This window comes from Danio aesculapii, chromosome 9 (assembly GCF_903798145.1).
Source record: "Danio aesculapii chromosome 9, fDanAes4.1, whole genome shotgun sequence".
NCBI classification, from domain to species: Eukaryota; Metazoa; Chordata; class Actinopteri; order Cypriniformes; family Danionidae; genus Danio; species Danio aesculapii.
The window spans coordinates 30630161-30771643 of record NC_079443.1 but is presented as its reverse complement, the minus strand read 5'-3'; the positions used below and the strand labels follow the sequence as shown (position 1 = coordinate 30771643).

Genomic DNA, 141483 nt, shown 5'->3' with positions numbered 1-141483 from the left:
GAATCTCTGTTTTGAACAGGTTAATTGAAGCAAATGTAGTGGTTTAGCTTTTAGGGTGTACAGGATCTGGAAACAGGTATTCCTATATTAACCTGTCCCATTGATTTCTTTCAGGAGAAACTGAAAAATGCATTGAAACCATTACAACAGAAGTTGAGAATATTTCAAGACATTCAAAGACTTCACTTCAAATTGCAGAATATATTAAGGTAAGTTGTTGCATTAAAGGGATATTTCAACTAAAATTAATTGAAAAGTTACTCCATATTTGCTCTCCCTTAAGTGGTTCTAAACCTGTAAATTTCTTTATTCTGTTGAACACCAAATAATATATTTTAAAGAAAGCTGAAAACCTGTAACCATCAACATCCTAGCTGGAAAAACATATATGCAGGTTTTCAGCTTTCTTTAAAATATATTCTTTAGTGGTCAACAGAAGGCAGGCAGACAGGTTTGAAAGTAAAGGGCAAGTAAATGATGACAGATGTTTCGGTTTTGGTTGAACTATCCCTGTTAAGCACTCTTAGTTTGTAAAATGTGTCTTTGTGTTCATACACTTCTAGAGCATAGACATACACTAGTCTGAAATGACAGTGGTTTCAGTTCCAGACCCATTACACAGAGCAACGGATCAAGGATGAGGTTTTGAAGTTTCGTCAAAGTTTATATAAAGAAGAGACAGCCAGGAAAAAGCACTGCAAGAGGAAGAAGCGCAAAAGAGTAAGATTATGAGGAAGAAGATTGAGAAGATAAACATTGATATTTCCTCTCTTTCTGCCACAATTGCAGCAATAGAGGAGGAGATGAAGGCAGAAGATGCCCTTTTCCTTCAAGTATGAAGCGTTACAGCATTATCATCATTATACTGCAAATACATGTCATTTTTAGTGTGCTACATAACCGACAATTCTTTTCTTTTTGTAGAACTATGACGCTATGATGAATAGGTTAGTATTGTTTATGTTGTTGTTTTCATCTGAATTCAAACCTCTCACAGTAACACAAACTTTTGAATGTTTTTTTTTTAAAGAGTTTCCCAGTGCAGGCCATTGGATCTAGAGGACTTTTCTGAAGTTCTGATCAATGTGCCAAAACACCTGAGCAACCTGAACTTCACAGTGTTACAAAAAACTGCTCAATACAGTGAGTTCAGAAATCCAGCAACACGTTGAGCTCCATCATAAGAGTCATTCAACTTGTTTCATGTTTGTGTCTCTCTCTCTCTCTTAAGCTCCTGTGACCTTTGACCCCAACACTGCTCACTGTAATCTCCTGGTGTCTGATGATCTGACCAGTGTAAGATACTGCGATGAGGAACAGACTCTTCCTGATAATCCAGAGAGATTTGACATGTTTGCGTGTGTTCTGAGTTTAGTAGGTTTCGACTCGGGATCTCACTGCTGGAATGTAGACAGTACCGGCTGGTTACTCGGAGTCATGGCTCAATCTGCTGAAAGGGGAATAAAATATTCTCAAGGACTGGAATCTGGCTGGTGGGCCATTTCTGTGGTGAATATAAAGCACATGAACCTCCACAATCACCAACTCTCCTCCCTGTGAGAAAGAAACTGCAGAGGATCAGAGTTCAGCTGGACTGCAGCAGTGGAGAACTGTTGTTCTCTGACCCGCTTACTGACACACTCATACACTCGTTTACGCACACATTTACTGAGAGATTATTTCCATTTTTTTGGTACAGGTTGTAACATTTCTCCTCTACAGATCAGGTAGTAAATTCTGCAGTAAAAAATCTTTTACTGTAGGACTGTTTTATTCATCTTAAAGGAACACTCCACTTTGTTAGAAAATAGAGACTTATTTTCCAACTCTCCTAGAGTTAAACGGTTAGCAGTTTTATCACTTCTGAATCCATTCAGTCAATCTCCAGGTCTGGTGGAGCACTTTTAGCTTAGCATAGACTATTGAATCGGATTAAACCATTAGCATCTCGCTCAAAAATCAAAACTGTTCTGTAGTGGCAGATATGGTGTTATTTTTAGTCAAAACTGTAGGTTGATGACTGTTCCTGTAGGTGAAAAACTATATTCTCATCATATAGTAATCAAGGATCTTTACTTTTGTATCATGACTGAGGCAGGCGCAATTATATTATGAAGTGCCTGATAGTCCTCAGCTGGGTAACTTCCAACGTGACTACCTGCTTGCACGGGGAACGTGTGCCAGTCGCACTGCACAATATCATTGCACCTGCTGCAGTCATGGAGCAATACTAGTAATACTTGTAATAGTATAGTATAGTACCTAGCCATATCAGCCTAGAAAATAGCTAATTTTCTTTTTCCGTTGGTCGGTCTTAGTACATGATGTAACTGTAAAAGGGTCAAGCTTTAAATAGGAAATTGATCAGAACTTTTTGGTAATTTGTTCTCAGTTTTTTTGACTCCAGTATATGCACTTACTGACTTAGTGAGCAATCACCTTATTTTTCAAAGGGGAAGTAAGCTCTTTTCTGTGACTTCTGATTAATTTGCATATGGCTGAATGATTAGGAATAAATAAATCATTAAGTCAGTCCCTCCAGGATTTTGCAGGGACACCTTTTAAAATATAAATGTGGCCTGAAATGACTGTTTGATTCAATCCTCTATGCTAAGCTAAAAGTGCTCCTACCACACCCGGAGATCAGTTAAATGGATTCTATTAGGATTAAGCATTTTACAACTATTTAAAAAAAAAAAGTGGATTGTTTATAACATCAACATATTAAATGTTTTCATTTAACACTGACTCTTCTAATTGTTAACTGATAGACAGATGTTGTGACCTTAATGCTGAGATTTTTAAAAGTAATACACACATTTAAGTGTAAATGATGTTATGTTTATGTCTCTGATGCAGTCAGGAAATGCAAATAATTAATTTAAAATCACATGTGTGTAGTTCGTGACAATAGAAAGTTTTTCAGTATTATTAACTATTTCAAATCACTTATAAACTTCTAAAATAATGGAAAAATTAAATACACTTCTAAAAGGCATACCAAAAGTGTGTTAAGAGAAACCTCAAAAAGGAAAAAGATGGTTCGTTTTGAAGCAAAGCTTGGGCAAGAACTTCTAGAGTGAGTGTTGTTTCAATGCATCAGCTGGAGTCGAATGCACTATTTTAGAAGAGGCCAAAAGCTTAGCTAAAATTTATAGCACAATCATACAGTCTTGGTGATAAAGAATTATATTTGATGTTCACTAGAAATATTTCCATTCATTTGATTTTATTTCAATAGATTTTATTTCAATAATTTTATGTCTATATGTCTGTACTTGTGCAGTATTCTTAGAAGTTGCACTGGAAATACTTTAGTCTACTTGAAATCCCTATGTGATGCACTTATTTAAAGGAACAAGCAAGTGTAGGATAGGCATGGGACAATAACTGGTTTCAAGGTTTACCGAGGTTTGGAAAAGTCAAGGTTTTAAAATCGCTAAAATTTTCTGTTATATCGTTCCTAAGGTACATTTAAGTTTTTTTAAATGTGTTTTTTAAAATGTGCTGTAAAGAAATCTGTTTTTGAAAGTAATGAAGAGAGCAGAAGTCAATGATTTATTTTAATTATTTAGCCTGACATGTCTAAAATATTATAAATGTTTCCTAAAATGTATTTTGTTTAATGGGGGGAAAGATTTATTTTTATTTTTTTAACCCAGACACTTTACAAAAAATTATTTGAGAGCAGTAATCACAATACCGTGATATTTTTATCCAAGGTTATCATACCGTACATAAATTTATACCAGCCCATGCCTAGTGTAGATTGTTAAACACTATGGACTTCAGTACAATAGAGCTGCACAATATATGATTTCAGCATCATGCATATGCACAATATTCAGACATCAGAACACATTAGCTTTGTGGTCACTGCAGGGTTTAACCATAACGGAATGAATGTTAATCATTTTTATGTGTTTTTAAGGTCCATGACTGAACATTTCAAAAAAGTTTAAAACAATCAGGCGCAATAAATTGTACAATTTGTATTTTTAATAGCGATTCAGTTTATTGAATTATTTATTCTATGCAGTGTTATTTTTTCATTTCATTCAATTTATGTAATGTTAGACTCCCCAGAAAACCATAAAATACACTTTTATTTTTGCTATACTATATATATATCTGTGCTAATTTGTGTATTATATTTGATCCATGATTCACACACCTACAGAATCATCCCAAACAATCGAAGTAAATGAAAACTTTCCAAACAGAGCTTTTCAAGCCATCTGGATCAATCATATCGCAATATATATCTGAGAAAAACTAAACATTGCAATGTCAGATTTTCCAATATGGTGCAGCCCTGCCTAGTGTACAGTTCATCATTTAGGGCACACCTAATGACTGTTGGAACACTGATTAATTAACAGCCCATAAATAAAATAAACATTTCAGTCACAAAGGTTTTCATTTTTAGATTTATTTTTGTATATCATGTTTATAATAATAATAATAATAGCACTTATTTTTAAAATTTGCAGAACACAACGTCTCACAGTCAGTCTTCTTCTTTTATCTGTCCAGCTCATTGAGTCTCAGTGGAGATCTGCAGTAGAGGGGTGCTGATCTCGCTGGACTGGTATGTGCTGGTGACTCTGAGCAGGCAGCTGAGCAGCATGTCTTTGGCCCTTGCTGTCTCCATGTTCTGCTCTCGGCTCAGCTGGAGGGTCATTTGGTCCAGGCTGGTCTGCAGAAGCTCAGAGGCCATGACAGGCTTGCTAACAGCTGGTCCCTCAGTCAGGTACTGTCTGTACAGCTCCAGAAGCTTCTGCTCAAGATAGCCGTTAAGCTGAGAGTTGGAGAGCGGCCGGCTAAACTGCAGGAGAGAGGGACGCTCGCGCCCGCTTTCTTCCTTCCAGCGCCTTGAGCTCCTGTACTCGTGGACCAGAGGAGGTAAGAGGGAGGGTGAGGGAACGTCTTCAGACACAAGGAAGGGTCCAGGCTGAGGTTCCTGGCTGTGGTGGCCGTGTATGTCACCTGCATGGGGGCTGAGTGGCAGCACCTGACCGCCTGCTATGTGTAAATCGCTGTAATGCTGGCAGATGCTGTGGCAGCTCGAAGGCACCAGAAATGCCTCCGTTTCTGGGGTGTCCGCATGCCTGGGGATATCCACACCATGTCCTGCCATAGAGGAAGGGTGAGGGTAGCTCTGGGTTTTCATCTGGGTTATATTAGAATGGGTCTCTGGAGCTGAGTGGACGGGGATTTGTGCTGAGAGGGGATTATTTGGTGAAGTTGAGGAAGGCTCTGTGACTGTGGTGCATGAAGGAGGATTTACACACTCGGCTTCAGCTTCAAAAGCCAGACTCCAGAGCTTTCCTTCACACAGCATCTAGAGTGCACAGACACTGAAGTTATATCAGGTCGCAATAAAATATTGGTTCTCAGTCTTTTTGACTCCACTATATGCACTTACTGACTTAGTGGGCAATCACCTTATTTTTCAAAGGAGAATTAAGCTCTTTTCTGTCAATGTTTCAGGACTTCATGATGCATTTGCATATGGCTGAATGATTAGGAATAAATAAATCAGTAAGTCAGTCCCTCCAGGATTTTGCAGGGGCACTTTTTTAAATATATTTGTGGCCTGAAATTACGTTTTTGTGATGGCCTTTCTCAAAATGGCTTCTTATGGGATTATTTCCTTCAATTCTTTTGTTTTGCTTTGAAAATACACAAAATTCAGAAGGGACTGGTAAATCAAACCACTTCTACAAACCAGTGTGTATGACAATATGTTTTAAATTAAAATAATATAATAAAACACAGCGGTGTGCAACATCATGCAGCATAACGAGCTTATTTTACAGCTTAAAGGAAGCGAATAAGACCAGAAATCTCGACACAATTGGCCATTACATTGGCCATGCCAGTTCTTATGAGGAAAGAAATATCAGTAGTGGAGGAGAATAAGTTAAGAAGCACTTTTTAGTGGATAAGGTGGAGTCAGAAAAGTCAGGAACAATGGTTTTAATGGACATTGGAGTCAGAAATGTTGAGAACCATTGTTTTAGTTTTAGTGGAGTCAAAAAGATCTAGAAGAGGGGTGCCCAAACCCAGTCCTGGGTCCATATTTTAGTTCCAACCCCAATTAAACACTAATTGGGTGACTAAACCAGCTAATAAAGCTCTTTCTAGGTACACTAGAAACTTCCAGGCAGGTGTGTTGAATAAAGTTGTAGCTAAACTATGCAGGACACTGGCCCTCCAGGACAGAGTTTGGGCACCCCTGATCTAGAACCACTGTTTTGATGGATATAGTGCGGTAAAAAAAGATCAAGAACCCTGAATTAATTGACACTGGAGTCAGGAAGGGCAAGAGCCACTGTTTTAGAGCACAGTCTGTGCATGTTAACTAAATCAGTGGTTCTCTGTCTATTTTAATCCACTATACATGATTGATTTTAATCTATTCACTAAAGCAGTAGTTCAGCTTATTTAAGTTCAAAAGTTTTAAATTGATATATAGCATTTATTAACACTCACAAAAATGAGTTTCAGTTAATGAAATATTTTAAACCTTAAATTAATTAAAATAATTATTTAATTGCCGCAATTCAAGTTTGTGTTATTATCTTTTTATTTTTTGGTAATTGTTGCTAAATATTCACTATATATTTTATAGAGTCGCACTTAGTGGACCCGGCCCGACTGGTTGAGATGCAACCATGTTTAGTTTCAAAATGAAGATTAAATAGAAAAGTAATCATAAATTGTGACACTATTCCATAATATTTCTGTAAGAGTAAATTTATTAAACATTCATTTTATTGCTTAGTCCAACTGGCTAACCTACGGTTTTTTGCTCAAAGGTGAAGACCCTACTCAATGTTTGAACTGCACAGTTCACTCTCAACATAAAAAAACACGTTTTACTGGACTCCTGCTTTTAATGATTCCAGAAGACTTTTTTTTTTTTATGAAATTAGCTCTCTTAAGGACATTTATAGCAAAGTGACACCAGGAAAAGTTGTAGGATCATGTATTAGCACTAAAAATCATTCGTTTGTCAAATTTATTTATTTATTAATTTATTCTTGCCATGAAATAGCATTGGTTGCTAACATGGCATTAAATAAAAAATACATTACATTACAATACAATCCACTCCACCTGGCAGAATAAAAAAGTGAGTATATGAGATTTTTGCATCATCATCTTCAACAATTTACTGTGGTTGCTATCAGCCAATACTTCAAACAAATAAGATTTTCACTTTAAATTCCAGGTCTGCCACATTACCAATAATTAAATAGATTAATCTTGACTGACAGACAGACAAATATAAAAGTACACTGAAATTTACCTTTTTCGTACAGAAGTCTCTGGATGTTGATCAGAGGTGGTTCTGGGTCTGGTTTTCTCTCTCTCTCAGTCCCTGCAGTGAATCTTGTGCTATCATTCCTCACTTTTATGCTTTACTGATGGAGGAAGTGAAACCAAGTTAGATTCTGTCTTCCATGTAAATTCACAAACACAATTATATTTAGCTGCATTTATATGTGCCTCATTACTCATTCATTACAATAGGCACGAATGAGCCAATGAGTTCACTTTTTAAATTTTGGTTTGCTATTATAGTCATAGTGTTTGATTAGTGCTGTATTCCCAAGCACAAGCTTATGATACTCTTTACGGTGATTCCCCTGGATTTCCTCACCATGTAATTGGAGAAAATATTAACTTGAAATAGTCTGAAACAGATATGCTAAGTTCTAGATCAGTGGTTCTCAAAGTGGGGGTCACGGGACAATGAGCAGGGGTCGATTGGTGATTTCCAAAAATCAAATTCATTTAATTAAGCTATTAGAATTACCATGTTTTATCCATAACCTACTGAAAAAATAGTAGTTAATAGTAACAATGTTAATAATAAACATAAAAACATAACATGCAAATAAAAAGCCATCAGCCTTTCGATTGTTTTGTGAGCCCTGGGGTGATTACGGTTATATTAAAGACACGGCAATAGCATCAGGTGCTGCACATTAATTTGATGGCACCAACTTTCTGACACCTTTACGGCACTCGCGTACATTAATAATAAATACAGGCCACAACTAAACATGGAGGATGGTCTCCGAGTGGTATTCTCCAAAATTAAATGATGAATCGACTTGGGCCTATTGGTATGTGTGCGTAGTTATGTGCAAGGTTTATATATTAATAACCACCTCACAGGATATTGGAGGTTGTGAGTCATTGGCATTGTTATTTTGGGGGTTGCGGGCTGAAAAGTTTGGGAACCCCTGTTCGAGAGTACTAATGCTATGCTAAAAGGACTGTACAAGGTATTTATTATTGTAATCGATCAATCCTTTTCTCTTGAACTCTCATGCTACATTGTGCAGCTGTTTTATTTTGCAGTTTCATTAGACTGAAAAAAGGTAGCATATTTCCTCAAATATCGACATTTGCAGCTGCAAATGTTCAAATCATTACGTAACAGTGAGTCTTCATTTCCCCTTTGAAACTAAAGCATCAAATTTGAATGTAATCGAGTCCACTGGTAGACGTGTACACTGAAAAAAAAATATTCAAAGATGATTGCTTGGATTTCCGTGGTTGTAAACAATTTATTTGGGCTGAATTTAAACAAATTAAGTTGAACATTGTTACATTTAATTTGTTTGTTTAAATTCAACAAATAAATTGTTTGCAACAGTTTTGCATGCAACACTTTTTTCAGTGTAGATTGAACACACTTCATAGTTGTTAGTGCTGGTTAATCGGCTAATAGGTCGGTGACTAAATGCTGAATCACCAACGTGCATTATTTATGTGATGATCTGACTGACGGGTAAAATAATTATCTGATGAACCACCTAAAAAAGGGGGGAATAAGCAAAAACTGAACACATTTTCTAGTTTTGTTTAGCTTTGTATGCATCAAACATTTTTCACTGTATGCATTTGTCTAGATATGCTGATGAAGAACTATAGTATTATTTATAGACTAATTTCCGTTTATATATATATTTTATTAGGAGTAGCACAGTTCCTTTTATGGTTCTATTTTAAAAAAATAAGGTTTTATTTGTGGTTCATTTATGATGCAATCTGGGGGTTTTTGAGTCCTTTATTTATTTATTTATTTTATTTTTTATTTACCGATATATATATATATATATATATATATATATATATATATATATATATATATATATATATATATATATATATATATATATATATATATATATATATATATATATATATATATATATAGTACAGGGATTTCACATAAGAGTGTGTACATTTCCCATTGCTAAACGTTTTTCGTTTTTACAAACTATAAAGCAACAGAACACAAAATAAAATATATGAAAATAATAGTAACAATAAAATGGTAACATAAATAATATCTATAACTAAATATACATGGGTCAGAGATGGTCAAATCTTGATTTATTCACTCAACTTTAGTTTAGTTATTATCAACTGTAAATTCCTAATCTTAAGAAGGGGAGTGCAATGGTGCAATGAGAAATGTTCTGTGGATGGGAATTAGATAGTAATGTTTTTTATATTTCTCAGAATATTAGATGGAGCAATCTAATGTATTCAGTCCACTTAGATCAGAAATTTCTAAATGCTTTAATTTGGAGTCAAAGGGAAAATGTAATCTTTTCCATCATATAAATATCATGTACTATTTCTAGCCATTCTTGGATTGTTGGGGATTCAGGAAGTAACCAGTGTCTTGTAATTGGTTTTTTGGCTGTGATTATTAAAATATCAATTAAGTATTTTTCAGATTTACTTATTTGGATAGCAGAGCTTCCAAAATAAACAACCATAAATTGAAAGGGTAGTGCAATATTAAGTATGTTTTCTATTACTCCATGTACTTCTACCCAAAATTGTTTTATTACTGGACATTCCCAAAAAGTGTGCCAGTGATTAAGATCCTGAGACCCACATTGTCTCTAGCACTTCGTGTCCTTTCCTGTGCCGTATGCTCTTTGATTTGGTGTGATAAAAGCTTATTAGACATTTCCATCCAAATTCTCTCCACATATGTGAGTTAGCACATTTTGATGTCAATTTACGTCCAACCATTCTTCCGTCGAAATAATGAGATTACTTTCCTTTTCCCATTTTTCTTAACATAATGTTTTTGAGTCTTTTAACATTAAGATCATTACAAATATTGAATAAGGCAGCACTGTGGCACAGTGGGTAGCACAATCGCCTCACAGCAAGAAGGTAGCTGGTTCGAGCCCTGGCTGAGTCAGTTGGCAATTCTGTGTGGAGTTTGCATGTTTTCCCTGTGTTCGCGTGGGTTTCCTCCGGGTGCTCTGGTTTCCCCTACCAGTCCAAAGACATGCGCTATAAGTGAATTGAATAAAACTAAATTGGCCGTAGTGTATGAGTGTGTTTGGATGTTTCCCAGTGTTGGGTTACAGCTGGAAGGGCATCTGCTGCGTAAAACATATGCTGGTTAAGTTGGCGGTTCATTCCGCTCTGCCAACCCCAGATTAATAAAGGGGCTAAGCCGAAAAGAAAATGAATGAATGAAGAAATGTTGAATATTATAATTAGGTCTAAAATAATGTTTAGAAACAATTACTTGGGTGCATTATATTTAAAAGAAATTTACTCCTAATACTGTATTTATTTGCTAAATTTTACTTTTTTTAAAGCTTAGTTTGAAAGTTTTGTCAAATTATGTATGGATATGTTTATTCTGCACAAATACAGGATTATTTAGTGTTTTTTTATTTAGACATATACTTTGCTTTCCGCAGACCCCTTTGTGCTCTGTTATACGGCTCCTTATTCTATTTTAAGTAACTTACTTAAGTTTAACATTTTATTTTCTATTAATTTATCATTTTCTAATTTTAGGTGGTGGGTCTGAAGAATAAACTACTTTCTAAGCAAAAATAAGACACTAACACGTAGCCTATAGACCATTTAAATGTTGTCATGTCATTGGCCCGTGAACATTGCCTGCTTGTTGTCAAACTTTCATAACTATAACAAGAGGCAATCCAATGTTAAAACAGCCATCATAACATTATTTATCATTATGTGGCTCTTTTTGGATTCTGGGAAGCTACAGAAATTAAAAATGTAAAGCAGGAAGTACGTTGGGACTTTTGTTTACATCTCTCAAAATAGTCTATAGGTTTTAAAAACTGTTTAATGTAAAGGATAACATAGTGTTCAAAAACTTGAATCCCTTTTTATGTTCTAGCTCAATAACCCAAGTCTTTCTGTTTTGTTGAAAAAGAAAACAAGTAGGCTACTTTTAGATATACCACAAGTTTAACCGTAATCCACATATCATTCATAAAAGATGCGTATACATAAACATTCTAAAAAAAAACTATTTTCATGCATACAAACCTGTTATGCAACAGCGATGACCAGCACGTGTGTAGCCTAATATGTCTAAGTTTGGTCAATAATTAATTTGTTAGTGTAGAGTTGCAAGCGCCCAGTTGCCATGGCCGCGTTTCAAACCTACAATGACTGCTTTCATACGGATAAGAAACAACCATCCGACTGTGTGAAATGTAAAATAACGAGTACGAGTTCAGCACCATGGACAGGAATCCTCCATCTTGGCTCTCAGTTTCCTAAAGAATATATGAAGTAAGTTTTCACGGGGAGGAGAGTGAAGAGGGACATGGGAAAAAAATACAATTCGATCGTCTTAGGAAAAAGCCAAGGTATTTATAGGATAGATTTATTATAAAACAAGCTGGCAAGGCACGATTTGAAGAGCACAATGCTAGCACCCTCTTGGGCTTTGAACCAAGATCCCTTCGGTTTTCATCCCAGGTATTTAACCACTAAACTGCAGCACCCAGACACCCAGCGTGATGTTTAAGAAAATCAACGCAGTTTTTCGGCCGAACCATCCTGCGCCTCGCTCTCGGGACAGGTTCAGGTCCAATGAGGACTATCACAGCGCGTGCACCGTGAAGCTGGTCCGGAGCACGTCGATGCTTGTGGTCGGCGAGAGCAGTCGCGCGCTGCGGGACTCGACGCTGAAGCGGAGCGTGAGCGCCGTGAGTGTGGAGTCCAGCACCGCCCTCTACTATTACCAGAGCCGAGAGGACCGAGTGTGGCTCTACTCCCAGAACCAGGACTGTCTAGAGTACTTACAGGAGTTGGTGGCGCTCAGGCGTCAGTACACCAAGAGCATCAATGACCTCAAGGACGGGGAGCGTAAAGAAACCGCGTCCCGCAAGAAGAATGCAGCACCGCGACCACCGCAGAGCACCGCACCACAAGTGAGACCACCACACGCATTTTGTGTCTTCATCAAATAAGACTTTTACAGTTGTTTATCGTATTTGTTCAAGTGTTTTAGCTTACATGGAAAATATTTTAGAGTCTCAAAATATTCAAGTCTACTTTGTTTCAAATAACAATTGTGGGGTAAGTCAAAATACGGGTAAAATATTGTGTGGTCATTCAGGGTCGTTTTGTATAAATGGACCGATATTTACTGATTCTTATTTGTCTACTTATAAAATAATACTAAGACGACTTAATTTGTCCAAAATTATAAATGAAAGCTGATAAAGTGTAACTGGTTTGAAGAATAGCCAAGATTAACGTTTAGTTTTTTGGAGCTGCACTGGGTTCCAAAATAAATAAATAAATAAATATATGTCATCAAAACAATATTGTACATATGCATGGCAATATTAGATTTATAAACTTTTTACACTTAATTTCGCTTGCTATAAGACACGTTATGTAGGTATGGATGCATTGTAACAGGCGTATTATAATATAATGTATACATTATTGAATTATTGTAATGTATATATTCATTTTGTTCTTGCATATATTTACAATCCTGTAAAAAAAGTCCTTTTAAGAAAAAGTAGGGTTTTTTTTTTTTTTTTTTTTGAGAAAAAAAAGTGTCTGTGCAAAAGGCTTGAGAAAATATTAATTTTAAATTCCCTGAACTTTGTGCGCTGCTTTCTCCAAAAAGTGGATTGTGTGGACAGACTATTGATTTTAAGGATGTACAATAGTTCTTGGAGCGTCATTAGTTATAGAAATAACAAAAATAAACTAAGTAAACTAGCAATAAGTAGAATGAACTTTTGTATTTCAGCCTTCACGGCCTGAACCTTCTGCTCCACCAATGCCAAACGAAGAAGACACGCTCCAGTTCTTTGATGAAGTGATCGCAAGCTGTGACCCAGAGCCTAGCAGAAAACCACATGTGGACAACGGCCATGCAGATGTCGACTTTATAGGTGATTGTAGAGCTTATTACATCTTCACTATTATTGCATTCAAGTCCTAGTATACTGGTGAGTTCACTAAAGAGAGCATAAGATTGCAGGATGTTTCACCTTAGCAGAGATATGTTGGTCAACTAGAAGTGTAAATTTTTGTTTGTTCCATTCATGATTTGTCTATCGGTCTGATCCTGAATGTTTCTTTAGTGGCAACCAGTACCAGTGAGCATGATCTTCACTCCAACTGGGTGCTTCGGGACCCTCGTCGAATCTCCATGATGGAGTCGCAGCCCAAAAATTCGAATGTCAGTCACGGGAAGGCAGCCCAGCGGAAAGGAGACATGGGAAGTACAGGCAGCAGGAGATGCCTGCAACGAAACCCTATCCACCTGCCCAAAGTGGTAGAAAGTGCCTTTCAGACGCTGCGCTTCAAACCCAAGCTCAAGAAGAAAGACTAGATGCTCAAAGAAACACTGTTTGTGCCTAGAAGACATTAAACAATCACAATGTGATCAAGAAGATGGAGTTGCTAGAAATATTGAGGAATAGCCTGAATGAATCCCTGGTGGATGTGAGCTCTGAGAATACTGTCAGCGCTTACTCACAACCTGAGCTTCATAAATTATCCACAGCAGATCACAATCTCTCTTTCAGTAGCTCTCGATAGCAAATGCTTAAAGCCATTACCAGAGCATAACCACTCTGCTGGATGTGAAGCGATCATCCTGCGCACTGATTCCACACAAACGTTTATATTTTCATCTCGTTTGCAGATAGGACAGATATTTGACAGGAAAGCTGGCGTAGGGAGTGGGGAGGAATCAAACTCGGGTTATCATAAGCACAGACATGATAGCCTATTTAAATAATCAGACAGATGAACAGAGTTCCCACTTTAAGTCAAAAATCTAATTCCCTGATTAGACTGACTAAAAAAAATTAAATTTACATGACATTTATTGAACATAAAAAAGGCTGCTGTTGTGCTTGTATACTAATAATCAGGGCTTGACATTAACACCCACCAAATGCAGGGTAGATTTCCGTTGTGGCAGGTTAGACACCCCCACTAGTCACTTTGGCTGGTTGAAAACATTTTTTAAGTTGCCAGAGCTGCTTCCAGATTTTTTGTAAGCAGCAGGATTTGCCACTTTCGCTTTTACCATTCTTTGAACAGATTATTACTGGGCTTAACGTTAACTGTGTGCATGTGATCATCCTTTCATTATCACACACAGAATGGTTTTCACCTGGTTTCTTTTGCTTAGTTAAATTTTTATTTATGGTTTAATTATCTTCCTTTACAATAACATTGCTTTAATAGAAGATTAACTCTCCATTTATCTAAAGTTACCTGATGATCTGGGACCTTTAACTTGGAAAAACTGCAGTGTATAGTTTTTTATAAATAAGAACCCTTTTTTTTAAATGTCAATTGTTTTTTTTTTAAGAACACTTTTTGTTGGATAAAAAGTGTATGTTTTATTTAAAAGTTGTGGCAAGGAAATAATTAGTTTAGAGCCCTAAAAAGTCATGTGAAAAAGAAAAAAAAATTAAATAACGAGGCATGTGGACAAAATTAGAAATTTTTAGCATGCCAAATGTCAAATTTATGCATCTAAAATATATTTTCCCAACAACAAAATTGTGGGTAGTGAAAATGGCGAGTGGCTAGTAATGTTGGAAATCTACTAGCCACAGTGGCTGGTTTTCAAAAAAGTTAATGTCAAGCCCTGCTAATAATATCATCTAAAATGGTTTTAGCATGAACATAATTTTGCCACTACGAGAGCAATGAATATTTTATCTTTTTTTTACCTAAAACTCTTGAAATTTCTATTATTCTGGCATGTTTGGCTTAATTAATAGGTACAGTCCGGTGGCTGCATTTGGATGTGCTTAAAATGAACCTAAAAAAATGTCCCATTCAAAAATTCCATGATTCATGGGAAACGTGGAGGAATGATGCTGAACACAAGGTAAGATGTGTTTTGATTTATGATGGGTGAGGGAGACTAATTCCTGTTTACACCTGAAGTTTTGATGTCTCTTTGTTCACTTCAACGATTTCTTTTTTTTTTCTGAACATTCAGTGTAATATCTCAAAATAAGCTTGCACAGTTTACATAAAAGTATGAAAGGAGGAAAACAACACCTTTGTTTTTGTGTTGTTAGCTGTAAAACTACATCAAAAGCTTAAGTTTGTTGCAGTCAGAATTGTAAGAGAACATGATGTTCTCGTACATTTCTGACCGAAACAAACTCAATTTAGCTTTTTTTTTTGTTGTTATTTATTTTTTTTGCCTTTTAAGTAAGCATGGGACGATAACCTTTTTTAAAGTATACCGTTATTTGGAAAAGTCATGGTTTTTAAAACCACCAATATTTTTTGCTATACCGTTCATATGGTATATATATATATATATATATATATATATATATATATATATATATATATATATATATAAATTTATTTATTTTAGGACAACAGTATCTCCAGCAGAAAAGATATCCAAAAATGGCATTTTAAATTGTAAAGAAATCTGTTTTAGAAACTGATGAAAACCGCAGAACTCAAAGATTCATTTGAGTTATTTAGCCTGACATGTTTACTGCTCTAAAATACATTGAAGGTTTCTCAAAATAAAATATATTGTGTTCAAAGGGGGAAAAGTTTTGCTTTTTACCCAGTCATTTTAAAAGAATATATTTTAGAGCGGTAATCACAATACCATCAAACTGTGATATTTTTATCCAAGGTTATTATACTGTCAGAATCTAATACCTTATACTACTTTAAGTAAACGATTTCAGACTGTTTAAATCCCACTGGAGTTGTGCACTTCAATATGTCCTGTAATATTTAAGGTCCATAGGTAAAGAGGTGTTTATTGGCTGTTTGAACATTTAACCTCATGAGCGTCTACACTTTGAAAGCAATCCATTCAAATGCATTTCAGCTGCCTCTAGAAGAGTGGACAAGCTCAAAATGATACAGAGCACTTTGCTATTGGATTGACGAAAATGCATCTTAAAGGGATCATTCAACCAAAATGACTAACACCTTACATTACACCTTACACCTACATTGTCTCTAACTCATGTTACTTTTAAACCTTTATGAGTTTCTTTCTTTTGTTGAACACAAATATATTTTGAAGAATGCTAGTTACTGAGACCCATCGACTTCCAAGGTAAGAAAAAATTCTATGTTAGTAAAATGGCGTCAGCTACCTTATTTATTTATTGTAATCAACCGAAGAAAGAAACTCAAATAGATTTAAAAGTCACATGAGGGAGAGTCAATGTAAGGTGATTTTTATTTTTGGGTCTCTTTTTTTTTTTTAATTCCTTTAACACCAGGTGTAAACAAGGTCTAAGAAGTTAGCTATTAACCACCTAGTAGTTATGATTGGTGAGACGATTTAAAATGCAAAGCACTTGATGTAATACAGTAAATTCTGGGGATGAAATAACTGTTTTTTTTCCAAGACAACCCTCAAACTGATACTAGTGCCTTAATTGGTAGGTTTGTACAACCATTTTTATGGCTGTTTATGATGATCGTAATCTTTCTGCAAATTTATCATAATAGTGTAAACTATCGTTCAAGTGATGTATTTCTACTTGTGTTTTTTTGCATTAAATCTATAAAGAGGAACTAGGCGCATGTGTTTCAATGCAGAGCTAAAAAGGGCTGCTTTCTTTTTCTAAAAAAAAAAGGAAGCAGGAATTGGGTATTACCCCTATAGAATATATTTATGAGCACAGTAACAGAAACAGGTGCAATAAGTCTTACCAATAAATAATATTAAATCAGGTTAAGGGAAATTAAATATCACATCCAGGTAAAACTGTCTCACAAAATTTACCAATGAAGAATATATTACACACATTATTGTTTCAAACTATGTAAAAGAAATTATTTAATGAGAAAACGTTCAGTAAATTAATATAAAATTGACAGTATACATTTTTGTTGTTACAGCTAGGCATGGGCCGGTTAAGTTTATGGCGGTATGATGTTTTAAAAACTATAATAAACTAAATCTTTATACAACAATCTGTCCAGGTCGCTGTAACAAATATATATATAATATACTATTTTTTTTCAATTTACAATTCACATTTATAATATTTTGGAGCAGTAAACATGTCAGGATAAATAATTCAAATAAATCAATGACTTTTGCTAGGTTCATTAGTTTACACAACGCAGATTTCTTACAACTCATAAAAACATATACATGTACATATACACCTTAGGAACAGTAAACCAGAATTTGTGCTTTAAAAAATCTTGACCTTTCCAAACAGTTGTTAAACGTTAAAAACCGGTTATTGTCCCATGCCTAGTTACAACATTTTTGCATTTAAAACAAATATTTTAAACTAATAATAGTTTCTAACTCAGCATAGTTGAATTATTTCTGAAAGATCATATGACACTGCAGTCTTCAGTTTTTTTATAACAGTAATACACATTTGAACTATTTAGCTTTGAAACAGAAACCAGTTGATTTAAAATTACAATATTTTACAATCATTAATTTAATTATTAAGAAACTGCAGCATTAGACAGCCTTATTTAAAAACATATGTGGACAGAATTGCACAGCGCAGGATGAGCAGCAAAAAATGGAAAAGAAACAGCAGAAAGCCTTTATTATTTATTAGCAAACATGTTTGACACTCACTCCACAAACACTCACTCAGTTCTTCTCTTGTTTGACTTTGGGACTGAAGAACGATGCCAAACTCTTCATGCCAGTCTTGTCTGCTTTAGCAAGACTCTTCTGAGCCGCAGTCATCTTCTTTTGTGGCTGAGATAACACGCAAACAATATTTCAGATATTAAAATTAACAAAACTCCAGCACAGGAAGGAGTTAAAATTAAGCAAAACATGCATTTACGACAAACAAAATATGAAGCACACATAAATGCTGAATGAGTTGTAGAAATAGACTCAGAAAGGGAAAGAATGGTTATGCAGTAGTTTTGTCAAGCAGTTTCTTTCCAAGCTTGTACCATTAATTCCATTCCCACTGTGTTGATGTTAACTCACTTTTCGTGCAAAATCAGCACTGTTGAACTTGGTGTAGTCTTCTCCAGCCTCTATTGGTTTATCTGACAGTTTCCGTTTCTAACGAATGCAAGACAACAGTCAGAAAAGACCATTTATGATGCTGCTTGAAACAATGACTAAAACTGACTGAGTTTAAAGAGAAATAGAAATCAGAAAGCAAATATGAATAACAAGGCATACAATCAGTGAAGTGAGGCAGAGACATAATGAACAGAACACCACGAAGTGTGGCACTAGCAAGCATACAGTAAAACAAAACTGGTATTTGAAGCAGAAAGATTCACCTTAGAAGGTGGCTCTGCTTCTTTCGGGCTGGAAATCTCTGGCAACCTTGTAACACGATAAACAAACAATTATACCAACATAAATGTAAAAATAAAGTAAACGTGTGAATGTTGCGTATGTGACTGTATTTAGGGTGTGTTCATACTCTGCAGGTTCGGTTTAAATAAAAACGGATGCAATTGCTAGGTTAGTGAAGTTTATTTCAGTCCAAAAAACTGTGAATATTGACTAAATGTAACAGGATGTGAACATAAAAAAGGACAGAAAGCTCAATCATACAGGGGTTTCTTTATCCTCATATTCACAAGTTGCATAGTATACTTACATTAAATGTGGCAATGGAGAAATTCCTGACACAATTTTGACTCCTTTTCACATTGTACATGTTAACAAGTAATAAAAACACCATCATGTGTATCTACACAGCACTGTCTTGAATGTTCTGCAAGTTTAGATGCAAAATACACATCACAAAGGCCTTGTTTAGTTACTCTTTTGGTATTTTGAATGGGTTTACTATTGAGAATGTTGCGTTTGGTAAGGGTTAAATGGGACACAAACCAGAGCTAAATACATCCTTTTGGATCTGGACTAAACTGTAAGTGTGAACACACCCTACAACGTGTATGTGTACATACTCAGAATGCTTGAGGAGATCTTTGCTCAAGTCTTCACTGATGTACTCTGATATGAGACCAGGTCCATAACGCAAGTATTCCTCTAAAAGGGTAATAGAATATGATTACAATAGCAAATATGCATAAAAGCACAATCCACTCCCGTTTATTTATCAATTTTACCTTCAGAAGCATCTTCATGTTTGACTCTGACAAATGTGCTGGACTTCACTCCTCCACCTACAGAGATGTTACTCTTTTGAGTGCATTCACGGTCCGCTGAACCTAAGAAAATAAATAGTCAAAATCCAATTCAAATATTCCCAAATGATCATTATAAAATGGTTTCCAAAATCATGTACTAAAAAAATTTGTACAAACCTTTTCTTAAGCCATTCCAAGGTCTTCTCCTGGTTATATCTGTGATACTTTGACCACCAACCTCTGAAAAAGAGGATTACATTTTTATATATTAAGACGTCACAATGCGTTGTATATTTTTCTGCTTTGTTCACAGTTTAACCATGTGACTGGTGTGGACACCACGGGGGAGCAAATAATCATTGAAAATCTTTCATTATGTTTTGCTTTATAGTTTTTTGGGGGGGGTTGGGAAGTGTGGGTGAGTGTGTAGCAGAGAAGCATGTAATATATCAATCAATGTAATATATCAATCATAACTGTGTCTTCTGTTTTTGCTTAATCTTCTCATCATTGCAAAAACTGCCCTTTCAATCAACATGGCACAGTTTTCATCCTCCACATTTAATTTAATTTCCTACTTAACTGAGGAGAAAAAGCATACTAATCTGCCAGTCGCAAGCCTTTCATGCAGAGAAATCTCATCATGTGATTGGTTAAGTATTGTATGTTCTTAGATAACCTATTAAACAAAAAATTAATGAATTTAAGATATCGATTATTAAATCACTAAACATGTTTTTCTACCATGTTTTAGGTTTGTTTCATCAGGTACCTTACAATATGTATTTCAACGTGGACAATTGGATGGATATTTTGCAAACTGGGGCTAACAACTGTCTTACTAGCTTAGTACAAGTCATGTAAATCTGCCTACAGGTTCAAAAGCACACCTTTCTCATCAGCCACATGAGGAAGGGAGGTCCAGGCCCTGTTTGCATTGCAGAAGTCTTGTGCATCCGGGATAATCCTCATCCATAACCATCTGCTTCACCGGCTGGAACTTTCCTCCTGTGAGAAGAGTGCTGGCATTACTCCCGAAACTCATGTGAATGTGAGGGATTACTTCTTTTTTTTTTTTTAAAATAGGTGTAATTGGAATAACTTATTTTAGGAATTAACTTACCTCTGTGCCAACACTGCTAATATATGGCAACAGCAGAAACAAAGGATCCATGGGAGTCACGTACAGTAGTCTACCATCTGTGAACACAAAGAGCTGTTAGTTCACTTAATTTACCAACACAATGAAACTTTAGAAAAGTTCACCCGGAAATTACATTTATTCAGCATTAGCTCATTGGGTTACAAACATTTACATGATTTGTCTGCTGCTGAACACAAAAGCATATATGAGAAGAATGGTGAAGTAGGGCTGTGCGATTAATCCAAATTGAATCGGAATCGCGATTTGAAACGTTGCAATTAGCTAATAGCAAGAGGCTGTGATATGAAAATATATTTGTATTATTTAATTTTCCCTGCCCAGAGCAAATACGTGACTGCTGTCTGTGAATGATACACTTATGCATACGAAAGTTTTTTGAAGAAAGACGAGGATATAATCTGAGAAGAACAACATTTTAAAAAGGGATGAAAACAAGAGCAACCTTAAAAAATGGTGTATGTCTGTATGTGGTGTGAAATTATGGAACTGTCTAGAACAGATTCTCAAACAATGTCAGGATATATCAATTTAATAATATATTTTTATACAACATTTTAAAGGAATATAATGACGAATAGAGGTGATTGAAAAAGAATAAAAATGAGAAAAGTATGATGAATTTTCAATTAATGACTGTTTGCAATACTATGTATTGTAAATGTACAAATGAAATCAAACATACATGTCAAAGATGCCAAAAGGATAATATGTCTCATTTAAAGATCATATGTCTCATGTAAAAAGGAGAGATAAGTAAAAGAAGAAATACTGTAAGTTAAAGTAATAGATGAATGACTTGTGTGGTAATGGGGTGGGGAAAATAATAAGCTTGCACTTCATCCCGCTCCATTCTGACCATGTTGAAATGTATTTTTGTTTAAATAATTGTTTTCTGCATGATTTTTCTGTTCAAACTAAATAAATCAAGTCAAATCAAAACATTTTACCATTTGTAACTTTGACATTAACAATAATTGTATTGAATTGTTTATAAAACAAAGACTACGCAGTATTATTTTATACATGATTATTCAATTACTTCATACCTGAATACAGTTTGACTCCTCAGAAAAGAATAAAACACCTTTTAGTTAATTTGTTTTCATTTTCTTTATTGAATTTATTTATGCTTGTAGATTGTTTATTATATTTCATGTACTCTCCTACAGAATCATCCCAATCGATCTAAAATTATATATACTTTCTTAACATTTATTACAGTCATCTTATGAAAATGTATTCATATCGCAGAATAAAAAAATTGCAATGTTAAAATTTTCCAATATCGTGCAGCCCAAGCAGAAACTGAAACAGATTTGAAATAGATTGTGAATAAATGATGACAGAATGTTTATATTTGGGTGAACTATCCTATTAATGGACAGTTCACTCTCTGTAGTGGGAGCTTACCTCTTTGCACCGTCTGTCCAATAAACCAAGACCGGAAGGCTTCAGAAAGGCTTTTACTTCATAAACACTCAAATCGCCACAGCCAAACAGGTACAGCGAAGAACTTCCTGAACTCAAACAATGACAGAACTGTCAGTTAGGTGAGGTTTATGTAGCTGATCCACATCACCTCTAAACCATCAGTTGCAGTAAATGAGTATATTGAGTCAAAAGGCCACCTGTAGAAGGATTCTTTAGTTTAATGAAGGAAGGATCACTGTCGATAGACCTGCCAGTGTCTAGTGCTGATCTGAAAAAGAAGGAAGTCACAGAAGAAAAATAAAAGTGGATTATTAAAATTCATAATAAAACTTCATGTAGATGGCGTCACAGTGGCGCAGTGGGTAGTACAATCGCCTCACAGCAAGAAGGCCGCTGGTTCAAGCCCCAGCTGGGTCAGTTGACATTTCTGTGTGAAGTTTGCATGTTCTCCCTGTGTTGGCATGGATTTCCACTGAGTGCTTTGGTTTGCCCCACAGTCCAAAGACATGCGCTAAAGGTGAATTGGGTAAGCTAATTGAATGAACTTCATGTTGATGTGGGTATCCTAAATGGATTGTTCACTCAAAAAAGGACAGTTTTGTTGTCCTTTTTTAATCGCAAAATCTAATTCTGAACACAAAACCTATTTGAAGAATGTGGCCAAAACAAAAGGTTGCAGTTGCATAGTATATTAAAAAATACTATAATGGTCAATGGGGACGCAGAAATTGTTTGAGAAAACACATTTTCAAAATATCTTATGAGATAAATTCCAAAAATGTAAAGGGAGTAAATGGTAGCGTAATAACGTTATACATATTCACTACTAATAATAATTATATTAGAGTGATTTCTGAAGGATCTGAAGACTGAGTAAAGAAGCTGAAAATTCATCTTAAAAAATCACAGGAATAAATTATTAATTTAAATTCTAAACTACTTTTGAGCAGTTATTTTATAGTGCAATAACATTTTACAATTTGTACTGTATTTTTGATTAAATAAATGCAGCTTTGGTGAGCAGGAGAAGCTTATTTTAAAACTTTTAACGTATTTAATGTTATTGAACTAGCAGTTCAATAGCATTAAGGTAAATACATTTTCACAATGAGTCCTCGGTGTAATAAGACATGAGGTGAAGACTGTATAAAGTCAGTATCCTCTTAGGGCTTGAGTGTCCACATACGTGGACAGCACATTTTGGATCTTAAGTGCCTAGTAAAGCATACACTTAGTGCACCACTTAGGGGGCTTCCACACAGGTTATGCATCTTGCTGATATACACTGTGAACATCAGCTACGCTAATTATTTTCTTTATTCTCCATTTCCACCTGGGGATACTCTTCCCGAGGCCCTCAGACTATGCAGAGTCACTGATTCGATCCAAGACCAACGACGAGATGATCCCAAGGTTTCCATATCCTGGACCTGGCCGAATCCTGAACAACTACTGCGATGGTCATGGAAGAGTGGAGAACATGAGACTGTTCCTATGACGCTCCAGAGACAGACGAGTCTTCGCTGAGGCCAGCTTCCAGCCTCCGCCACTGAGACTGCAGCTCTGCACAAGACGTTTGGCCAGCGGAGAAATTAAAATGGTCGTGCCCTACTGAGCCTGGTTTCTCTCAAGGTTTTTTTTTCTTCACTTCCGCCTTTAGTGAAGTTTTTTTTCCCTCTCCGCTGTCGCCACTGGCTTGCATGGTTCAGGATCTGTAGAGCTGCGCATCGTTGGATTTGCTCTTCAATATTTGGACTCTCAGTAGTGATTATTAAACCACACTGAACTGAGCTAAACTGAACTGAACTTAAACACTACAAACTGAACTACACTGTTCCTATTTACTATGACCTTTTATGTGAAGCTGCTTTGACACAATCTACATTGTATAAGCGCTATACAAATAAAGGTGAATTGAATTGAATTGAACTATTAAAATACTTTGAATGTTTAATATTTTGTTACAGACGGTGTTTGCAACTGTTTTGCAGCATCTGAAATGTCCCACCCCTATTTTAACTGTCCAAAATGGGAGAAAAAAAAGTTTTTAAAAAATCAGGAAAAAGTGATTTATGTAATTCGGACCACGAGTCCACATATATAGACATCGTTTTTCTCTAAAAGTAATCATATCAAAAGATGATACTAAGATTTTTATTCTGATTAGTTTCCAATAAGCCCAAATAGCAAAGAGAAATAAAATGCATGTGAAAAAACACCTTGGGCCTTAAGAGGGTATATAAGTTTTGTAAACAATGCATGTAGGGACATGTGTGTACATGCAACAGCAACACAGAGTAAACGTAGCAAATGTAAAATACCTGGAGCAATGACAACCCAGCTGTCGGTGTGCGCAGACCGTTTCTTTTAGAAATCATTTCAAAGAATTAGTTTTAAAAGATAAACTGTAACAACTAGTTGTCTGCTGTGTACAAAAGCGACGAGCGGATGTTGTGCCTTCAGAAAAAATGGCGGCAAATCTTGAGTTACGTTCAAGCAGGGGTATGGACTCGACGTTAAGTTTTATTCTACTATTTGTTTAGGTAGGGCTGTACAATAATATCCATTTCTTAATAGTATAATACGAATAAATCAGACTTTAGGTTTTTAAGAATGGGAATGGAGAAATAGCACTTCAAAAGAAATAACATGTGCACCTTGTTCACCCTTCTCTCCAAATGGTACGGTCTTCCAGAATCCCTTAAAGACATAGCGGGACATTAAACTAGAAGCACATTTAGAATTTTTCAGGCAGCTCCTGTTTCTTCCGTTTAATTCAACCCATTCTTCTTTTTTAAATGTTAAAATATTATTGTTAAATGTGTTGTTATTGTTACAAATAAACCATTAAGATATGAGGTGTTCAGCTTAGAGGACAATATTTCAGTACAGAAAACGAACTACATGATCTAATGTGAAATAACACTGTATAGACTTCAGTGCATAGATGAAATTTCTACATATAGCTATTTATAGCATGATTTATAGATTAGTAAAGTTATAAAAGCTATCCAGACATGACCGGTGAGTACCCTAATTCTATTGCATTGACAGGCCTATTATGATAAAAACAAACAACAGGTTCATTAGGCTGCTGTTATCCATTTGTATAAATAAGTCTGTGGACTTCTCCATGCATTTATTTATATGACGAATAATTGTTCATATTTTCTTTTATAGTGTGGTTTTTAGGCCTTTTTTTGTTGTCTGAGGGAATTGTACCATCATGTAGTTTGTGAAACACCACCAGCTACAAATATTGCTTCATGATAAAACTTCAGCCCACATATAAAAACTGAGATGTAAAGCTGTTTTCTATTGTTGTGATATACTGTAAATATTACATAATGTATTTATTATACAGCTTAAATAACTGTGAAAGGTGTGTATTATTAGTACACACGCAGCCTACATGTGCACTGAGAGGGATACACACAATAATAGAAAGGATGTATCAGAAATCTCAGAGACAAGTCTCAATGTGTCTGCTTTAGTTCCAGCACCTCCTACCTAAGCAGCTCCAGGATCTTGTCAGGTTGTCCCAGTGGTGCATCATTGGATTAATCTAAAATCCAGATTAAATAAAAGTTTATCTAATAATTATTATTACACCACGAGTTTGATCCTGGACTTAATTTCACAATAAACCCAGATTAACTAGGGTATAATCTTGTTGTTCCATCACTTTCAACTCAGGTTTAGATTTCAGTTAAAGATTAACTTTAAACCTGTGATTGATGAGGTTAAAACTGCCAAAATTCCACTTTATTTCTGGTGACAAAATGAAAGAATTACAGATAAACAAGGAACTGTCTCAACATTTTAGTTCCCTTTGACATTTTTAAACATTCAATTCAGTTATGAATTAATACAACATAACGGATATATAGGCCATATAATCTAAAACACAGATGTTATTTATTTAGATCTGAAAATAACACAAATCTGAAAAAACTCGCATCTGAAACTAAATATTACAGGAAATTGATGTTCCGGTTAGTCACCCCAAGATGGCGCCAGTATCTTGGAAATGCACGAAAAGACGCCCTCGGACAGAATAGTTTTGACTTTCACCTTATATAGCCCTGCTTATTAGGCTAATTCTTAGCTCATCACTAAATTAAACTTATAAATATTGTTCAAGTACATAATGATTCTTACCTCGTCTTGGTCACCAAACGCTTTATTTATACGACAGTGTACACGAATGTCAAACAGCCGACAGGAAATATACAAGAGACAAGAAAAAGTAAGATAAAGTAGCCTACATGTAGCCCAAATGCTGATAAAAAAACTGATTCTTTTTACATACGTTCAATAAATTAGTTCGCCTTACAAACTACATGGTTGTGAACTGTTGAGACTCTGATGTAAACAATACACCGATTCAGTTTTCGTTTTGTTTATTTTCAGTATCGTATAATGTTGTCAATCTGTCTGTTCTTGGTCAGAATGTGTCCCATCTTAACATTTAATGATTCCCTCTGTCTTCAACTCTCACTTCATCTCTCATATTGTGGGAAAATGGGTCTTTTAGCACTCTTGTCACTCATTAAAATAACTAAGCAAGACATGCACTGACACAGTCTTTACGTGTGCATTCGAGTGTTGCTGATTCAGAACCAGGGTCCCCTGTTCTGCCATAAGTCTGAGGTATTCAGGTCAACCAAGGTCTGCTGAGCAAGGACATGCTGGAGGTGGAGGAGGGGCTCCAGGACATCCCAGCTGGAGAAATAAACCATCACAAGGAGGGAAAAGGTGGATATGCAACATTTGAACATAATTCACAAACTCTGAATATCAAGTTAATTTGCTTTATGTCATGATGGAATAATGTTTTCAAATATTCTCACAATTCGGATTTTTAATCTACTTTAAAAATCCATGCCTAAATGTGACCATTGGGATTAAACGGGTAGGTTAATAGCTGAATGACAAAAATTTATTGTAATTTATAATTACAAATGGCATCCTTAACAATATCTGAATGTTGAGAGAAAGGCCAGTTGTTTATTGGCTAATTTAACCTATAGTATGTAATATGCCGCGTTAGAATGTCAAGTGACCATGTGATGAAAATATGACAACAAATATTGCTGAATCTCTGTTTTGAACAGGTTAATTGAAGCAAATGTAGTGGTTTAGCTTTTAGGGTGTACAGGATCTGGAAACAGGTATTCCTATATTAACCTGTCCCATTGATTTCTTTCAGGAGAACTGAAAAATGCATTGAAACCATTACAACAGAAGTTGAGAATATTTCAAGACATTCAAAGACTTCACTTCAAATTGCAGAATATATTAAGGTAAGTTGTTGCATTAAAGGGATTTCAACTAAAATTAATTGAAAAGTTACTCCATATTTGCTCTCCCTTAAGTGGTTCTAAACCTGTAAATTTCTTTATTCTGTTGAACACCAAATAATATATTTTAAAGAAAGTGAAAACCTGTAACCATCACATCCTAGCTGGAAAAACATATATGCAGGTTTTCAGCTTTCTTTAAAATATATTCTTTAGTGGTCAACAGAAGGCAGGCAGACAGGTTTGAAAGTAAAGGGCAAGTAAATGATGACAGATGTTTCGGTTTTGTGTTTGGTTGAACTATCCCTGTTAAGCACTCTTAGTTTGTAAAATGTGTCTTTGTGTTCATACACTTCTAGAGCATAGACATACACTAGTCTGAAATGACAGTGGTTTCAGTTCCAGACCCATTACACAGAGCAACGGATCAAGGATGAGGTTTTGAAGTTTCGTCAAAGTTTATATAGAAGAGAGCCAGGACAGCCTGCAAAGGAGAGAAGAAGCGCAAAAGAGTAAGATTATGGAAGAAGATTGAGAAGATAAACATTGATATTTCCTCTCTTTCTGCCACAATTGCAGCAATAGAGGAGGAGATGAAGGCAGAAGATGCCCTTTTCCTTCAAGTATGAAGCGTTACAGCATTATCATCATTATACTGCAAATACATGTCATTTTTAGTGTGCTACATACCGACAATTCTTTTCTTTTTGTAGAACTATGACGCTATGATGAATAGGTTAGTATTGTTTATGTTGTTGTTTTCATCTGAATTCAAACCTCTCACAGTAACACAAACTTTTGAATGTTTTTTTTTTTAAAGAGTTTCCCAGTGCAGGCCATTGGATCTAGAGGACTTTTCTGAAGTTCTGATCAATGTGCCAAAACACCTGAGCAACCTGAACTTCACAGTGTTACAAAAACTGCTCAATACAGTGAGTTCAGAAATCCAGCAACACGTTGAGCTCCATCATAAGAGTCATTCAACTTGTTTCATGTTTGTGTCTCTCTCTCTCTCTTAAGCTCCTGTGACCTTTGACCCCAACACTGCTCACTGTAATCTCCTGGTGTTGATGATCTGACCAGTGTAAGATACTGCGATGAGGAACAGACTCTTCCTGATAATCCAGAGAGATTTGACATGTTTGCGTGTGTTCTGAGTTTAGTAGGTTTCGACTCGGGATCTCACTGCTGGAATGTAGACAGTACCGGCTGGTTACTCGGAGTCATGGCTCAATCTGCTGAAAGGGGAATAAATATTCTCAAGGACTGGAATCTGGCTGGTGGGCCATTTCTGTGGTGAATATAAAGCACATGAACCTCCACAATCACCAACTCTCCTCCCTGTGAGAAAGAAACTGCAGAGGATCAGAGTTCAGCTGGACTGCAGCAGTGGAGAACTGTTGTTCTCTGACCCGCTTACTGACACACTCATACACTCGTTTACGCACACATTTACTGAGAGATTATTTCCATTTTTTTGGTACAGGTTGTAACATTTCTCCTCTACAGATCAGGTAGTAAATTCTGCAGTAAAAAATCTTTTACTGTAGGACTGTTTTATTCATCTTAAAGGAACACTCCACTTTGTTAGAAAATAGAGACTTATTTTCCAACTCTCCTAGAGTTAAACGGTTAGCAGTTTTATCACTTCTGAATCCATTCAGTCAATCTCCAGGTCTGGTGGAGCACTTTTAGCTTAGCATAGACTATTGAATCGGATTAAACCATTAGCATCTCGCTCAAAAATCAAAACTGTTCTGTAGTGGCAGATATGGTGTTATTTTTAGTCAAAACTGTAGGTTGATGACTGTTCCTGTAGGTGAAAAACTATATTCTCATCATATAGTAATCAAGGATCTTTACTTTTGTATCATGACTGAGGCAGGCGCAATTATATTATGAAGTGCCTGATAGTCCTCAGCTGGGTAACTTCCAACGTGACTACCTGCTTGCACGGGGAACGTGTGCCAGTCGCACTGCACAATATCATTGCACCTGCTGCAGTCATGGAGCAATACTAGTAATACTTGTAATAGTATAGTATAGTACCTAGCCATATCAGCCTAGAAAATAGCTAATTTTCTTTTTCCGTTGGTCGGTCTTAGTACATGATGTAACTGTAAAAGGGTCAAGCTTTAAATAGGAAATTGATCAGAACTTTTTGGTAATTTGTTCTCAGTTTTTTTGACTCCAGTATATGCACTTACTGACTTAGTGAGCAATCACCTTATTTTTCAAAGGGGAAGTAAGCTCTTTTCTGTGACTTCTGATTAATTTGCATATGGCTGAATGATTAGGAATAAATAAATCATTAAGTCAGTCCCTCCAGGATTTTGCAGGGACACCTTTTAAAATATAAATGTGGCCTGAAATGACTGTTTGATTCAATCCTCTATGCTAAGCTAAAAGTGCTCCTACCACACCCGGAGATCAGTTAAATGGATTCTATTAGGATTAAGCATTTTACAACTATTTAAAAAAAAAAGTGGATTGTTTATAACATCAACATATTAAATGTTTTCATTTAACACTGACTCTTCTAATTGTTAACTGATAGACAGATGTTGTGACCTTAATGCTGAGATTTTTAAAAGTAATACACACATTTAAGTGTAAATGATGTTATGTTTATGTCTCTGATGCAGTCAGGAAATGCAAATAATTAATTTAAAATCACATGTGTGTAGTTCGTGACAATAGAAAGTTTTTCAGTATTATTAACTATTTCAAATCACTTTAAACTTCTAAAATAATGGAAAAATTAAATACACTTCTAAAAGGCATACCAAAAGTGTGTTAAGAGAAACCTCAAAAAGGAAAAAGATGGTTCGTTTTGAAGCAAAGCTTGGGCAAGAACTTCTAGAGTGAGTGTTGTTTCAATGCATCAGCTGGAGTCGAATGCACTATTTTAGAAGAGGCCAAAGCTTAGCTAAAATTTATAGCACAATCATACAGTCTTGGTGATAAAGAATATTTGATGTTCACTAGAAATATTTCCATTCATTTGATTTTATTTCAATAGATTTTATTTCAATAATTTTATGTCTATATGTCTGTACTTGTGCAGTATTCTTAGAAGTTGCACTGGAAATACTTTAGTCTACTTGAAATCCCTATGTGATGCACTTATTTAAAGGAACAAGCAAGTGTAGGATAGGCATGGGACAATAACTGGTTTCAAGGTTTACCGAGGTTTGGAAAAGTCAAGGTTTTAAAATCGCTAAAATTTTCTGTTATATCGTTCCTAAGGTACATTTAAGTTTTTTTAAATGTGTTTTTTAAAATGTGCTGTAAAGAAATCTGTTTTTGAAAGTAATAGAGAGAGCAGAAGTCAATGATTTATTTTAATTATTTAGCCTGACATGTCTAAAATATTATAAATGTTTCCTAAAATGTATTTTGTTTAATGGGGGAAAGATTTATTTTTATTTTTTTAACCCAGACACTTTACAAAAAATTATTTGAGAGCAGTAATCACAATACCGTGATATTTTTATCCAAGGTTATCATACCGTACATAAATTTATACCAGCCCATGCCTAGTGTAGATTGTTAAACACTATGGACTTCAGTACAATAGAGCTGCACAATATATGATTTCAGCATCATGCATATGCACAATATTCAGACATCAGAACACATTAGCTTGTGGTCACTGCAGGGTTTAACCATAACGGAATGAATGTTAATCATTTTTATGTGTTTTTAAGGTCCATGACTGAACATTTCAAAAAAGTTTAAAACAATCAGCGCAATAAATTGTACAATTTGTTTTAATAGCGATTCAGTTTATTGAATTATATTCTATGCAGTGTTATTTTTTCATTTCATTCAATTTATGTAATGTTAGACCCCCAGAAAACCATAAAATACACTTTTATTTTTGCTATACTATATATATCTGTGCTAATTTGTGTATTATATTTGATCCATGATTCACACACCTACAGAATCATCCCAAACAATCGAAGTAAATGAAAACTTTCCAAACAGAGCTTTTCAAGCCATCTGGATCAATCATATCGCAATATAATCTGAGAAAAACTAAACATTGCAATGTCAGATTTTCCAATATGGTGCAGCCCTGCCTAGTGTACAGTTCATCATTTAGGGCACACCTAATGACTGTTGGAACACTGATTAATTAACAGCCCATAAATAAAATAAACATTTCAGTCACAAAGGTTTTCATTTTTAGATTTATTTTTGTATATCATGTTTATAATAATAATAATAATAGCACTTATTTTTAAAATTTGCAGAACACAACGTCTCACAGTCAGTCTTCTTTATCTGTCCAGCTCATTGAGTCTCAGTGGAGATGCAGTTAGAGGGGTGCTGATCTCGCGGACTGGTATGTGCTGGTGACTCTGAGCAGGCAGCTGAGCAGCATGTCTTTGGCCCTTGCTGTCTCCATGTTCTGCTCTCGGCTCAGCTGGAGGGTCATTTGGTCCAGGCTGGTCTGCAGAAGCTCAGAGGCCATGACAGCTTGCTAACAGCTGGTCCCTCAGTCAGCGGTACTGTCTGACAGCTCCAGAAGCTTCTGCTCAAGATAGCCGTTAAGCTGAGAGTTGGAGAAGCGGCCGGCTAAACTGCAGGAGAGAGGGACGCTCGCGCCCGCTTTCTTCCTTCCAGCGCCTTGAGCTCCTGTACTCGTGGACCAGAGGAGGTAAGAGGGAGGGTGAGGGAACGTCTTCAGACAAGAAGGGTCCAGGCTGAGGTTCCTGGCTGTGGTGGCCGTGTATGTCACCTGCATGGGGGCTGAGTGGCCAGCACCTGACGCCTGCATGTGTAAATCGCTGTAATGCTGGCAGATGCTGTGGCAGCTCGAAGGCACCAGAAATGCCTCCGTTTCTGGGGTGTCCGCATGCCTGGGGATATCCACACCATGTCCTGCATAGAGGAAGGGTGAGGGTAGCTCTGGGTTTTCATCTGGGTTATATTAGAATGGGTCTCTGGAGCTGAGGGACGGGGATTTGTGCTGAGAGGGGATTATTTGGTGAAGTTGAGGAAGGCTCTGTGACTGTGGTGCAAGGAGGATTTACACACTCGGCTTCAGCTTCAAAAGCCAGATCCAGAGCTTTCCTTCACACAGCATCTAGAGTGCACAGACACTGAAGTTATATCAGGTCGCAAAAAATATTGGTTCTCCAGTCTTTTTGACTCCACTATATGCACTTACTGACTTAGTGGGCATCACCTTATTTTTCAAAGGAGAATTAAGCTCTCTTTCTGTCAATGTTTCAGGACTTCATGATGCATTTGCATATGGCTGAATGATTAGGAATAAATAAATCAGTAAGTCAGTCCCTCCAGGATTTTGCAGGGGCACTTTTTTAAATATATTGTGGCCTGAAATTACGTTTTTGTGATGGCCTTTCTCAAAATGGCTTCTTATGGGATTATTTCCTCAATTCTTTTGTTTTGCTTTGAAATACAAAAATTCAGAAGGGACTGGTAAATCAAACCACTTCTACAAACCAGTGTGTATGACATATGTTTTTAAATAAAATAATATATAAAACACAGCGGTGTGCAACATCATGCAGCATAACGAGCTTATTTTACAGCTTAAAGGAAGCGAATAAGACCAGAAATCTCGACACAATTGGCCATTACATTGGCCATGCCAGTTCTTATGAGGAAAAATATCAGTAGTGGAGGGAGAAAGTTAAGAAGCACTTTTTAGTGGATAAGGTGGAGTCAGAAAAGTCAAAGCAGGAACAATGGTTTTAATGGACATTGGAGTCAGAAATGTTGAGAGAACCATTGTTTTAGTGGAGTCAAAAAGATCTAGAAGAGGGGTGCCCAAACCCAGTCCTGGGTCCATATTTTAGTTCCAACCCCAATTAAACACTAATGGGTGACTAAACCAGCTAATAAAGCTCTTCTAGGTACACTAGAAACTTCCAGGCAGGTGTGTTGAATAAAGTTGTAGCTAAACTATGCAGGACACTGGCCCTCCAGGACAGAGTTTGGGCACCCCTGATCTAGAACCACTGTTTGATGGATATAGTGCGGTAAAAAAAGATCAAGAACCCTGAATTAATTGACACTGGAGTCAGGAAGGGCAAGAGCCACTGTTTTAGAGCACAGTCTGTGCATGTTAACTAAATCAGTGGTTCTCTGTCTATTTTAATCCACTATACATGATTGATTTTAATCTATTCACTAAAGCAGTAGTTAGCTTATTTAAGTTCAAAAGTTTTAAATTGATATATAGCATTTATTAACACTCACAAAAATGAGTTTCAGTTAATGAAATATTTAAACCTTAAATTAATTAAAATAATTATTTAATTGCCGCAATTCAAGTTTGTGTATTATCTTTTTATTTTTTGGTAATTGTTGCTAAATATTCACTATATATTTTATAGAGTCGCACTTAGTGGACCCGGCCGACTGGTTGAGATGCAACCATGTTTAGTTTCAAAATGAAGATTAAATAGAAAAGTAATCATAAATTGTGACACTATTCCATAATATTTCTGTAAGAGTAAATTATTAAACATTCATTTTATTGCTTAGTCCAACTGGCTAACCTACGGTTTTTTGCTCAAAGGTGAAGACCTACTCAATGTGTTGAACTGCACAGTTCACTCTCAACATAAAAAAACACGTTTTACTGGACTCCTGCTTTTAATGATTCAGAAGACTTTTTTTTTTTATGAAATTAGCTCTCTTAAGGACATTTATAGCAAAGTGACACCAGGAAAGTTGTAGGATCTGTATTAGCACTAAAAATCATTCGTTTGTCAAATTTATTTATTTATTAATTTATTCTTGCCATGAAATAGCATTGGTTGCAACATGGCATTAAATAAAAAATACATTACATTACAATACAATCCACTCCACCTGGCAGACAGAATAAAAAAGTGAGTATATGAGATTTTTGCATCATCATCTTCAACAATTTACTGTGGTTGCTATCAGCCAATACTTCAAACAAATAAGATTTTCACTTTAAATTCCAGGTCTGCCACATTACCAATAATTAAATAGATTAATCTTGACTGACAGACAGACAAATATAAAAGTACACTGAAATTTACCTTTTTCGTACAGAAGTCTCTGGATGTTGATCAGAGGTGGTTCTGGGTCTGGTTTCTCTCTCTCTCAGTCCCTGCAGTGAATCTTGTGCTATCATTCCTCACTTTTATGCTTTACTGATGGAGGAAGTGAAACCAAGTTAGATTCTGTCTTCCATGTAAATTCACAAACACAATTATATTTAGCTGCATTTATATGTGCCTCATTACTCATTCATTACAATAGGCACGAATGAGCCAATGAGTTCACTTTTTAAATTTTGGTTTGCTATTATAGTCATAGTGTTTGATTAGTGCTGTATTCCCAAGCAAGCTTATGATACTCTTTACGGTGATTCCCCTGGATTTCCTCACCATGTAATTGGAGAAAATATTAACTTGAAATAGTCTGAAACAGATATGCTAAGTTCTAGATCAGTGGTTCTCAAAGTGGGGGTCACGGGACAATGAGCAGGGGTCGATTGGTGATTTCCAAAAATCAAATTCATTTAATAAGCTATTAGAATTACCATGTTTTATCCATAACCTACTGAAAAATAGTAGTTAATAGTAACAATGTTAAATAAAATAAAAACATAACATGCAAATAAAAAAGCCATCAGCCTTTCGATTGTTTTGTGAGCCCTGGGGTGATTACGGTTATATTAAAGACACGGCAATAGCATCAGGTGCTGCACATTAATTTGATGGCACCAACTTTCTGACACCTTTACGGCACTCGCGTACATAATAATAAATACAGGCCACAACTAAACATGGAGGATGGTCTCCGAGTGGTATTCTCCAAAATTAAATGATGAATCGACTTGGGCCTATTGGTATGTGTGCGTAGTTATGTGCAAGGTTTATATATTAATAACCACCTCACAGGATATTGGAGGTTGTGAGTCATTGGCATTGTTATTTTGGGGGTTGCGGGCTGAAAAGTTTGGGAACCCCTGTTCGAGAGTACTAATGCTATGCTAAAAGGACTGTACAAGGTATTTATTATTGTAATCGATCAATCCTTTTCTCTTGAACTCTCATGCTACATTGTGCAGCTGTTTTATTTTGCAGTTTCATTAGACTGAAAAAAGGTAGCATATTTCCTCAAATATCGACATTTGCAGCTGCAAATGTTCAAATCATTACGTAACAGTGAGTCTTCATTTCCCCTTTGAAACTAAAGCATCAAATTTGAATGTAATCGAGTCCACTGGTAGACGTGTACACTGAAAAAAAATATTCAAAGATGATTGCTTGGATTTCCGTGGTTGTAAACAATTTATTTGGGCTGAATTTAAACAAATTAAGTTGAACATTGTTACATTTAATTTGTTTGTTTAAATTCAACAAATACATTGTTTGCAACAGTTTTGCATGCAACACTTTTTTCAGTGTAGATTGAACACACTTCATAGTTTTAGTGCTGGTTAATCGGCTAATAGGTCGGTGACTAAATGCTGAATCACCAACGTGCATTATTTATGTGATGATCTGACTGACGGGTAAAATAATTATCTGATGAACCACCTAAAAAAGGGGGGAATAAGCAAAAACTGAACACATTTTCTAGTTTTGTTTAGCTTTGTATGCATCAAACATTTTTCACTGTATGCATTTGTCTAGATATGCTGATGAAGAACTATAGTATTATTTATAGACTAATTTCCGTTTATATATATATTTATTAGAGTAGCACAGTTCCTTTTATGGTTCTATTTTAAAAAAATAAGGTTTTATTTGTGGTTCATTTATGATGCAATCTGGGGGTTTTTGAGTCCTTTATTTATTTATTTATTTTATTTTTTATTTACCGATATATATATATATATATATATATATATATATATATATATATATATATATATATATATATATATATATATATATATATATATCTATATAATATATATATATATATATATATAGTACAGGGATTTCACATAAGAGTGTGTACATTTCCCATTGCTAAACGTTTTTCGTTTTTACAAACTATAAAGCAACAGAACACAAAATAAAATATATGAAAATAATAGTAACAATAAAATGGTAACATAAATAATATCTATAACTAAATATACATGGGTCAGAGATGGTCAAATCTTGATTTATCACTCAACTTTAGTTTAGTTATTATCAACTGTAAATTCCTAATCTTAAGAAGGGGAGTGCAATGGTGCAATGAGAAATGTTCTGTGGATGGGAATTAGATAGTAATGTTTTTTATATTTCTCAGAATATTAGATGGAGCAATCTAATGTATTCAGTCCACTTAGATCAGAAATTTCTAAATGCTTTAATTTGGAGTCAAAGGGAAATGTAATCTTTTCCATCATATAATATCATGTACTATTTCTAGCCATTCTTGGATTGTTGGGGATTCAGGAAGTAACCAGTGTCTTGTAATTGGTTTTTTGGCTGTGATTATTAAAATATCAATTAAGTATTTTTCAGATTTACTTATTTGGATAGCAGAGCTTCCAAAATAAACAACCATAAATTGAAAGGGTAGTGCAATATTAAGTATGTTTTCTATTACTCCATGTACTTCTACCCCAAAATTGTTTTATTACTGGACATTCCCAAAAAGTGTGCCAGTGATTAAGATCCTGAGACCCACATTGTCTCTAGCACTTCGTGTCCTTTCCTGTGCCGTATGCTCTTTGATTTGGTGTGATAAAAGCTTATTAGACATTTCCATCCAAATTCTCTCCACATATGTGAGTTAGCACATTTTGATGTCAATTTACGTCCAACCATTCTTCCGTCGAAATAATGAGATTACTTTCCTTTTCCCATTTTTCTTTAACATAATGTTTTTGAGTCTTTTAACATTAAGATCATTACAAATATTGAATAAGGCAGCACTGTGGCACAGTGGGTAGCACAATCGCCTCACAGCAAGAAGGTAGCTGGTTCGAGCCCTGGCTGAGTCAGTTGGCAATTCTGTGTGGAGTTTGCATGTTTTCCCTGTGTTCGCGTGGGTTTCCTCCGGGTGCTCTGGTTTCCCCTACCAGTCCAAAGACATGCGCTATAAGTGAATTGAATAAAACTAAATTGGCCGTAGTGTATGAGTGTGTTTGGATGTTTCCCAGTGTTGGGTTACAGCTGGAAGGGCATCTGCTGCGTAAAACATATGCTGGTTAAGTTGGCGGTTCATTCCGCTCTGCCAACCCCAGATTAATAAAGGGGCTAAGCCGAAAAGAAATGAATGAATGAAGAAATGTTGAATATTATAATTAGGTCTAAAATAATGTTTAGAAACAATTACTTGGGTGCATTATATTTAAAAGAAATTTACTCCTAATACTGTATTTATTTGCTAAATTTTACTTTTTTTAAAGCTTAGTTTGAAAGTTTTGTCAAATTATGTATGGATATGTTTATTCTGCACAAATACAGGATTATTTAGTGTTTTTTTATTTAGACAATACTTTGCTTTCCGCAGACCCCTTTGTGCTCTGTTATACGGCTCCTTATTCTATTTTAAGTAACTTACTTAAGTTTAACATTTTATTTTCTATTAATTTATCATTTTCTAATTTTAGGTGGTGGGTCTGAAGAATAACTACTTTCTAAGCAAAAATAAGACACTAACACGTAGCCTATAGACCATTTAAATGTTGTCATGTCATTGGCCCGTGAACATTGCCTGCTTGTTGTCAAACTTTCATAACTATAACAAGAGGCAATCCAATGTTAAAACAGCCATCATAACATTATTTATCATTATGTGGCTCTTTTTGGATTCTGGGAAGCTACAGAAATTAAAAATGTAAAGCAGGAAGTACGTTGGGACTTTTGTTTACATCTCTCAAAATAGTCTATAGGTTTTAAAAACTGTTTAATGTAAAGGATAACATAGTGTTCAAAAACTTGAATCCCTTTTTATGTTCTAGCTCAATAACCCAAGTCTTTCTGTTTTGTTGAAAAAGAAAACAAGTAGGCTACTTTTAGATATACCACAAGTTTAACCGTAATCCACATATCATTCATAAAAGATGCGTATACATAAACATTCTAAAAAAAACTATTTTCATGCATACAAACCTGTTATGCAACAGCGATGACCAGCACGTGTGTAGCCTAATATGTCTAAGTTTGGTCAATAATTAATTTGTTAGTGTAGAGTTGCAAGCGCCCAGTTGCCATGGCCGCGTTTCAAACCTACAATGACTGCTTTCATACGGATAAGAAACAACCATCCGACTGTGTGAAATGTAAAATAACGAGTACGAGTTCAGCACCATGGACAGGAATCCTCCATCTTGGCTCTCAGTTTCCTAAAGAATATATGAAGTAAGTTTTCACGGGGAGGAGAGTGAAGAGGGACATGGGAAAAAAATACAATTCGATCGTCTTAGGAAAAAGCCAAGGTATTTATAGGATAGATTTATTATAAAACAAGCTGGCAAGGCACGATTTGAAGAGCACAATGCTAGCACCCTCTTGGGCTTTGAACCAAGATCCCTTCGGTTTTCATCCCAGGTATTTAACCACTAAACTGCAGCACCCAGACACCCAGCGTGATGTTTAAGAAAATCAACGCAGTTTTTCGGCCGAACCATCCTGCGCCTCGCTCTCGGGACAGGTTCAGGTCCAATGAGGACTATCACAGCGCGTGCACCGTGAAGCTGGTCCGGAGCACGTCGATGCTTGTGGTCGGCGAGAGCAGTCGCGCGCTGCGGGACTCGACGCTGAAGCGGAGCGTGAGCGCCGTGAGTGTGGAGTCCAGCACCGCCCTCTACTATTACCAGAGCCGAGAGGACCGAGTGTGGCTCTACTCCCAGAACCAGGACTGTCTAGAGTACTTACAGGAGTTGGTGGCGCTCAGGCGTCAGTACACCAAGAGCATCAATGACCTCAAGGACGGGGAGCGTAAAGAAACCGCGTCCCGCAAGAAGAATGCAGCACCGCGACCACCGCAGAGCACCGCACCACAAGTGAGACCACCACACGCATTTTGTGTCTTCATCAAATAAGACTTTTACAGTTGTTTATCGTATTTGTTCAAGTGTTTTAGCTTACATGGAAAATATTTTAGAGTCTCAAAATATTCAAGTCTACTTTGTTTCAAATAACAATTGTGGGGTAAGTCAAAATACGGGTAAAATATTGTGTGGTCATTCAGGGTCGTTTTGTATAAATGGACCGATATTTACTGATTCTTATTTGTCTACTTATAAAATAATACTAAGACGACTTAATTTGTCCAAAATTATAAATGAAAGCTGATAAAGTGTAACTGGTTTGAAGAATAGCCAAGATTAACGTTTAGTTTTTTGGAGCTGCACTGGGTTCCAAAATAAATAAATAAATAAATATATGTCATCAAAACAATATTGTACATATGCATGGCAATATTAGATTTATAAACTTTTTACACTTAATTTCGCTTGCTATAAGACACGTTATGTAGGTATGGATGCATTGTAACAGGCGTATTATAATATAATGTATACATTATTGAATTATTGTAATGTATATATTCATTTTGTTCTTGCATATATTTACAATCCTGTAAAAAAAGTCCTTTTAAGAAAAAGTAGGGTTTTTTTTTTTTTTTTTTTTTTGAGAAAAAAAAGTGTCTGTGCAAAAGGCTTGAGAAAATATTAATTTTAAATTCCCTGAACTTTGTGCGCTGCTTTCTCCAAAAGTGGATTGTGTGGACAGACTATTGATTTTAAGGATGTACAATAGTTCTTGGAGCGTCATTAGTTATAGAAATAACAAAATAAACTAAGTAAACTAGCAATAAGTAGAATGAACTTTTGTATTTCAGCCTTCACGGGCCTGAACCTTCTGCTCCACCAATGCCAAACGAGAAGACACGCTCCAGTTCTTGATGAAGTGATCGCAAGCTGTGACCCAGAGCCTAGCAGAAAACCACATGTGGACAACGGCCATGCAGATGTCGACTTTATAGGTGATTGTAGAGCTTATTACATCTTCACTATTATTGCATTCAAGTCCTAGTATACTGGTGAGTTCACTAAAGAGAGCATAAGATTGCAGGATGTTTCACCTAGCAGAGATATGTTGGTCAACTAGAAGTGTAAATTTTTGTTTGTTCCATTCATGATTTGTCTATCGGTCTGATCCTGAATGTTCTTTAGTGGGCAACCAGTACCAGTGAGCATGATCTTCACTCCAACTGGGTGCTTCGGGACCCTCGTCGAATTCTCCATGATGGAGTCGCAGCCCAAAAATTCGAATGTCAGTCACGGGAAGGCAGCCCAGCGGAAAGGAGACATGGGAAGTACAGGCAGCAGGAGATGCCTGCAACGAAACCCTATCCACCTGCCCAAAGTGGTAGAAAGTGCCTTCAGACGCTGCGCTTCAAACCCAAGCTCAAGAAGAAAGACTAGATGCTCAAAGAAACACTGTTTGTGCCTAGAAGACATTAAACAATCACAATGTGATCAAGAAGATGGAGTTGCTAGAAATATTGAGGAATAGCCTGAATGAATCCCTGGTGGATGTGAGCTCTGAGAATACTGTCAGCGCTTACTCACAACCTGAGCTTCATAAATTATCCACAGCAGATCACAATCTCTCTTTCAGTAGCTCTCGATAGCAAATGCTTAAAGCCATTACAGAGCATAACCACTCTGCTGGATGTGAAGCGATCATCCTGCGCACTGATTCCACACAAACGTTTATATTTTCATCTCGTTTGCAGATAGGACAGAATATTTGACAGGAAAGCTGGCGTAGGGAGTGGGGAGGAATCAAACTCGGGTTATCATAAGCACAGACATGATAGCCTATTTAAATAATCAACAGATGAACAGAGTTCCCACTTTAAGTCAAAAATCTAATTCCCTGATTAGACTGACTAAAAAAAATTAAATTTACATGACATTTATTGAACATAAAAAAGGCTGCTGTTGTGCTTGTATACTAATAATCAGGGCTTGACATTAACACCCACCAAATGCAGGGTAGATTTCCGTTGTGGCAGGTTAGACACCCCCACTAGTCACTTTGGCTGGTTGAAAACATTTTTTAAGTTGCCAGAGCTGCTTCCAGATTTTTTGTAAGCAGCAGGATTTGCCACTTTCGCTTTAACCATTCTTTGAACAGATTATTACTGGGCTAACGTTAACTGTGTGCATGTGATCATCCTTTCATTATCACACACAGAATGGTTTTCACCTGGTTTCTTTTGCTTAGTTAAATTTTATTTATGGTTTAATTATCTTCCTTTACAATAACATTGCTTTAATAGAAGATTAACTCTCCATTTATCTAAAGTTACCTGATGATCTGGGACCTTTAACTTGGAAAAACTGCAGTGTATAGTTTTTTATAAATAAGAACCCTTTTTTTTAAATGTCAATTGTTTTTTTTTTAAGAACACTTTTTGTTGGATAAAAAGTGTATGTTTTATTTAAAAAGTTGTGGCAAGGAAATAATTAGTTTAGAGCCCTAAAAAGTCATGTGAAAAAGAAAAAAAAAATTAAATAACGAGGCATGTGGACAAAATTAGAAATTTTTAGCATGCCAAATGTCAAATTTATGCATCTAAAATATATTTTCCCAACAACAAAAATTGTGGGTAGTGAAAATGGCGAGTGGCTAGTAATGTTGGAAATCTACTAGCCACAGTGGCTGGTTTTCAAAAAAGTTAATGTCAAGCCCTGCTAATAATATCATCTAAAATGGTTTTAGCATGAACATAATTTTGCCACTACGAGAGCAATGAATATTTTATCTTTTTTTTTACCTAAAACTCTTGAAATTTCTATTATTCTGGCATGTTTGGCTTAATTAATAGGTACAGTCCGGTGGCTGCATTTGGATGTGCTTAAAATGAACCTAAAAAAATGTCCCATTCAAAAATTCCATGATTCATGGGAAACGTGGAGGAATGATGCTGAACACAAGGTAAGATGTGTTTTGATTTATGATGGGTGAGGGAGACTAATTCCTGTTTACACCTGAAGTTTTGATGTCTCTTTGTTCACTTCAACGATTTCTTTTTTTTTCTGAACATTCAGTGTAATATCTCAAAATAAGCTTGCACAGTTTACATAAAAGTATGAAAGGAGAAAACAACACCTTTGTTTTTGTGTTGTTAGCTGTAAAACTACATCAAAAGCTTTAAGTTTGTTGCAGTCAGAATTGTAAGAGAACATGATGTTCTCGTACATTTCTGACCGAAACAAACTCAATTTAGCTTTTTTTTTTGTTGTTATTTATTTTTTTTGCCTTTTAAGTAAGCATGGGACGATAACCTTTTTAAAGTATACCGTTATTTGGAAAAGTCATGGTTTTTAAAACCACCAATATTTTTGCTATACCGTTCATATGGTATATATATATATATATATATATATATATATATATATATATATATATATATATATATATATAAATTTATTTATTTTAGGACAACAGTATCTCCAGCAGAAAAGATATCCAAAAATGGCATTTTAAATTGTAAAGAAATCTGTTTTAGAAACTGATGAAAACCGCAGAACTCAAAGATTCATTTGAGTTATTTAGCCTGACATGTTTACTGCTCTAAAATACATTGAAGGTTTCTCAAAATAAAATATATTGTGTTCAAAGGGGGAAAAGTTTTGCTTTTTACCCAGTCATTTTAAAAGAATATATTTTAGAGCGGTAATCACAATACCATCAAACTGTGATATTTTTATCCAAGGTTATTATACTGTCAGAATCTAATACCTTATACTACTTTTAAGTAAACGATTTCAGACTGTTTAAATCCCACTGGAGTTGTGCACTTCAATATGTCCTGTAATATTTAAGGTCCATAGGTAAAGAGGTGTTTATTGGCTGTTTGAACATTTAACCTCATGAGCGTCTACACTTTGAAAGCAATCCATTCAAATGCATTTCAGCTGCCTCTAGAAGAGTGGACAAGCTCAAAATGATACAGAGCACTTTGCTATTGGATTGACGAAAATGCATCTTAAAGGGATCATTCAACCAAAAATGACTAACACCTTACATTACACCTTACACCTACATTGTCTCTAACTCATGTTACTTTTAAACCTTTATGAGTTTCTTTCTTTTGTTGAACACAAATATATTTTGAAGAATGCTAGTTACTGAGACCCATCGACTTCCAAGGTAAGAAAAAATTCTATGTTAGTAAAATGGCGTCAGCTACCTTATTTATTTATTGTAATCAACCGAAGAAAGAAACTCAAATAGATTTAAAAGTCACATGAGGGAGAGTCAATGTAAGGTGATTTTTATTTTTGGGTCTCTTTTTTTTTTTAATTCCTTTAACACCAGGTGTAAACAAGGTCTAAGAAGTTAGCTATTAACCACCTAGTAGTTATGATTGGTGAGACGATTTAAAATGCAAAGCACTTGATGTAATACAGTAAAATTCTGGGGATGAAATAACTGTTTTTTTCCAAGACAACCCTCAAACTGATACTAGTGCCTTAATTGGTAGGTTTGTACAACCATTTTTTATGGCTGTTTATGATGATCGTAATCTTTCTGCAAATTTATCATTAATAGTGTAAACTATCGTTCAAGTGATGTATTTCTACTTGTGTTTTTTTGCATTAAAATCTATAAAGAGGAACTAGGCGCATGTGTTTCAATGCAGAGCTAAAAAGGGCTGCTTTCTTTTTCTAAAAAAAAAAGGAAGCAGGAATTGGGTATTACCCCTATAGAATATATTTATGAAGCACAGTAACAGAAACAGGTGCAATAAGTCTTTACCAATAAATAATATTAAATCAGGTTAAGGGAAATTAAATATCACATCCAGGTAAAACTGTCTCACAAAATTTACCAATGAAGAATATATTACACACATTATTGTTTCAAACTATGTAAAAGAAATTATTTAATGAGAAAACGTTCAGTAAATTAATATAAAAATTGACAGTATACATTTTTGTTGTTACAGCTAGGCATGGGCCGGTTAAGTTTATGGCGGTATGATGTTTTAAAAACTATAATAAACTAAATCTTTATACAACAATCTGTCCAGGTCGCTGTAACAAATATATATATAATATACTATTTTTTTTCAATTTACAATTCACATTTATAATATTTTGGAGCAGTAAACATGTCAGGATAAATAATTCAAATAAATCAATGACTTTTGCTAGGTTCATTAGTTTACACAACGCAGATTTCTTTACAACTCATAAAAACATATACATGTACATATACACCTTAGGAACAGTAAACCAGAATTTGTGCTTTAAAAAATCTTGACCTTTCCAAACATTGTTAAACGTTAAAACCGGTTATTGTCCCATGCCTAGTTACAACATTTTTGCATTTAAAACAAATATTTTAAACTAATAATAGTTTCTAACTCAGCATAGTTGAATTATTTCTGAAAGATCATATGACACTGCAGTCTTCAGTTTTTTTATAACAGTAATACACATTTGAACTATTTTAGCTTTGAAACAGAAACCAGTTGATTTAAATTACAATATTTTACAATCATTAATTTAATTATTAAGAAACTGCAGCATTAGACAGCCTTATTTAAAAACATATGTTGGACAGAATTGCACAGCGCAGGATGAGCAGCAAAAAATGGAAAAGAAACAGCAGAAAGCCTTTATTATTTTATTAGCAAACATGTTTTGACACTCACTCACACAAACACTCACTCAGTTCTTCTCTTGTTTGACTTTGGGACTGAAGAACGATGCCAAACTCTTCATGCCAGTCTTGTCTGCTTTAGCAAGACTCTTCTGAGCCGCAGTCATCTTCTTTTGTGGCTGAGATAACACGCAAACAATATTTCAGATATTAAAATTAACAAAACTCCAGCACAGGAAGGAGTTAAAATTAAGCAAAACATGCATTTACGACAAACAAAATATGAAGCACACATAAATGCTGAATGAGTTGTAGAAATAGACTCAGAAAGGGAAAGAATGGTTATGCAGTAGTTTTGTCAAGCAGTTTCTTTCCAAGCTTGTACCATTAATTCCATTCCCACTGTGTTGATGTTAACTCACTTTTCGTGCAAAATCAGCACTGTTGAACTTGGTGTAGTCTTCTCCAGCCTCTATTGGTTTATCTGACAGTTTCCGTTTCTAACGAATGCAAGACAACAGTCAGAAAAGACCATTTATGATGCTGCTTGAAACAATGACTAAAACTGACTGAGTTTAAAGAGAAATAGAAATCAGAAAGCAAATATGAATAACAAGGCATACAATCAGGTGAAGTGAGGCAGAGACATAATGAACAGAACACCACTGAAGTGTGGCACTAGCAAGCATACAGTAAAACAAAACTGGTATTTGAAGCAGAAAGATTCACCTTAGAAGGTGGCTCTGCTTCTTTCGGGCTGGAAATCTCTGGCAACCTTGTAACACGATAAACAAACAATTATACCAACATAAATGTAAAAATAAAGTAAACGTGTGAATGTTGCGTATGTGACTGTATTTAGGGTGTGTTCATACTCTGCAGGTTCGGTTTAAATAAAAACGGATGCAATTGCTAGGTTAGTGAAGTTTATTTCAGTCCAAAAAACTGTGAATATTGACTAAAATGTAAACAGGATGTGACATAAAAAAGGACAGAAAGCTCAATCATACATGGGGTTTCTTTATCCTCATATTCACAAGTTGCATATTATACTTACATTAAATGTGGCAATGGAGAAATTCCTGACACAATTTTGACTCCTTTTCACATTGTACATGTTAACAAGTAATAAAAACACCATCATGTGTATCTACACAGCACTGTCTTGAATGTTCTGCAAGTTTAGATGCAAAATACACATCACAAAGGCCTTGTTTAGTTACTCTTTTGGTATTTTGAATGGGTTTACTATTGAGAATGTTGCTTTGGTAAGGGTTAAATGGGACACAAACCAGAGCTAAATACATCCTTTTGGATCTGGACTAAACTGTAAGTGTGAACACACCCTACAACGTGTATGTGTACATACTCCAGATGCTTGAGGAGATCTTTGCTCAAGTCTTCACTGATGTACTCTGATATGAGACCATGTCCATAACGCAAGTATTCCTCTAAAAGGGTAATAGAATATGATTACAATAGCAAATAATGCATAAAAGCACAATCCACTCCCGTTTATTTATCAATTTTACCTTCAGAAGCATCTTCATGTTTGACTCTGACAAATGTGCTGGACTTCACTCCTCCACCTACAGAGATGTTACTCTTTTTGAGTGCATTCACGGTCCGCTGAACCTAAGAAAATAAATAGTCAAAATCCAATTCAAATATTCCCAAATGATCATTAATAAAATGGTTTCCAAAATCATGTAACTAAAAAAATTTGTACAAACCTTTTTCTTAAGCCATTCCAAGGTCTTCTCCTGGTTATATCTGTGATACTTTTGACCACCAACCTCTGAAAAAGAGGATTACATTTTTATATATTAAGACGTCACAATGCGTTTGTATATTTTTCTGCTTTGTTCACAGTTTAACCATGTGACTGGTGTGGACACCACGGGGGAGCAAAATAATCATTGAAAATCTTTCATTATGTTTTGCTTTATAGTTTTTTGGGGGGGGTTGGGAAGTGTGGGTGAGTGTGTAGCAGAGAAGCATGTAATATATCAATCAATGTAATATATCAATCATAACTGTGTCTTCTGTTTTTGCTTAATCTTCTCATCATTGCAAAAACTGCCCTTTCAATCAACATGTCACAGTTTTCATCCTCCACATTTAATTTAATTTCCTACTTAACTGAGGAGAAAAAGCATACTAATCTGCCAGTCGCAAGCCTTTCATGCAGAGAAATCTCATCATGTGATTGGTTAAGTATTGTATGTTCTTAAGATAACCTATTAAACAAAAAATTAATGAATTTAGATATCGATTATTAAATCACTAAACATGTTTTTCTACCATGTTTTTAGGTTTGTTTTCATCCAGGTACCTTTACAATATGTATTTCAACGTGGACAATTTGGATGGATATTTTGCAAACTGGGGCTAACAACTGTCTTACTAGCTTAGTACAAGTCATGTAAATCTGCCTACAGGTTCAAAAGCACACCTTTCTCATCAGCCACATGATGAAGGGAGTCCAGGCCCTGTTTGCATTGCAGAAGTCTTGTGCATCCGGGATAATCCTCATCCATAACCATCTGCTTCACCGGCTGGAACTTTCCCTGTGAGAAGAGTGCTGGCATTACTCCCGAAACTCATGTGAATGTGAGGATTACTTCTTTTTTTTTTTTTAAATATGTGTATTGGAATAACTTATTTTAGGAATTAACTTACCTCTGTGCCAACACTGCTAATATATGGCAACAGCAGAAACAAAGGATCCATGGGAGTCACGTACAGTAGTCTACCATCTGTGAACACAAAGAGCTGTTAGTTCACTTAATTTACCAACACAATGAAACTTTAGAAAAGTTCACCCTGAAATTAACATTTATTCAGCATTTAGCTCATTGGGTTACAAACATTTACATGATTTGTCTGCTGCTGAACACAAAAGCATATATGAGAAGAATGGTGAAGTAGGGCTGTGCGATTAATCCAAATTGAATCGGAATCGCGATTTGAAACGTTGCAATTAGCTAATAGCAAGAGGCTGTGATATGAAAATATATTTGTATTATTTAATTTTCCCTGCCCAGAGCAAATACGTGACTGCTGTCTGTGAATGATACACTTATGCATACGAAAGTTTTTTGAAGAAAGACGAGGATATAATCTGAGAAGAACAACATTTTAAAAGGGATGAAAACAAGAGCAACCTTTAAAAAATGGTGTATGTCTGTATGTGGTGTGAAATTATGGAACTGTCTAGAACAGATTCTCAAACAATGTCAGGATATATCAATTTAATAATATATTTTTATACAACATTTTAAAGGAATATAATGACGAATAGAGGTGATTGAAAAAGAATAAAATGAGAAAAGTATGATGAATTTTCAATTAATGACTGTTTGCAATACTATGTATTGTAAATGTACAAATGAAATCAAACATACATGTCAAAGATGCCAAAAGGATAATATGTCTCATTTAAAGATCATATGTCTCATGTAAAAAGGAGAGATAAGTAAAAGAAGAAATACTGTAAGTTAAAGTAATAGATGAATGACTTGTGTGGTAATGGGGTGGGGAAAATAATAAGCTTGCACTTCATCCCGCTCCATTCTGACCATGTTGAAATGTATTTTTGTTTAAATAATTGTTTTCTGCATGATTTTTCTGTTCAAACTAAATAAATCAAGTCAAATCAAAACATTTTACCATTTGTAACTTTGACATTAACAATAAATTGTATTGAATTGTTTATAAAACAAAGACTACGCAGTATTATTTTATACATGATTATTCAATTACTTCATACCTGAATACAGTTTGACTCCTCAGAAAAGAATAAAACACCTTTTAGTTAATTTGTTTCATTTTCTTTATTGAATTTATTTATGCTTGTAGATTGTTTATTATATTTCATGTACTCTCCTACAGAATCATCCCAATCGATCTAAAATTATATATACTTTCTTAACATTTATTACAGTCATCTTATGAAAATGTATTCATATCGCAGAATAAAAAAATTGCAATGTTAAAATTTTCCAATATCGTGCAGCCCAAGCAGAAACTGAAACAGATTTGAAATAGATTGTGAATAAATGATGACAGAATGTTTATATTTGGGTGAACTATCCTATTAATGGACAGTTCACTCTCTGTAGTGGGAGCTTACCTCTTTGCACCGTCTGTCCAATAAACCAAGACCGGAAGGCTTCAGAAAAGGCTTTTACTTCATAAACACTCAAATCGCCACAGCCAAACAGGTACAGCGAAGAACTTCCTGAACTCAAACAATGACAGAACTGTCAGTTAGGTGAGGTTTATGTAGCTGATCCACATCACCTCTAAACCATCAGTTGCAGTAAATGAGTATATTGAGTCAAAAGGCCACCTGTAGAAGGATTCTTTAGTTTAATGAAGGAAGGATCACTGTCGATAGACCTGCCAGTGTCTAGTGCTGAATCTGAAAAAGAAGGAAGTCACAGAAGAAAAATAAAAGTGGATTATTAAAATTCATAATAAAACTTCATGTAGATGGCGTCACAGTGGCGCAGTGGGTAGTACAATCGCCTCACAGCAAGAAGGCCGCTGGTTCAAGCCCCAGCTGGGTCAGTTGACATTTCTGTGTGAAGTTTGCATGTTCTCCCTGTGTTGGCATGGATTTCCACTGAGTGCTTTGGTTTGCCCCACAGTCCAAAGACATGCGCTAAAGGTGAATTGGGTAAGCTAATTGAATGAACTTCATGTTGATGTGGGTATCCTAAATGGATTGTTCACTCAAAAAAGGACAGTTTTGTTGTCCTTTTTTAATCGCAAAATCTAATTCTGAACACAAAACCTATTTTGAAGAATGTGGCCAAAACAAAAGGTTGCAGTTGCATAGTATATTAAAAATACTATAATGGTCAATGGGGACCAGAAATTGTTTGAGAAAACACATTTTCAAAATATCTTATGAGATAAATTCCAAAAATGTAAAGGGAGTAAATGGTAGCGTAATAACGTTATACATATTCACTACTAATAATAATTTATATTAGAGTGATTTCTGAAGGATCTGAAGACTGAGTAAAGAAGCTGAAAATTCATCTTTAAAAATCACAGGAATAAATTATTAATTTAAATTCTAAACTACTTTTGAGCAGTTATTTTATAGTGCAATAACATTTTACAATTTGTACTGTATTTTTGATTAAATAAATGCAGCTTTGGTGAGCAGGAGAAGCTTATTTTAAAACTTTTAACGTATTTAATGTTATTGAACTAGCAGTTCAATAGCATTAAGGTAAATACATTTTCACAATGAGTCCTCGGTGTAATAAGACATGAGGTGAAGACTGTATAAAGTCAGTATCCTCTTAGGGCTTGAGTGTCCACATACGTGGACAGCACATTTTGGATCTTAAGTGCCTAGTAAAGCATACACTTAGTGCACCACTTAGGGGGCTTCCACACAGGTTATGCATCTTGCTGATATACACTGTGAACATCAGCTACGCTAATTATTTTCTTTATTCTCCATTTCCACCTGGGGATACTCTTCCCGAGGCCCTCAGACTATGCAGAGTCACTGATTCGATCCAAGACCAACGACGAGATGATCCCAAGGTTTCCATATCCTGGACCTGGCCGAATCCTGAACAACTACTGCGATGGTCATGGAAGAGTGGAGAACATGAGACTGTTTCCTATGACGCTCCAGAGACAGACGAGTCTTCGCTGAGGCCAGCTTCCAGCCTCCGCCACTGAGACTGCAGCTCTGCACAAGACGTTTGGCCAGCGGAGAAATTAAAATGGTCGTGCCCTACTGAGCCTGGTTTCTCTCAAGGTTTTTTTTCTTCACTTCCGCCTTTAGTGAAGTTTTTTTTCCCTCTCCGCTGTCGCCACTGGCTTGCATGGTTCAGGATCTGTAGAGCTGCGCATCGTTGGATTTGCTCTTCAATATTTGGACTCTCAGTAGTGATTATTAAACCACACTGAACTGAGCTAAACTGAACTGAACTTAAACACTACAAACTGAACTACACTGTTCCTATTTACTATGACCTTTTATGTGAAGCTGCTTTGACACAATCTACATTGTATAAGCGCTATACAAATAAAGGTGAATTGAATTGAATTGAACTATTTAAAATACTTTGAATGTTTAATATTTTGTTACAGACGGTGTTTGCAACTGTTTTGCAGCATCTGAAATGTCCCACCCCTATTTTTAACTGTCCAAAATGGGAGAAAAAAAAGTTTTTAAAAAATCAGGAAAAAGTGATTTATGTAAATTCGGACCACGAGTCCACATATATAGACATCGTTTTTCTCTAAAAGTAAATCATATCAAAAGATGATACTAAGATTTTTATTCTGATTAGTTTCCAATAAGCCCAAATAGCAAAGAGAAATAAAAATGCATGTGAAAAAACACCTTGGGCCTTAAGAGGGTATATAAGTTTTGTAAACAATGCATGTAGGGACATGTGTGTAACATGCAACAGCAACACAGAGTAAACGTAGCAAATGTAAAATACCTGGAGCAATGACAACCCAGCTGTCGGTGTGCGCAGACCGTTTCTTTTTAGAAATCATTTCAAAGAATTAGTTTTAAAAGATAAACTGTAACAACTAGTTGTCTGCTGTGTACAAAAGCGACGAGCGGATGTTGTGCCTTCAGAAAAATGGCGGCAAATCTTGAGTTACGTTCAAGCAGGGGTATGGACTCGACGTTAAGTTTTATTCTACTATTTGTTTAGGTAGGGCTGTACAATAATATCCATTTCTTAATAGTATAATACGAATAAATCAGACTTTAGGTTTTTAAGAATGGGAATGGAGAATAGCACTTCAAAAGAAATAACATGTGCACCTTGTTCACCCTTCTCTCCAAATGGTACGGTCTTCCAGAATCCCTTAAAGACATAGCGGGACATTAAACTAGAAGCACATTTAGAATTTTTCAGGCAGCCTCCTGTTCTTCCGTTTAATTCAACCCATTCTTCTTTTTTAAATGTTAAAATATTATTGTTAAATGTTGTTGTTATTGTTACAAATAAACCATTAAGATATGAGGTGTTCAGCTTAGAGGACAATATTTCAGTACAGAAAACGAACTACATGATCTAATGTGAAATAACACTGTATAGACTTCAGTGCATAGATGAAATTTCTACATATAGCTATTTATAGCATGATTTATAGATTAGTAAAGTTATAAAAGCTATCCAGACATGACCGGTGAGTACCCTAATTCTATTGCATTGACAGGCCTATTATGATAAAAACAAACAACAGGTTCATTAGGCTGCTGTTATCCATTTGTATAAATAAGTCTGTGGACTTCTCCATGCATTTATTTATATGACGAATAATTGTTCATATTTTCTTTTATAGTGTGGTTTTTAGGCCTTTTTTTGTTGTCTGAGGGAATTGTACCATCATGTAGTTTGTGAAACACCACCAGCTACAAATATTGCTTCATGATAAACTTCAGCCCACATATAAAAACTGAGATGTAAAGCTGTTTTCTATTGTTGTGATATACTGTAAATATTTACATAATGTATTTATTATACAGCTTAAATAACTGTGAAAGGTGTGTATTATTAGTACACACGCAGCCTACATGTGCACTGAGAGGGAATACACACAATAATAGAAAGGATGTATCAGAAATCTCAGAGACAAGTCTCAATGTGTCTGCTTTAGTTCCAGCACCTCCTACCTAAGCAGCTCCAGGATCTTGTCAGGTTGTCCCAGTGGTGCATCATTGGATTAATCTAAAATCCAGATTAAATAAAAGTTTATCTAATAATTATTATTACACCACGAGTTTGATCCTGGACTTAATTTCACAATAAACCCAGATTAACTAGGGTATAATCTTGTTGTTCCATCACTTTCAACTCAGGTTTAGATTTCAGTTAAAGATTAACTTTAAACCTGTGATTGATGAGGTTAAAACTGCCAAAATTCCACTTTATTTCTGGTGACAAAATGAAAGAATTACAGATAAACAAGGAACTGTCTCAACATTTTAGTTCCCTTTGACATTTTTAAACATTCAATTCAGTTATGAATTAATACAACATAACGGATATATAGGCCATATAATCTAAAACACAGATGTTATTTATTTAGATCTGAAAATAACACAAATCTGAAAAAACTCGCATCTGAAACTAAATATTACAGGAAATTGATGTTCCGGTTAGTCACCCCAAGATGGCGCCAGTATCTTGGAAATGCACGAAAAGACGCCCTCGGACAGAATAGTTTTGACTTTCACCTTATATAGCCCTGCTTATTAGGCTAATTCTTAGCTCATCACTAAATTAAACTTATAAATATTGTTCAAGTACATAATGATTCTTACCTCGTCTTGGTCACCAAACGCTTTATTTATACGACAGTGTACACGAATGTCAAACAGCCGACAGGAAATATACAAGAGACAAGAAAAAGTAAGATAAAGTAGCCTACATGTAGCCCAAATGCTGATAAAAAAACTGATTCTTTTTACATACGTTCAATAAATTAGTTCGCCTTACAAACTACATGGTTGTGAACTGTTGAGACTCTGATGTAAACAATACACCGATTCAGTTTTCGTTTGTTTATTTTCAGTATCGTATAATGTTGTCAATCTGTCTGTTCTTGGTCAGAATGTGTCCCATCTTAACATTTAATGATTCCCTCTGTCTTCAACTCTCACTTCATCTCTCATATTGTGGGAAAATGGGTCTTTTAGCACTCTTGTCACTCATTAAAATAACTAAGCAAGACATGCACTGACACAGTCTTTACGTGTGCATTCGAGTGTTGCTGATTCAGAACCAGGGTCCCCTGTTCTGCCATAAGTCTGAGGTATTCAGGTCAACCAAGGTCTGCTGAGCAAGGACATGCTGGAGGTGGAGGAGGGGCTCCAGGACATCCCAGCTGGAGAAATAAACCATCACAAGGAGGGAAAAGGTGGATATGCAACATTTGAACATAATTCACAAACTCTGAATATCAAGTTAATTTGCTTTATGTCATGATGGAATAATGTTTTCAAATATTCTCACAATTCGGATTTTTAATCTACTTTAAAAAAAATTAAATGCCACAAAATAAACACAACACGATTATTATTCTTCTGACTAATATCCAGATATTAGCAATAACACATTAAGGTATCACTTTATTTTGATGGTCCCCTTTACGCATTTAGTTGAATTTAAGTTACATTGTATCTACATGCCAACTAATTCTCAATAGATTATAAGTAGACTTTGGAGTTAGGGTATTATAAATTGACATGTACTTATAAGTTTCCTATAGTCGGTTAAATGTCTGTTGAAGGAGCAGTATCAGCAAATATTAAGCAGATTAATTGGCATGTAGCTGCAATGCAACTTTTAGTCAATAAAATGTGCATTAGGTACCATCAAAATAAAGTCTTACCAATATTAACAATAAAATATTGTTCTGACTGACATATCTATTTATAAGTCTAACAGACTCTACACTGAACTAATCCAATGATCTTTTCTCTTCCACCCCGATGTAACAGACACCATCATTGAGTAATTCTGTGTTGAAACATGCAGAATGAAATCTGGTTGGAAAAAAAACAAACAGCGTGGCTCAACTTCATATACACGCAGTGACATTTTCAGCTCGGGCTTGACTTGTTGCTTTGTTTTATAAACTGGTAGAGATCGGAATAACGATTCTTATTTTGCATCTGAGCCTTACCTCCTCCCACACACATGCAAAATTAGGCAAACGCATCTTGCAACATTAGCATGATTCCATAACATTGCTGGAAAGAAATAGTGACATTTTACACAAGACTGGTTTTAATGTTTTGGTCTACACGAGCGAAGTTCAGATATAACCAACGCATCTAACTCCTGCACAACAGTCCACTATCCCTGAACTCACTGAAATTAGATGCGCGCTCATTAGAATGTTTGGGTTATATCAATTGGCCGAGGACCATATGAAATAGATAAGCATCCTATGGGATGCACTGCATGAGATGACCACTAATCATCGGCTTTTATTTTCAATGAACACGATGTGAATATCGTGTTTTGATATATGGTTGACAAGTCTGTCATTCTGATGAGTCAAACAGGGCGTAATCTATCAGATCTATTTGAGCGACAGGAAATTCGTTTTAACTAATGGGCGGTGAAAACGAAAAATTTTAATCAACGAGCTTTCGCGATGAAAACAGGGTTTGTTTCGACAGAAGCTGCATTGGAATCATGAAGTGTATTGTTATCGTACGCTTGATAAAACATTCTGCTCATAATAAAGAAATACATGTAATTTTGCGTTGTTCTGCCATTATCAATGTTGGCAAACATGATTGCTTTAAAACTAAATAAGCAGCCTGTCGGTATGGATGTGTTTATAGATTCGTGTGGATTTAAACAGGTGAATGTATTTAAACTATCATGTTTTAAAAACACTACAGAAAGTTAAAGGATACGATGGATTTCGTTTGGTTTTCGTATAGTTAAATGAATAAATTCGTTTCTATGCACTTTCATTTGTTCTGCTACAATGAGAAATCCATGGGTTACTCAGTTTTCTTTATCTGTGAGTCTAGTTCATTGCTTAAACATCGCATTTTGTCCTATTAGCAAAAGTATCGTCGTTAAACTGCTTTCAAATTGATTGACTGTGTTTGGAATTGGTCAAAATAATTTTTTTTCACAACTAAAATTACGATTAATCTTAAATAATTCATGTAAATATCTCCACGTTCTCAATTCTTAAACGGCAGATATTAAAATGCCCTATGTCGAATTGTTTAAATCATTATCATTTAGGTAATCATTATTGATTATTTGCTATTGTGCTGGACACCTGTTTATTTATTCGACTTAATCCTAAACACACCTACAGCCACGTAGGCTAGTGATAATCGTCCTCCTGTATTTGCTCGTTTGAGAGTGAGTAGAGGAAGGTTGGAAAATGCTGAAAACCTCACCTCAGCTGTGTCAACAGGCCGTGTGTTTTTCCCTGTTATAAATAGCCCCACTTTCAAATTAACTTCCTATACGCCACGTGCCATCCAAAATAAAACTATTCAAATAAAATATTCATATTGTAGGCAGGGTTTGGTGTAAATCAATTATACGAACTCTTAGTTTGTTTACAAGCAGCTGGATAACGCTACGCTTAACCCTAATTTTCGAAGTCAATGCAAAAATATGTAAAATGCTTTTTGCTCTACTGAAAAACAATATAAAAGGGTGAAAAGTGCGTATTTATCTTTCAAAACAGAATGAACAGATAAATTAATAACAAGCAATCCTTAATATGTTAAACTTTTACACCTTAGACGTAAATATGAAATTGTTAAATCAGAAACTGCTGAACGTTCGTGCCATGCATCCAAACCAAAATGACTTTCAGCATATGATATTTGACAGATTTTTACGCAGTTGAACACACTAAACACCAGCCAATAGCAGAGGGCAGCTGTTTCAAATCACTGTGAGTTCTTTCTTTAGACTTATTTGTGTAAAACCCAAATATACTCTCAAGTAGGCTTAAGCAGGTGCACATTCAGTGCATGTTTCAAATCAAACCAAACATTTCCCCTTCATTATAAGCATCAAAATTATTACTTTTATTAATATTATTATTACTATATTATTATTTTTCTTTACGCAGGGTATGAGTTCGAACAAACATCTGTTCATGATGGAAGCTTCTTTCCTCTATCATCACTTCAATCAAATATTTCACATTGCAAGGAGACATAACAATATATAAGATGAGTCATCTGTGAACGTGCACTTGAGCGGATCATAGTAAGGCACTTGGCAGCTCGCGCGCAGCTAAAGGTAAAGTCTCGTTGGCGCGCGCCAGGCTGTGGCACACCGGTGTTGTGTCGTCGAGATCAGGATTGTTTGCAGTTATGACAGCCGAGTCGGTCGCCGCTTCGCAGCACGTGACCTAATCTGATTCAGTGTGGGTCGCAGGGTTTGAGTCTTGAGTATCTAAGGTCGAGCGCAGCGCTGGCGCTTGGTGTGTGCGTGTTTTTTCTTCCTTTCGCGCAGCGCTACCGCTCCGCCTCCTCAACGCGCAACTTTGACGCTGTGCATAAATACTGGAACAAAAGAACTTCCTCGATACCCTGTGAAACGGTTGTAAATACACTGAAACTGTCATGGGAACTGAAATTAAACTGTTAACGTGTTTGAAAATGTAGAAGATACTCCAGAGTCAAGTGATGTCTTCATACACATCCTCGGCTATTTGGGTAAGTGCCATTCATATAAACTTTGAGGTGGTTAGTGATCAGTCTCTACGTGTTGTGATTATAGCTTAACTGTTTAAATAGATTTTGCATGGCATTCAATTTCCAGTGGGATAAAGAGGAGGAACTAAAATGTATTTTGCTGAAACAATGATGAGACCAGCTTATTCGCAGGAGTGGCAATAGACGACAGCGAGCGATCGGCGTCGAACTACTGTCGAAAGTTTGTGACTTTTAACTGCGCACACAAGTCATGTTGTTAATGTTCTGAAAGTTCAATTCTATCGTCACGTGAATAAAAGAACGCTGTCTCAAATTTAAAATCGCCGTATTCATACTAAAAGCACTGCTTGACAACTTCAGCAACAATTGCTATACACAAGTTACCGGCTGTCTTCAAGATACGTCGTGTCGTTGTAAAGTGTCTAACAGGTTTGATTGAGAAACGCATTGAACTACTCGGTTTTTGTTTGTTTTGTTTATAAACAATTAGAGGACATCAAAAACATGTACGGGTTTTCGTAGGCAGTCTTTTCTCGTGTTGTTCTTCTCGTGCAGTGAACAAAGAAGCGCGCAGCAAAGGCTCGGGACCCGAGCGCCCGTGGAAAGTAAGCACCCTGTTTACAATAATAACACTAGCTTCGTGACGTTGCGTGACTGACAGCGCGCCGCACCAATAGGGGGGAGCGACTGCTTCGGCAACACGCTATATTTGGAAAGAGTTACATCATCGGAGAGGCGGGACATCCGTGAGGATTTACGCGCTTGTCTGGACTTGCCTGCAGTGCGCTTTGTTATTACTTACCCAGTTGATGATTATATATATATATATATATATATATATATATATATATATATATATATATATATATATATATATATATATATATATATATATATATATATAAACCTGTCACGGATTTTAACACAAAGCACATTCTTTGTCTTCAAAATGATAGGGGAAAATATACCTCTTATGTACAGTGAATGATCTGAAGTGCTAAATAAAAGTAAAGTTGATCACATGGCAATTGTGGAGAAGGTTAAAAGGTAGGGTTTATGAGTTTAATTAATATAGTTTTAGTGGTTTTATTAATAGGTCCAGAGGTGGATGAATGAAAAGAAAGATGACTGTGCCTTTGTGAGTTGTTGTGCACTTGAATGTTATGTGTTGTTTCTGATTGGATGGTTATCAAGGCTATGTAATGGTGGAAAGATTAAAAAAACTGTTTATAGTAGTAGTTATGACATGGTTAAGCTTAAATCCTGAGGCCCTGAAACAGTTGAAGTGGTGTTGAAGTGCAACTGAAAAAAGACTATATAAATTTGAACTGAAATAAGGTAGTTGTTGGTTGACATGGCCAAATGGTGAAGCTCATAATAAAAATGAGAAGTAACCACAAGTTTGTTTAGCAATAAATGCAAGAAACAGAAATAATCACATAAAAGAAAAGCAACAAGAAACATGCAAAATAGAGGATAATAACAGAAAATTTGATGTATCTTTCTTTTATATGGGCAGAGATGCCCAAACTAGGGCCCGCTGGCCAAATTTGGCCCATTCTAACCTTTGATTTGGCCCGCCATTGCATCCGAGAAGAGAGGAAAAAATGGTGATGATAGTTTAGATTGTCATTTCAAATCTACTGTAACCTTTTGTTTTATTGTTAAAAGCTAATTGAAATCAAATATTTTGAATAAATTGTGTAAGTTAATTAGATTTAGTTTAAATGAACTGTACTGTCACTCGATGGATAGAGGACAAATCAAGGCAAAGGCAGAATCTGCTTGACTAGTGTATTCAGTGTTGAATTCTTTGTTATAAATCTTTGAACACTTTGTTATAAATGATTGTTTATGCCTTTATTGCAATAAGCATCGATTTGAATGTTAAACTGCATTAGTTAATATGATTTAAAGTCAAATTTTCTAATAAATCAGAAAATTACCCATGACAAGTGTAATTAAATTTGTTAAGTTTGGTATACCTTTGGCCCACAGCTTTCAATGATATTTGTTTTTTGGCCCTTTATACAAAAAAGTTTGGGCACGCCTGATATAGACACATTCCTGTTCTTTACAGCTTATTTTAGGTTATATGAGTCTCACTGTTGGCATCCATTTATAACAACATGCACTCAAACATTTTGTTGTGTTGTGTGCTCTCGTGTACTTCATGATTGTTTATGTGGACAGTGTCATCTGAGTTTATGTGGGCATGTCTAAAAATAAGAAATATGCATGATTCAGTGGTGCCACCCAATTATTACAGCTACAAAAGTAAGAGAAATAAAGCCATCTTTTTTATTTAAAAATTACTAAGTGGTAGACAGTCTTTGTCTAACTTTGCACATTTGCAGTTAAAGCTTGTATAATAAGGCTGAGTTTTAGAAATCAATTTAGCCACTAGATATTCTTAAATGAACAGGATTTGATGGCCAAATACTCACAAAGCAGTGCCATATTTCGAAAGTCATTATCCGAATGATGCAGTCGGCAGTAATCAGAAAAGGGGCGGATTTGACAGATGGAGCGCTGTTTCTTTCTTCTCCCAATCAACCTTCACGCTGCTGGTGGTGTGAGTGACGCAGCTCGCAGTGCTCTCGCTGCCTGCTGTAGTCAAGCGCGCAGGCTCTGTTGTCAGGCTAGTCTTGGAGAGTGGACGTTTGCTTCGTCTTTACAGGGATCGTCGACTGACGCTCGGTTCAGTTCATGTATGCATCTTAGAGTAACTGAACCTTCAGAATAGGACATGAAGAATAAAACCTCGATCTTAATCCTTTTTTTATTTCTCTCGTAAAATCATGAACGACTGAACATGAGAAATCTTGTTCGTTTTAGGACACTATGGCAAGCCGTTTTAACATTTGATCTATAAACTATAGTGTTTTACTTAAATGGTACTAGTAGCTTATGCTTTAAAAATGTAAACCCCATATTTGTGTTAAATGTGGACAAACCCAACTGGGTTAAAGTTAAGATTAAAATCTAATTGAAAAATAAATAATCCATTGGTTAGGTCTGTCCATATTTTACTCATTCGCCCTACGCAGATTTTTTTAGACAATAGTGCCAATAAAGAAAGCTGTATGGGTCGTCCACATATCATATCTCACACGCAAGTTCTTTATATGTTATGTAATTGTGTGGAAAGCACACGTAAATAGAAAAGTTTTTTTATGTTTAGATGCGACAAATAAATGACCCTATAAAGCAGATCCTGTTCATGCTTTTGGCATGTGGTTGTTTGCCACAAGACAACAAGCTTTGTTTGAGCATGCTGTAAGCTGTCATTGTATTATTATAGTGTCATGTTCGATGTGTATTTAAAATTGGCGCTTCCTGTGTTGTTGTTCTCCTAGCTTGTTGCCGGCGCAAGTGTAGATTCTCTGTAAACCAATAGTGTTCAGCAGCGAGTCTAGCTCCAACCTTTCGATACTATTTTGTTAGCTACCATTATGAAAGAGTGCGAAAAAGTGGTATCACTGGTATGGTACAGTTTGCTATTTTGGTCCTTCTGACCATGACAAATACTTATTGTACTGTACCGAACTATACCGCTCAGTGGAAATGAGCAATGTGGTGTCCTCAGACCTAACTATACCCACAGCGAAAGAGTAAAATCTAGCATTTTAAAAATAGAATTTTTCTTGCAATTTGTGAACCCGACCCGTTTCCTTTCCTCTCTATTAACACTGTCAAATTAAGTATTAAAAACATTCAATGACACCCTCTCTAGAGCATGTTTGCTCCTCCTGCATATCACAAATGCAGAACTATATGGCTTTATTTTAAAACAGTGACATGTTTTTAAATAAATCTTCATTCACAGAACTTCATGTTAGTTTAAATAAGAAAAAATAAATTACAGAAGTGGCCTCAGTTGACTACGGGGATGGTTAGTTGTTATTCACAAAAATACCCAGTAGTGTCTGACTGCAGACTTGCACATGCAAGTTGGGTATGATCAAAACCCAGTAGTTGGAATTGTCCACATTTTACCAAAATTTGAGTTGAAATAACCAAGAATGTTTTAGTGTACTGGTATTGTAATTACTAGTGTATAATGAATGAATACCATACTGCTATCTAAATAATTAAGAACCAGTGTGTAATAAGCCATAGCACTTAAAATAAGTACTGGTAGTTATTAGAAAAGTCTACTGTCTAATCTAAAATCTAAAAGATATGTAGTTTAGCATGTCAATAGGTACTAGTATGGTTAATATAAATGTTAATACAGCTTGCCATACACACGCTCACGATAGCAGAAGAATCTAGATGCACACGATTCATTTTCATGTTCGTTTTAACATTGAATCAGCCGTAGATTAGTGTCGAACTGTATTTAGCTTATAAAGCAACTAACATAACCTCGTACATTCGCCTAAAACTTTTAATGGCGTGCACGCGATTTTAATGCAAACACTCGCTGTTTAGAACACACAGACTGGCAGAGCTACAGTTAAACCGTGCCCTGTTGGCCGTGTAAGGATATTGTGCGTGGGTTCTGGTTGCTAGCCGGTTTGAGGGTGCATTTTGTCTCGACCAATCCAGCGCTGTGCTCTAGGTCCCGGCATGCCCAATGCGGGCAGGGGGAGGCTCCGGCCAATTTGAATGAAGACTGGAGCTTTCGGCGCCATTTTCGAGTGAGCAGCTACAGCAACAACAGCTGCCTAGAGAGGCTCCGTACTGTAGTCCAGTAATTTGAGCGAGGGAATGCTTCTCTTTTTTGTTTCCAGGGAGCAACGAGAGATTTTTTTCCTGAAATCGAGCACAAAATCGAGGCGGTAGTTTCCTGGTGGATGAATGCTGCAGAAGCAAAAGACGATGTCTAATGACAACAAATAGAGAAGTGGAGACTGAAGTGAGCTAGCAGGCTAATGCGGCTAGCATCTCAAGCCGAGAGGGGCGTCCGAATGGAGGCGCGCTGTGGAAACGATATATTTTTGTATTATTTTTTGAAAAAATCCAGCAAATACACGGATACCGGGAAAATTCTATAAAAAATCCGGAAAATTATAGCAGGCGACGACGAGTGGGTTGATGTGGGTCGTTTGATTGAGCGAGGTGGTTTTGTGCATTTTTTAAACGTTAAGTTTGAGCGGGATTGGTGATGTGAGCGAGACGGCCGGCGAGCCCGAGAGCCTATCAGAGAGCGATACACCGGGATGCCACACCGACCAACACTGCCCTATTCTTTACTAGTTTTTGTTCCTCTTTTAACGTGAAATAAAAAAGCAACGATGACCAGAGTGCCTTTAGTTTTATTTTTCGTTTTTTTTTGTTTACATATACAGTGCGCTCACAATTTCTATTTGCCAACTTTTTCTTTTTATATTTTTGGATGGATTAACAAACATGACTGCTCAGGCGTTTTAGGTAAGTAACATTTTGCTTAAAATGTGTATTTGTTTAATACGTATCAAATAAAGTTTTTAATCTTCTGCGTGCATGAATAGTAAATATTAACAAAAACACAGGCATCTGTCATCTTTCAAAATGTAAAATGCATCAGCTCTGTCACAAAAGTGAATAAGAGTTCGAGATGGAAATGAAGTCAAGACGAAAGTGAGTTGGAGGAGTTTGATCACCTCTCGATCGAACAAAAACGTCACAATGTATTGATCTACGTTACCACGCTATTGCAACTTCACTCAGCTACATTTCCCTCGTGCAATTTGAAACCCTCGTAATCACACTTACTGTTATGGACACGTATTCATACTTTTATACGAGCGGGCCTATAAGATTGAAATTATATAACCAGGTTGCATTGTAGGATAATTTAAGGCCTAGTTGTATAATAGTGAAGTGCGTTTATTCGTCATATTAATTACTTTAGGTGTTGGTGAAAAATGTAGTTTATATGTCGAGAGCGAGAGAAAATCATCTTTCAGAGTGATCTTTGGTCGACAGTCGCTGTGCTTTTTTGCCGGCCTTTATTGTCAGTGTGTGCAACTCACTTTTTTTTTTTTTACCATCGACGGGTTTTTAGTTTTTTTGTCTGTTCTCAAAGTTATTTAAGACGTTTTTTTCTTTCATTGATTTCTACTCCATAGCAAATCCTCTGCACCGTGAGGACTTCCATGACTTCGGTTGATTTTTGTGCTGCCTAATGTGGAGGTCACATGCAGAAAGGTCACGAAGTCATTACCATGATGCTTTGACCTCCTAATTGTGCTGATTGATGTAAAGGCCTGTCCATGTCATGCGATGTCATGGAAGGTTAACCTAACCGAGACCCAGGGTCAGTTTGAGCCCAAATATGGCAATTGAGTTCAAATAATCCAGTTTTAATAGAAGTTATTAGCATAATCTTAGATTTGTGTGGGTTTTATTTTATAGTCACTAAATTTAGCAGTTTTGTAATAAAACGATTTTTTTTTGCATGTTAAAATGGCGCTTTGAATGCTTGTATGTACAAGTAGCCCAATATAGAATGTTAAAAATAAGATTAACCTTTTACTTCTGTGTCCCACAGGCCTAATTGCTGTCTGGTTTTTGCCTAAATTACATAGTTTGAGTTATTTTGGAGTGTGTTGTTTAATGGTCATTCACAAAAAAATAATTAACACAAGTTACACCATGTACCAGTGTAAGTCTTATGACAAAAACCTTATGATAAAATTGCCATTTAACTCTAGAATGATTAGATATAAAATGTCTGTCCAAATAATATGGAGAAATTGTGTTTGAAGCGCATCCAGAATTAATTTTATTGCTTATATTAGAATTGCACATTGCTGAAATTGTAATGCAGTGGTCTGTGTGAGAGAGTAAAATCTCATTTTAGTCAGTTAAAAAAAAAAAAAAAAAAAATATATATATATATATATATATATATTTAATAGTTCAGTCAACTCAGTATAGCCCAGTTCAACACATTATTTGTGAGAGTTTCTTTTCTCTAAATGTGTTGTGCATTTTTATTATTTATTTATTTATTTTCCTGGCTGTTTTTCTTCCCATGAGTTGATCCTGCTTTTGAGACCATAGGGAAACCCCCACCAGTAAACCACAACGATCTCTTTATCATGTTCGTAACATTGCAGTTTAATCAACAGACACGTCATGCACACACTCGAATGCCCCACAGAGTTTCACAGACGGTGCTGAAACTTAGGTTTTTTTTATGACCCGTTCACAGAAGTTTTGCTTATAACTATTGTAGAAACATGACCTAAATTACTAAGTAATATTACAGTGCCACTTTGTATCATTTGTATTATAAAGCAGGTCCCTATTTGAAACATTTTGTCACTTAATCCCACACACTTTTAAAATGAATACACTCCATAATATTGTCATAATACTATCATATATTCCTATCAACACATGTTAAAAGTTAACTTGCAGGTAATTTTAGGCAGAATGTCATTTATATTTGATGCTGATATGCATCTTTCCTTCATACTGGGTTATTGTGGAAGATTTTTTTTATTTAGATTAAAATAAACAATTTTTTTTCACCTATTGAGTTTTCTTATGAACTTTGAGTTCATGAAAATTCGTTTCCAGGCTTGGAGGAAAGACATTCAGGATATTATTGTTAGCACAGATTAATTAATGCACAATATATGATGATACAGGCAATATGATTTTAATTTCGCAATTAAAACATTTCAAATGATGTTGCATAAATGATGTTGGGAGAGATCTGGTGTGTCCAGGCCTGCATTTTTGGAGGAGCTGAGTTTAAAGTTTGCCAGCCCTATTGTAAGATTCGAAAAGCAAAAAATGACCACGCTAAAAATGTTAAATTATGGAGTGTACAGAAATAAGCACCTAGTTAAAAACAGCACTGATTCATGCTTTTTGTGCTTGCGGGTGTGAGAGAGGGTAAACGTGAACTTGCAGGAAATTAAGCCTTACACTTCTGACCAGAGGCTATAATATACACACACACACACTCTCTCTCACTCACTCTTTTAATTTGGGCCTTATTCATCAGTTAATTGTCCGGGCAATTTTGTGAGATGCACATGTTAATTTCATCATTCACCATGCCAGGATTTTCAGAGTTTACCAAATTTAATGTATTCACAGTAGTGATATGACACTCAATCTGTTTTTATTTGTTTAATAAAATAAAAAAGTAAACCCAAATGTCCTACTTGGGTTGACAAATCACAATCAGCATCAACTGTGCTATCATTGGCACACAAAAATTCTCTGTGACACCACCATTGCTTTTTTATGATTTATAGAGTTGTGTGTGTGTGTGTGTGTGTGTGTGTGTGTGTGTGTGTTCCTCCTATTCAGATCAGCTATGATGGGCTGTTTAGAGCATCTCTTTTAAGTACTGATGTTTTAGGTTTGATTCAGATGTGTGAGTTGTTTTGCACATCAGCTGTTTTGCAGAGCATTCTTTGATCAGTGTGTGTGTGTGTGTGTTTAACAGTGAGAGGTTTCAGTCGGGGCACAGGTGTGTATACTGTGTATCTGTACTCAGGTGCAGCACTGCCTTACAGGTGTGCAGGATCATCTGCTGTCATTCTGTCTTTGACTAAATATTTACACAACTTTTTTATGGCAGAAAATATGTTTGACAGAGACAAACACACATACACACTTCTCTCATAATTAAGTACAAAAGTGTAGCTTGAAGATTTAAATGAGAGTATAATGTTTTTAATTTTCACATTTTAGAATTTTTTTTTTAAGTATTTGCTTTTATTTATTGATTTATTGATTTATTATATTTTTACTAAGTTTTTGCATCCTATTTAAGTTCTCTTTAAGTTTCACTTGTAAAACAAACCTTGCTAAATTTTCTTTTGATCACTGAACTGGCTGAATAATTACATGGGAGGGTTTCCTGCATTAGGCCGAGCCTGTCTGAGGGTGCGAGCGTGTCACATGCTGATGTTGATGGAGGAGTGGAAGGTGATACCCTTTGACCCTGAGGTCATGTGAGCTCAGTAAAATACAAGAAGAGAGAGGTTAAATGTTATACATTCATTCACACCCCCTCTCACTCTCACATAGTCGTTCAGGAGCTCTGATGGCCCTCACTCTCACACACACACACGCATGCACATGACCACTTTCTCATATCAAAGAGCTATGTGCTGATGCGCTGCTTTATGTATGATAAAATGATATAATTACAGCACAATTCAAAATTATAGTGTTATATGGTGCGCATAATGTGCACTTATCTTGTGGGATTACGATGTTGCTAGTGCACAAGATTAAACACCAAAATGGAGGCTTGGCCAATTGCACACACCATAGAGTTGGAAAAAAAATTGAATGTGCCTCATATGGCAACAATTTTAAAAAAGCATTTTTTTAAAAATAAATATTTCTATTTTAATTTATGCCGTTTAAGTTGTCTAAACAGGCTATTTCGTTTTTACCTGCTCCATTACTCCGTCATTCTAAATGGTTGCTTTTCATGTCTCATTTTCAGCTCTGATAATTTCCTGATAACTTTTGTGTTAACATTATTTTTTCCTTCATAATAAAAATTCATCTGCTTCTTGAGAAGTTACTTATTTATAATATCTTAGCATCGAGTTTGCTGTCTGTGTGTGTGTGTGTGTGTGTGTAAGACAGACGGGAAAAAAGAGACGTGGGGAGTTGGTGAAAGGAGGGGCTAAAAAAAATTCTCGATCCGTCTGTTTTTGTGCTACACGTGCATCTCTGCATGCATCATTTGATTTTTATGTATATAAAACGTCTCAGAGCTTTTGAGAGCTTACATGAAGTATCAGATGTAGACTTCTGTCTCATAATTTGTGTCTTTGTATAAGCCAGTGATAATTCTGATCATTGTTTGTAGCTTTAAAGTGAGTGAAGTTTTATGGGTGCATTTGTGATGTAACTGACTCAAATAAAAACGTTAATAACAATATTATACACCACACACTGTAGTGATGTTAAAAGACACACACAGTCACATTTACTTTCTCTAATAAACTCACACACACACACACACACACACACACACACTAACTAAATGTGTATCAGGTTTAATTTTTAGGAATTGTATATGTATTTGTTTTTAAGAGGCTTTATTAAATCAGATTAAATTATTGAACCTGCAGCTATAAGTCTAATGTGTATTTTGACAACTTGCTGCTTTGTTTTTCTAGGAATGGCTTGGTTGGGATGTCAGAAACTAGAAAACAGTTCAAGGTAATAACATCTCTATACATTTAGATTTTAAAAAATTGTTAATCATTTTAAAAAAGGAGCTAAAGCGCATTTTGATGGTGTATAAGCAGTTCAGGTGCTATATTTACCCAGTAAATGACACTTTTAGTATTTGACATCTGGCAAGCCATCATGGTATTAAGGCTTTAAAATCCCCTTCAAGCGATGAGTTGTCCAGTTTAGATTGAGATACTGGCTGTTCACGCATACAAAGTCTATACAAATTAAAATAAAAATAAATGAAGATTACTTTCCTGCTGAATGCACTCTTCTCAAGCTGTTTAGGTTGGCACTTGCTTCTGTGAAAGTGTAAATTGATAGTAATTTGTGTAGTGGTTTTATTTGTAATTTTTGAACAAGCACACACATCAGAGGCTAGTAAATGTGAGGGGGAAACAGATGGCAGCTCTGGTTTAGAAGTAATTTAAAGTTTGATGTCAATATCAGTTTCAGGCCATAGACGTTTACTTTAGCATTGTGTGTAATGTGTGAGATTGAGTCTAGTTGTCTTCCTGTCAATCTCTGAAGTCCCATGGATTTCTTGGTTGAAAAAAAATTAACTTGCTTTTTTTTTTGAGCGAGTTAAACAGTATATAACTAATGTGGCATAATCAGAATGGCTATTTCCTTGACTGTAAATCGATGTTGCAACATTGACCCAAATTCCATAATTATGATGGTTGGGTCGTAACCTTGATGTCAATGTTACACCTTAATTATCTTGATAAACAGATGCTAGAAACCTAATATGCAAGTATCATTTTAACTTAATAATAAAGTTACAGATGGTTTTATTTTAAAGTATTGTTCATTAAAATTCATATATTTTGTAATACATTTTGAATAGCAAGCATGAAAATGTATTTGGATTAAAGTTAGCACTGCAATTCTCGTATTTGTAATGAAAGTAGAATTTAATTACTGAAGGGTTTTTCAAGTGTATTTTTATCAAAATTCGTGTTTAGAAATCTGGTGTGTCAAATAATAATAATTGGTGGTTAATATGCATTTACTATGAGTACTTTTTATTTTCAATTCAGATGTCTCCGGTCAGCTCTTTAAACTTAAAGCAAATGTTACAAGTTTACCAGAGTTTATCATATCTGTACATAAGGCACACAGTGATTTAAGAAAGCATAGCATGGATAAGAGATGTCTTCTGTCGTGGGAAGGTACATTGGGAAGCTGATGGCTGATTGGTTCTTGGTGTTGTAGATGAGTCCGAGGCAGGATGTTGTCAGTGCTGAATCACCATATTGGAGGATTATTTCAGTCTGGTGTAGAAGCCAATATTGCTAGTAACTTTCCTTTTAACACCATTATTTTTGAGGACCGGTTTTTAGTGCAGTGCAGGGAAGTTGAGAGCTGTGCTTGCGGTGATGTCCGTAGATTCTGGGCCTGTAAAAAAAAATCAGAATAGAAAAAAATTATGTACATCTAAAATCAATGTTGAGAAAATTATAATAATGTAAATATTTCTTATTGTATTATTTTATTGTATCAGTCGTGCCATGTGCCAAATGTAAATATGCTTCAACAACAGCAGCACAGAACCCACTGGGAATCAAGAATGTTTTAAAAACCCTTAATCATCTCATAACAGACATTTTAACTTGTAAAGTGCCATTTCAGTGTGCGTTTATGTGTAAATAGTTTACATTTAACCTAACGTATCCAATAAGATGTAATAATACATCAATATGGAATAATGTGTCAACCAATAACTGACAATGTGGTGTATTGATGCAATGTGTTAAAAAATGACACTTCACTTATACCATGCTTTATGTTCTGTATTTAAAAAATTACTCAAGTGCATTTTTATTTGTTGCTGTTCATTTGGACACTGGATGTGCAGTTTTCAAAGAGCTCAGTTAAATGTTCATGGTATTCATTATGGTTGCATAATAAAAAAAAGTATTTATGTGAAATAAGCATATAATACTGTAATATTAGTGCATTAATTGATATTCATTCTTCAGTCTTATCAAATTTTGACCATGTCACCTTTTTGGAGGTATCAGGAAATATATTGCTGGCTAAGAGAATTAATATCAGGTCTTATAATGAAATTTCTGATTTACACACTATCATTTTGTAAACATGCATAAAAAGTACATTTCTAAATGAACAACAGCATGCAAAATGTGAATCTGGACCACAAAACAAGCCATAAATGTCAGTTTATGAAATTGAGATTTCTACATAAGATGAAAGCTGAATAAATAATCTTTCCATTGATTTATGGTTGGTTATGGTCAATCTTTGTTCGAGATGCAACTATTTGAAAATCTGGAAACAGATCAAAAAATCTAAATATTGAGAATCAAATTTTAATCAATGCAGATTATTTATCAAAAATTGAGTTTGAATAAATTTACATTAGAAAATTATGTTTACTATTTTAATGATGTTTGACATTTTTAAAAATCTGTCATTTTGACCCATTCTATGTATTTTTACCAATTGGCAAAGTGATCCACAGATATTAAAAACCATACTTTGCTGAAAAATCTAACATATGGTCCTACACACTGCTGTATACATAACTTATATATATACATAGCTTATTTATAAGTTATAAATGTATAACTATATAAAATATATATATATATATATATATATATATATATATATATATATATATATATATATATATATATATATATATATATATATATATATATATTTTAACATCGATATTGCAATGTGTGAATATGGAACAGTCACATCACTGGACGAGCAATTTGGAGTGCGGATTATAGTTGAGGAGGTACAACAGCTCAGAACACGTGAGAATTTTTAGAGTAATTTCAGTTCAACCATAATAAAGTGAACATTTATCAATGGCTTGTGTTTTTAAGGCCTGTGATAACATTTTAAGCGAGTTTAAAGTATTTGGGCACAAGGAAATATTACATTTGTAGATTTAATAAAGAATAATTGTATTTAATTATTTACATAACTTACAGCTTCTGTACCTGTACACTGTTAAACTCCTTCATTTGTGTATTTATCTCTGCTTGTACTTTATTATAGCTAATGCAGATGCATTCCCTTTCAAAATCTTCCCAATCAATCTAAAATTATTAGTTAAGTTACCTTGTTAAATATCACAATATAAATTGCAGGAAATCATAATATTGTTATGTACATTTTTTCCAATATCATGCAGCCTATATATATATATATATATATATATATATATATATATATATATAGTTCAAGTCTTATTTTTTAGAATCTGATTTTTTTTTCCCCCCAATTTCTGTTTAACGGAGAGATTTTTTCAACACATTTCTAAACATAATAGTAATAATAACTCATTTCTAATAACTGATTTATTTTATCTTTGCCATGATGACAGTAAATAATATTTGACTAGATATTTTTCAAGATACTTCTATACAGCTTAAAGTGACATTTAAAGGCTTAACTAGGATGATTAATTTAACTAGGCAGGTTAGGGTAATTAGGCAAGTTATTGTATAACGATGGTTTGTTCTAGAGACTATTGAAAAAAATTGCTTAAAGGGGCTAATAATTTTGACCTTAAAATGGTTTTTAAAACATTAAAACAAATAAGACTTTCTTCAGAAGAAAAAATATTATTAGACATACTGTGAAAATTTCCTGAATCTGTTAAACATTATTTGGGAAATATTAAAAATAAATAAATAAAAGGGCGGTTAATGACTTCAAGTGTGTGTGTTTGTATATATTATGTATGTATGTGTATATATATAATGTGTGTGTATATGTGTGTATATGTGTGTATATATATATATATATATATATATATATATATATATATATATATATATATATATATATATATATATATATATATATATATATATATATATATATATATATAATGTGTGTGTGTGTGTATAAATAAATATATGTTTGTGTGTGTGTATATATATGTATGTGTGTGTGTGTGTGTATATGTGTGTGTATATATATATATATATATATATATATATATATATATATATATATATATATATATATATATATATATATATATATATATATATAGTGTGTGTGTGTGTATTTCTATAGACATAATTGCAGGCAATGTCAGCAGAAGCCTGTAAAGAATTTTTCTGCAAACTGACAGCATCACATCCAGCTGCTGTGTGCATGTTCTCACTCAAGCGTCCTCCTCTCTGTGTTTCAGATAGAGTCCTGGAATGCCTGAAGCCCTGCTGAGAGAAAGAGAGAGAGAAAGGAGGAGAGGACAGAATCACTGGCTCTGTGGTTCTGCCGGTGCTCGGTCATGTAGCCGAGGCTCTCTAGGTGATGGTGTAGCAGCACAGAATGGTTTGTGGTGATACAGAGATGCAGGCCGTGATGTGCTGCAGCATCAATTCCTGGGACCTACGCAGTTGAGAGAACGACAAGAAAGAGAGGTTGTGTGTGTGTGTGTGCGCATGTGTTGTCTTGCTTTAGCAGCATGTAAATATTGGAGTTACTCCTTGGCCAATGCCTCCAATATTGCTCGTGCTGCTGAAGCAAGAAGTCACCAAGCAGCACATGCACGGCATCCTTTTTTATATTTATCACAGCTACCAAGGCCTAGTCGGTGCAAGTAGACTGACTCACTGCTACTGAAATGGACTCCTCAATCCAACATAGGGAAGTCAGGAGGACAACAAACTCAGTGGTCAAAGGTAATGAGAGTTGGAGTAGTTTTGTTTGGGAAGTTTTTTTTTCTTATTCTTAAGCATGTCAAGTGTGTTGTGTGTGTGTGTGTGTGGTGTGTTTGTGTGTTTTTCTTGAGGTGTTCCACCTGAAATATTTATGCTTAATGATTTTCCTAAACATGCTGTTGCTTGGTTTTGTTATTGCAAATAAAAAAACTGATATGAATTAACAAAACAACTGACCTGTCTTATTTTGCTCCGTTTACCCTAGTTAGCATGCTTTTTAAAGTTGTTTGTTTTTCCGCAGGAGACGCGACTTGTCATGTAAAAATCTGGTCTTTGTTTTTTCTGCTTTTACTATGTTTGAAAGAAATGTTTTATTTTTCTGGTTGATGATTCCCTATCGACTTATGTTTACTTATATATTCTATTCTTATCTATAGCTACTTCACAGAGCCCATAAAACTGACTTCAAATGTATTTTTTTTCTCCCCATAATAATTAACTAGTGGTCAAATTTTTTTTAACCCCCCTTGAGTTTCAGGGGGTTACAATGAATGTCATATTTATTTTTTCTAGGCGAATGTCTCCGATTTCGTGTTGCAGAAGTACTCAATCGGCGCATGCGTGTCCTATACCATTATGTCAAACGCATATCACCCAGCGAGTTCTGATGTGAAATATTATTTCTCTTTGTCCGGCCCTCGTGAAACGCATGTTATTGCGTATTAACGGTACAAAATGTTGCTTGTGTAACATTGCGTGACTGTGCTTTTAAAGTAGACCTAATGATTTTTTGTTTTATTAAATGTCGCTTTAAGTTTTAAAAATAAGTTGCGCAAGGCAAAACTCAAAATAAAAAAATATATGCCGCCATTTTAAGAAAGTTATGAGCAGACTAAATCATGGCGCACATGTAACCACGAATTATTTTTTCTTGCTTTTTTTGTATCTGGAGAAATTATAGTAATTTTATTTTATGATTAATTTAATTTACCGGGGTCAAAGTATTTAGGATGACTTTGAGGAGTTTTTTAAGAAACCCTTATCGCAATAATACGTGATTGGGATGGCTGTTTCACTTTTCTTTTAGGTTTTTAATGGTGTTTGTGATTTTTATCACATCATGTATCCTTGGCAATAAAGAAATTACGTTTTATATTTTTGTTTAGTTGGCCAGCACTTAAACCGTTGTTGCCTTTAACTCGTAACAGGACACATGTCTGTTTAATCTTCTGACGCTTCATTTTCGTCATATGATACTTATAGACATGAACTAGAGGTGGTCGGCGAAGCTGTGATGAAGGAAAAGCACACATCTTCATGGAACTGATTTTAATCTATTTGGCTATGTGACATAACATGCACATTTTAATAATTTAATGGAAAAGTTATTTTAGGATGCATTATTTTGTGCCTTTTTATAATTAAGAACATTCACTGCTTAGTTTTTACCATTTTTTTTACTTAATCATAAGTGACGGAATTAAAAATATATATATATATTTTGCATACGATCTGAATCATTTTTTAAAATTTTTTTTTTATTTTTATGCTATTAGAAAACAATTACAAAATGTTCATAGCAGAATCGTAAGAAAACAATATTCGAGTCTTTTATTTCGCTCGGGAAAAAACTAATTTAAAAAAAAATAATAATTTACGTATTTTTAGCTTTAAATTAATTTTAATTTTGTCTGCCATAATTGCAATTGGTCAACATATTTTTGATACTAGGAAGAGAAAGGGAATTATTTTTTTTCCCCTGTGTGTGTGTATGTGTGCGCGCGCGCGTTCATGTTGGGATAACTTGGACTGGTCTAATTAAATAACCTTTATATTTTACAACCACAAAGTTTGCATGCATATGCTGCTCGTCACGTTCTATATGTTTTTACCTTATTTAGTTATGCTCTAGACCACGTCGTGAGACCTAATTCTTCATTCCCGATTACCAATATCGAGTGCCTTATATAAAATGTAGCTATATTTGTATTAACGGGGAATTTTTATAAAAACTACGTTTTACTATTGTTGTTATTATTAAAATATTAATATTGCTTTGACAACCACACAGTTTGGAAAAGTTGGAATTTTTAAAACATCTGCATCTATAACCTAAATGTCGATCTTCTCCAATTTGGTGTAATTTCACAAGAGTCTTCTTGCTTTTTCATCTTCCGCCGTGTGAAGCGGTTTAAGTTATCCGGCTTATAATCGAAATTTAAACTGTTACTACATTAACTACTACCGGATGTATGACTTATTTTTGTCTCGGTGTCTGACCTGTATGGTAAAATTTGAAATGCACTATTTTGTTACTTTGAAAACTAAATATTTCTCCGGATTCAAGTAGCCTATGTCCTTGTCGACGTATGCCAGATATTTCATTTGACACTACATCGGAAAATAATGAAGCATAATGCTAGAACTAATGCATTCACATGTGTGATGTAAAGTTTATTTAGAGTCGTACAGTCCTTATGACAATTTTGAAAAAGGGAAAACATGTAAGTGCACCGATTCATCAAAAGATGATTATTGACAGGCAATTATTGACAACACTTGGTCAACATTAAAAACATAAAACAAAGGCAATTTACTGGTAAAGGAAAAATACACATGCAGGTTCGGCAAGACTGCCTTTTACCCACTTGAAGCAACATTGTTAGTGGTGTAATTAGTTAGAGGTGCAAAGCAAATACGTGATGGTCAAGGTGGTGTAATTAATATAAAGATGCAATGTTACACTAGTTTAAAATAATGAAAATCGAAGAACTGGAATTACATAACATGGCGCCATTTCAGAGTGAGCTTCCTAATTGTCGGCAATGCATTCTGCTTCTGAAATAAATATATTTAGCCTATTAATAAATGTACTGTTATTAAATTTATTTTAGATTACGTAAGTTGTTCTTTGGTGAACTAGGGAAACGTAGGTAATTTCACTTTTCATCCTCAATTCGCCTGGCAACAGTCGGCTAAATATATGTTCGATGACGCGCGCAGGGCTCCGGCGGTGACGTCATAGCAGAACAGAGTCGTCCGAGATTCTCTCAGGATTCCTGTTTAAACACTGAGGGGAAAAAGGGGATCCCTTCTCCTTTTTTAGTTTCTTTAAACAGTTATGGCTTTGTGTAGTTCTTGGGTGCTAAACATTTTGAGCTCTGTTTATTAATCAGAATATCAAATGAAAAAAATGCTCTCACGAATCAATTCAGTTGATGTTCTGGAAGCATTTGGTCATAAGAGCTTTGAAATGTTTTGTACCGACACAAAAGTTTAGGTACGCAACATTAATATAATTGTAATGTACAACGAATGCAAGTTCCTTCTCAGTTATAATTTATTTGAGGATTCAGAAGTGATTCTCTTAAGGACCGAATTCACTGTCCTGTTGTGAGTCTGACATTGGGTTACGTAACGTTTAACCTTGAGTATCCTGATAACTCGCTCAAAGGTAGATAAAAGATATCAATGCACAACAGGAATCAGTGTTCGTGTTAAATTCATTGTGTTTTAGTTAATTTTACTTAACAGCCGTATTTTCTAAACTGCAATGAGCAAAAATATAATTAAAATGCTTATATTTGAGGGAAAATTGCGGAGATTATCTAGTTTTGTAACAATGCATTTTAATTATGGGAGTGTTCTCTCATTAAAGATGATCCATCCACTTTTTTTCTTTTTGTAATTAATGGCAACAGAAAATGTGCAATTTAATAGCCCACGGATTGTTACAAATTTAAAAACAGACAAACACTAAAATTCCCAATGCTACAAAATTCGACAGGATATTCAAGGTTGGCACATTAAAGTACATTTGTTTTTAAAAAGTACCTAATGAATGGAGTAACAAAATCAGCTGATGAAATCTGATGTTGTATTTATCAGGTCCAAGATAAAGTTCCGACACAGCTCGGTCAGTAGTGTGCAGATCGCGGCCGCTTCTTTCCAGCAGAATCCGAGCCAGCGCACAATCTCTCCAGGACTGGGCAAAGAAAAGCCGCCGAGTGCGACCACTTTATCCTGGAAGCTCAGAGCGAGACAGTCCGACGGAAGAAAGTTCAGCGCGGGTAGGCACGCACACACAACCAGGACAACTCTCCACATCACGCGGGTGAAGCGCGGAGCGGCAGTCGGGGGCAGAGATGACAGGTACGCGCTGCTCTCGTAGGGTGAGCAAAGTTTGTCCAACTGTCCAAGACGGACCCGGTCCCATTCCTTCACATCAAAGCTCTGCAAGGAAGACAAACTCACGTCCATGTCAGTGCGGGACGGCAGTGGTGTTTCCTGAATGACGCGCAGCTTTTCTCTGAAGTCCTGCATCTGCTGGAGGAAAGTAAGCGGGTCCGAGAGCGAACGGAAGGATTCGGCGATGTTGAGCGCGCGCCGCTGCTCCTCGAGCGCTGAGCGCAGCCGGTTGATCTCGGGGTCAAAGGTCTGCATGACTGCCAGCTTCAGAGTCTCCAAATCCGAAAGGATTTCGCTCCGTTTGTGCTCCAGCGTGCGCAGAAGTTTGTCAAAGTATTCGGAGACTCGATCCGCATCCCGCGAGACCCTCTCCAGCGCTTTCTTCTTTGCACCCTCTAACGATTTCAGGCACGAATGCACCTCCGCGTCCTTCCAGCCCTCCACGACGCGAAACAACTCCTCAAACGCGAGCTTCTCCCGTTCGTACGCCTCCTCTAGTGCGCAAAACTTGTGCCCTTTATGATCACCTGTCGTGGCGCAAAAGCCACAGATGAGCTTCAGATCCGTAGCGCAGAAGATGTTGAGCGGCTGCCCGCTGTGAACTCTGCACAGAGACATCCTCGGCATCACTCGAATCCTGTTGTACTTCTCCACGATGCCGCGTAAAGAGTAATTGACTTGCAGGCTCGCGATGCCGTTGTGGACAGTCTCCTTCCGACAGGTCGGACATTTGAACGGTGGTCTCCATACAGGGCTCCGGTTACCGTCCAGGATACCCTCCAGACACTTCTTGCAGAAGCTGTGAGAGCAGGGCAGAACGCGCGGGTCCTCGAACAGACAGCAGCAGATTGGGCACGTGAGGTCCTCCTCCAAAAGCTCCATCGTGTCCTAAAGTGGAAAAAGATATTGATATGAAAGCTTGTCGGGGGCATGGCACATCAATACAACTCTCATCATCTTGGCAAGCTTCCTTCTCGTGCATCTCACACCGAATGAAAAGTCGAGAGCACTCAGCGCTGCCCTGTGTCGTTTTGCACATCATAAGCACACAATTATTTTATTTTGCCTCGAAAAAAGCTTTTATATTGGAATAACGCGTTACGGCGCTGAGGAAATTAAACCAAATTGGCTGTATAAATTTGTTATCAATATGATGTGCATCGCATTCCCACTGCAGATCAAGCGATTCTGTGGTGAGGAATGACTGGTTAACCCAATATAGAACTAGTTCAGATTGCCTGCAGATGAAGACTCCTGAGTGCACCAGTACTTCATTCTTAATTGCCGGGGTGAGAACTTTCGTGCACGAATATCCGAGGACCTGTCCAAAAAACTTCAAGCTATTGATTTGATAACTCCGTCGTTGAGTTGTCAAAAATGTTTCTCTGTAAGCCCGGGTTCGGTTGTCAAGGTATTACTACGGTTGTGGCAGATTTTGCAGGAGGAAAGCATCAGCAATTGGACCAGAAGCGCGCTAACTGCTTAGGCAGTGTGCAACGCAATCGTGGCTCTTGTTGCTGTGCAGACTTCACCCTTTCCAATTGGGAAATTTTAACTAGTTCAGGTCAAGTCAGTAATGGTCAGGCAGTTAAAATGAATGCGCACGAACAGCTAATGAACAGTGCATCTGAACGCAAGTGATTCACTGCCACATTGCGCGCAATATCCGCGTAACGCAGTGTATTTGGAGACTCGGGTAGCTGAACACGTTTCGTGCTGTGAGCAATAAATGCAGAGGATCCCTTCATTCTTGGATGGGGTTGTTGCGGGGGAGCACTCGCTCTCCCTCTCCTAGATCAGCGTTTCTCCACAGATTACGTCAATACTGGCGTTACCCATCATCTACCGCGCCTAATTCATCCATTCAATCAAATACAGTAACTACGCGCTTTTCATTTTGAACTAGTCATGGCTTTGCAGGCACAGACACTAAAAAGCGCGCCCGTATTTTCTGCCACAAAGATGGTCCTCCATCACGCCACTTCGGTCGCATATGCCCGTGCCATGTGGCAGGGTCTTGACGCATCGATAACCAATCGCTACAGAGTCACGTGTCAAAATATTTTGACCTCGATTTTTCTTCCCCTGTTTCCATGCCATCAGGAAGAGAACGGCTTCTGAAGCGCCGCGCTCATTGGTCGAATCAGGGATGAAAGCGTGTGCAATGACGTAATTGGCCACGAGAGGGCGAGAGTCCCAGTGATCTGTCACAGAAATAGGATAAGTGCTTCTGAATGTTTGTTTTTATTGCACATCAGTTGAACACGAACATATAAATGCTTATCTGATCAGTTAAAAAGAAGTGTTAGTTTTGAACTTCAAGCACACGGCAATGAATGTGACATTTTCCAATCATACAAATACTATAATCTAACTCGCAGCATATTAGGTTGATTTCTGAAGGATCACGTGACATTTAAGACTGGAGTAATGATGCTGTTGTCTTCTCTGTTGATTTAAGTGTCACTAGTCGATGTTTATTCTCAGTTCTATGTTTTAAACTAGACTGTGAATAATCATAATAAAGTAAATTAAAAATATCATGCGTGTTATATCCGTATATCTGTTTTTCTATTGCTATTGTATAAGTTTCAATGGCATTGCCATTAAATCAGTCATTGTATACTTGCAAAATGTAACCATTACTGATTACAAATGACATCAAATACAGTAAATAAAGTATTTGATCAGATTACTACTTTTAAGAACTCTTTTATAACACAAATTTGAATAGACTGGTTTGTGGAGGAACTGCAGGCACTTTGTGATTCGATAAAAAGCTAATAATCAAATTATAGAAATGTGAACACAATAATAAGCATGGAAATAACAAAACCAAAAGCAGGTTTAAACCTAATCCCAGATTATATATTATTTAATGCATACAAAAATAAAAACTGATTGAGTATTAAAAAAGACATTTTCTTTTGAATGTGATCATTTAATCCAGATTACGTAATCAGTTTCTACCTTGCATTGAAAATTGTCATAAATGCTAGAAAAAGAAGGAGAATGGCAATAAATAAAATAATAATTAGTCACTAAAGCTATTATTAGTATTTTTAAGACAGGGGTCACCAATCTTGTTCCTGGAGGGCTGGTGTCCTGCAGAGTTTAGCTCAACACTAAACTCACACACCTGAACAGTGTTGGGGGTAACGCATTACAAGTAACGCAAGTTACATAATAATATGAATTTTCTAAGAAACGAGTAAAGTAACGCATTTTTTAAATTAAGTAATATTTGAGTTATATAAAAAAAATGCAATGCGAGTCACTTTTTAGTTAGATTATTTCGCTTTTAAAAAATAAATTGCTGAATTAAAATTAGTCACCTTAAATCACGCACTTAATGAGAGAAGGCAGGAACAGTAAGAAATGAAGATGGCAGAGCCTTACATTTCTGCGGTGGAAAATTCTCATTCATTTGAACACATGGGAGAAAAAGAAAAGAGGATTATCTGAACAGACAGTGATTTTTACTTTTTAATAAGACAAAAACTGCAAAAGTAGCAAACACATTGCTTTAAAGATTAATTATTTTGTGTATACGGTATGTAAAGCTCTGGGGTCAGGAAGTTTTCCGAAGACAACATTATCCTACATTTATTTTTTACGTGTGTGTTTTTTTAAAGGAAAATGAAAGTTATACAGTGTGTTGTTAATTGCAGAGCTCCTCTATTAAAAAAAAGAAATTGGAGGGAAAAAACCCTGCAAGTTCTGAAAGTGATCAAGCCTCAGCCAGGTCAGAAAAAGTAATGCAAAAGTAACTTAACACATTACGTACCATAAAAAGTAACTAAGTAAAGCAAATAGTTAATTCTTTGGGAGAACCTCGATATTGCATTACTTGCATTAAAAGTAGCTTTCCCCAACACTGCACCTGAACTATCATGCTAATCAAGCTATTGTACTTGAAAATTCCAGGCAGGTGTGTTCAATTAGACTTGGAGATAAACTCTGCAGGGACACCAGCCCTCTAGGACCGAGATTGGGGACCCCCAGTTTTAAGATTTTTTTTGTTGTCAGATCGATTGGTCATTTGTGTGTACAAAAAATATTTTGTATAAATAAATACTTTTTAAATAGTTAAGAACCACTTAAGCAACTTGATTTAAACATTTGTGTTAAAGTTTCCAATTTAATAGTTTGACAGCAAGACTGGTCTTCCTGAGCCGGTTAGCGCCCCCTTGAGGAAGAATTTTGCGTCCGTCATGAGAAAATCAGCATCAGCCAGCAATGATTTTTCCATGAGCTCCTCTCTATCCTGGAAGCGTGTGCGCTCTTCAGTCTGACGCGTGTAAGTGCACTTCCGGTGATCTCAGCGCTAGAATGGCCGCAGTGTTTACGTGTTGTTTGGGCTGCTGCGGGGACGGTGGACCGGGTCATGCGCCCCTCAAAGAAATGCCCACCGTTCAGCTAGACACTCATCACATGGGTAAGAGCCACTTCCACTGATGTTTGGAGTCACAGAATACAAATATATATAAGCGAAAGGCGGCGTCAAGCTAGAAACGGTGCTAACGTTATATCCTCAAAACAATGACCTGAACACGAACTACTACATAGCTCTGCCATTATTAGTCTTGAAGAAATTGTTTTCATACGTGTAATTTGACTCTAAATCAGCTAAGTAGCCCAAACTACTCTGTATCAGATGCTATGCTAGCAAACAGCTGTCAGATTCCAGTGTTTGCTTTGATTTGATTTTAATCTAGTGAATCCATTATGTGACTTTCATCTCAGTCTCGTTTTCTGCAGAAATCTCTCTGAAAACATGAAATACGTACCTTGTGTTGTAGCTGTGTGGGCATGAGAGTTTGCTCGGCCTTTTTTCCCAGGGACGGATGTGGTCATCGTTAAAAGCGGGAGGCGGATCTGTGGAACCGGAGCCTGTCTCGCCAACGCCCCTCTCCACCAGAACAAGAGCTATTTTGAGTTCAAGATCCAGTCCACGGGTGAGTGCTTTCTCCACAGCTCTTGCTGCACAGGTAGAAAATGATCAGGTGTCGAATACGTTGCAAATAGTTTCTTTTAGATTAGTTTTTATTGTCTGATATTACCCATGCAAACTTCGTAGTAACGAGTAGGTGTCTGGTGGATTCATTTACTTTTCCGGAGAGGAGATTGCTGGTAGCTGACATTAACTTTATACTTTTTAGTAAAATTTAAATGTTGAGAATACAGCTTATATCAGTACACCCATTTATAGTTAACTGATTCAATTAAAGCATTAGAAAGGAATTGTCATTGTGAAATAGGAATTTGTAATTTTCCTGACAATCAGTCAAAAGTTTAATTAGATTAGTTTAATTTGTTTTTAAAAAATTATTTGCTGAATTAAAATGATCAAAGTCATACTGAATCACGCACTTAATGAGAGAAGGCAGGAACAGTCTGAAATGAAGATGGCGAGCCTTACATTTCTGTGATGGAGAATTCTCATTATTTTAAACTCGTAGAAGAAAAGGAAAGGAGGATTATCTGAACAGACAGTGATTTTTACTTTTTATTAAGAAAAAAATTGCAAAAGTAGCAAACGCGTTGCTTTTTAAACTGTTATTATTTTCTGTATACGCTATGTAGAGCTCTGGGGTCAGCAAGTTTTATTCATTTAAGTTTATTCATTTAAGTTTAAGGATTTTTCTATTTCGCTGACCATCACAGTCAATAACTTAAATATAACAAAAATAACTTTTTATTTGACCCCTCCAATTGTTCTTTTGATCTTTAGTAAATAAATTAATTCTAGCTATAAATTGTAAACACTGCTTTTGCATGAGAAAACAAATTTAAACTATTTTAATATTGCAACATTTAACTGTCTTAGTGGTGTGTGTGTGTGTTGGTGTTTTTTTTTTTTATTATTATATTTTCTCTTCCCTGCATGACTGAAGCAGATTTTGGCTTACTCTGATAACTTCAATTTAGGGCTGGGCGATTTAATCGAAATCGGCATTCGAAACCAATAATTGATCTAATTTTTCCAGGTCGACACCCCCCCCCCCCCCTCAATTAATTTCCCTACCAAGTCTGGACCCCCATCTGTTAAGGCTGATTTGTACATCTGCAGCTACATCTGATCTCTGGTCAAGTAGTGCGATGGACCCATTCTTGAGCCTTACTTTGCACTTCACTGATGATGATCAGAAGCTGTGCCAGCGACGTCCATTATATAAAAATTATTATTTACATGAAAATAATTGTTTACAGTAGATGCAAGAAATGCACAGTTTGAAATATTATTTACAGAATATGCAAGAGTTATTTTTATTTAGAAAAGATGCTGCTTATTTTCTGCTTATTATTATTATTATTATTATTAATAATAATAATAATAATAATATACAATCATTTTACAATTGCATTTATTTTTTTTTTTACATTTTGTACAGTTTTAATTGCATTTCTTTCCAGCTAAAATTAAAAATAAGAAAATATGATATGTCCAAATTGAATGGTTGCATTTATCATTAATTCTCATTTTCTTGAGTGTTTATTTAAAGACTAATTGATTTGAATCAAACTTTGAGTTCATGAAGGTGTGCTGATGTTTGTTCTGCAGGTGTTTGGGGGTTTGGTGTGGCCACGCAGAAGGTGAATTTGAACCAGGTGCCACTGGGACAAGACAGCCACAGTTTGGTTCTCAGACATGATGGCTCCATCTACCACAACAATGAGGAGAAGAACCGATTACCTGCCAACAGCCTGCCTCAGGAGGGGGATATAGTGGTATGCTTTTACTTCTCTTTTTGTGGTGATTACACAGAGAGAGCAGGGCCATCTATTGTCAAATTGTGGAACACAGCTTGTATTTAATGCACAAGACTTCTTGCTTGTGCTCCTAAATGTGTGCCTGTTTTTAGGGCCTGACCTATGATCACGTGGAACTGAATCTGTCGTTAAATGGGAAGAACATGAACTGTCCCGCCTCAGGTATTCGGGGAACTGTATACCCCATAGTTTATGGTGAGTTCTCTATTGTTATTTATTCAGTGATGAAGTGTACTTTATTAATTACAGTACTATTATTAATTATTATGAGTTTTTGTTGAGACTTTGATTTCTTATTGGTCTGTCACATCATTCCAAGGCATGTTATTTTGACATGACAACCGCTGAAACACAGGCTCATGCTTTCAATCATCTTGATTGACTGTGAATACATTCATATTCATATGCTTCTGTCACGCTGCAGTTTGGCACCATCTTGTGTCTGAATAATGTATAGATTAATGTATATTCGATTTAGCCATTGTAATTTGTCAATTTTGTTGTTCGATTCAGCGGTTGTTTTCTGGGAATAACATAACTTAGAGTGTTGCAATTGATCAATCAGAATCAAGTACATTTTAGTCATTTAGTAGATTCTTTTGTCCAAAGCAACTAATGGCCTGTTTCCACTGAGTGGTTCTGTACGGGTCATCTTTATCAGGCTTGTGTTTCCACAGCTAAAAGGGTACCAATGGTATTCTTTTAGTGGGCGTGGTGTATGACAAAGATTCAGTCAACATTCAGTCATTCTTGTTCAAGAAAATGTAAAGTAAAGCTGTACGGGTCATTTACATATCACATGAGAAGCACTTCTCACAAAACCGAGTCTTTATACACAACTACTTGTGTATAAATGTTCATTACTTCTCTATAAACAGGATTTAATTATAACTGCAAATCAGTGATGCAATGCAAAATGGCCTACTGTAATGTCTGTGATTTACATTAAGTAAATGCAACATATATGAACGCATACAGACCTTTACAGTCTCTGATAGGTTACCAATTACAGAAAAACTACACAACATTCATTTAGTCCTCACTTGGCTTTAAAAACAACACTAAACATTATAAAGCCCTATCAGTGCAAACCTCTCATCTGTATCTTTAATCTTCACCAACACATGTAACCTCTTGTTAGAAAGTAATTCCATCATTCCGAGTTCATAATAGTCCAAAAGGTGACGATAATAGTTGAACATGGCGGTTTGTTCATGCTGCTGAAAAATCATTTGCTCCTTTTGTTTTTTGTGCTTCTCCTTTTGTTTTTTCACGCTTCACTCTCGCGTTTGTCCGTTTCTGACAGGATCAGATGTCTTAAGTAGGCATGGGATGATAACTGTGTTCAAGGTATACCGCGGTTTGGAAAAGTCAAGGTTTTAAAACCGTCAATTTTCTGTGTTTTTGAAACGAGTGAAGTCAGTAATTCATTTGAATTATTTAGCCTGACATGTTTACTGTTCCAAAATATTATAAATCTTTCCCAAAATAAAATGTTCAAAGTGGAAAAATGTTTTGTTTTTTACCCAGATATTTAAAAAGAACATTTAAAAAAAAAAAACTAATCACAATCCATGATATTTATATTCAAGGTTATGCCGTCAGAATCTTACACCGGCCCATGCCTAGTCTGAAGCACTTCAATAATCAAGCACACGTTATTATCATCAGCTCAAGAAGTTTTTCCAAATATAGACACCTGACAAGCGCAAGCAAGAAAGTGAAACCGCTCACGCTTTAGATGGCCTTGTGTTAAAAAACAAACAAAAAAAAAAACTACGGGGCACAGGACAGATTCTGCTCTTTTTCTTGGCTTTGTGGCGGTTCATCAAGACGACGTCAAGGTTTGTTTGAGCTCGGGTCGATCGCAGCTCGTTATTATATGTATATATTACAGTGTAATGTCTCAGCTGTGTATTTAAATCATGGTGGTTTCTTTGTTTTCATTCTGGCTTGTTGCACGAGCGAGTGATGTATCTCTGTAAACTAATAGCGTTCAGCTGCACGTCCAGCTCCACCTTTTGGTACCTTTTTGCTGTTCTTGGTGCCCTTTTATCCCTTACTTACACGTGACTTAAAAGGCTTTTTCTTAAAGTTTACAGATCGTGAAGCTAAAGTCTTCACATCCAGGCTGAAGTAGGTGCTACAGTTTTAATGAGCATTTTTCATTAAAAATATTGCAGAGTTTATTGGTTTGAGCCACTTTATTTGCCTTGATTTGGAATCCACGACAGTGACATTATTAGGAGGTAGCACCCTATTTTGAAGAATATTACTGAAAATACAAATGCAGTAACTGGTAATACTAACTTATTTGTTGCCGTGGTACAAATTCAGTAGAATAGCTGATTGGTGTATTTGTGTCACCGTTCTTCAACTGGACCGCTGGGACAAAAGACACAAGCATTCTTCACTCAAAATGTTTTCTGTTTGTTCAAACTACTTTAATATTTAAAATGAGCTGAATCTACACAATTCCTGAGTTTTGGGGGACAATTTAATTGTTTTATGTTCAATGCACTTAAATTTGTGAAAACGGCTAAGTTAACTTTTTAACTTGCGTTGAGACAACCTGAAGCAATTGTGTGGAACCTATTTTACAGTGTTTTACCTTGGCAGGAAAAATTGAGATGCAGAAAGAATCACAGGGAGCAGGGCTCCGTTTCTTTAATACCAACTAATATTTGGAAAATACTAACACATTTTTGACCCTGGATCACAAAACGTTTGTTTCCTGTGTACATTTTTGTCAATAGTCAAATAAATGATTTTGGTTATGATTATTTATATTTCTTTTAAGGTAGAATAATGTATGATGATTTTTGCAAATGTCTTAATGTAAATATATCTAAACTGTTTTAAAAATGTGCATTGCTAAGAACTCTACTTGTGTCCATATTCCAGATCTGTCCTATTCAAATATTGTCCTATCCTAACAAAGTTGTCATGAATGAAAACTGTTAATTAATATACTTATTCAGCTTTTAGATCGTGTATAATTCTCAATTTCCAATAATTTACACTTATGACTTATCACTGTTTCTGTGGTCCAAGGTCATTTTTATGAAACTCAGAACAGCATGATGAAAGAGATTCAGAATTAAGTAATATTTACATCTATAAAAATACAGACAGAAGTATTTGTTCTGCTTCTGTTTTACAAGTGAAATCCATAAAAAAAAGATTTATTATATGAAAATCTTACATGCATGAAATTTCACACACTTTGCTTGCTTGCGCACATGGAAACATTAAAATAATCATTCATTAATAATACATTTTCAAAATTTAAATAGGAGTTTTTAAGATTGTTTCAGATTTCAGTACACATTTTCCAGGGCCTGATACGTTTGTCCTGATATATAGATATATAAAACCTGTTTGCAGATGCGAACTGTCATGAAATGTAAAGTTTCTGCTATTCGCATGAGGAACTAATATATTGTAATCTCCTGTTTGCATCTCTTAGTGGATGACAGTGCCATCATAGACTGCCAGTTCAGTGATTTCTACCACACTCCCCCTGAAGGCTTTGAGAAGATCCTGTTTGAACAGCAGATCTTTTAAATCGTCTGCTACTTGTGCAGAAACACACACCTGAGTGTGCTGAAGAAGTGTGTGTGTCTCTTCTATTTCAATGTTGCTTCTGCCTATGCTGTTACTGCTGCTCTAGTCCATCTGGAAAACAAACCAGGCTTTATTTCTGCTGTGTGTGTGTATATGAGTACATGTGTACACACACAAGAGAATCTACAACCTAGATAACACTTTACTTAAGCACTGAAGACACTTAATAGTGATATCTACTTTCTGTAATGGGTTATATTGACAAACTGAGCTATTATTTAATGACAATGTACAGTGATGAGCTTTGTGTTCTTCTTTTTGTTTATTTGTTTTGTTGACTTTCTATATCTACACCAATATCAGCTTGAAGGAACCAATTGTATTTGCACTAGTTGTGTGTGACTGAGAATCAAACCAAACCTCTCCTTTGCAAATGGATGATCAGTTTAATTTATTATTTGAGTCATTTGGCATGTGGGTCATCTGGAGTATATTTGATGTCTTCTGTGATCTCTATTGCACATTAAATAAGCGACTTTGGGGTGGAAAATAGCCTTGAATATATTTCAGACATGCATGAATGTTTTTAACATAATCGACTATGTTTATACTATCGTTTGGAGCTTATAGCGCATTAGACTGATGATAAATATTTAACAGAACATTCCTTTTTTTTGCATTCAGTTGGTTTTTCCCCACTGATTATTCATATCGTTAAAGCAACATTCATCTCAAATATTAACCTAATTTGCTTGGCGTCTGCTGTAACGTTATCTATTCCAACACTAAACCATTCTTAATCATTTTTCAGTTTTAGCTGTAATTGATTTCACAACTCGTTCTGCAATCTAAATGTGAAAAGGTCATGTGGTTATCCAAAGACAGTGTAGTTTTCAGAGTTGCTTTAAAAACGTGTAAGACTTTTTTTGGGGGGTGTTGCTGAGAAAGCCTGAATTCTCTCTGTACACTGTGTCTTATAGTACATTCCACAAGTGCTGTATTTAAAACTGAAGTATTCTGTCTGTCAAATAATCGTAGTATGAAATGATGACTTGCCAAATAAAATGGTGGGAGTATTGTGAACATTTACAAACCAGTCTGTACAAAAATAAAGTGCTATATTTCGCTAAAATTCAAAATGTGTATCCAGTAGTTTCCTTTTTTCCCCCCAATATGTGGCCTATCATTTGCGTTGCCCTACAAAGATTTACATTGCATCCACTCTAGCGTTCAATTTTGGTCTCGTCACACCAGAGAATTTTGTTTCTTATGGTCTGAGAGTCCTGGGGGTTCCGAACATCTTCCACTTACAGATGATGGAGGCCACTGTGCTCATTGGAACTTTCAGAGCAGCAGAAATTTTTCTGTAACCTTCCCCAGCCTTGTGCCTCGAGACGATCCTGTCTCGGAGGTCTACAGACAATTCCTTTGTCTTCATGCTTGGTTTGTGCTTTGACATACACTGTCAATCCTGGGACCTTATATAGACAGGTGTATGCCTTTTCAAATCATGTCCAAGCAGCTGAATTTACCACAGGTGAACTCCAATTAAGCTGCTGAAACATCTCAAGAATGATCAGTGGAAACAGAATGTACCTGAGCTCAATTTAGAGCTTCACGGCAAAGGCTGTTTATGTAAAATGTGATTTTTCATTTGTAATAAATTTGCAACTATTTCAAAAAATCTTTTTTCACATTGTGATGATGGGGTATTGTGTGTAGTATTTTGAGGAAATGATCTTAATCCATTTTGGAATAAGGCTGTAACAGAAAAATGTGGGAAAAAGTGAAGCCCTATGAATACTTTCCTGATGCACTATTACAAATTAAAAAAAAAAAAAAAAGGTTTTATTGTTAAATTATAATATCCACAAGTCAATCATGTTTTTGTTATACTAACCACTGGATCTGTTAGAAAAATTGCAAGTGGAGAAAAAAAAAAAAAAAACTTGTGCTATCGCAGAAAAGCTAAGTCACTTTCCAAAAGCTTTTTATTTACTGCTCCACGCTGGTGGAATGATCTTCCCACTCGGATTGCGGATACACTAGTATCCTTCATACGACAACTAAAAACCCATCTCCTTCGAGAACACCTGGTCCCCGGTGAATAAAACTAAAACCACCTGTAGAAGCACTTTCTCTCTCTAAAAAAAAAAAAAAACCCTCCTAGGCCTACTCTAGTACTAAATTACTTTCAGCATAAACAAGTTACTTTGTATAAAGCAAATCTTGGTAAATTGCTGAATGCTTCCTCCATTTTAAGTCGCTTTGAACAAAAGCGTCTGCTAAATGTAAATATAAAAAAGCTCAACAACCTTAATTTTTAAATTTATTTTGTTGGTTTTTCTTAAATTAAGTGAGGTAAAGGCGGTTTTTATTATGGCTGACATAAAACTACTAACACATTAGCCTACATTATACACAGGATCTAAAGAAGACGTTAATGAATAACCCTACAAATATGCCAGAGGAGTTACAAACCAAAATATGAATGATCTAAAGGAGATGACGTTAATAAATAACCCTACAAAATGTCAGAGGAGTTACAAACCAAATTTTGGCCTGCAGAAGTCCTACAGAAAAATGATCGCAAAATCCTGTGGGAATGTGCAGATATCTGGTGTGTGGGATTGTTTTTTCTACAGGATTCCAAAATGATTTTTCTTGTAAGGAAAGATTCAACAGGATCAATGTTTCTTGTCTGCAATTTTCAGTTTATTTAGAAAATAAGACGGATATCAAAATAGCGTGGTACATTTCAGGAGATTGTTGTCACTGATGTAAAACAATTGAAAACTTTAACCCAACATTTTCGTAAACATTTTGCACACGACTCATTTATAAAAGACTGCTTGATTAGTTTTTTGAATTCTACACATCGAAACAGAAAGGATGTTTTGTTCCTTTATACAACAATAACTGCATGATAACAACACTATTATACGGTAATATATCAATCACGCAGTGCAGCTTTGGCAACACGCAGTGCTGCTTTTTTCATCTGTAAATCCTGTTCCTGCCTCTCCAAATCTGAAAAAGGAAAGAACAAATATATTCTCACCAAACACTGCAATAATTAGTCATTCAATGCCAGAATACAACAACAAAGAAACTGACCCGAGCATAAATAAAACAATTTGCTACAGAGTTTTTATAATGTAATGCTCTACCTTTCTCCACCCGAGCAATAATAGAAGGCAGTTGTCCAGATCCCTTCAGCACTTCGAGAGCAAGATCATAGTCTGTGTGAATAATTAACAGCCATCAGTCTTTTATAAAGAAAACTCAGCATTTTATGACATATAAAAGGAGAAATGTTACAGGTATATTTCAGGTTTAATGTAAGCTAAACTAAATCAGCAGTATTTTTGACAAGGTATGATGCACACATACAGTGCTCAGCAGAAATAAGTACACCCCTCACAAATCTCTCTTTTAAATTCATATTTATAATAGGAAGCAATACAATATTTGTGCATATACATTAGATTAGTCAGCACTGAAGCCAAATCTGAAGCTTATCTAACAAAATAACTTACGATAACGTTCCAAAAACTAATACATCCAAATGTATATGCTATAGAAAAATATTAAATACACATTTAAAAAAGTGGAAAAAACAAAAGAAGCAAAAAAAAAAAAAAAAAAAAGGGGGGAAAATTTTGTTGAAATTTTGTAGGTAGTAATTGTTGTTTTTTTTTTTGCAATATTTTGCTTGAATTTAATTGTATTATCGTTCAACTACTAAATATGTTTGATGACTAAATCTTATTTTAATAAATATATCTGTTGAATAAATCTGTTTTATTCAAATGCACCAAAATACATTGCCTATATTCACTGAGAAATGGAGACAAATATTCATTTTCAAGATGGGCTGTACTCAATCATGCTGAGCGCTGTACCTACTCTAAACCAGAAGTTAAAAGTAGATCAAATTGTCAGGACAGCCTTGAGAAAGCCTTGGAGATGTTGTTTTCTATAATATATTTTTAATCTCGATGAATTAAACAGCTTGAAAAATTTCTTAAAAGTTTGAAGCATTTTAAAGAATTTGTAGCATGTTTATCATAGTTGCTTACATTTGAGCAATTTAAGATAGATATACATAGATATAGATATACACATCTGCCATATTTCTCAAAACATAACTGTCAAAACCAGCAGATGAACATTCAAAATCTGCAGTTGACAGCAGATGATTTTCAAACCAAACATAACCAGAGCCAACATAAAAGACAAACAGCTAACGCAGCATTTAAATACCATACTATAGTCCTCAGCTAATACATAAGTAACATGTTTAGAATATGTGTAGAATAAGTTGCTATTATATTTGAATTATGGTCCAATTTAAGAAATATATCCAAGATGTTTTATTGTCAAATATAGAGCAAGTCCTTGTTCTAGCACATTGATTCTTTTTTTCCCCTAAGTTTAAAGTAGAGTGTATTGTGTGATACAGATTGTACACCTTAGAATTATACGGTCTGACATTTTTGTCAAAATTGAGTTATTGACATATTCTTATTAAATAACAACTTATTTACATTATGGGATGTTTTTTTGACAAGTTGTTCACATTTTAAGACTTTTTATTTTAAAAACAAAAAAGGTTTTAATCTACAAAGTTGAACTCTAGCTTGGCTCTATAAGGTTCTTTCTGTGAGCCAATCAGCATATAAATGCATGCACGAGGACCAATCAGGATCAGCTTTCTTTGTCATTCCACCAGACTGCTCCGTTGACAGTGGGAAAGACCAGAAAGAAACACCAAATCAGAATTTCCTAAATAATGCCGCACAAAACTGAGAAGAAACCTGAAACTGAAATAGTGTGTAAACGTGATGATTTAGAAGCATTTTTGACATTGAGATCAAATGTTCCATTTTAAATTGTTGAATAAGAAACTGTTATTAAAAAGTGTAATATATTAAATGTGAAAGATTTTTATTTGTGTATATGAAGTCAGTGAAACATTTTCAGTGTTTCATTTTCTCACTGTCTGTTTTCTTTTAAAGTCTTTAAATGTGATATTAAACCTTGAAGGGCAAATACTTAATTTAATTCATGGGACATATAATTCAATACGTATAATTCATATAAAACATAATATTCAATAAATTTTACCGTATTAATTGTATAAAATTAACATGGACAAAATATTTAGCACAGCCTTGTATGCTAAATTTGAACAAGACTAAATATTCATCCTAAAACCCTAAATAAATGTTACAGAAAGCTATTATTTAACTTTACTAAGCATCAACATGTTACAACACCAGTGTATTTTTTGTGATTGTATTTCATGAAAGGTAATGCTTCAATGAATGATCTGCCAGACAGAACCTTAGAATTACAAGCGGAAAATGGCTTTTTAGAATCAGAAGCTTCTACCTGCATTTACCCTGTTTTTTACCCCAATTTACACATTTAAGAGAATGTTGATAATGTACATTTAGGGTCTCTGTCATGTTGATGTATAAAAGAGAACTGTTACACATATATAGTTTGCTATATGGAATGCAAAAACTCAATATCTCAACATGATTCAGAACGCAGATAGAACCTTATCATGCCAAGGTGATGATTTGTTGGTATGGGGTTTTTTTTATTTCATTGTATGTGCTTAAGTCAGGGGTGTCCAAACTCGGTCCTGGAGGGTCGGTGTCCTGGAGAGCTCCAACTCAAATCAAACATACCTGAACCAGCTAATCAAGCTCTAACTAGATCTACTAGAAACTTCCCTGGCAGGTGTTTTGAAGCAAGTTAGAGATAAACTCTCCAGGACACCGAGTTTAGACACCCCTGGCTTAAGTTGATACTATCTACTTTTATAATATAATTGTTTGTCTTTTTTCACTGTAATTTGCCATAAAATTCATAAATACAACAATTTTATATATATAAAAACTTGCTATTATATTTTTATTAAGTTATTTTTATCAAATTTCACAAAATTTCAAGCATAAACACACCAACTGTACTACAGATACAAATACAAGCGTTCTTACACTGTTACAGAAATATAAACAAGAGAGTGTTGTATTTTTTGTTAGAATGCAGACAAGTGCTCAGAAGATGTTAGATTTTATGTGCCTTTTGAGAATTTAAAATGTGGGACAGATCAAAATGAATGCGTGTTATAGTAAGAATACAGTAATATTCTACAAACCGGGCTTGAATGAAGGCTGTTCTTACCCTGGTCACTGGCTTGCTCCGACTGCACTCTTTGTCCCAGGCTGCACAGCAGAGACATGAGCTCCGAGAAGATTCCTTCAGTCCACCCAGCCTGATTGCATCTCATCCAGAATTTGGCAGCTCCGGACGGGCAGTTTGGCACAGAGTTTTCTGAATCACTAGTGCCTACTTCTGTTGGAGGATCTGGCAGCCGCTCTTTTTTGATGGCAGATCGTGCTAGTGTGCATACTGAGGATATTCTTAAGCCTGCTGTGGGGCTTGAATGCTGTGGTGACACTGATGGACCATCGCTCACACACTTCTGGTTTGGCGCAGGGTCTTGTGGTGTGAAAGTTTTGGTGGTCAGAGCTTTGGGAGCTGGAGATGCACTTTTTGCGGGTGTTTTTTTCTCCTGTTTAGGGACAGTGTCAGACTCAATCGCTGGACCAGGACTTTTAGGGGAACAAGATCCTAGACTGATGTCTGAAAATAAGAGGAAGAGTGTGTATGAAAAAATCAATGACACACAAATTCACGACTGACTGAAATGACAGTGAAGAGATGTGAATGCACCTGATTCCAATGAGGGTCCCGAATCTACAATAACAATACATGGCATAGTGTCTAATTCAGACGTTAACACACTCCGAGACTCTTCCTGAGAGAAAGAGAGAGAGAAAGACCACTGTTATGAATCACACTGCTAATGCACAAACTATTTCAGGCTATTTAAAGTAATAGTTCACCCAGAATGAAAATCACACTCGAGGCCATCCAAGATATAGATGAAAATCTAAAGTTAAAATCAAAATGTTCAGCCCTCCTGTCAACTTTTTCAAATATTTCATAAATGATGTTTAACAGAGCAAGGAATTTTTCACAGTATTTCCTATAATATTTTTTCTTCTGGAGAAAGTCTTATTTGTTTTATTTTGGCTAGAATGAAAGCAGTTTTGAATTTTTAAAAACCATTTAAAGGTCAAAATTATTAGCCCCTTTAAGCTATGTTTTTATCTGATAGTCTACAGCAGTGTTTCCCAACCCTGTTCCTGGAGGCACACCAACAGTACATATTTTGGATGTCTCCGTTATCTGACCCATTAACTTCAGGTGTTGGAGTCTCTTCTGATGTTATGATAAGATGATTCAGGTGTGTTTGATTAGGGAGAGGTTGAAAATGTGGACTGTTGGTGTGCCTTCAGGAACAGGGTTGGGAAACACTGGTCTACAGAACAAACCATCGTTATATAATGATATGACAAATTATCCTAACCTGCTTAATTAACCTAGTTAAGCCTTTAAATGTCACTTTTAGCTGAATACTAGTGTCTTGAAAAATATCTAGTCAAATATTATTTACTGTCATCATGGCAAAGATAAAATAATCAGTTATTAGAGATGAGGTATTAAAACTATTATGTTTAGAAATGTGTTGAGAAAATTCTTTCCATTAATTAAAAATTGGGGGAAAAATAAACAGGGGGGCTAATAATTCAGAAGGGCTAATAATTCTGAATTTCACTCTATCTTCAATGGTTTGAGGGTGAGTAAATTTCCTGTTTTACTTGAACTATGCCTTTAAAAGGGAAAAAATATAGTGGTGAATTAAAAGTTTGGGATCTTTATGTATATTAGTTTGGCAAGAATGCATTAAACTAATCAAATAAATGAATATTCTGGAATTTTTAAACAACATTATCACAAATATTAAGCACCATAAATGGTTTGAACATTTATAATATATGTGAAATCCATTCTTGGCCACCAAATCAGCTAAACAGAATGATTTGTGAATGCTGATGTCTGCAATCCAATAATCTTAATAAGCTTTATTATTTAGAAATAAAGTTTCTGCTTTTTCCACAAAATTGAAATAATAAAAGATGATTTTCAGTTCAACCAATCATATCATTCTTTATTTACAACCATAGCGCAACAAAATATGACTAAATCTAAAACAAGTTTCTGCAAATTCTGTGTTTTAGCTGCAGAAAATCTTGTACACAACAGTCAAAACAATAATCAAACAGTGTCTGATTAGTCTGATTGATCTTAGTTACTGTAATGTTAGTGTTCCAGTGTATTGCCCATGGTACACTGAGTGCTTAGTTACAGGAATACGGGAACACTAAAAAGGTTAATACAATTACTTCATGATAAAATAAAATAATGATTTAATAAATAAAAAACCTTTGGTGTTGGACCAGGCTTTTCACAACACAATAGTATTGTTTTCACTATACTTTTGACCAAATAGATGCAGCATTGGTAAAAATGAAAGAAACCTTTAAAAAAAACTTTAAACAATTCTGAGAATTACATTTTTCTGAAAGAAGCAACATAATTGTTTTGGATGAAGTTGGATGAAGAGGGGAAATGGGATCAGGAAAAGCTCCACAGGTCGAGATTTGAACTGGGGACGCCAAAGCACAAAGTCACCAACTTGAGTGATCATTCTGCATAAGGGGACTGGTCAGCTAGTTACTCTGGGATCAATGTTTATGGCTGACTTGACACTTCCTTTTAAACTGTTTATGGAAAACTTTAACAGAAAAAATATCGAGGAATTTAAGCCTGTGATCTCTCTTGACACACATCAGATTGTTCTGCAAGCAGCAAACAATGCCTTTGTCCCAAAGTAAGTTTTTTCTTGTTAACTGATATAAAAATACAAATAAATGTATCTGCAAAAAACATCAAGGCCCCGCTATACTTCAAACTTTATACTTACGATGTGACGAAAGTGTGTTTTGTTCAGCACAGATTGACTCACTGATTCAATGTCAGTTTCATCAGCATCATCATCATCATCAGCACCTGAAAAGAACGGCATCGTTCCTTTACAGTAAAGAATCAAAATTCATAATAATACTTTGTTTCTACGTTTTGAAAAACACCAACACATTCTACCTGTGGTTGATGGATTGAACTTTTCACAGGACCTGCAAAGAAACACACTCAGAAACGTTTGTCTGTTTAACTTTATATATAACTTACTAGTGTATTTGTTTAGCCAAAATATCAGGTTAAACTGTGGTAACTGAGTTTATACAGCTTTAAAAATGTGTCACTGCAGAGCAAGACTACTCTTGTTTCAGGTTATTGATTCCCTATTGTGAGGGAGAGAACAGATCATCTTAAACATACCTCCTATTTTCAGGCACAGGAGTGGAATGCTATTAAAAGTGAACAGAAAAACATGTTAGATGCAGTGTTGCTGACACTGAAGCTGCTGGATGTTCATTCACATGTACACTGTGTGGTTTGATGCAAATCTTTCAAATAACATCTTTCAATAGATAGTTTATACAAAAAAGAAGTTTAGAAATGAAAGTTTGGTGTTTATTCATCATCTTCATGTTTTTCATAAACCTGTATTTCTTCTATATTCATTCCTATTAAAAGGGTTATTTGTAAGTATTGTCATGTAGGCCTATTGCAGTTTTTCCACAATTGCTAAGACACTAAACCCAAATCTCAATCTCCTAAACTCGTTTTCCAAATGTACCACTCTTTCTGCAAGACCTCAGACAAGTTTAGGCCGTTAGACATATTTATACACACTTTTTGCAGAACTCTAAACACATTAAATCACTCACTAAAACACAATTTTACATAGTTATACTCTTAATGTTATGTTTGTAGTCAGTCTCATATATATTATGTGTAGAACAGTGCAAATAAGTTGCTGGCTGCAGCTTGCTTACTGTAATCACTTATAACAATAGTTTCTGAATTCTACATATGCCCCTTTAAACTGGGAATGACCAGTGACTAATGTTTAACATTAATCTATGAAACAATAGGAACCGAGATGTGTCATAATGTTGTTTCCATATAAAACACTCCTTATTGTTATGCTTTTTATTATGTAAGACGCACGTCGGGTTGATTAACAGTCATGGACTCCTCTGGAGCTGAAACTTCTGGAGCCATTACAGCATCAGCACTGGTGGGGTTTTCGTCATCTAAAATTGAGATTATATATTATTCAGATTGTAAGATAATTGTAATGACCATATTTTTTTTTATGCAGCACAATAAATATTTATGAATATTTGTATATTCTCATTTACACCAACACAGAAATAAAATAAATAAGCACCTGGGTATTCAAGACGTCTGATTTTTTTCCTTCTGGTTGGTGTTTTGAGTTCTAGTGTGCTAAAAGAAACCAAATTTAAGCTCATCACAATCACATTATGATTACTAACCTGACAGTATTCTGTCATTATAAATGTTGTCTACTCACTGTTCTGGAGAATCACATTCCTTCTAAATTAATTAAAAAAAAGACAAGAAAAAAAGCAGAACTTTTTATAAGCTGAACTTTTAAGGCCCACATAAAGGATATTACTAAAATAATAGAGAACAGCAATAGCACAGAAGAACACCATCATTGGAATCATTGAATTGATGATGCTGATGACTAACTAAAATGCCAACAGTGTGTTTATGAGAGGGAAAGCCAGATTATGTGTTCTGACCCTGCGCTTGTCTGCTGTCCCACAAGACCTCTGATCAGATGTTAAACCTCTAGTTGATGAACCTAAAAAACAAACAAATTCATTTCATTTCAGACACTCTTACATCAACTATTAGCTATTATAAGCTCCTGAGGATATACTGAGGTTATGCTTATTTACAGAAAGAAATGTTGCGTGTTCACAGTGTTTTTCTGTACCTTTTGCTGGTGTATTGACCTCTTCACTGAGCCTACAAACAGACAGAGAACCTTGCTCAAGAAGCTTATAGAGAAGATTTTTTTTAATCAGGGCTTTGGCACTGGAGGACTTTTAACAGTTCCTAGAGTTATTGGTGGAAGTATCCACTTTTGGTGAATTCAAACTGCAAAAACCGTTGTCTGTGGCATTGTTCTTTTCTCAGCCTTGAAGATATGTAGCACTACAAACTGTCATAGGTTTTTTTATTACTCCTTTCTGCTGATTCAAATGCAAACTTCATATGCAGTATAATGAAACACACAACATACAATGAAAACACACTGTTTCGTTCACATTTCCCTGATTTTGTTGAATGCAGTGTGTGACGTCCCTATCAGCTGGCTTAAAAATGCAGCCAGGAAAATTGTCTATGGGGAAATTAGTTCTCAAGAACTGATGGTGGCTTTTTGCTATGACTGATCTGTAACTACCCAGTGCAAAAGCTCCTAATGACTGATTGTAGCCTAGGGGTGGCATGATACTGACGAAAAAAAATATATATATATTTTTGGGGGATTTTTTTGTCCACCTGATTACACAGGGAGCATGCCTTGCAACTATAGAGACATTTTGAAGAGACGATTCATTTAAAAAATTATTATGCCGGAATGAGAGGATAGTTCTAGCCTTACCAGCCTAGAAAATTACATTTACATGTATAAAATCTTATTACATGATGTAACTACAGAGAAGTCAATCTTTAAAGAGGAAAATTATCAAAACTCTCTTTTTTGTTTTAAATTTGTGTGGTGCAAAATCTACTAATCTGGTTCAATGATCTATGCTAAACTAAGGTAAAAGTGCTCCAGCCAGACCAGAGATTGGCTGATCGGATTCAAAACTCAGCTGTTTACAACTCTAGAGGAGTTATAATTAGAGCCTTTTATTAAGAGTAGTGGGACCAGGAACAGCCAAGCTGGAGCACATACTCTGGTCCTCCGGGCTCTGCGATGGTTGGGGAAATTCAACAACAAACCATTACAATTGCCTGAAGAAATGAAAATTCGGAAATCGCAACCAGCAGAACCTGGAAGTTAAAAAAAGTACTCTTGCTTGTAATTTTACCTAACTATATCAGATCTTATAAATATGGGAAAAAACATTTGGAGTTATTTTTTTTATTTCATAATTTAAGGAATATTGTAACAGGATTCATAATTTTTTGTTTTGTTTCGGCAAGTCCAAGTCTAAAGATTCTAAATATCACACACCCCATCACAGCCTTAATCACACCTCATTTTACAACATATTTCATGCTGGTGTCTTTATGTGCATAAATGAGTGAACAAAGATAACACACACCTTGTACGTTCAGGGTCAGGAGTTGATTGCTATTAAAAGTGATCACAGAGAAATGACAACAAATTACTCAAAGAAAAGAATCAATCCAGTGTTTCTTAAAAGGAATCTTGGGTATCAAGACTTGTATGGCTTAATATGACATGGATAATGTCTCTTACTGAAATATGCAGCAGAAAACCCCTCAAATATTTACATTTTTCAAAAGAATTGATATTCATTTTGGATTATGAGGGCCATATTATTTTTAGTGTGCAGTGATTTACAATAAATGCCTGCAATTGGTGAGCCACTGCCTGTTCATATTTTTACAGCATCACAACTTGAAGAACAAAATATTGGTACAATGTAGGGCTGCACAATATTGAAAAAAAATACATTGCTATATTTGATTTTTCTGTGATGTAGATATAATGCATCTATACAATTTCAAATAAGTGAATAACACTAATTGAAAGACTTTATAATCACACTTTACTTTAAGGCTCACTTCCTTTATTAACCAACCATTAACTATGACTCCTGCTTCAATAAACTCCTAATTTGTTCCTTGTTAATAGATGTTAAGGTATCTTAGGCATTGGGTTTTGTAAATGTTAAAATTAAACTGCCAATTTTTGATGTATAAATAATTCAACACAATTATTCTTATTAAACTTTCAGTTGGTAGAATGTCTCTCTCAGGCCTTAAAAACATGCAAATGATACAATTTTCACTCCATTAGGGTTAAACTCTGCAATAACCCCAAAAATCTCATGTTCTGAACTATAATCCCAACTCAACATTGCATATCTATGGGATGTGACTATTGCGGATGCACACGTTGTGATACCGATGCTGAAATGATATATTGTGCAGCCCTAGTAGTCTGTAAAAAAACAGAGTTGACTTAACTTTAAATTAAGACAACAAACTTCGGACATTTTTGAGTTGACTCAACTTTCAACCCAATTACTTCACTTGACTCGATTTAAACTGAGTAAACTTCAAAACGTCCTAAAGTTTGTTGCCTTAACATTTTAAGTATAAGGTCACCCAGAATTCCTTTTAAAACATTTCTTTGCTTGAAACAAGAGTTTGAATTAGTCTAAATTTACCATATTAACAATGAAGCCATTTTGCAAAAGAAGACGTTTTCAATTTTATCTGTTTTTACAAATCACTTTCGTTTGCAAATGTGCTGTTAACATGTAATGACATTTACCAACATGATGCGCACAGACAGATTAAACATTCCGATTTTAAGATGAAAACTCACATTGTGCTGTTCTGGAAGTACATGTTTCTCTACTGGAGCCACCACAGGGTCAACATCATCATCAATTTCATCATCTATGATATAGGCATATCATAATAGTTCAATCTTATCACATTTATTAGTTTTGTTTAGCATTTACATGATATCTGTCATCACAATGACAAAAAAGGTCATCATTGTTTTCATGTTGATAAATAATCAGATGTAATGAACTGTGAGTGGAACCTCAAACCCCATAACCAAATAAATTGATGTCACGTCTAAACTTTGACATTGTACAAATCAACACTCCTTTATTCACTCTACTGAAACTTGCTGAATCTGATAAATATCAACTAAAAATGACATTGAGGACTGAAGGAAGTGGCTTACAGATTTGCAACTTTGGTAAGTGGGTCATAATCATTACGTGTTGAAACTATGCGTCAAACCACTAGGTATTACTAATTTGTAAGAAAGAAGTTTTCAAAAATGTTAAATATTTGAAACAGATAATAACATTTGTTCTAACATATTTACAATTGATCCTGGGAATCAATTTTAAGCCCAATACTCTTCTGCATGTACATTTCAGCTCTTCTTTCTTGTGGTCTTTATTATGACTTCTATTCAGGTGTACATTTAATAAAAAAAACCTGGTGACTATTTCTTTCCTTGAACGTTGCATTTCTGACATAATTTTTTCTTTGCCTAAATGGAATAATACAGAACTTATGCTTACTGTTTCAACCCACCAACTACATAAAGCCAAATCTTTATCATTTACTGTAGATGGCCTTGTCTTAGAATCTCAATCAAAAGTAAAGAACTTTAGGGTGATAACTGATGCTCATTGACATTTGGCCCCTTTGTTCAGAAGACTGTAAAACACAATTCTTTCAACTCAAGAACATTGCTCGAATTTTCTCCCTAAATAAATTGCAGTATGTTCAAAATTCCACTTCTATAATCCTGACAGGGACCAAAACAAAAGAAAACATCACTCGAGCTTTGGAAACTCATTGGCTGCCAGTTAGATTTTGTATTGTCTTTAAAACCTTATACACATAAGACCTTGTATGGTTTGACCCCTCTGTATCTTCTCTCCATTCCTCTTTTTCTGGAATTTTGGCAGTTCCTTTAACTTGTCTATGCTCTATTGGTGACTGGGCTTTTCCCGTCCTTACTCTAAAAGTTTGGAACTCTCTTCCTCACAATATTAGACATCCTTTAAGGGCAGGGATGTCCAAACTCGGTCCTGGAGGGTCGAGCTCCAACTTGCTTCAACACACCGGCCAGGAAGTTTCTAGTATATCTAGTAAGAGCTTGATTGTCTGGTTCAGGTATGTTTGATTAGGGTTGGAGCTTAACTCTCCAGTACACAGGCCCTCCAGGACAGAGTGTGGACACCCCTGGTCTAAGGCCTTTAAATCATCCCTGAGGTTTTGTCTGATTTTTTTTACCTCTGTATCTTTCTTTTCCTTGTATGCTTTCAAGTGTAAAGCGCTTGAGAATTAAGTTTTAAAGGCACTACATAAACAAATATCATTAATAATGTTATTATATAATAATCACAGCACAGAATAAGCATGTGTAATAAAGTAATGTGACTTTATTTTTACACAGATAAATCTGATGTGCCAAAAAGTATCCATTCGTTTATTAATTAATTTTCCTTCAGCTTAGTCCCTTGTTTATTAGGGGTCGCCACAGTGGAATGAACTAACTATCCCGGTAACCTAGTATTGGAAAACACCCATACACTCTTGCATTCACACACACTCTCATACACTATGGACAATTTTGTTTACCCAATTCACCTATAGCGCATGTCTTTGGACTGTGGGCGAAACCAAAGCACCCAGAGGAAACCCACGCCAACACAAGGAGAACATGCAAACTCCACACAGAAATGTCAACTGGCCCAGCCGGGATTTGAATCAGAGACCTACTTGCTGTGAGGCGACAGTGCTAACCACTGAGCCACCGTGCCACCCATAAAAGTATACATTCACTTATATTTAATATTCCTTCTGTGCATATAATATCACTTTTGTGATTAATATTGATACCAAAATAAGATGTCTGGTCTTTGACCCACATATAAAAATTAAAGCATTATTTGTTTCACCATTGAATTAATGAATATGTAAACACTTACTTATTTCTATGGGTTTTGGATCATGGGATTTACAATACACTCTAAAAAAAAAAGAAACATTTATTAGGTTATTATTTATTAGGTTATACATTCGTTTTGGTGATGTCTACAACATAAAAGATTCTTTCATCTTACCTGTATGTTTCTGTAGAGACGTCTTCAACGGCTCTGGCATCGGCCTTTATGGCGCAAGGATAATGAAATGAGCGTTGGCATCGCTTTATTTCACATCCTACTGTAGCACCAGATTTGTTACAGAAGTAGCAACGCTATAAATAATGACAGCAATTAGACATCAACATAAACAACTGATTATTTACTTATTATGCTAAACAGTGTAAATCAGACAGTACAGACTCCAGCTAACAACAACTATGATACACTTAAGGCCAATTCACACTGTACTCAGAGACAACAACTCTGTCAGGCTTTGTTGGACTAGTGTGATACTACTATGCCTGTTTCTGTTTGTTGAATGCTGATTCAGTTCTCGTCAGATCTTAGATTGACTCAGAAGTGATGTGATTTGTTGATTGTCGATGTCTGTTGGTGACATGTGAATTGGCGTTCAGGCTGTTTCATGATTCTGACTGGTCAGTAAAACCTTTCATGTTTTTTTCTCCACATTTTCTCATGTTAATCTCCCTTACAGCATGCTAGAGATAATGAATGAACTCTTAGTAGACCAACTGTTCATTTACACTTTACAATAATAAATAAAGCTCCATTTATTAAAGATATTGTTCACTTAAAAAAGAAAACTACTTAAAAGGCATTTATTAATCTTAGATTATTGTTAAGTTAATGTTTAATAAATCAAAAGCCATCACTGTTTCAGGTCCGTAGCCAGACTGGTGATAGGGGTGGTTCTATTTTATCAAAATGTGGACCTTTTTTGCAATTATACGCCTCATTTTCTATTTAATTATGAGATTTAAATACTGCATTTTAGTGATATTTTAGGCAGCATTTTTTGCTGGATTAGCTAGTTGGATGGTCATTAATACCACACATTTTGATGTACCAAAAATATTTCCTAAAGATTTACAATAAAGAAAAATAAATATAATACTTATTTTTAAAATACAAATTTATTACATCACATATCATTAGAAAAAAAAGGAATCATTTCAGGTTTTAAATTAAAACTGGAGCCTATTGTCATTTATTAAGCAAATAACAAACTGCCCAGCACATTCAACTGTCTGCAGTCATTTGGCCATTTCAATAAAAATAAATAAATAAATAAAACATCAAAATAATAATAATAATAATAACAATATAATGTAGAGCTTCATGATTTTTCTAGCCTATCTGTGAAAAAAAAGTGAAAATTCATTGATAACAACAATAGCCAAAATATATTCTAATTCATTTTAATATGGACCCACACCTTTTGATTACTCATATTTTGTGTCAAGAATAAGGTCCAAGATTTAGAATAAAAGTTACATGTAAAATGTTTTCTCTATATAAAATCAATACAGTAGCGAAAGATGACTTCTCTTACGTCAAATTGTAAAATGAAAATAGCTGTTTGCAATATATCTTTAGTTTTTAGCAAAAGTCACGCTGAACAGAGGATTCTGCTTGGTCTTAAAGCCTTTTTCGAAGGCTTATTTTCACTATTTATGATGGCAAAGCAGTCCAAATAGGACAATGGGCTCATGTATGGGACAAATTCTGGACCTTTGCAGGGAGGGGTGGGTCGTCCGAACCACCTGAACCCCCCACCCCTGGCTACGGGCCTGTGTTTTATGAAATTGAGCTAATAACTATTAAAGTTTTGTTCTATTTGTTCTACTTTTGAATTTTTTAAATAAATTTTTGTATTTTTGTAAACTAAGATAATAACGTCACAAACTATTTCTCACTGCTGATGGTATTTAATGCATTAACTAATATCTACTAATGAGATCTTACGAAGTGATACCTACCATACTTTATAAATCTTTTACAATTTAATTTTGTCATTAACATTTGTTTATGCAAAACAGTTATAAACAATAAATCCCTACACAAAAGTGTAGAGTTGTTTTGTAATTATACTCGTTTAGCAGCTTATGTCAATATTGTCAATACTGATCAGTAATCATTATTTTTTCCCACATAAATATGGTGGAAAGCTGTGTAATAAGTGGCAGGGGAGCACTGCAAATGTTGGTCTAGCGTAGGTTGAACTTGCTGCGTGCTTGTAACAGTTTCCTTAAAGGAAGCTTTGCATTTACAGAGTAAATAAATATTTCAACTCAATTAATTACATTGTGTACAATTATTTACTTGTATATCCATAAAACAAATGATATCATGTATATCCAGGCAGTTGTTATTGTAAAATAAACCCCTTCTGCTCCACCTGACCAACCAGAAGGCCTGATGGATGTACGTTATTCTTATTGTAGCTAACTATTGATGCTATGTGTTTGGGCATTGTGAGTTTGTGATACGCACAAGTTTTTTTCCTCTCCGCTGCTCTTTCTTTACATCTTCTAAATCAAATCCAAACAGGTCATCATATATGGGTGAGTTCTTGCAGTAGATATTTGATGAAAACAACTGAAAACACAGTAAAGTGAACATTAGTGAAACACCTGTATGGCAGACTAGACAGTGGTTGGACAATGAAACTGAAACACAAGACAATTTAGTGTTGGAGGTTTCGTGGCCAATCTTCACTGATTGCACATTCCACCAGTAAGAGCAGAGCGTTAAGGTTTAATTAGCAAAGTACTCACACAGTTTTGCATAAAATATTGCACCGCACACAACATAATGTGTGACGTATCAGAGTTCAAAAGAGGACGAACTGTTGGTTTATGTCTTACTGGCAGATCTGTGACCAAGACAGCAAGTCTTTGTGATGTATCAAGAGCCACTGTTTACATAGTAATGTCATAATACCACCAAGAAGGACAAACCACATCCAACAGGAGAAACTGTGGACCTAAGAGGAATGTCCAGGTGCTAAACCTGATTTTATCCAAAAAAAACATAAAACCACAGCTTCCTGCTTCCACCAAACTGTTTGTCAGGAGCCCCAGGGTCAATATACATGGCCGGGCACGTATAGACCAACCTTTAGTCACTTGTGACTAAATGCCTAACATCAATTTTAATGGTGCCAGCAGTGAAAATCTTGGGCTGTAAAGAATGTATTGTTCTCTGATGAGTCCACCTTCACTGTATCTCCCACATCCAGGAGAGTTACGGTGTGGAGAAGCCCCAAAGAAACGCACCACCCAGACTGTTGCATGCCCAGAGTGAAGCATAGGGGTGGATCAGTGATGGTTTGGGCTGCAATATTACAGCATTCCCTAGGTCCAATACTTGTGCTACATGTGCATGTCACTGCTAAGCACTACCAAACCATTCTGGAGGACCATGTACACCCAATGATTCAAACTGAAGGTATCCTAAAGGTTGTGCAGTGAATCAGGATAATAGCGCACAAATACACATAGCAAGACTGGAGACAGAGTGGTTTAATGAACATGAAATTGAAGTTGAACATTGCATGGCCTGCATATAGTCACCAGATTTAAATATTGTTAAGCCACTTTAGGGTGTTTTGGAGCAGCGGGTCAGGAAATGTTTTCCTCCAACATAATGCAGTGACCTGGCTACTATTCTGTAAGAAGAATGGCTCAAAATCCCTCTGGTCACCGTTACTGTGCTCTAAAACCAAGCTTTTCAGTTTCATTGTCCAACCCCTGTATAGACGTATACATTTTCAAAGACAAAATTTTCGTAGGGATCAATTTTGGCCCGCCAGTTATAAAATGATTTAAACACCAGAGAAACTAGATACACATATTCACCACAATCCAAACACACACACACAAAACAAGAATAATTTTATGAAAACTTTCACACATAGGTACCTTAAGTTACAAAAATATTGATGGCACCTTGAAGAGGTAAAACCAAGACATTTACATAATTTGATAAATAACGAGGTTGTTTCCTCATGAAATATAGATTTTAGGATTGAAAAATAAATGTCAACCCTAAATAATTAAAATAAATAATAAGCTGCTTTAAGAGGTTAATTGAAGCCAGGTATTTTTAGTCGGCCGTGACGAAACTAATGCTGTAAAACATTCACTGACCAAACAGTTTTGGTGTGCAGAGATGTCCTCTTTGGATGACAGTGGTCCAGTGGTTTCGGTTTCATCTGATGTTTTGCACAGGGCGCAAATTATTTTGGACGTTGATGGACTTTGACCAGAGTCCATTTTGATCGATGCTCGTCGAGGTTCAACAGTAGCAGCGTTTCATCCTGTTTTCACTGAAACTGCTTCTTACTTTTGGTATCAGTAAGTTTCGATTTCCTGCGTCGAAGTCAGCGGTGACCTTTTCAGCACGCATGGAGCGCTCTCGTTAACTATTTAAACTCCAGACAGTATAATCTTTTAGACTATTTGTCAAACCACTTCCTAACCAAACCCATTCTGATTTGAAGAGAAGGCCTAAAACGCATATAAATCATCCTGAAAGATAATACTGTTAACTGGTTATTTTCAAACGTATCTGTTAAGCATTGTGCTCTACAAGTATATTCATTTAAAAAATTGAAATTATGCCATAAACCTTTATTAATTTCTTGGTAAACACAAAATAATATATTTTAAAGAAAAACGCTGAAGCCTACTTTCTATAATATCCTAAGCTATTTTCCAACAGAAGGACCATCAACCGTCTGTACATTCAAAATATCTCCAAGATAATCTTGATCAAAATTAATTGCTCAGTATTTGAAGTATTTAAAGCCATAAAACTTTATTTTTCATGCAACAACGGCCAAATCCAGAATTTCTGCTGTCCCCAACCTATATATTGCTGAGAATTTCGTTTCTGTCTCCATGTGTGCGCGGCTTTACCATGAGCTGTTGTCTATTTTCGCGTGCTGACTAGGTTTCTATACTTTTGGGCTGCCATTTTATGTGTTCTTTTAGCTATTTAAATAGTTTTAGCTCTCTTGTTTACTAGTTTTAGCCAAGTTTTAGCACACAATTGCAACCGTCAGAAGATAATGGACGAAGTTCTCTCTTTATATCTTTAGAGTATTGGTCATTAATTAACCTCAATTAAAATAATATACAATAGCTTTAATAACATGTCAGATACTAATGTATTCAAGCAATTAGAAGTGTCATTTTTAATCACATATACATAGTCCGACAATGTCAATATACATATTCTATACATTATTGACTATAAATGAATATAGAATTTACACAATTCTAATTAACGCAATTAATGGATAATCAACATAGGCACAATTCATCAACTAAAGTTTATTTTTATACGCATATATAAAACAATATTGATTTGTACACACATATTTACATCCAAATGGCACAGGGTGACTTTGAGAAACAACGTCTGCATATATGATATGCTTGTTTTACATGTAGGTCGTGGTTTCCTGCATTGTACACAATGATATAACAACTGTCACGTGCTTTCACATTGAAGACCACGGGACTTAACAATAGACATGCCATATCCCAGTATGATTACTGTGGCACAAAGTACTACTAAGGTTTTAGGGATATGAAACATGTATCACAGCATTCTACGAGACAGTGTGTGAAGAGCTGGCTCAGGTGTCATAATGCATTATTTTGGTGCACTACACTCTTAAAAATAAAGCTTCTTTTTCTAAATGTTACAAATGTTCGATTATAGTTTTTATTGACATGGCCAACAGTATATATGGTTTCTAACAAATTTAAAGAGTAAAAGGTCATTCTTGAGGTTGTAAAACCCTTTTGGCACTAACCCTTTGGCTTCTGGCTGGTTAATAAGACCCCTGCTGGTACTTTTTTGGTCCTAAAAAGCATTTTTCTACATAAACATTTAAAACTATCTGTATATTGTGATTTTTCTTGTGATACTGCCACTGATAACAAAAACGTATAATAATCTGGGTTTTCTAAACCGCTGGTTCTACCAGGAACCTTTATTTTTAAGAGTACACAAAAGTGAATATTTCATATGTCTCATCTCCCTCTTTTCAAGAGTTAAGCATGAAACGTGTGAATGCTGTACATCGATAATATTTCAGACTCATTCAAACTCAACTCTCATTCCTCAGGTTCCACAGTCTCTTCAAAACATGGGATCTCTTCCTCTATCCTCACAGGCTGCGGTTCTTCTTCACACTGAAACATAAAAAGGTAATGGTCAAAACAGTGGTGGAAAGAGTACTGAAAAATCCCTCTGCAGTAAAAGTATGTGTTCTTAATACTACCCAAAGTATGCGCTAAAAAGTAGCCTTTCTAGTACTTAAGTAGTACTCAAGAGTATAGTGAATTTTAGGCCGTGAAAGTTTTTCTACCTTCAGCAATTTAAGTCATCATACAGTCATACATCATGCAGAGTCTCTTGGGCCATTGCATATAACAACCCTCATAAACAGTTTTAATGCTTCCACACAGTACATGTTTCAGGCCCGTAGCCAGGGGGAGGGGGTTTGGGTGGTTCGAAAGACCCCCCTCAATGATAAAAGGCTCAGGATTTGTCCCATACACATGAGCTCATTTGTATTGCAAACTATTTTTACTCTATTATTAGAGTCCAACATCCAGCTGTGCAAGAAAACATAAAATATGACGAAAGTGAAGTTTCACATCTTTTAAGTAGCCCAACTTTTATTCTGATTCTTGGACCTTATTCTTGAAAGAAAGAAAAAATACCAATAAAAAGGTTTGAGGCATCAAAAGCGGCCTATATTAAAGTAAATTTTGTATTTTTGTTATTAATGAACTTTCAAAACAAACTTTTTTTTACAAAAGAGACTAGAAAAATCATCAAGATCTACATCATTCATTAATTCATTCATTTTCTTTTCGGCTTAGTCCCTTTTTTAATCTGGGATCGCCACAGTGGAATGAACCGCCAATTTATTCATATGTTTTACACAGCGGATGCCCTTCCAGCTGCAACCCCACACTGGGAAACACCCATACACACTTCTTCACGCACATACACTACAGCCAATTTAGCTTATTCAATTCTCTATACCACATGGCTTTGGATTGTGAGGGGAAACACCCGGAAGAAACCCATGCGAACTTGGGGAGAACATGCAAACTCCTCACACAAATGCCAACTGGCCCAGCCAGGGCTCGAACCAGGGCAATCGTGCTACCCACTGCGCCACCGTAACACCCGGTCTACATTATTATTAATATTATGTTTTATTTTTTTTTATTCAGATGGCCAAACTCTGACTGAGAAAGCTGAATGTGCTAGCCAGTTTGTTATTTGTCCAATACATGACAATTGATTACAGTTTTTTTTATTTATTTAATGCATTTATTTTAACTTTAACTCCTTTTCTTCTAATGATATGATGTAATAAATTTGTATTTAAAAATAAGTATTTTATTCATATTTCTTTATTCTATATATTTACTAAATGTTTTTGGTACCTCAAAAAGTGTGATTATGATTACAACCTGACAAGTTAATCCAGCTGAAAATAGTGCTTAAGACGTCACTAAAATACAGTATTTAAACCTCCTAATTAAATAGAACATAAGGCAAACTGCAAAAAGGTCAACTTTTTTGTGCAGTAAATAGTGCAGTAAAATTACACAGAACTGGAAATGTATTCAAGTAAAAAGTAAACATATTTATAACTACTTACTATGTACAATTCCTGAGGAAAAACTACTGTAACAGTAATTTGAGTATTTGTAATCCTTTACACTTTAATTTTGCTCCTAAGTTTGAGTGTAAAAACAGCCCCATCTCGCACCAGTTTGTCTTCCCTCTCCTCTTCTGGGTCAGAGTTGGCCTGCTCTTCTGCACTGAAATACCCATCATGCTCCACAGAGGCATCCAGCGAGAGAGATCCTTTCATCCAACCTGAGACATACAGAGAGACAATGAGAGAAGTGAGGGGAATAAAACAGACAGGCACAGGGGTTGAATTGGAAGAGAACACATAAATGAGGGCCACGTGGACAGAGGATGTCCACCTGAAACCTCACTGTGACGGACAAGAAACAGACCAGTGACCCTTTCGTGACCACAGGCAGAGCATGCGTGAATGTGTGAACCAGTGAAATGTTCCGGGTTCAGAACAAATGAATGTCTATCAACAGCATGAATATAGAGGCAGATTTTCTACAAATTGAATAAATTTTCATAACGCTTCACATTAAAGGGAGAGTTCACCCAAAAATTAACAGCAATAACCATATAGACTCAGTAGCAACTGCTGAGGCCGTAACTCCTTTTTGTAATCTGGAGGACACTGACATGGGCTTCCCCAGGACGCCGATGTAGATCAACCAACTCATAAATAAGCTCAAAAATATTTGTGAAGAGGTAGCATTCTACACATGTTACTATGAGTTACTTGTGACAGATTCAAAGCCGGGAGATCTAACGTGTCACAAATAGATAGCCACAAATATTGTGCTGCAAAGAGCAATATTACACTACCTGACAAAAGTCTTGTCACCTATCCAAGCTTTAGGAACAACAAATAATAACTTGACTTCTAGTTGATCATTTGGTATCAGAAGTGGCTTACATGAAATCCAAAGGCCTCTAGATTACATTTATTTTACCAAAATAAAATATGATCATGCCTTGATTTTTAATTATTTTATTAGGACATTAAGGTCTGACTTTGTTTAGACAAAAGTCTTGTCACTTAACAGAAATAATGTACAGTATAGAATATAAAGTCATGGTACAGTGGAAAAAGAATTAATATTGTTTATGACTCCCATGAGCTTGGAGGACTGCATCCATACATCTCTGCAATGACTCCAATGACTCTTGAAGTCATCTGGAATGGCAAAGAAAGCATTCTTGCAGGACTCCCAGAGTTCATCAGGATTCTTTGGATTCATCTTTAATGCAGCCTCCATTTTACCCCAGACATGCTTAATAATGTTCATGTCTGGTGATTAGGCTGGCCAATCCTGGAGCACCTTGACATTCTTTGCTTTCAGAAACTTTGATGTGGAAGCTGAAGTACGGGAAGGAGCGCTATCCTGCTGGAGAATCTGCCCTCTCCTGTGGTTTTTCAGGTTTGGTGAGGAAAATCAAGTTTGGGGATTTTTCCTTCACCAAACTTGACTGATTTCTGTGAGAATCTTGGGTCCATCCAGGTTCCAATAGGTCTTCTGCAGTATTTTTGGTGATTGAGATCTACCTTCTGCCACTTTTCCAAATGGTTAACTAGAAGTCAAGTTATTATTTGTTGCTCTAACAACTCTGGGATCGACGACAAGACCTTTGTCAGGTAGTGTAATTTAAGCCTGTCTATAACTTGGCACGTAGTAAGAAAAACAATCAACAGACTGCCGAGCATTTAAATTCTTTAATTACACTTCTACTCTGGATTTAAAAACCTTTAATGCCCAACAAACTGTTGTTTATCCCATACATGTCCCTTACACTGAATGACTTCAATATCTCTGAATGAGATGCGCAAGAGATTAGTATTACACACAGGAACTATTTGAAGACAAAAACCTGACAGATGTCTTTAAACTCATCATATGAATTGGCTCTTCAAATGTTCCCAGCAAGCATTTTTTTGTTTTTAAAAGATGTCTAATATATGTCTAAACATAGTCATCTTGGCTAAAACAAGGCTAAATTTGGGCTGTCAGTGAAAATCTAATAGGAGTAGGCCAAAACTCAATTAGTCGTCAAATAAGCAGAAATAAATGACTACACATATAAAGTCTGTCTAATCTGTCTATTTGATGACTAGTCTAGTTTTGGCCTATTCTTAGATGTCTATTAGATTTTCACTGACAGCTCAAGTTTAGCCTTGTTTTAGCCAAGCTGTCTACGTTTAGATGTCTATTAGACGTCTATCAAACACAAAATTGTTTGCTGGGTTATTACTGCAGTATAAGCAGAATAATTTTTCTTACTTAATTTCAACATGTAATAATACAATAATAAAGTCAAAACTATGTTTTTGTAATGTAAACAAGGTAACACTTGTATTTTCAGAAACTAACCTTAACTAAGATTAATAAATACTGTCTGTAACAAATGCATTGCTTAATACTTGTTAAAGCTTGTTAACACATTAACCAACAGGGCTTTATTGTAAAGTGTTACCCACATTTTGGTACAGAATCAATAAAGTCACTACAACCTTCACATTTCTGCTTTGAAACCCTCTATTGTAAATATATTACCATTACCAAACTGAGACATGACAAAATGATTGTGTAATAAATGCTGTCGATAGAGATAACCCGAAACAAACTTGTTAAACACACAGAGACGTGTTTACCACTTTTCAGAAAGCATCACATGAGACATATATATATATAACCTACAAGCACATGCTACACAACACCTCAGTGGAGAATGAGTGTGCACATACAAGTGTACTCAGTATGTGTACCTCTCCTACGACTCTGAAACAGGCTTGAAGTACTGAACCACCTGACTCCGCCCAAGTTAGGGTGAGGCCCTGTTTCTGGGAGGAAAATAACCAATCAGATTGCAACTCTCCATTAGCACAGCAGATCGGCTGAAGTACACCAGATAAAGTAAGCCGTTCCTCTGAGGATCAGCTTATTTTCTGCTTGTATTCTTTAGAGAGCCATGGTGATAATTAATTAGTTATATTAAGCATCAGCCGTTTTCTTTTTTGATGTTTAAAATCTCTTTTAAATGAGATGTGTGTACGTCATGTTTGATTTATGGTCTGCAGAAATAGGTCACCTAGAGGCGTAGGGTCACTCCGGACATCCTGTCGTTTTGGTTTTGTCTCAAAGCTGAACGAAGATCCTGTAGAGCAGCAAAAAACAACAACAACAGAGGATTTAAAAGGGGAATTTTAACCTAAATTTTAACAAGTTCTTTAATATTTTTGGTCACCTTTTGCCCTTTCGGCTGTCCTCGATTCAAAAATGCTCTTAAGTTCTTTGCCACTTTCCTCTTCTCTCTTCTGTTTCTCTGCTCCTTCACTCTTGAGGCTACTACGTTCATTTCTCACCAGTCTGAAAATGGAAAGAAACCTGTGTTATGAAATGAGCTCAGATATTAGTGTAAAAGTGATTGTGTGCAATAACACCTGTTTGTTGAGCTGCTCTCTGAGGTGAACTGCTCAGGTGCCTTCTGTTGACTTGCTTCTTCATAACACAAACATACATATTTTAGATGAATGTGTTGCATTAGTAGTTTGCAAGAATCATTTAAATGAATCACATAATTTATCTCTCTGTTTAAATACAGATTAATTCACTTATCTTTTGCCAAGCATTCACATCAGACTTCTCAAGAATTTATATTAAACATATCTGATGAAATGGTACAATATACACTCTTTAAAAGTGATTCCATAGTACCATTTTTTGGTTCCTCAAAGATCCTTTCTGTTAAAAATTAATAAAAGAACCATTAATTTCAGAGTGAAGAACATTTCAATAATCTAGAGTTGAATATTTAGAGTCTGTTAAACGTTCTTCATGGAGCCATTGATGCCGGTAAAGAACCTTTATTTTTAACAGTGACTACGTTTACATGGAAATCGGTAATCAAATGATTTGCCTTAATCTGAATAAGACAATAATATGATTAAGGTGTTTACATGAGATGCTTTTTGAATGTTCCTTTCATCATCCCGTTGTAACACAATGACGTTAATCGAATTATGTGATATAACATGCAACTCATGTTTACTCATGTAAACACCTTAATCATATTATTGTCTTATTCAGATTAAGGCAAATAATTCAATTACAGATGTCCATGAATACACAGTCGCTGTATACTACACATGATAAACAGCAGCTATATTAATCATTCCGTTTCCTGCACTTACACATTAGTGATTCTGATATGCTAAAGTTATTATATTGTAATTGTACAATCAGATGTTTTTTTTTAATTGAGGCCCAACATGGCCAACTATTTATCGTTTCCTTTTAAATATTATTTTATTATGACACACTCTCCGGCTGCATTACAGAATACTGTCTGTATGACGCATGTATTCTGTAAAGCTGATTTGAGACTATATCCAATATGAAAACCTTAAACATATAAACTTGGCTTGTATTCTGTAAACCTGTATTTCTCAGTTACTACCAAATCAACCTTAATCCAACCACATACCTTTGCAGGCTTCCAGTTGTCCTGTTAGAAGTTTCCGGATTTCTGTCACCCAGATGGTCTTAACCTCCTCAGTCGCAGCCTGTAGAATAATATAACCCACAAGGCCACATATGAACTCGACATACCTAGTCTATGCAGACATCTCACATGTAAAATAATCAGTCACACACTGCTCACCTGTATGGTGTACACCTCGTCTCTTGAACTGGACCAGATCTCAAACTTCTTGCTATCCCCTTTAGCATGCTCTGTTATTCCAATAGCAGCCATCTAACAATGAGACCATAAAGTAAATGTACATATTTTTTTCTTTTATTACAATCTGAATTATATTCAAATAGATATAGAATCCACATAAAATGTTTTCTGCAAGAAATTAAAATGAAAGTTTTAATATATATAGTTACCATGTCAAATTAAAATTGATCTTTTTATATATTACTTATCCGAGCATGTAGTAATTGTTGATTATAATAACAATGAGAACAACAATAATAACAAAAAATAATAATCATGTCATGACCAGTGGAAAAGATTTGTCAACGATCACAATCCGCCACCATTGTGGTTTAGTTCGATTTAAAAATCCTTCTGGCTTGTTTGAAGATAAAATACATTCATAATGCATAATAAAATCTAAATAATTGACCCCTAGAAAATATCTGAAATATTACATTTGCTAAACAACAGATCAGATGAATGGCCATATAAAGATGCTAACTGGTAAAATTCTGTTAGTTACTACATTCTTAACAGAATATACCAGAAAATAAACATAAGTCGTTGAAAGCCACACTCACGCTAAGCTCCTGTTTAAAGCTGTATGAAGGGGCTTTTTCGTATCCCTCTCCGCTCTCCTCTCGTCTCTTGCAGAAGAGCAGAGCTTTCTCATGCAGGAACAGGTGTCTCTGCATGGGCTTAAACCTGGCGAGCTCCATCACCTTCACATGACCTCTCTTGTGCTCTGCCCACACGCTGAACGACCCCTGCATCAGCAGACGACCCAGGTCTCCAAGATTACCCTGCATATATAATCAGTGCTTACTGCTTACAGTTTGGAGTGACATAAAACAACCATTAATTTCTGAGCTGTAAAAGAGTGTGTGAATGTGTTTTACATCATATCCTGTGATGGCGATGAGGTGCATGGAGTCATTTACGGCCTTCAGGATTCCCAGTATTGAGGAAAGAGCCGCCTGCAGCTCCACTGAGCCCTCGCAGCCTTTACTGTACTTAATCATCTCCTAAAACACACAAATGTTTTTCAATATATGACCTCTTTAAAGGGATTGTTCCCCCAAAATCACTTAAGCAGCCTTTACTTATTACAAACTATTGGAAACTATTGACTTCCATAGTATTTGTTTTTCATCTTATGGATGTCAATGGCTACAGGTTTTCAACATTCTTCAAAATATCTTACTTGGTGTTAATCAGAAAAAAATAAACCCAAAAAGGTTTTGCACCACATAAATGGTGAGTACATTTTCATGTTTGTGTGAGATCAACAACAATCAACAAGAAGCAATTAGAAAATAGAGGGAAATTTCATTTCTTACTGATTTTAAGATGGATTTTGACATTTATCTCCTTTTTAGATGTCAAACACAAACACTTCAGTTATTATATCTTCATACACACACACACACACACACACACACACACACACACACACACGCACATATATAATGCAGTACCTTGATCAGGAGCTGGTATTTAGTAATCCTCTGTACAGGCTTCAGTAAGTAAGAGTCCAGTCCCAGTTTGTGTTCTAGTTTCTTCTGACACTCCTAATGACACAAACACAACTTCACAAACTTGCTGAAAACTGTATTCTGTCTCAAAAGGGTCATCAATAGATTGTGTTTATTGTGTATACAGTATGGGGGACACTGTGTGTGTGTGTGTGTTTGGAATGGAATACTGTAGTACTGTATACAGCACAGTATGTACTCAATGTTACCAATGAAAACTCAAGTATTCGGCCATTTTCAATGTTTCAACTGTTTATTAGTCAATTTTATTGTGATTTTGTGAAAACAAACATTTTGGAAGTGCAATCAAATGATGAGTGGAGATAAAAGTGAGCTTCTGGGCAAATGTGTGTCATACAAATATACACAGTGTACTTACAGCTTACTGCAAATACACCCAATGCCCACTTTATTATTACACCTGTTCAACTGTTTGTAAATGCAAATATTTAATGACATCAACTCATTCAGAAGTCAATATCTATTGACTTCAACTCATTCAACTACTACCTCTCATGAGGCCACAGGAGATAATTTATGAATGAAACAATGCTTCTATCAATTCATACTTTTGTAATGAATGTGATGCAAGTTGTAGTACCTACTTAGACAGTATAATCTTACTGATGAACAGCTGATAACACACAACCATCTCTAGATTTCACTTAAGACAATGGTCTAAAAAAAAAAAATGTCAGGGGGCATCAGTTCTTTGGGCAACCGGCCAGGTCTGCAGAAGGGCATCTCTGAACACACATTGCACTCAGCTTTAAAGCAGATCAGCTATAGCAGCAGACAACCACACTATCCTGCCAGCTAAGAACAGGAAATTGAGGCTACACTTCACAGTCTCAATTTCTGCTACAACAAATTGTTGAATAGTCCTGTAGTTTCCAGTTAATTTAGGTTTTGTTTATCATTAGTTGTCTTACTATACATTTTTTTGCTTTCTGCTCTTGAAATGTAGATTATGTATTTTAGTTAATAATAATATTTGTGATATAATTAGCCATTAATGTGATTGACTGTTCTGCTGTAACACTGTGAGATGTTAGCGTGTGTTGACAGTTGTTTATAGGTGGGGCCTGTTTGGGGGAAAATCCTGGCCCATTTTTACATTATATTACCTTATAAAGTGGACAATGAGCAAACAGTACTAGCAGTATGGTGTTTTGGATATTTGTAATGTATGCATTCAAACCTGGAAGAAGGCGCAGTCGGAGCACTGTCTCCAGAGACTCTCAGAACGAGGTTTGTTGTGACAGTATTTTTCATAAATTTGCAGCTCCCCCATCTAAACAAACACAATGGCCAAAGGTCTGAGCATTGTTGATATCAAATAAACACCCAAAGGCTGTTCATAAAACTTCTGTTTTCTTGCTAGTTATATAAAGCTCACCCAGTCCAGGAAGCAGCGGCCCACAAGCTCAGGATAGTCAGTGTAAGTCTCCAGCTCTCTGAGAAATATTCTGAGATGGAAAACAAGACAAAATGGGTTGCATGGGTTCAAATGAATCATCAGCTGTTTTACTTATGTGTGATTCATCGGGGTCATTATATTCCTAATAAATTCATATCTGGTAAAATATGTTATGTTTTTGTCAGGATTCTGACACTTTGGTCGTGTTAATTCTTGTTTTGGTGGCAGAGTCCAGACAGTAGTCTTGTCTTGTCTAGTATGTTGTGCTCGGCTTAAGTTTTCTTGAGTCAAGCACTTATATTTCCTGTCTGTCTTTGTCTGTTGTAAGAGCGCCGTCTTGGCTGCGCTTGGGATGTGCGCTCTCGTCCTGGTGTTTGTGTTTGTTCTGTCTGCAGCATACTGTTCCATTCTCAACGTCTCAGTCTAGTTGGTTTCGGTTTCAGTTGGCGGTGCCGCTGGGATGAAACATGCACATTGCATGTGTGAGTGCACGGTAAGTTTGTGTTGGTGTTGTGTAAGCATGTGGCTCGGTGTTTACATTGTGGCCACAGGCTTTAGTGTTGTGTTTCATGTGAACACGCGGTTAATGAGTTCTCATTGGCTGCGTGTTCTAATCTTGTTTTATATGAGCACATAGCTTGTGTTGTATCTTTGTGTCATGTGCTCTCCAGTGTATTGTCTAGTCCCACCCTCCTTGTTTTCCCATTGTTAGTTTATTCAGTTCACCTGTTTGTTTGTTTGTTTGTCAATTCTTTCTTCTTATAGTCTCCTCATGTTTGCTGTCCTGTGCCAGTTCGTCATCAATGCTTCCCCTGTGTTCCTGCTCCAGTCCTGTCATGTCCTGCCTTGCCAGCCAAGTCAAGTTTTTTTCCTTCTGTTAATGTTTTACCCCTTGGGGTAGTTTGTTTTGCTGTTTATTTTATTTTACTATCAATAAATATCCATCTATTTTCCTGCATTTGAGTCCTCGCTCCCTTTCCCTTGCTGAAATGTGACAGTTTTCCCCTGACATGCACACTTATGCTCAAAAAACTTTATACCAGCAGATGGTGCTCACCTTTTGTGGAAATTGTATATCTCTTGCATGTTCCCAAATAACACGTCCTTCTTGTTCTGCAGGGCAGCAGGGATGAGAGGAGCCATGGAGGGATTTTCCATCTCAGCAGCATATCCCTACAACAGATGACATCATGAAAAAAATAATAATAATAAAAAATAAAAAATAAATAATAATAATAATAATTATATATATATATATATATATATATATATATATATATATATATATATATATATATATATATATATATATATATATATATATATATATATATATATATATATATATATATATATATATTATATATATATCAGGAATATATTATTTCAAGTGGATCAAGCATTATTTAATTGTATAATTAATAAATAATACAAAAATAATTAAAATAAATATAATATTATATACTTGCGTTGGTATTTTGGTTTTACAAAGACTTTAATGTGAGGTTTTGATCCACTTCAAATGTTTGCTGTAATTTTTTATACAAGCACTGACAGATTTACTCACCTGCAACACACACATAAGCTCTTCCACATATGCTCTCTCAGTTTCCAATAACTCGTTCATGACATGCCTGTGAACAAACAATAGAACTCAGTTACAGCTTTTCTCTATTGGTTTGGCTCATTTCTTGAAACAGGAATTACATTCTCTAAACAACATGGACAAACCTCTAAACTGCTTGGCAATTGTTCACAACAGACTTGATTTTCTCATTCATTTCATCAAATTGCAAATGTGCAAGTACATCTTTGCAAATGATTAAGTACAGGTAGCCGACATTTAGCACAATTTTCCAGTGAATAGATCTGGTTGATCTAAACTGATTGTTGATTCTTAGTTCAATGGCTGTTCGCTCCAAAATATGTCAGCGTCATTTCATTGTATAAGTCATCACATGCACAATAGTCTGTTCAATTGTCAAAATTAGTCAAGAACATAATACCATGAATACCATATATGACCATATATGAATCCGTGGAACATTTGATACATTTATTACAGCAATTGACAGTCAGGCGAAACTAGAACTTGACTAACAAAGGAGGAATTTCACACATCTCAGGTGACCAATCAAGCACTGTAGGATGCATATAATTTTCATTATTTTTGTTTATGTGTTTATATTACAGTATATTTTGTTTTATTCTTATGTATGGAAATTACTTTATGTGTGTGATTGACAATGGATACAATTTCCTTGGCAGTATTATTGCAATGTGTGGTCAAACCTTGGAGGCTACTCTTAAACTAAAATCCTTTTTATAAATTTTATAAATCTTATACATTTATTTTATTTATTTTTATACACATTTGCATTCTGTCAAAAAAGCAGTAGAGTAACCATTTTCATAAACTAGGCTAAGACTGGAAGGTGGACATGAGGGATAATTCAATTGTCCTCTGCGATAGTGACAATACAACTAAACATTTTGACTTGCAGTGCTTACGCAATGCCAAAGGGACAAAGGATTTTGGGGGCACTGACTGTTTAAATGAGAAGGAAATTTAGTTTTGACACACAAGTGAACAGTTTTGGGAAATATACGAGCTTTTGCAAGTGAGCTATAGTGTTGTGCTGAACTGTAAGACTGTTTTACAAAACAAACTTATACTGTTGAGAATGTAATTCCTGTTTCAAGAAATGAGCCAAACCAAATGAGAAAAACTGTAATGACTATTCTCTATGGTCCAGTAATGCACATGTGTTGCCCTTGTTCACATTTGACCTTCTACTGACCTGCGCAGCACAGCCAGGGTTTCTTCCTCCTCAGATACAGAAGCATTGCGGCTGCTCCTGTCAACCTGATCAGAGTTTACCTACATAGAGAAGATCATTATTGAATAACAGATGAGGCCTTAGACTGTACTCACTGCATGACCGAGGTGTGTCATTTGCTTGTATAGAGAGATTGATTTAAATGATCAAATAGAGCATTGGCTGTAGATAAACATACTTGTTTACAGGACCCCCTGCTGTCTGAGTCCTCACTAATGCAGATGCTCTCATGATCCCTGTGAGCTGAAAAAGGAATAAACCTATTACCTCCATTTTATACTTGACAGAATGACAGATATAAAGACAAAGCAAGAGATAAAATGATGAATGAAACAACTGACAGAACAATAAGAATGATAGAACAATGGATGGATGGATGAATAGATAGAACGATAGATAAAATAACACAAAAATAGACAAAAAGATGGATAGAAAGACAGACAGTAGATGGAAAAACAAAAAGATAGACAGAACGATAGACAGCAAATTTGATAGAAAGATAGATAGATAGATAGATAGATAGATAGATAGATAGATAGATAGATAGATAGATAGATAGATAGATAGATAGATAGATAGATAGATAGATAGATAGATAGATAGATAGATAGATAGATAGATAGATAGATAGATAGATAGATAGATAGATAGATAGATAGATAGATAGATAGATAGATAGATAGATAGATAGACAGACAGATAGATCGAAAGATAGGATGATAGATTGAACGATAGATGGATAGACAGACAGACAGGCAGATAGAAAGAAAGATAGATAGAAAGATAGATAGATAGACAGACAGATAGATCGAAAGATAGGACGATAGATAGAACGATAGACGGACAGACAGATAGATACCAGGAGATGAGAGTGACTCTGGACTGGGGGCCACAGGTTGGACGGGACGTGTTTGTTTGGCTGCTAGTTTCTTCAGACTGACCCTCCTTCTATCAAACATCTCCTGTAGTGAAGCTTTTTTTTCAAACGCACGCTTCACCTGCTCCTGTACCATAGCACATTTTACAGTATAATATATATACAATTTTTACTACAAACATACAATAATTACAACAATCGTAAACAAACAAAACAATTCATATATTTATTAATTATGAATAAAAAGACCTTGATTTGTCAATTTATTATGCGCTATTAAATGAAAAAATGACAGCTACTGTTATGAACTCGTATTGCCTCACCCTAAGCTCATTGTTCAATATGTTGTCATATTCCAGCCAAACTGTGCTGATTTCCCATTTCTGTTTCTCATTGGCTGTCTCCAGGTAACACTCCAGCTCCGATAGTGCTGACTCCGCCCCCTCCTGTGACTGGCACTTATCCAGTGGCTGTGATGCCAGCATGTAAATCCCATCATCACACCATTTACACATCTGAAATAGAGAAAAACATATTTGCATATTTATTTATACATATTGGACATTGGAGATTGGACATTCTTCCCTCAACTATGAACTTTGTTACATATTATATACAAACTTTGATGGAAACATTTAGGTCTGCAAAACAAATACTAAAATGCACTCAAGATGTGCACATTCACAAGAAAGAAATTATACATAAATATGTAGAATATTGCTGATTGCAGATAAAAAGGCTATTATTGCAAACGGCTTCAACCTTACCCTGCCACTCTAGAAGAATGGAAAGAAACTGTAATAGAAGTCTGGAAGAATAAATCTTTACTTTCTGTTCAAAACAATAAATAAATAAATAAATAAATAAATAAATTAATTAATTAATTAATTAATGTTTTGACTGAGAATCAATGTTATTAAAATGGATCTAATTATATTTTTTATTTTAGTTACAACAGTTACCATTACATTGATACATTTGACACCATATATATATGGGTTATTTTTCACAGTATGTCTGATAATATTTTTTCTTCTGGAGAAAGTCTTTTTTTGTTTTATTTTGGCTAGAATAAAAGCAGTTTTTAATTTTTTAATATACATTTTATGGTTAAAATTATTAGCCCCTTTAAGCTATTTTTTTTGATAGTCTACAGAACAAACCATCTTTATACAATAACTTGCCTAATTACCCTAACCTGCCTAGTTAACCTAATTAACCTAGTTAAGTCTTTAAATGTCACTTTAAGCTGTATAGAAGTGTCTTGTTATTAAAAATGAGTTATTAAAACTATTATGTGTAGATGGATGTTATGTGTAGAAAAAATCTTCTCTCCTTTAAACAGAAATTGGGGGGAAAATAAACAAGGGGTCTAATAATTCAGGGGGGCTAATAATTCTGACTTTAACTGTATTAATGTTATAGAAAAAAAGGATTTATGTATGTTTTTTCTTTAACATAAAACATGACACATTTAAAAATGTGCTACCGTGTTTTTTATTATTTACTGGAAAAATACAATTTTGTTTCTCTTGAAGACATGAAGTACAAATAGGGGTTTATGCACGTTATTACTACAAACTGTTTTTGTGATATTCAAGTAATTATAGGAATTATCTTTTGGTAAAATTAAACAAGTTGTGTCTTAAAACAAGTTGTGTCTTAAAAAGACTTAAAAAGGCTTTTTAAGAAAAGGCTTCTTAAAAAGACAGACAGAGGCTTCTTAAAAACAGAAGCTTCTTAAGGCTTCTTAAAATATGTATGCTAGAAGATGGTAACTGAAAAGTTTAAATTTATGCCAATATAAATACAAATGCATGCATGTATGTGTTTCTAGTCACCATGTCCAGTCTTTTATGTAGATCCATAGCCTGTGTCAGCATGGTCTTCTTGTCTTTGAGCTCTTGGGTGAGATTTTCACTTGCTTTTTCTAGCTCAGTGCATTTTGCTGCAATACTGTCATCAAGAATCTGAGAACTGTCAATCAAACCTTGGCCCTCAGCAATCAGAGACCTTACTCTGTCCAGCACTTCCTGCAGAGAAATCAAAGCTGATGAACAACATGTCTTTGTCGACTAGAAGATAATATGGTTGTATTTAAGTGTGTGGAGGAACATATGCAACTGTGTGGTTCCACACTAAGGTGACAGTGGGCGGAAACTCACACAGACTTTCTTTTCATGATTGGTCAGCTCTTGAAGGAGGTGTTCTGTTTGGGCAGGGCTTATTCCAACAGCTGAGAAAGCATTCAGTGTTTCAGTTGCTTGATCTAGCTCTGTTCGCAACTACAAAGCCAAAGCAGATGAAAACAATGAGCACAAACATTATGTCAATGCTAATATATGGAAATAACAAGACTAAACTGTAATATGTGTATGTTTTAAAGGCAAGACCTGCTGAAAGTTGTGCTCAAACTGACAGACTTTCAGACATAGCTCCAGCTTATTTTGATGCTGGATCCAGAACTGATCAAATGCTGTAGAGCTCTCATTCAGCTGGGATAACAGCCTGGAAGTTGACAGAAAAACAGAGAAAGAAGGGGATATATGAGTTCTCTCATTTAATGCAAATTATTTAAATCATGGAATAATTGCCAGTACTTAGAATGATAAAAAACATCTATTACAAAATGAGATAAGGCAATACATAATAGAATCAGTGTTGTTACTGTTTCGTAAAATTAAATCCAATAAAAAATATCATTTATATATTTTTAAATAACTCTCAAATAAAATACGCAGTGCTTCAATTAATAAGACCACCAACATATTTATTAGACCGCAGCTTCCATAAATAGTATTGATTACCAAAATATTTTTTATGCTTTTCTAATGGTCAGTCCACCAGTATATGTAGGCTCTTTAGTCATAATAGTATTTAGATTTGTATCAAGATCACGAATTACAAATATTTACCTGGAGTCCTTTAGTAAAAGTTTTAATGGTCGAATGTTACACTTGATTAATTTGTGACTTCTGAAAGACGTTAAATGTGCTGGCTATTATAAAATGATAGTTGTTTTTATTTGCCTAACATGACAATGCAGTAATTATTCAATTGGTAAACATAAATGCAATGAATAGACAGAAACTATCTAGAATAATGACTGTCTGTTAATTTACCCAATCAAAAGGTAGAGCATGAAAATGTCAGGATGATGTTTCAGAATTGGATTCAGAATTACAGCAGAGAAAAAGTTAAAACTGAGAACATTTCTACTAAGAAATATTACAGACGTACCTGTGGACTGTAGCAAGATTCTCCAGCTGGTCAGGGTTCAAACTGCTGTCCGGATCTCTGCGCACTGGCTCTCTGATGTTCTCTAAGATTTTCCGTCCTTGACTGAGAGCTCCTGCCATGTCTTCCTGAAGAGAAGACAAGGAAGCAAAAAATTGTTGTATTATAACTAAAATTGTGTTGCACATATTAAATATTACTGAATAATATAGATTTTTTTTGTTATACTTTCAAGTTGTTTTTTCTGTTGGTGTGTGTATTGAGCAGACTGCTGGCTGTCAGGTGGTTGCTGGGTAGCTCGGTTTCTGCCAGCTCTCTGCCGAACACTTGCAGTCTCTGAGCCATCCTCTTCACTAATGCAGCGAAGCTTTCAAGATCCTGCCAGCATGAAGAAATCAATTCACATATGATGTATATTACTGATCACCAAGGATTAATACTATATTGCTAATTAACAATATTGTTATATTGCTTTGTTATAAGAATGAGCTGTAGTTTTGTCATTTTGTCTCCCCAAAAAAATGAAAATTATGATATTAATTACTCTTATGCTGTTCCAATCCTGTGAGACCTTTGTTCATCTTCAGAACACAAATAAAGATATTTTAGATGAAATCAGAGCGCTCTCTCATCCGCCATAGATAACAATGGTTGTGAGATGTTCAAAGTTCTAAAAAGGAACCAAAAACATTGACAAAACCTTCCATGTGACTTCAGTAGTTCAACTGTAATCATACAAAACTCCAAGAAAACCTTTGTGCACCAAAAAACCACTTTGTTCAATAATGTCTTCTCTTCCACTGACTTAGATCAGGGTGCACGTTTACTGTGGGAAATATGACATTTCCATGTTGCGCTGCTTACTCTAATAGCAATACGTCATAGTTATAAATTTTTTTTATTTACACACAAAAGTATTTTTGGAGATTTGTATGATTATATTTGAACCACTGAAGTCACAAGAAATGTTTAGTCAACTATGTGGTTTCTTTTTCTTGAACATCTCTGAACCGTTGCTGCCTATGAAGGATGAGAGAGCTCTCAGACTTCATCTAAAATGTCTTCATTTGTGTTTTGAAGATGAATGAAAGTCTCAGGGATTAGAACGACATCAGGAAGATTATCTAAGAACAGAATTTTCCTCTGAGTGAACTAACTCTTTAAAATAGGATGAATTCTGAATGACTGTAAAATATTTATTGATTAACATTTGGAAAACAAAGCTATGTGAAAGTGACACCTAAGGCCTAACTACATTGTTTCTCTGTGTTGATGTCTTTATATTTGTGGTATGATCTTAAATGTAATGGGTAATAACTAAAAACAAATTTGTTTATGTGGTGCTGCATACACAACACTAGGTGTCAGTCTTTGTGTCACATTCAAAACTTGATAGTAACATGTTCCTGATGTTTTGGATTTTTAAAAAATCTCCTTCCCTGTCTTAATGTTTAAGTTGATATTAAATAACAGAAGATCATTTCAGGTACTGGTGCATTTGTACTTACTGTGCGGTGAGAGATCCAGGTTTTGTGGCAGTAGTACTGAGAACCGCCAAGTTCCTGTGTCAGTTGATTCCTCTCAATATAAGAATGGAGATCAGCCACTGAGCTAAGCATGATAACCTTCAATACACAAACAGCAAGAAATGACACAAGTTTGCGTAATGAATAGTCGCCATCTACTGATCAACATTTCAAATTGAAATAACATGAAATATGTTCCTCCTTCACATCTGGAGAGGCTGCAGTTTCAGGCTGCAGTTTCAGCATTTGTCAGACCACATTTCTAGGACCCCTTATTATATGGCCTTACCCCACCCTTCCCGCTACATCCAACCACCCTCTACTGGATGGATCAGGAACAACAGGGTCCTAGAAATGTGGCAGGTGCTGGAAATGCGTAGTTACATACTATTGAATAAAGCCGGAGGATGATTACAACAAATCATTACTGTCACATAGGTAAATTTTACATGTTTCATTTAGATTTATAGAAATACTTTTTTTCAAAAACATTTAATGTCCCCCCACACACTGAAAAGTAGTTAAAATGACCGGTCAACTTACCGGTACTTTAAAGTCATCTCTGTGGAGTTTGAAGAACACATCAGACAGTGTTCGCTGAAGTATAGCACTGGGTCTCAGCACCAAAACAAGCCGAAGATTAGCAGGAAACCAGCCCTACACGCAGACAAATATACCAGCACACAAACTCTTAACTAGAAATATTGTTTCAGCATTTTACCTGTGCTTAAACATTTAAACTGATATATATATATATATCACAATATATATGTCACAATTATTGCACAAATATTGGACAATAGCTCAAAATGAGGAGCCATTGAACACTGTGTATGGTAACACGAGGCCTTCACAAAGACTGTATAATTTACATTATATGTGATCTATACTGTACATATATACAGCAGCTATGGAAAAAAGAGACTACTTGATTTACATGAATTATTATGGTATGGACCCCTTTTTTGTTACGTAATGTAAAAAAAGACTGTTTAATTAATTCTTATTTTAAAACCTTTTGTTTTAAATTGGGAGGAAATGTTACAGTAGTTTACATAATAAAACAAAAGCGACTCAAACACTATAACTAGATAACATTATAATATAAGATAATATTTATTATAGATAAAATATTATAGATAATATTTTCAAGCGGTCTCTTCACCTTTTCCATAGCATTATCTATTATATAGGCTAATTTATATTCAAACAAGTTATAACACATTAGAGATTAGAAATAGGCAAAAGAAGCTAATATACGTCTATATTTATCTAGATCAGGGGTGCCCAAACTTTTTCCTACGAAGGGTCAAAAACAAAAGTTGATTGAGGATGGTGGGCCAAAGGTAAATGTACCAAACAATTACATTAAAGCTGCCATGGTAATTTCCCAATTTACTAATGTTGAAAAATAAACAGAAAAATATACTTGAATCGTATTTTTAATTATATGTTTTTTAATATGTTTTTTTATATCATTAATTATACTTTTTTATCATTTTATAATTAAAAATAAAATAAAACAATGAAATAAAAACATAAACAAACACATTTATTACACAATGTTTAATGAGTCAAGCTGAACCTGCTTTTGCCTTGATTTGCTCATCAATGTCTTGTGTAATGATCTCTATCCTTGGGTGACAGTATTTACATTTTTAAAAATCTGATACATGCACAACATTTAATTGAAACATTTTATTTTAGTTTACTTCTTTGTAGCGTAACAATTAAACAAACAAACAAACAAAAGTTTATGTTAATTAGAAATGATGATCTCTGTTGAAGGCAGTTGCTGCAAACTTCTAAATCTCTTCTCAAATTGGGTGGCGGGCCAAATTAAAGGTTACCATTGGCCAACTTTGGCCCACGTCCCTACTTTGGACATCTCTGATCTAGATAATAGAAGATTTGTGATTGAGAAGAAGCGGATCCAATTAGACTCACTGAAATACGGAGCAATGTTCCCTTCAAACACGTCCATCGATCTCGACGCCTGTCAATCACCACAATGAAGCCCACACCTGCAGCACTCAGACTGGTGAAGACACATGAACACGTGTTCCTGCTGTCAGCCGAGGTCATGCTTTAAAATCTGTGTTCGGGTGTGTGTGTGTGTTTACCTGGGAATACTTGTCAGGTACGTAAGCACATTACGAAACTCTTGGTCTCCAATTTCACAAAATGAAGGGTATTCTGGGAAGATAATGATAGGGCTTCCGTCCTGTGCTCTTCCACCTAAAACAGACATAAATAGAAAAAAATCGAAGATGCAAAACCTGCTCCTGTAATCTGTTGGACAGCCAAACAAACAGCAGGAGGTAATAAACCACGCTGTGCTTTGTGCTGTTATGCGTCACCAAGCCTAAAGGGATTGTTCACCCAAAAATCACAATTCTGTCATCAATTACTCATCCTCCACTTCTTCCTGATTCTTTCTTCTGTCGAACACAAAAGAAGATATTTTGAAGAATGCTGGAAGCTGTTCACAGTTGATTCTTTTTTCATTGTTGTCAATAGGTTTCCAACATTCCTTAAACAAATATTCCGTTGTGTTCAATAAATAAAAAGAAACAATTTTGAAACCACTCGAGGGTGAGCAAATGCTAAGTAAATATTTTTTTGGGGTAAATGGGGTATATGCAGAAGTATGCAGAAGGACTTTTAAATTTGCAGTAACCTGTGTCAAACACTTCCGGTGAACTGTATGCCTTTACAAAATCGGTGGGTCGTTTTTTAAAAAAAAATCAATGATCTTGACTGTTTGATTGATATACGCTATAAAGTGGTTCTCAGAATGTACAAGAAACACTGCATTAAATCACATTTTTCTGTGCCATGTCCTTAAAATATGAAAATGTATTTTACCATAGTATTTTCAATGGAGTTTCTGCGCTTACACATGAGTGTAAATGGCTATTCATCTCTTTTTATGCTTGAACCTCTAAATGAATGCTGAAGTTTATTTAACTGATTATATTTTAATTATATTACATCGATGCTGTAAAAGGAACCTTATGAAATTAAAAATAGTCACATTAACCGTTTACAGGAAGTTCGGTATGAGAATCGGTGTGAGAAGAAACACTAGCTGTGCATATTCCCTCTCAGAAATAAAGGTACAGGAGTTATCACTGGGGCAGTACCTTTTTAAAAGGTACAAATTTGTACCTGAAGGGTCCACAATGGTACCTCAAAGGTACTTTTTAGGTACATTTGGGCACTAATATGCACCTTTGAGGTACTACTATGGACTCTTTGGGTACAAATATGTACCTTTTGAAAAGGTACTGCCCCAGTGATCTTCTCCTCAATAATACAATCATAAACTCTGCAGATAAAAAGCAAGCAAGGAAGACACACACGTATTGCCTCAGGAGAAAACACTATTACACTAATGTATAAAGTACAATTCAAACATGACACTTTACTCTGGCTTTCTACTTTCCCCTTAAATTAAGATGCAGATCCGAGATGATGTTTGCCTGCTAAGCCAGAGAAGAGAGTGATGATGAAAGTGAAGAGAGAAAGAAAAACCACTGGGTGAAAAATCCTCATGTGACAAAAATATCATTTTGGCAAGTCATGCCTTCTTCTCCCTGTCTCCATGACAACAGGACAGAGATTGTGCGAACATCATTGGGTCTGTTCAGTTTAACGGTAACAGTCTGTCATCAAGAACAACACACATTCAGATCAAATCCTTAAAGCTGCAGTGTGTGTACAGTACAGGTGCACTACTGTTTCTAACACCGCTATGTATTTCTCCGTTCTTTCACTCACATAATCTTCACACTCCGTTTAGAGAGATTTTCAAAGCATCTATTACAGACAGGAGCAGGAAGTGATGGGAAGTGTATTTTGACTAACAAATTTACACGTACACGCTCTTTCATAAGCATGTGCATTAGTGTTTATAATTAGTCACACATTCAAATGTGCACCTTTCGGGCTTCTGTTGAGGAATTTTAATATTATATAATACAGGCCTGTACCTTTGTGGGTCATTTGAGCCACCCCTCACTGACAAAGGTCCAGAATTTGCCCCCACATGTGCTCATTTGTCCTATTTTGACTGCTGTGCAATCATAAATAGTGAAAATACCCAACAAAAAAAAGATTTTAAGACCAAGCGGAATCCTCTGCTGGCTGTCGCTTCGGTGTGACTTCAGCTAATCAGTTCTGGCCAATGCCAACAAATATTTTTCATGAGTTCAACATTCAGCTGTGCAAGAAAACACACAATCTGAAGTAAGAGAAGTCATCTTTCGCTACTCTAAATCTTGGACTTTATTCTTGAAAATGACCAATGAAAAGGTGCAAAGCACCAAAAGCAGCCCAAATTAAAATGAATTTGAATACTATTTTGGCTATTGTTGTTATCCCTGAATTTTTAAATGTGTTTTTTTTTTGGTTATGATGACCATCCAACAATCAGCTAAAATAGTGCTTAAAATGTCACTAAAATGCAGTATTTAAATCTAAATGAGGCCTATAACTGTAAAAAGGCAAGACAAGACAGATTCAGTGTTTTTAGCGATATACTGTGCTGTATTGACTTAATATTTTTTTTACAAAATTGCCCTTATCCAGCATATGTTTTACACAGCAGATGCCCTTCCAGCTGCAACCCAGTACTGGGAAACACTCATACAGACTCATTCACGCACATACACTATGGGCAATTTAGTTTATTCAATTGACCTATAGCACATGTCTTTGGACTGTGGGGGAAACCAGAGCACCTGGAGTAAACCTACGCCAACAAGGGGAGAACATGCAAACTCCACATAGAAAAGCCAACTGACCCAGCTGGGACTCGAACCAGCGACCTTCTTGCTGTGAGGCGACAACCACTGAGCCACTGTGTCATGTATGCATCACATTTTTTTTAAACAATAAAAGTTATTATTATAAAACAATGTGTTGCATGAGTAAGATAAAAAAAAAATAAAAATGTAAGTGGCATGTATCAGCATTTTTAGAGCAAAATTTTGGTGATCCATACACTGTAAAAAATGCTGGGTTCCACACAATTTCTTCATGTTGTCCCAACACAAATCAATTAAGTAATCTAATCGTTTTTAAAGATTTAAGTTGAATGAACATAAGACAAATAATTTGTCACATAAAAAGTTAAGAACTGTGTTGTTTCAACTCATTTTAAATAAGTTGTTAGAACAAGCCGCAAAAGTCATTTTGAGTTTAAAACGAGGTCATTTGAGTGTAAAATGCAAATCAAAAGCTGTGGTCGGTCACTTTGAGAGTCTTAAAAACTTTAACAGGCAAAACAAAGTTAATACAGGTGGATCCTGATGATAAATTAAGGGTTTATCATGTGAAACGATTGGCTTGTACAAGAAACTGAACACAATTATGGTCGCTCCACAAGCTTCTTGATACATAAAATGCTCAGTTTTTTAAATTCATTTTCCTTTGACGTAGTCTCTATTTCAGAAATTATCACAGTGGAATGAACTGCCAACTTTTTCAGCAAATGTTTTATGCAGCAGATGCCCTTCCAGTAGCAACCCAGTATACTGGGAAACACTCATAAACTGTCACCTTCACTCACATATACTACGGTCAATTAGTTTGTTCAATTCACCTACAGTGCATGTCTTTGGACTGTGGGGAAAACCCATGTGAACACGGGGAAAACATGCAAACTCCACACAGAAATGTTAACTGGCCCAGCCAAGACTTGAACCTGCAACCTTCTTGCTGTGTGATGACAGTGCATACTGCTGAGCCACCATGCTGCCATAGTTTTTATTTTTGCTTTTTAAATGACAAAAAAAATAGTTTAGCTTTATTTTGCATTTGATGAGGGATTGTACTCTAATCAATTTTACCTTAAAAAGAATTTAATTTAAAATTTTTACTCTTTACAACTTTATTTACACCAAAAGTACTCATCCCATTTTAATAATGTATATTCTTATTTTATCTTATGCATATTAAATATAGAAAGGACACTCCAATTTAGCTTGTTATGACTAGCTGTATTAATGTCTGGCTTCAAAAGTCCACCATAAAATCTGAGGTAGCAAATTAGCTTTTCCTCCCAAAACTTTTAATCATTATTTGTGTCCATTTTTATATATCTGCTAGCTATGTTAGTGACAGAATATGGAAGACTGAGAGATAGTTAGAATTTGATTTCCAGTTATTATTTTGGTCAGAAATATACAGTTAATATACCTTTAATATATCACTTACTATCACAAATGTAACAAAGTGTATTTACCTGACAGGAACGCAAACTGTCTCTTTAGCTCAGTGATGACATCAGCAGCGAAGAGAGGACTCGACTCCTTCTGCATGATTTCATCTGTAACAAACAGACACACACAGAGACACCTTTAAACCAACTTTCAAACACTCCTCTGCAAATCTCTTTTGATGATTTACTGGCCCAATTCCAATCAATATAAATGAAAACAGCTCTCATTTTATGCTTCTTGATCACAAGATGAAGGAAAAGAGGCGAAGGGGTTTAACCACAGGTAAGAAGACCCTACACGCTCTGCACACACACTAATATATTACCAGCTTGTCTTAAAAGTATTGTTTCTTGAGCTGGTGTATGTTACCATCAGAGGGAGGTGAATCTTGCCCAAAGCAATTCCCATGCTCTGGTCAAAAGCACATCAGACGTGTTTCGAATGAAAAGAACAGGTGATTTCCTGTCTCAACCAAAACCACTGCTGGATATACTGTAGCTAAAAATAACATTCTATTATTCTATACTCCTAATCAATTACATGCCCCCATTCTGTTATATATTACACTACATTATAAACTCAATGTTTACACTGCAGTATTGAGAACTCTATTTTGGGTTTATACATAGCAATTACAGGGTTTATACAGGTTTCATAAAGTCAAATTTAAGACCTTGTAAGACCATAATGAATGAAATTTCAGACTTACACAAGGCTAAACCCTAAAGATTTTTCTTAATCGCCAAGTTAAAACCTTTAAAAACATCCTTAAAAACAACAATTTATCAACTTATTGTAAGGAAGATAATTAAACCATATTAATAAGTAAATAAATAATGTTTCTTAAAACTTTTATTGAAATATATTGTTAGTGACTGGATGGGTGTTGGCCCAATTGGGTATAGCTTTACATGGACACAGAAAAATTAAGAGCCGTTAAAAATGATTTAAGACCTACAACACAATATTTCAGTGCGATTTAAGGCCTAAAATTAGGTTTTTAAGACACATACCCTGAATTATATATAAGGCCTAAAATTTGGTACTTAAAGACATTTTAAGACCATAATGAATGAAATTTTAGACTTACACAAGACTAAATGCTAAGTTAAAACCTTAAAAAAAACAAATGTTATTGTAAGGAAGATAATTAAACCATATTAATAAGTAAATAGAGTTAATAAATTAAAAATAAAGTTTTATATCTCTTAAAACTTTTATTGAAATATATAGTGATTGGATGGGTGTTGGTCCAATTGTGTATAACTTTTTACATGGACATAGGACAATTAAGACCTGTTTAAAATGATTTAATACCTACAAGACTATTTCAGTGGATTTAAGACTTTAAAAGGCCTAAAGTTTGGTTTTTAAGACACATACCCTGAATTATACATTATGAGCTGTACTTGACAAAAGAGCCCTGGAAAGGTGGTGAATATATCCATTGCCTTCTTTTGTTCTTCTAAAAATAAGAGCGTGTTGTCCCACTAGAGTCAGATTAACCCCTCAGGATGTTCACACACGCATCCTGAACAGAAAGTCTTCTGTCACGTCAAATGACTTCAATAGTAGCTCTCACCTATTCTTATTGATGAATTATATCTAAAGCACTGCCCACCATTTATGCTTACTAGGCATGGGCTGGTATAAGATTCTAATGGTATGAAAACCTTGGATAAAAATGGTTTTACAATGTGTCAGGGTATTGTAATCACTGCTCTAAAATATATTCTTTTTAAATATCTGGGTAAAAAAACCCAACAACATTTCCCCATTGAACACAATCTATTTTATTTTAAGAAACATTTATAATATTCTGGAAAAGCAAACATGCCAGGCTAAATAATTGAAATAAGTAAATCATTGACTACTGCCGTCTTCGTTAGTATAAAAAACACACTTGAAAAGGCATCTTTGTTTATCTTTTCTGTGGATATAAAGTCTCTGCACTCTTCAGCTCTACAGCATGTTTGGATTTTAGTTTATAAGAGATTTGTTTTTCAGATGTTTCCTGACCAGTAGCTTTTGATGTAGAGGATCTTTTTCACTGGAGATACTTCTGCCCCTTAAAAAACTAAATAAAATAGTCATAAAAACATGTAAAAAACTAACATACACATACCATAGAAACGGTATTACAGAAAATTTTAGCAGCTTTCAAACCTTGACTTTTCCAAACCGCAGTAAACCTTAAAACTGGTTATCGTCCCATCCCTAATGCTTAATATATGTAATAATAATTTAAATTAAAGAGTGCTGGTTAGTGACTGATTACATGTAATCTGGATTATGTATTATGTATTATATATTATTAGACTGTACCATTTTTATTGATTACATCATGACACATTCTGATCGATAGCACTGAAATGTATATATCTGCATCATATCGGATTCTGAAAATCTGGAGGATTAAATATTGGAAAAGTTGGAGGAGCCAAGTATTATTAAATATAATTAGTATTAGTAAATATAACAGAAATATATTTAGTTTAAATTTAGATTGCTATGATGGAATTAATTGTTTTCCATCAACTTACAAATGCCCCTGCAGTCTACTTTCACAAACATTATGTAATGTGATGTTTAATGCGCTGTGTTGACAATAACAAAGAATGCAATGGATTTGTTTAATAGATTCTATATAACAAACAATTTCAACATAATTTAAAAGTAATTCAAAAGTATTCTGATTATATTATCTACAGTTTGTAATCTGCAATATTAAATACGTAATTTATTCTGTAATCTACTGCAATGTCTATGTAATCTGCCAGCATTGAAAATAAGTAATACAGCCCTCCTCTCTCTCTCACCTGTTCTCAGTTATAATCAGTTATATTATTACCAATAAACCAAATAACAAAAATATATGTTTATATTTTTATATATTATATATTTTTATATATTAGAGACATTTCAAAGTGTACTAATATTCTAATGTGATTTAGTTGACATGTAGATGCCAAGTACAATTCAATCAAGTTTTTTTGTATAGACCATTTCAATATGGTCATGTCATTGGCCCATGAACATTTCCTGCTTGTTATCAAACTATTTCATAACTGTAACAAGAGGCAATTCAATCATAACTTAATGTTAAAACAGCTATCATAACATTATTTATCAATATGTGGCTCTTTTTGGATTCTAGGAAGCTATAAAAATTTTAAATGTTAAACAGGAAATGCATTGAGACCATTTTTTTTTGTTTACATCCCTCAAAATGGTCTATAGCACTTTTTACAATAATTATTCTTTCAAAGCAGCTTTATAAAAGATGCACATTATTACATTACAATCAAATTAAGTTAAAGATACAGTCTAATATAAGTTATTATATACAGACATCAATAACTTGCAATTTTCTAGCATAGGTGATGCAGTAGCTTATATTGTCAATCGAATGTCTAAACAAGGACATAAAAATTTATTTAAACCAAAACCAAAAATAAAATTTAATTAAAACAAATAAAAGTCCTCACTTACTTTGTAGCCAGTAGCATTGTCTGGAAAAATGGTAATATTTCTCAACCTCTGCTAGAGGAATGCATATAGTTTTCCTTCTGTTCTCTACATCCATCCTGCCGTTTCTCTTGTTGTCTAAAGGCTTAGTAACTCCCTGGTCGTCTTGTTACCATAAGCAGCGATTTGAGAATGAGTTACCTGAGACAGGTGCAGCGTTTAATGACTTCCTGTTTCTCTCTCTGTCTTTATCTCTCTCTCCTCATTTCCAACGTTCACCAGACTTCCTGGAATGGACTGGTCCCTTGACGCGCATACACAGGTTCCCTTCACCTGCTACATTTCTATAACTGATAACAGTGATGGGTCGCTGACTGTAAAGAACTGTACTTTCTTTGTTTCCACTCTATCTGTGTCTGTCTGAATTGGCACAAATCACCCCCCAAAAAAGACTTTGCCACCCCCCAGGAGCCCCTTCCCCCATTCACATTGGTGGATGAATGAAACCTTGTGTGTGTGTGTGTGTGTGTGTGTGTGTGTGTGTGTGTTTTCTCTCTGGTATAATAGGAATCTGAGTGAGATCTGATCTTGCTGTGGAGGAAAAGATAAAAGGCAAATTCAAACCAAGTCAGTCAGAAGCCATTCAATATATCAGGCTTAGGAGAAAACTTCAATGGAGTGTGATGAGTCTGTCTAATTTCCTCTCTTTATTTCAGATATCACATATTCTGCATATAATTATCCTTTTTTATGAATAAATAAATTAATAAATAAATAAAATAATAAATAAATTAATAAATAAATAAATAAAGATGAATAATTTACGCTTAAATGCTTCTTCAGTGTGTTTAACCATTTAAAAAGTAGAAAAAAGAACAAAATAAATAAATAAAAAATGAACAAAAATAAACAAACAAACAAATAAATAAATAAAGATGAATAATTTACGCTTAAAGGCTTCTTCAGTGTGTTTAACCTTTTAAAAAGTAAAAAAAAAGAACAAAATGAATGAATAAAAAAATTAACAAAAAAATAAACAAACAAACAAATAAATAAATAAAGATGAATAATTTACGCTTAAAGGCTTCTTTATTGTGTTTAACCATTTAAAAAGTAAAAAAAGAACAAAATAAAAAAGTAATAAACAAATAAACAAAGAAAGAATTTTTTTAAATTGCTAAATTTGTTGATAGCTGCTTTTTGAAAAAAAAAAAAAGTTGCTAGGGTAGTATAAAAAGTTGATAAATCTAGCAACAAAATTGCTAAGTTGGCAACACTGGCCCTAGAGGCATGATGAGCCTATCTGTAAATCACAGCACATTATGTTAGCTGACCAATCAGAGATTCTTGGGGGTGGGCTTTCGGCGGAACAAGGAAATTTGACGGTCGTTTTCATGTTAGCTCAGTAGCTGTGTATAATTATAGTAAGATATATGAAAAATAATGTGAATTTCTACAAATGAAGCATGAGCACACATTGCTTTGCATCTTATAAACACAAACAAGTCTTAAAACTACACTCTTGACCACCCCTTAAAGAAATCATCCAATTATAAAAATGATTTCTGAAGCTTATAATGATGCTGTTTATTCAGCTGACTAGAATCAATAAAATTTTGTATATCAAAATATACCAAACATATACTTTAATTGAAATAGGATGCCTTAATTCTACCGTTTTACTTTATTTCTATTAAAATTAATGCACCCCTGGCAACTGTGGGTTATTTACATTCACATTTGGTCATTTAGCAGTTCCAAAACAGTTGTATTGACAATGTTAGCCTGATTTTACTCACTCTGTCCTTGTGTCAGCAGGACTAGAGGAAGTCCACAATCACTGTCTTGTTCAGGACGCTTTTTCTTAAAAATCCTCAGCATAACTTTCCTTTTTTATTGCCGACCTCACACTGATCCTAGTTATAATCCTTCACAACACTACACAGTACTAAACTCAAACAGTCGTCAACCATTATTTCAGCCTTAGCCACTACACTCCTTAAGCAACAGCTAGTAGTTAGGAACACGCATGTTTATCTAAAGCCTTTGTTCAGACTACAGCAGAAACCGTTCTGCTACTGAGGAAATCTGTGTTTTATGGTATCTGTTTTTGTACTCAGCAGTAACTCTGCCAAACTCACACACACACACTTCGGTCAAGTCTCCCCCAGCATGAAGCTCACAGGAGGGCTTCTGCAAAGCTCTTTCTGCCTTCAGGCTTCAAAAATGAGGGTAAGTACAGGAATCATAACATTCATTTAGGCACAGAGAAGAGCTTTGCATGTCACTGAAAATATATTTTTATGTAATAATGTACTATTAAAGAATATCTGATACATGAGGCCTCTTTATTATCCACATGATCAAATCTTCTACATGCATTCTGTCCTCTGACTGATAAATTGTATGAGGTTCTTTTGGAGAATGTTCATTCATGGGTGATCTTATATATTTTAAATGATAAAAACGCTGACAAATAAAAAAAAAATCATAGTGGTTTAAAGGATAGTAACAAAGTTTAAATATTTAAAGTGACCATTAATTAATATTTTGGGTTTGACCCAAATACATCATGTTTACACAGTGTAAAGACACAATGCCGCATTAAAGCAGACCTAAAATACACCAGGTCAAAGCCACCTCAGTCCCTAGTATCAAAGACAATGCATTGCTGTTTTGATTCGGTGTAAATGAAATGCAAAACAGTAGCACTCTAAGCAACTTCATGATCAGTGTTGGGGAAGTCCATCACAGGTCACGCGAGTTACGTAATAACAAGTCAAGTAAAATTACTTTTAAAAATTAAGTAATAATATTTGAGTTACTTTTTTAAAAATTACTTTTTAGCTTAAATCAAAGATACCGAAACTAGGGCCCGCAGACCAAAGTTGCCCCTTTTTACCCTTTAATTTGGCCCGCCAGAGGGAAAGTGATTGGGAAGGGTTGGGAAATGCCTTTAATAGAGATTCTCATTTCTATTTTAATGTAAGCCTTTGTTTGTTTGTTTATTTGTTTGTTTGTTTTATTGTTTAGCTACTAATAAGCAAATGGAAATTACATGTTTTTATGAATCAGATTTTTAAAAAATGTACATACTGTCACTTAACGAATAGGTGACAAAGAATAAGACATCAGCATGCAAATAAAGGTAATGGCAGGTTCAGCATGACTAGTGTATTTTATTGTAATAAGTTTGTTAAAATAATTTACATGTTAAAAAATATATAATGCATTAGTTAATATAATTAGTTAACGTAATTTCTACTATTTATTTATAAATATTATGAAATAAATTAGGAAATTACCCATGGCAACTTCCTACAGTTTGCTATACATACTTTTGGCCCACGACTCTCAATCAAGCTTGGATTTTGGCCCTTCATAAGAAAAGGTTTAGGCACCTTTTGATTAAATAAATAGCCTTTAAAAAAACAAATTGTGAATAAATTGTAGTCGAATAAATTGTTAAATCAAACATTCAATAAGAGAATGCGCTCCCTGTGGGAACAGACAGAAACAGAGATGGCAGGCCAGAGCCTTACATTTCTGCGATGGAAGTATTCTCATTACTTTTGAACACATGAAAGAAAAAGAAAAGGATGCCCTTCCACCAGCCATTTATTACTGGGAAACACCCATACACTCTCATTCACACACACTATGGACAGTTTATCTCGCCCAATTCACCTATAGCACATGCTTTGGACTCTGGGGGAAACCGGTGCACCTGGAGGAAACCCACCCAAACACGGGGGTAAACATTCAAACTCCACAGAGGAATGCCAACTGATCCAGCCGAGACTCGAATCAGTGACCTTCTTGCCACAGTGCTACCCACCGCACCACCCAACATTATTAATATTAATTAAAAAACATAATCTTTATGCTTGAAATCCACTTTTTCCTACCGATTGTCTCATTCATGACTGCACTGCATGTAAATATCATCTTACCTAACCTGTTATTGAGAAGCAATGTAATAATAACTAATGCATGTATATTCTTTTAATTTAATTCTAATGCTAATTGCTTTATACAGTAATTTAATTTGTCAGACTTTATAGGTCAAATACTTGAATAAAGCAATACCACACAAACATTAACACGGCTGTCTGAAATATCAGCTCAGCTATAATCTAGATGACCAAAATTTGTGGCCAGATATAAGACAAAATATGTACTCAAACAAAATATGAATAAGTCTCACTGCTGAAAAGCATCACTGCATCTATCAATATGCCACTCAATATGCAGAGGCATTTAAACTATCTTTTTTTTTTAAATGACAAACACAGACACTCATTTACAGTCCTTACCAATGCTGTGAGCGACATTGCTCAGTCTGCGCTGCAGCTCTTGCACGACCGTCTTCTCTGTCTGCATCCAGATCATCGCCATCCTTCACTCCTGAGAGAAGGTGGACAGATCGAATGGATGATATGAGAAGAATTTCACCCTCTGCCCCTCAGTGATGGCCAATTCAGCATCAGCATCACATATAGAAGGAGATGGAGGAGGAGCTCTACAATGTCAGACTGACTGAGGATGTAACCAGTGGAAAGAGCACACGCATGTGCACACAGGATGGCCTGACGTGCAGATTCAGTTTGGACTTTGGTGCCATCAGTTGGATTGTTTCTGCAATTACACCTGGAGTGGAAACATGAGGGCAAGAATGATTCACTTTGATTGGCTTGATTTTCATCAACACAATAAGAAATAAAACACCATAACAAAAATAATACATGCTCGGGTTTGGGTTTAGCACTTTACAGCTAATAAAAAACACCTCATAGCAGTATTACAAAAGAAAACAAATTATTTAGTAACAATTTTAATCTGTAATGCTTTTAAATCTGTAATGCCAAAATCTTTGTAATTTTTTTTTTTTGCATTCTATTTCAATTTGAAGAACTTATTATTCATGATTCAGTCAAATCTAAACTATTTTGTCAAATACTGCATCTAATCAGCAATGTCTAGTTCAGTGGTTCCCATAGTGGGGGGTCGCGAGACAATGAGGGGTTGCTTAGTGACTTCTAAAAGTCAAATTTATTGTATTAAACTATTAAAATTACCATATTTTTTCCATAACCCACAGAAGAAAAAATATTAGTTAATACATACATTTAAAAACAACAACATAAAAAGCCACCAGCATTCAATCTCTTTTGTTCCATTTGATTGCGACCCCTGGGCTATTTATCAAAATAAATATTATATACACACAGCAATAACGTAAAATGCAGCAAATTGATCACACAGGCCTACATTAAAAATAAAGGAGTCAATACGGGGGAAGGTCTGAGTGACGTTCTCCAAAACTAAACAAAGAATAGAATTGGGCCTATTGGTGTGTGTGTGTGCGCTGTTGCATGCAAGGTTTGTATAATTATAACCATTTCAAAGGATATTGGGGGTCACGAGTGACTGGCATTGTAGTTTTGGGGGTCATGAGCTGAAATATTTGGGAAACCCTGGTCTAGTTAATGAGCGAATGTGAAAAAAATCCATATCTTAAATCTAAATTTTAAAGGTTTATTATGTTTATAACACATATTAATGCATTTACCCTTTTAATAATCAATTAAAAGATTTTTTTTTAATTAAAAATAACATCAACCACAATAAACGTCGAGAAATTGATATTTTTTTTATAATTTAAAGATACATTTATTAGAATATTTCAGTTTGGAGTACATTTAATGAGAAATGCTTGTGACACCTAAATGCCAATGCCAAATTGACTCAATTACAAAATTTTACATTTTTAACAAGTAATTTACTGCACATGTTTTCTTATTTAAACAATTATTTCTTAAAGCATTTGCTAAAAGTTCTCTATTCTGCTAAATAACTAGGCTATTATTATTATTTTCTTGTGCATTTTTCACAGCTTATTGGATTCCAGGTTGTATTTATAAAG

At 35.3% G+C, this 141483-nt stretch overlaps 8 protein-coding genes, 2 long non-coding RNA genes and 2 pseudogenes across 18 annotated transcripts in view; 6 read left to right on the top strand and 6 right to left on the bottom strand.

Moving 5' to 3' along the window:
* LOC130234687 (zinc-binding protein A33-like) overlaps nt 1–4002 on the top strand; it is a 7635-nt gene extending 3633 nt beyond the window's left edge. For 2 of the 5 annotated variants that reach the window (XM_056464938.1, XM_056464936.1), the window contains 5 exons: nt 115–209; nt 604–833; nt 925–947; nt 1031–1143; nt 1232–4002. In XM_056464938.1, coding sequence (XP_056320913.1) covers nt 729–833; nt 925–947; nt 1031–1143; nt 1232–1560 — 570 coding nt within the window. In that variant the 5' untranslated portion in view covers nt 115–209; nt 604–728 and the 3' untranslated portion in view covers nt 1561–4002. Of the gene's footprint in view, nt 1–114; nt 210–563; nt 834–924; nt 948–1030; nt 1144–1231 lie in introns of all 5 variants that reach the window. The other 3 variants (XM_056464940.1, XM_056464939.1, XM_056464937.1) reach the window with 3 other exon arrangements.
* A 437-nt stretch (nt 4003–4439) lies between these two features.
* On the bottom strand, nt 4440–7427 carry LOC130234958 (TLR adapter interacting with SLC15A4 on the lysosome). The gene is made up of 2 exons (XM_056465309.1): nt 7319–7427; nt 4440–5344 (listed from the first exon to the last, which is right to left on the bottom strand). Exon 2 carries the CDS (start codon nt 5342–5344, stop codon nt 4538–4540), a length of 807 nt encoding a protein of 268 aa, XP_056321284.1. The 5' UTR covers nt 7319–7427; the 3' UTR covers nt 4440–4537.
* A 4040-nt stretch (nt 7428–11467) lies between these two features.
* Nucleotides 11468–14332, top strand: LOC130235183 (uncharacterized protein C13orf42-like). Its single transcript, XM_056465641.1, has 4 exons — nt 11468–12260; nt 12364–12378; nt 13100–13244; nt 13437–14332. The coding sequence occupies exons 1-4, from the start codon at nt 11847–11849 to the stop codon at nt 13685–13687; spliced, it is 825 nt and encodes a 274-aa protein (XP_056321616.1). The 5' UTR covers nt 11468–11846; the 3' UTR covers nt 13688–14332.
* A 13522-nt stretch (nt 14333–27854) lies between these two features.
* On the top strand, nt 27855–28230 carry LOC130234499 (uncharacterized). Its single transcript, XR_008838324.1, has 3 exons — nt 27855–27944; nt 28035–28057; nt 28142–28230. It is a non-coding gene; the product is annotated as an uncharacterized LOC130234499 (long non-coding RNA).
* Nucleotides 28231–31648: 3418 nt separating this feature from the next.
* On the bottom strand, nt 31649–32419 carry LOC130234663 (TLR adapter interacting with SLC15A4 on the lysosome-like; annotated as a pseudogene).
* A 6086-nt stretch (nt 32420–38505) lies between these two features.
* Nucleotides 38506–40926, top strand: LOC130235393 (uncharacterized protein C13orf42-like; annotated as a pseudogene).
* Nucleotides 40927–44913: 3987 nt separating this feature from the next.
* rnaseh2b (ribonuclease H2, subunit B) lies at nt 44914–51548 on the bottom strand. The gene is made up of 11 exons (XM_056464910.1): nt 51407–51548; nt 49276–49347; nt 49057–49164; nt 47604–47680; nt 47377–47491; nt 46655–46719; nt 46454–46556; nt 46291–46372; nt 45651–45696; nt 45344–45421; nt 44914–45100 (listed from the first exon to the last, which is right to left on the bottom strand). The coding sequence occupies exons 1-11, from the start codon at nt 51462–51464 to the stop codon at nt 44990–44992; spliced, it is 915 nt and encodes a 304-aa protein (XP_056320885.1). The 5' UTR covers nt 51465–51548; the 3' UTR covers nt 44914–44989.
* Nucleotides 51549–61793: 10245 nt separating this feature from the next.
* On the top strand, nt 61794–71552 carry LOC130235044 (uncharacterized). The gene is made up of 3 exons (XR_008838355.1): nt 61794–62520; nt 67242–67284; nt 71489–71552. It is a non-coding gene; the product is annotated as an uncharacterized LOC130235044 (long non-coding RNA).
* A 49-nt stretch (nt 71553–71601) lies between these two features.
* Nucleotides 71602–81054, bottom strand: trim13 (tripartite motif containing 13). 2 transcript variants are annotated; one of them, XM_056465414.1, is made up of 3 exons: nt 80939–81054; nt 75795–77036; nt 71602–71688 (listed from the first exon to the last, which is right to left on the bottom strand). In XM_056465414.1, the coding sequence occupies exons 1-2, from the start codon at nt 80960–80962 to the stop codon at nt 75816–75818; spliced, it is 1245 nt and encodes a 414-aa protein (XP_056321389.1). In that variant the 5' UTR covers nt 80963–81054; the 3' UTR covers nt 71602–71688; nt 75795–75815. The 2 variants fall into 2 exon arrangements, with proteins under 2 accessions (XP_056321389.1, XP_056321388.1); XM_056465413.1 differs by lacking the exon at nt 71602–71688 and having other exon boundaries at nt 74394–77036.
* On the top strand, nt 80396–87628 carry spryd7b (SPRY domain containing 7b). The gene is made up of 5 exons (XM_056465415.1): nt 80396–80586; nt 80990–81106; nt 82714–82880; nt 83015–83117; nt 86392–87628. Exons 1-5 carry the CDS (start codon nt 80481–80483, stop codon nt 86487–86489), a joined length of 591 nt encoding a protein of 196 aa, XP_056321390.1. The 5' UTR covers nt 80396–80480; the 3' UTR covers nt 86490–87628.
* A 1428-nt stretch (nt 87629–89056) lies between these two features.
* phf11 (PHD finger protein 11) lies at nt 89057–106427 on the bottom strand. Of its 4 annotated transcripts, none has more exons than XM_056465714.1 (18): nt 106201–106427; nt 104543–104647; nt 102227–102360; nt 102092–102132; nt 99952–100025; nt 98696–98724; nt 97354–97385; nt 97157–97218; nt 96922–96941; nt 96775–96833; nt 96552–96637; nt 95817–95845; nt 95580–95611; nt 95401–95486; nt 93243–93327; nt 92691–93152; nt 89660–89731; nt 89057–89519 (listed from the first exon to the last, which is right to left on the bottom strand). In XM_056465714.1, exons 1-18 carry the CDS (start codon nt 106324–106326, stop codon nt 89443–89445), a joined length of 1611 nt encoding a protein of 536 aa, XP_056321689.1. In that variant the 5' UTR covers nt 106327–106427; the 3' UTR covers nt 89057–89442. The 4 variants fall into 4 exon arrangements, with proteins under 4 accessions (XP_056321689.1, XP_056321688.1, XP_056321687.1 ...); XM_056465713.1 differs by having other exon boundaries at nt 96922–96944; nt 98696–98721; XM_056465712.1 differs by having other exon boundaries at nt 96922–96944; nt 106201–106426.
* Nucleotides 106428–107350: 923 nt separating this feature from the next.
* On the bottom strand, nt 107351–135762 carry mcf2lb (mcf.2 cell line derived transforming sequence-like b). Its single transcript, XM_056465411.1, has 31 exons — nt 135582–135762; nt 132113–132196; nt 127986–128100; nt 127810–127900; nt 126406–126519; nt 125845–125961; nt 124565–124714; nt 124340–124464; nt 123493–123607; nt 123265–123384; nt 122941–123132; nt 121423–121614; nt 121082–121226; nt 120401–120465; nt 120184–120263; nt 118950–119016; nt 118440–118555; nt 117362–117431; nt 117164–117256; nt 115906–115998; nt 115327–115452; nt 115009–115230; nt 114386–114478; nt 114209–114287; nt 113440–113466; nt 113166–113223; nt 112970–113091; nt 112814–112879; nt 112491–112565; nt 109860–109969; nt 107351–108258 (listed from the first exon to the last, which is right to left on the bottom strand). Exons 1-31 carry the CDS (start codon nt 135673–135675, stop codon nt 108181–108183), a joined length of 3294 nt encoding a protein of 1097 aa, XP_056321386.1. The 5' UTR covers nt 135676–135762; the 3' UTR covers nt 107351–108180.
* Between the last annotated feature and the right edge of the window lie 5721 nt (nt 135763–141483).

Coding starts and splice junctions, on each gene's coding strand:
- LOC130235183 (XM_056465641.1), top strand. CDS start 11,847: ATGTTTAAGAAAATCAACGCAGTTTTTCGGCCGAACCATCCTGCGCCT. Junction 13,245..13,436: donor TGCAGATGTCGACTTTATAG/GTGATTGTAGAG, acceptor ATGTTTCTTTAG/TGGCAACCAGTACCAGTGAG.
- spryd7b (XM_056465415.1), top strand. CDS start 80,481: ATGGCCGCAGTGTTTACGTGTTGTTTGGGCTGCTGCGGGGACGGTGGA. Junction 80,587..80,989: donor GCTAGACACTCATCACATGG/GTAAGAGCCACT, acceptor CTTTTTTCCCAG/GGACGGATGTGGTCATCGTT. Junction 81,107..82,713: donor GTTCAAGATCCAGTCCACGG/GTGAGTGCTTTC, acceptor TTTGTTCTGCAG/GTGTTTGGGGGTTTGGTGTG.
- LOC130234958 (XM_056465309.1), bottom strand. CDS start 5,344: ATGCTGTGTGAAGGAAAGCTCTGGAGTCTGGCTTTTGAAGCTGAAGCC.
- phf11 (XM_056465712.1), bottom strand. CDS start 106,326: ATGGACTCTGGTCAAAGTCCATCAACGTCCAAAATAATTTGCGCCCTG. Junction 104,648..106,200: donor CTGCACACCAAAACTGTTTG/GTCAGTGAATGT, acceptor CTGTGTTTTCAG/TTGTTTTCATCAAATATCTA. Junction 96,834..96,921: donor GAATGTGATTCTCCAGAACA/GTGAGTAGACAA, acceptor GGTTTCTTTTAG/CACACTAGAACTCAAAACAC.
- trim13 (XM_056465414.1), bottom strand. CDS start 80,962: ATGCCCACACAGCTACAACACAAG. Junction 77,037..80,938: donor CCACACAGCTACAACACAAG/GTACGTATTTCA, acceptor TTTCCACTTTAG/GACACGATGGAGCTTTTGGA.
- mcf2lb (XM_056465411.1), bottom strand. CDS start 135,675: ATGGATGTAGAGAACAGAAGGAAAACTATATGCATTCCTCTAGCAGAG. Junction 120,466..121,081: donor AGAGTCACTCTCATCTCCTG/GTATCTATCTGT, acceptor TTCCTTTTTCAG/CTCACAGGGATCATGAGAGC. Junction 113,224..113,439: donor CTTTGAGGAACCAAAAAATG/GTACTATGGAAT, acceptor TGTGTTATGAAG/AAGCAAGTCAACAGAAGGCA.
- rnaseh2b (XM_056464910.1), bottom strand. CDS start 51,464: ATGATTTCTAAAAAGAAACGGTCTGCGCACACCGACAGCTGGGTTGTC. Junction 49,165..49,275: donor ACTAAAGAATCCTTCTACAG/GTGGCCTTTTGA, acceptor GTTTGAGTTCAG/GAAGTTCTTCGCTGTACCTG. Junction 47,492..47,603: donor TTAGCAGTGTTGGCACAGAG/GTAAGTTAATTC, acceptor CTCTTCTCACAG/GGAAAGTTCCAGCCGGTGAA.